Source organism: Bos indicus x Bos taurus, chromosome 20 (assembly GCF_003369695.1).
Source record: "Bos indicus x Bos taurus breed Angus x Brahman F1 hybrid chromosome 20, Bos_hybrid_MaternalHap_v2.0, whole genome shotgun sequence".
Classification (NCBI taxonomy): Eukaryota; Metazoa; Chordata; class Mammalia; order Artiodactyla; family Bovidae; genus Bos; species Bos indicus x Bos taurus.
The window spans coordinates 28,492,092-28,636,270 of record NC_040095.1 but is presented as its reverse complement, the minus strand read 5'-3'; the positions used below and the strand labels follow the sequence as shown (position 1 = coordinate 28,636,270).

Genomic DNA, 144,179 nt, shown 5'->3' with positions numbered 1-144,179 from the left:
GGCCACAGGACTGGAAGAGGTCAGTTTTCATTCCAATCCCAAAGAAAGGCAATGCCAAAGAATGCTCAAACTACCACACAATTGCACTCATTTCACATGCTAGTAAAGTAATGCTCAAAATTCTCCAAGCCAGGCTTCAGCAATACGTGAACGGTGAACTTCCAGATGTTCAAGCTGGTTTTAGAAAAGGCAGAGGAACCAGAGATCAAATTGCTAACATCCGCTGAATCATGGAAAAAGCAAGAGAGTTCCAGAAAAACATCTATTTCTGCTCTATTGACTATGCCAAAGCCTTTGACTGTGTGGATCACAATAAACTGTGGAAAATTCTGAAAGAGATGGGAATACCAGACCACCTGATCTGCCTCTTGAGAAATCTGTATTGCAGGTCAGGAAGCAACAGTTAGAACTGGACATGGAACAACAGACTGGTTCCAAATAGGAAAAGGAGTACATCAAGGCTGTATATTGTCACCCTGCTTATTTAACTTCTATGCAGAGTACATCATGAGAAATGCTGGACTGGAAGAAACACAAGCTGGAATCAAGATTGCCGGGAGAAACATCAATAACCTCAGATATGCAGATGACACCACCCTTATGGCAGAAAGTGAAGAGGAACTCAAAAGCCTCTTGATGAAAGTGAAAGTGGAGAGTGAAAAAGTTGGCTTAAAGCTCAACATTCAGAAAACGAAGATCATGGCATCCAGTCCCATCTCTTCTTGGGAAATAGATGGGGAAACAGTGGAAACAGTGTCAGACTTTATTTTTCTCGGCTCCAAAATCACTGCAGATGGTGACTGCAGCCATGAAATTAAAAGATGCTTACTCCTTGGAAGGAAAGTTATGACCAACCTAGATAGCATATTCAAAAGCAGAGACATTATTTTGCCAACAAAGGTTCGACTAGTCAAGGCTATGGTTTTTGCAGTGGTCATGTATGAATGTGAGAGTTGGACTGTGAAGAAAGCTGAGCGCTGAAGAATTGATGCTTTTGAACTGTGGTGTTGGAGAAGACTCTTGAGAGTCCCTTGGACTGCAAGGAGATCCAACCAGTCCATTCTGAAGGAGATCAGCCCTGGGATTTCTTTGAAAGGAATGATGCTAAAGCTGAAACTCCAGTACTTTGGCCACCTCATGCGAAGAGTTGACTCATTGGAAAAGACTCTGATGGTGGGAGGGATTGGGGGCAGGAGGAGAAGGGGACGCCAGCGGATGAGATGGCTGGATGACATCACTGACTCGATGGACTTGAGTCTGAGTGAACTCTGGGAGTTTGTGATGGACAGGGAGGCCTGGCGTGCTGTGATTCATGGGGTCGCAAAGAGTCAGACACGACTGAGCGACTGAACTGAACTGAACTGAACTGAACTGAAGAAGGTAGATTTTGACAAAGGTAATACCTTCCAGTTACATTATGCTGAACAGATCACTGGCTGAACAAACTTCAGTGAACATGCAGCCATTTGGCAGAATAAAATCTTCAACATCATTATTATATGGGGTGTCATATTGTATTATAATACACTAAAGTGTCTGTTATCTTTATTGCTTTTTTTTTATTGATGTGATGGATACTATAGGACATAATGCCTGAAACCGTAACAAATATAATTTAATATAATGACTTTAAAGAAATAAATTGGAAAAGGTATGAAAAGATAGCAAGAGCTTATTGTATGGCAAGAATTGACTGACATTTTACATGTAGAGTATAACAACAATTTTTATAACATTTTCTATAAGGATGTACTCTAGTTCTTAAGTTGTTTTAGTAATATGAAAACTTCTTATTAACTGAGTAGATTTAATAAGCCAGAACTATAAATTTAGCTGAATATGTACTTTAGTTTTAGCAATACATAGCTTGATTGTACTCATGAAATAGTATGAGTTTCATGTGAGGTAAATCGTACAGACTGACCAAGAGAATAAATACTGGTGTCAAATAACTCCTGTTTGAATTTGGTAGCACCTTTTTTTTCTAGCTGTCTGATATTTGAACTATGAATTAAATTTTTTAAATTCCAACTTTTCCATATCAAGAATAGCACTCTATTGTATGCTGTTAATAGTAATGATCAAATTATATAAAACAAGAGAAGCACTTATATGGTAAACACCAGTCATCATAGCTGTTATTAATATTAAAATATAATGATACATATGGTGATACCATTAAAGATGTAGAAATGGGAAGAGCACAATGATTAATTTCTATAAATCAGACTTACCACAAACCTTATCTTCTCTCTGAATATGAATTTGTGATTCCTGGTTGGTCTGATGTGATAAGCATCTGTAGGGTGATTGCCTATTGGATGGATGACAGGTTTAACTGTTAGTTTTGAACAACTAGACTCAGAAACAGTACTAACCACAGTACATTTTTAAAAATAAAGTGTAAAATCATGAGATTATTTTTTGTTTCAGCAAGCATCCTTCATCTTGTCTCTCTTACTGAATGTATATATAAATCCTAGACATAATAGATGGAGCAGCTATCTGAGAACATCAGTATTTTCTTATCTGGTTTCAACAAAATTTCAGATCTGTAAGTGGACATCAGCACACACAAGAAGCTCTGGAGGAGAAGACATCAAATCAGGTAGGAGGATTAGGAAAGCGGCCTCATAATACTCAGAAAGAGAAGTGGATAGCTCTCTCTTTCTTCTCACTGTTGTCTCTTGCCCCAGCTCATGATGACTCATGAGGGCTTACCACTATGGAGGAGGATAAATATTCCCTCTAAAAAAATGGAACCATGAACCCAAGATGTGGGGAGTATGTCAACTGCTTTTATGTCTCTGTGATTCCACTGTTTGGCTCCAGACATGATCACATTCAAAGGAAATGAGTGGAAGAACAGGGCAAATAAAATCCCATATTGCAAGTCAGAGGATTCCTGGGGAATCAGAAAGTATTAATGAGATTATAAAGAGGGAGAATATTGGGAAATAATTCTTATAAATGAGCTTATGAACTACTGAACTCACCACTGAGCTGTGCATATATACTTTTGATCCTAAACAGTGTATCATAGACTTTTTGAAAACAAGTAAGATATAGATCACTGTCTAGATCTCAGACTGGCCACTGGGTAGCACACACATGTGGCAGATACAAAGAGCACTGTAAAGGCTTTGAAGTAGAACTGATGCTGTAAACACAATCAAAAGAAGGCCAAACTGGAACTTTTCATCCGAGTGGCATTGAATGTTTTTCCTGCTAAAACAAAAATGTAAATATTTCTAATAAAATTTTAAGAGACTCAGTGTCTCATAAAGCAAAATGTCCATGATACAACCCAAAATTACTTGGATATGAAGAATCAGGGAAATCTAAATATGCATGGAAAAAAGACAATCAACATATACCAACACCAAGTTGACAGAGATAACAGGACTTGTTTGACAAAGACTTTAATGAAGCTGTTTTTTTCTTTTTAAATCTTATAAAAAATAAAGACAGAAACTCTTGAAATGAATGAAAAGATGGAAACATACTACTAAGAAACAGAAGTTACACAGAAAATCAAATTGAAATTTTCTAACTGAAACAATAATCAAACTTTTAAAATATCATTTGATGGGCTCAATAATCAGATCTGAGAGAGTAAAGAGTAGATAAAACTCTAATACAATTATGTAAAGTTTAAAAATAAAATAAAAATAAATAAATAAAACAGATCAACAGAAATTATGCATTTTCTTTAACAGAGAGAAAGAATTTTTAAAAATATTTAAATGCCAATCCAGTGGAAAGCTCTTCTAGTAGACAGGTTACTATCACTGGTTCTTCTGACAGTATTAGTCTGGACTAATATTTAACTAATGCCAGGCTTTCCTCTCCAAGGGCATGCGGTATAGCTAGAATAGTGTAGGCTCACTCATACGTATTTTCTGCTGTTTTCCCATCATCCAATTGTGTGATTTATGATTCTGCTACTGCTGCTGCTAAGTCGTTTTAGTCGTGTCTGACTCTGTGCGACACCACAGATGGCAGCCCACCAGGCTCCCCCGTCCCTGGGATTCTCCAGGCAAGAACACTGGAGTGGGGTGCCATTGCTTTCTCTGGATTTCTGATTCTAGGTTTTAAATAATTTGTAAGTGTTCAGTTTCTACACAACTTTATCACCTGCTAAGAATTTAAAAATCACATTCTCTGCTCAGCTGTTAATGCTAGGATCCATATTAGTTTTATAAGCATTTCTCTGTTTTAAACAGCTTTGTTTAGGCTTTTGGCTTATGAATTTTATTTACGTTTGTTCATAAGAAATGTAAGAGTGGAATGTTAATAAATGTCAGTATAGCTCTGTAGTATCAAGAACTTAAAAATTTAAAAATAGATTGGTTAAAAAAGATTTGAAAAAACTTAAGATTTGAAAAAACTGGAAACTACTATCTTAAAAAAAGAAAAAGAATAGAAAGTATAAATAGAAAACAAAAATAATAAAGGAAATCAATGAACGTAAAAACTGATTAATAAAATTGATAAAATCCTAGCAAGACACACGAAGAAAAAAATACAAAAGACATAAATTCCCAATGTGGAGAATTAGAGAAAGAATATCACTACAGAGCATGTAGACATTAAAATGGCCATTACGGAATACTATAAACAACTCTACACACATAAATTCAACAACTTAGATAAAATGGACCAATTTCTTGAAAACTTAACTACCAAAACTAATCTAAAATTAAATAAATAATCTGAATAGTTTTAGAACTACTAAAGAAATTGAATCAATAGTTTAAAATCTTCTTTTAAAGAAATCTACAGGTCTGGGTTGTTTTGCTGATGACTTTTGCCAAACATATAAGGAAAAAATAACATCAATCCTATAAAACATCTTCCTGAAAATAGAAGAGTAGAGAACCCTTTCTAACTCATTTTCTGAACTCCAGCATTAATCTGACACCACAAGTGGGCAGACAGGATAAGAAGAAACAACTACCTACCAATATTCCTCACGAGTAAAGAAGCAAAAAAATCTTCAGCAAAATATTCACAAATTAAATCTAGCAATATATTAAAAGCACAATGAACAACAACTAAGTGGAGAATTATAGTTAGAATGCAAAGCGAAGTTAAAATCGCTTACTTCTGTCCAACTCTTTGTCTGCCATCATCCCCCTCCCCACAATGGACTATAGAGTCCATGGAATTCTCTTGGCCAGAATACTGGAGTGGGTAGACTTTCCCTTCTCCAGGGGATCTTCCCAACCCAGGGATCGAACCCAGGTCTCGCACATTGCAGGCGGATTCTTTACCAGCTGAATGACGAGGGAAGCCCAAGAGTACTGGAGTGGGTAGCCTATCCCTTCTCCAGCAGAGCTTCTTGACCCAGTAATTGAACCGGGGTCTCCTGCAGTGCAGGCGAATTCTTTACCATCTGAGCTATGAGGAATGCAAAGGCTGGCTTAGTATTTGAAAATCAATCTATATAATCTCTCACATTAATAGAAAAAAAATAATTATCATTTCATGTAGAAAAAGCATTTGACAAAATTCAAAATTTATTCCTAATAAAAACTCTCAGCTAACTCAGAATAAAAAGGAATTTCTTCTATCTTATTTTTAAAAGTATTTAGAAACCTTCAGTGAATATCTTATTTAAAGATGAAAAACTGAATGATTTGCCTCTAACATTGTGAACAAGATAAGGATGTTGGTTTTCACCACTCCTATTCAACATCTTATTAGAAGTCCTAATCAGTGAAGTAAGCTACCAAATAGAAATTAAAGGTATATGGATTGAAAAGGAAGAACTAAGATTTTTCCTACTCATTAATAACATGATTGTCTATGTAAAAAATCATAATAAATCTATTTTGAAACTCCTAGAGCTAATTTGTGAGTAAAGTAAAATCACATAAAACAAGGAAAATACACAATATATTTCTATATATCACCAATTGGAAATTGGAACAATTACAAACCAAAATTTAAAAATAATAGTATGTATAATATCTCCAAAAAATGAGATTATTAAATATGAATATAAAAACATCTGAATTCTGAAAAGTGAAACTGATGAAAAATTAGAGATAGCATAAATAAATGAAGAGGTCTATGGTGATTATTACATTTTAAAATTATAAATTTCTGACAATGTAAAGCACTAGTTTGAATGTGGAACAACTGACACTCTCATTCATTATGAAAATGCAAAATGAAACAGCCATTCTTGAAAAACAGTTTGACAGTTTCTTACAAAGTGAAATATGGATATATTTACCATATGACTCAGAATTTCCACTCCTAAGTATTTGCCCTAGTATAATGAAAACATATGTTTACATAAAAACTTTTTTTTACAGACGTTTTCAACAGCTCTACTTATAACCATCCAAAACTGAGAATAGCCCAATGCCCTTTAATAGGTTAATGATTAAACAAACTGTGGTACTTTTATGCAATGAACTCAACAGTAAAAATGAACAAACTCAATACATAGAGTGTTTTGAATAAATCTCAAAAACATTATGGTGAGTGAATTAAGCCAGTCTCAAAATGTTGTGTACTGTACAATTCAATTTTTATGATATTCTCAAAAAGACATCTGTAGTGACAGAGAACAATTTATTGGGTGCCAAAGTTTAGAAGTAGGGGTAGGGTATTACTACAAAGGGGTTATTTACAAAGGGGTAGCAAGAGGGAGATTTTGGGAGTCACAGAGCTCTTCGTGTAATTTGTGTAAACACTACCTTGCTGTTGTAGTGTTCACACAAATTTATAAAATTCACAGAGCTATACCTCCCAAAAGGCAATTTTACTGCATGTTAATTCTTAAAATTAAGTGAAATTAAAATACAGTTCAACAGAAGCTACTTGTATTCAGGATAATTCTCAGCCTAAAATAATAGGGAGCTAAACTAATATTGCCTTAACCAAAAATGCTTTATTTCTCATATATAAGAAGTCTCCAAATAGGCATAAAAATGATTAGCTGCTTGGAAATGCTGTCAGTACACGGATACTTTGTATTTGCAGGTCATTCTCCTTAGCCTGTTGACTTCTCATCCTTCTGCTAATGTTGCCCCTTGACTAAAATACGGCCACACTGGCGCCAGGTATTAAGCTCTTGCTTAAGGCTGAAAGATGTGGTTAAGAAGAAAGTCATATCTGCTCTTGAGACCACCCACTCCAGCAAACTTCTCTTTACATTTTATTGGCCAAAATTGAATCATTCACCCACCACTACCTTGATTGTGTATCCAGTCACTAGTGAAGAATTCAGTTGTTGTTGCTATTTAGTCACTAAGTTGTATCTGACTCCCTGGTGATTCCATGGACTATAGTTCACCAGGCTCCTCTGTCCTTGCAATTCTCCAGGCAAAAATACAGAGGGCATTGCCATTCCTTCTCCAGGGGATCTTCCTGAGCCAGGGATCAAACCTGCATCTCCTGCACTGCCAGATGGGTTCTTTACTACTGAGCCACCAGGGAAGCCCCCTGGAGAATTTAGCAATTACCTTAATTCTACAAATCATGATTAATCTCCAGGGGCTGGAGTAGAGGCCTACTGCCTGAAAATTAAGCAAAATGTACAAGAAACTATCTGTTTCCACTAATTAAGAGTATGACCTAAAAATGTCTTGTCTATTATTTCCACATGATATATGAAATTTTTTGAAGAAATTTTTAAAGTATGTTCTTTTTCTCTAATTAAAACAACCATTTCAGATTTCACCACAGTACTCTAATATATCCAGCCTATATGATAAAAATGCATTTCAGATAAGATTAAATTTATTTGTCTTCAAAGACTTTAAAAAATACATTAAAAAGTGTACATGAATATATACATAGAGCAACTACTGCTTTGAATATCTACAGAATATCTACTGCTACAAATATCTAACAGAAATGTTAACAGCCAAAATGTTTTCATTCTATGCACAAATCTTTCAAAACATTTTCTTTCATACAGTTTTCCAACTACTTTAAGAAAGAGTATTTTCTTCAGAATTGCTTAAGTACCGCATGATAACAGGGCATTGTCAAGTAAAGCATATTTGAGGAAGGCAACAAAGAGGTGAGGATATATTCTCACAAAGTTCACATTTCCTTTTTATTTTAAAAGTCTGCATTGTTTTGATGCAGCCTTTGCTCTCATTTCATCATTTATGCTCTGAGCAAAATTTCCAACCAGAGAAGAAACATTTGGTACCTTGGGTTGTTTGTCCTTTTATAGCCTTGCTGATCTTTGCTTCTGGCAGCTCCTTACATTTTGTGGTTTCCCATGGAGTATGCAAAACACAAAGAAAGGTGTATTTTAGTCTAAGGTGGTGTCAAAGAACAATATCAAGTGTTCATGTAAGCGTCTGCCAGTGCCTTAGCATTTTAAAAAGCTCAGATGGAAATCCAAATGCAATTCAAGCTCTTTCTTAAGGTCTTATATAAGTCATCTTGCTAACCTAATGGTACATTAAAAAAAAATACTAAGGTCTACTGAGCAGCGTGCAGGTAGATCAAATATAAACCACTAACTACATGCTGTACCAGCTATAAAATACAGGTACAGTGTCTGGTTACCTTCCCCTTAGGGAGAAAGAGGAAGCAGTTGTTCTGTCAGGGGAGTATGTAATTTCCTTGGTTCTATCTCATCACAACAAAAATTTGGAGCGACGGACGTTAAAGCCCTCAGACAGATGGTGTCACAGTTCTTGGACACATCAGTGTTACAGCTCCCAGACAGATCAGTGTTACAGCTCTGTTTTATTTAGAAAATAAAGGAAAATACATCCTCGAGGCGTGAGGGCATGCCGACCCAAAGGACACTAAGAGGAGAGAGAGAGAGAGCCCTTTGGCTCCCCTTTTTATATGTTTTTTTTTCTCCTCCCTCCCTGGGCCTGCCCTATGTAAATTGGGCTAGCCAGGAGTGCTGTTTTTTCTACTTGGGGTCCTCACTCCAGCCTCAGAGCTTCCTTTGTTTTATTTTTGCAGGCTTTTCCCTTCCTTGTCTTTTAGCCACTGCCATTCTGGACTCCTTTTTCCTACTCCAACTACCTAACAGTTCTAAGCAATTTCTGTCCACTTCAGAAGATGACAAGTTTCTTTAAAGATGGCAACCTATTAAAAGTAAGATGGATATGACTGTGAAATTTCACTCATCATTTAGAAGAAGCCAAACAAAGTAAAATCTCCTTCTTCCCACTCTCAGTCCAATTTCTGGCACTTGGCTGAAGCATTCTGTGAAGAGAGAATGAGGACGATTCTCTGCATGCACACACCCAAAGAAAACTGTACTAACCACCATGTTCAATGAATAGATTTATCCAGGTAATGTCATTTCAAGAATCTAATCCAATACCATAGGTTAGGTTTTGTTTACAAAATATATTTTGTAAAATTATAAAATTATCTGTTTCTGTGAAAAGTACAATAGTTTACTTGAATATGTAATTCACTAAGTTTTAAGATAAGTTTTTAAATTCCCAGCACTTCCTTTTACTCTTAGAAAATTAATTTAAATTCAGCTTCATCAAGAAAATAGCATCTATCAGATATAAACTCCCATAAATTGATTACACTTTATTCTTACCTACAATTGCTTTCACTGAACTTTACCTCTAAGGCTTCTGCCTCAAAGGAGTTGTGGGGAGGAGATATTAACATGCAAGACAAAGAATCCCTCTTCTAATACTCAACTTCCACTGGGATTTTATTTAATGTTTTATATAACTGATACTACCTCTCTGGTAAACTTCTTCTAACTCCCACCAATCAAATGTTGCCCTTTGAAAACACAGTATTAATTTGACATTATTACTGTATTCTCTTTATTTCTTTTACTCCCAAATTCCTGCAATGAATGATGAATGTAAGAGAAAATACTTTTCTCTTTGTATTATTCATTATAAACAATCTTTTCTACTGTTAAGCGTGTGCATGTGTGCACATGTGCATACACACACACACAAACACACACACACACATACACCTTACCCATGTCACTCTTCAGTACAGGTCAGTGCTCCATGTAATAGTCACTTGGAGACCTACACTCTTTCCATCTTGTGAAACAATCTTGGAGGAGAAAGAGAGATTAATCCTGTGGTTTTACAATGACTTTCTCATTTTAGTGCTTCCTAAAGTGGTGGCTCTGATGGTTAAGAATCACCCTGCAATGCAGGAGACCTGGGTTTTATCTCTGGGTCGGGGAGGAATGGCAACCCACTCCAGTACTATTGCCTGGAAAATCCCATGGATGGAGGAGCCTGGGAGGCTTCAGTCCATGGGGTTGCAAAGAGTCAGACACGACTGAGCAACTTCACTTTCTTTTCTTTTGGGAAGATTCCCTGGTAAAGAGAATGGCTACCCACTCCAGTATTCTTGCCTGGAGGATCCCAGGTGGGCTATTGTCCATGGGGTCACAAAGAGTTGGACATAACTGAGTGACTAACACTTCCTCATTTTACATGTCAGCAATGCAATGTTAAGTGTGGAGAGATAGGAAACTAGTTTAAGAGGCTGTAGAATAAAGGGAAGAAGCACAAGAGCCCTGCTAGTTGTCATAACTAAACATAAGGTTCACCTCCTTTGGAAAGGATATTCAAAGCCCCAGATCTACCAGTCCCAGAGTTCAAACCCAGGCTCCACTACTTACTAGGTGTATAACCTTGAGCAAATTAGTTATCATATCTGAAATTCATTGTATTTATCTGTAATGTTAGTTAAGTAACAGCACCTACCTCAAAGGATTACCGTACAAATTAAATGGATTACTATCCATAGGGTATTTTGAAAGTACAGATCACATAATAAGCCAAGTCAAAAGGTTAGACTTTATTTTTCCATATTTTCCCCTAGATTATAAATTCCTTAAGTACTGGCACTATGAAAACCTTAACAGTGTCTGACAAACAGTGTTTGCTTAATACAGGCACATCAAATGCGTAGCATATATGAGTGAGTGAATGAGTGACAGTCGCTCAGTTGTGCCCGACTCTGTGACCCCAGGAATGGTAGCCTGGGGTCTTCCTCTATCTATGGAATTCTCCAGGCAAGAATACTGGAGTGGGTTGCCATATCCAAAATCTCATGTAATATACATATACACAATATATTAGAGAAGAAAATGGCAACCTACTCCAGAATTCTTGCCTGGAAAATTCCATGGACAGAGGAGCCTGGCTTGCTGCAGTCCTTGGGTTTGCAAACAGTCAGACATGACTTATCGACTGAACAATGATACTGTATATATATGATGTACATATATATAAGCTCATATAATGGTTTCATGAGTTCTGTAAGATAAATATTTTAATCTCCATGTAAATAGATGAGGGAAAGGAGGTTAAAAGAAATCGTATAATCTACCCAAAGTCATACAACTAATCAGAATTCAAATCCAGGCCTCTCTTTCTGTAGTGTTCTTTTCCATTACTGCACACCATCTAGAAGTGGGTAAGCCAATTTACCTACTATACGACCATAGCAGCATTTATTACATAGCTAAAATTATTTTTTGTGTGAATCTTCTCCAATTCTACCAATTATTCAATTAGCAGGCAACATGCTATATTTAATTAATGGTCAGTGTTAGCAACATGGATTAAAATGGGATCAAAGAACAAATTGAATTAGAGGGAGAGCCAATTAATTTTTAAACAATTGAATATCTTTGGTGAGGGAAGACTCATGATGACTCCAAGGTTTGCAGCTTAGCCATTAACTAAGATTTAGAGCATTGCAAAAAGAGAAAGTTGGGGAAGAAAGCTGTCTAGGGGGGCTTGTCAAGTAAGCAGCAGGACAAACAGACCAGTGATCCAAAGGAGAGGTCTGCCCCAGATAGAGGTGTAGGATGCAGCATCATATAGATAGACTAAAAAACATAGACGAAAGGGAGTTCACTCAGAGATTTAAATGAGACTTTTTTAGGTGTATGAAAGTTCAGGTAGCATGCAAGCAAACTGAACTAATAGTAACCTAACATCTCGCACTTTTTCCAATGTATCCCATAGTTCTAATGTATTCCTGGATATAATTATTTTACCTACTCTCCAACTTATCATTACTTCAGTTGGTTAATGATATTAAGATATTAATTAAAAAAGGAAACCATTAGACTAAGGTGGTTCTAATGCATTAGTAACCTGTGTAAGGAAACCAAACTCTAACCTAGAGTCAATTCAAGTAAACATATCTGTATCTGAGAAGATAAATTTATGAACAACCAATCACAAACAGAAAACTAGGCTTTCCCAATTAAGGTATCAACTTGAGATACAGTCAAACAATTTTCTTGCTTCACTACCACATAGGCTCTTCAAAAGTGTTTCCTCTGAGTCCTGTCAGCAAAAAGCTTCTAACCACATTCAGTTTGCACGCATGATAAGACACGTGAGTTGTGTTCCACTGTTTGTGAACTGTAGCCCACCAGGCTTTTCTGTCTATGGGATTCTTCATGCAAGAATACTGGAGTAGGTTCCAGTCCCTTCTCCAGAGGATCTTCCCAACCCAGGGATTGAACCCGTGTCTCTCATATCTCCTGCATTGGTAGAGAGGTTTTTTACCACTAGCACCACCTGGGAAGCTTTTGGTTTGGCGCTGCTCAATTCAAATTGACGCTTGCTAAAAATTCTTGAAAAATTAAATGTGCCTCAGTTTATTTTTCAACAGAAGAAAATGTACAGCGCAAATGCAATATACCACATTGCATTTTAAAAACTGACCTTGATTACTGACTTCTAAAATGAAAGATTTCAACTTCAAGAAGTTTCTAGCAACTTATAAATGAAGAATGAATGGGAGTCAATAAAGTATCAGTGAATAGAAAACCCAATTTTAGAATAAGACACCAATGCTATTTGGACACAAATGACCACCTATCCTAAATGGAAATAATTTTGTTTGTCCAGGATCTATTCTTTCTTCTGGTAAAAGTATCACAGTTTTGATTTAAGGAAATAACTTTTACCTATGGAGTACAGCCTTTTAAGATTGTAAACCAAGGAGTTTAATTCTCTTCTGACCAATGGGTGCATGGATGATCCCAGTTTGGTAAGTAAACTCTGGTTATCTCTCAAAATTAGAAGAAATTTGTTCAGAAAATATATCTATTACACTCTCCACATATCAGACTCATTCTAAAAATAAAATATCAACTTGTGCTTCCAGAAAACTATTTGATTTTGAATGTATGCTTTACTTTCCTATGTACTAGAGTGTTCTATACTAATCACAGGAAATATAGATCACAAAATGGAGTATTTGTCCTTCATTAACATTATTAAATTTGCATATCTGAGGTTATTGATATTTCTCCCGGCAATCTTGATTCCAGCTTGTGCTTCTTCCAGCCCAGTGTTTCTCACGATGTACTTGGCATATAAGTTAAATAAGCAAGGTGACAATATACAGCCTTGATGTACTCCTTTTCCTATTTGGAACCAGTCTGTTGTTCCATGTCCAATTCTAACTGTTGCTTCCTGACCTACATATAGGTTTCTCAAGAGGCAGGTCAGGTGGTCTGGTGTTCCCATCTCTTTCAGAATTTTCCACAGTGTATTGTGATCCACACAGTCAAAGGTTTTGGCATAGTCAATAAAGCAGAAATAGATATTTTTCTGGAACTCTCTTCCTTTTTCCATGATCCAGAGGATATTGGCAATTTGATCTCTGGTTCCTCTGCCTTTTCTAAAACCAGCTTGAACATCTGGAAGTTCACGGTTCACGTATTGCTGAAGCAAGGCTTGGAGAATTTTGAGTATTACTTTACTAGCATGTGAGATGAGTGCAATTGTGTGGTAGTTTGAGCATTCTTTGGCACTGCCTTTCTTTGGGATTGGAGTGGAAACTGACCTTTTCTAGCCCTGTGGCCACTGCTGAGTGCTCCAAATTTGCTGGCATATTGAGTACAGCACTTTCACAGCATCCTCTAAAAGTTGGCTTATAGCTCAGCATTCAGAAAACTAAGATCATGGCATCTGGTCCCACCACTTCATGGGAAATAGATGAGGAAACAGTGGAAACTGTCAAATTTTATTTTTCTAGGCTCCAAAATCACTGCAGATGGTGATTGCAGCCATGAAATTAAAAGACAATTACTCCTTGGAAGGAAAGTTATGACCAACCTAGACAGCATATTCAAAAGCAGAGACATTACTTTGCCAACAAAGGTTTGTCTAGTCAAGGCTTGATTTTTCCAGTGGTCATGTGCGGATGTGACAGCTGGACTATAAAGAGAGCTGAGCACCGAAGAATTGATGCTTTTGAACTGTGGTGTTAGAGAAGACTCTTGAGAGTCCCTTGGACTGCAAGGAGATCCAACCAGTCCATTCTAAAGGAGATCAGTTCTGGGTGTTCATTGGAAGGACTGATGCTAAAGCTGAAACTCCAGTACTTTGGCCACCTCATGTGAAGAGTTGACTCATTGGAAAAGACTATGATGCTAGAAGGGATTGGGGGCAAGAGGAGAAGGGGATGACCAAGGATGAGATGGCTGGATGGCATCACTGACTCAATGGACATGAGTTTGAGTAAACTCCGGGAGATGGTGATGGACAGGGAGGCCTGGTGTGCTGCGATTCATGGGGTCACAAAGAGTCGGACACGACTGAGCAACTGAACTGAACTGAACTGAACATTATTAAAGAGGAAATTTTACTTCATTTTTACCACAAATATCTAGACAAAAATATTGAATTTAAGAAAAATAAAAACTTAATAGCCTACAAACAATGATTGTTTAAAAATAATATTTAAAATATTAGGTGTTGTATAGCATCGTAAATAGGGAAGACTTTCCGAAACATATAACCAGCTCACAACCCATATCTCTCTCTCACCTGCTATTTTGGTAGAAGTGATATAATTATCATTAGAAACAGTTTAAGTATTCTTTCTTTAAATTCACCTGGATATGGTCTCCTGAGAGGAAATGTAGACACCTTGAAGCTGCGGAGGGGATCAAGCACCCTAAGGATAATGGCACTGCAGTTATCGTTTCTGTGGTTTTGGAGACCATACTTGGAACTGGGGCCCCAGTGTTCCACATCAGAATCCCAAGTCGCTGCTCTGAGCTATAGATTCACAGCACTTGCAGGTAGAGTTTACCTCTCTTCTGGCCTCAGGTGTTTCCGCCCCTCCACAGCTTTTGCACCAGAACCTGACCCCTGACTCCTCTGCTCCAAAAGAGCCCCAGCACTTTGGGGGCAAGGCATAAAGGAGAATTTGGGTTTACTTGACAGGCGGTATGAGCCACACTTCCTAAGAAAGTGTGTGAGACAAGAAGCCTCAGGCACCTGAAGCACCTAGGTATGTGTCATCCCAGGAACTCTTGGAACACCCGGTAGTCTCGCAAGATCCCAAGCAATCACCCTTCCTCTGGGAAGAGTGGTTGACCCCAGCCCCCGCGGGATTGATTTTGCCTCTCTCGGAGCCTCGGAGCATCAGCCTCTGGGCTTATGCTCACCCTGCCCTTCCACGGGACCTGCACTTCCTTCTCCAACACACCAAAGCCACACAGCACACCGCGCTGGCTGCTTCTGTGGGTTCCTGTCTGCCTTCCTGGGAAGTCCCGCAATCCACCTGCCCATAGGCCGCAGCTCCACCCTCAGTCATTAAAGATGTTAAAAAAAGAACTTTTCCTAATGAAGCGGTTTAGCGGAAGGGCCCAAGTCCCCATAGCAGGGTGCTGGCAGACGGCTGGGTTAGAAAGAGAGAGCAATGTCTGGAGACTGTTCTTCAGCAGAAAGGCTTGAGGAGCAGTCTCCTGAGGCAAATTCTAGATGCCTCACAACTGCCTGGAGGAACGACTGCCCTCAAAGATAAAGGAACCCTGAGCTCAGCTTGCTGCAGCCTTTGACCTTGCCAGACATAGCCCTGGTCTTCTAGGAGCCTGTACCTGTATCCTACTGCTTCGGCCTGGTGTCCTGGACTTCCGGAAAACAGCAGACTCCGGTAGGTGCAGCGCAGTTCCCTCCGTAAGCAGGGCCTCAGTTGTTACTGCCCTTCACCTCTTCTGGGACAAGAGTCCCACTTCTCGCTCTTTGCCAGCCCCCAGGACAAATTAGAGCCACCGTGTGACTCTCATTCTTGGGTCCTTTGAGTCCAGGAAGTGTCTGCAAGGATGCGTCCCCGCTTGCTAGGTGCCCCGAGCCAGACTTCAGAATGACTTCAGAATCACACAAGGTCTCGTCCAGCAGGTGTTCCTTGGTTCTGTCAGTAAGTAGCTTCTTGCTTGGAGTTTCTGGGTGATAGACCTAGTTAATGCAGTTGTATGGAAATCTCTTTGACATGATCTCGCGAGATTGACCAGGTTCAAGGAAGGATGGGAAGGCATAGAAACCTATATCAAGGTGACACAGGCCGCCGGAATGAATGAGTGAACATCTAACTTGCTGAGATTATTATTCGTGTGGAATGGGAAAGGAGGATGAGGGGGAAGGTTCCTAAGATTTATAGCCAAAATAATAATTAATATAGTATTATTAAAACATTTGTTTATATATGTAAATTAGGTAATATAAAAAGATACTCATGAATCACACCTCTGTATAAAAAGTAGACAAACATAAACAACCATAATTTCATCACTATTATAATAAGCATTGACGTAATTACTTTTTTTTAAGCTTTCATAGTTGTAGCAGCAGCAACAAAACATCCCTCTATCCAAAAGTTTCTCTATCAAAAAATAAAAATAAAAATTTCCTGGCCTATCTATTTAGATTTAATTTAATAATCTAGCTAGCCATTTTAGATTAATTATAGGTTGAATAAAATAACCAATAGTTAAGAATGAGATATTTGCACTTGAAGATCTGGGGAACGTAAAGAAAAATAGCCTAACAGTAGAGAGAGGGGTGGCAGATATACCAGATCATCAGTCCTCACTGTCGGTACCCAAGGCACAAGTCTATTGTCTCTCACTCTGAGTCCAGCTGTCAGTCACCAGTTGTTAGGAAAAGTGGAAAATTAGGATAGGAAAATTGTTACTCTCCCTGCTCTTAGTAATCAACAAATTCCAAGAATAGAAGACAATCAAATGGAAATTAAACCAGTCCTCACATAACTTACTAAATGAGGCCTCACAGAACTTACTAAATGAGGATTGTTCCAAGAAATAATCTTATAATGGTTTTCTGTAAAATGTCTAAACTTAGCTTTAGACAGAAGAATTTTTCTTAAATCTATCTATTCCTTTGTCTTTTTTATTCCCTCTTCTTGCCTTGTTTTCCCCTTTGTACCCAATATGTATATTATTGTCTCTTACAAGCAGTCAGATTCATTTCTCAGGGGAAATAAAATGATATCTAACATTTTATAAACCTTCTTCCCATTTCTTTTAGCTTTTTAATTCTGAATGATACTGGGGATTATTTATATCCTTAGAATATCTTTAATTTTTAAAAATATATAGAACAGTACCTAGAAGAAAATAAAAATTATCATAAAGATTTATCCATTTTTAATAACTTTTCTTTTGGAGCACAGTTGTTTATTTTTAATTCACTTTCTTATTATTCAGAGTTACATTATTATATACCTCAGGCTTTATTTTCTGGTATATATCCATTTTTAGAATGTTCTTCAGTATGAGTTTATATGGTTAAGTGAGTCCAGTATTTTTAGCTTGTCATTATTAGAATTCATGGCCTCTGTTTTGATCTTTGTTTTGTCAATCCTGAGATTTGGTTATTTGTTTTATACTCCAGCCGTGAACTTAAAAAACGCTTACTCCTTGGAAGGAAAGTTATGACCAACCTAGATGGCATATTCAAAAGCAGAGGCATTACTCTGCCAACAAAGGTCCGTCTAGTCAAGGCTATGGTTTTTCCTGTGGTCATGTATGGATGTGAGAGTTGGACTGTGAAGAAGGCTGAGCGCCAAAGAATTGATGCTTTTGAACTGTGGTGTTGGAGAAGACTCTTGAGAGTCCCTTGGACTGCAAGGAGATCCAGCCAGTCCATTCTGAAGGAGATCAGCCCTGGGATTTCTTTGGAAGGAATGATGCTAAAGCTGAAACTCCAGTACTTTGGACACCTCATGTGAAGAGTTGACTCATTGGAAAAGACTCTGATGCTGGGAGGGATTGGGGGCAGGAGGAGAAGGGGATGACAGAGGATGAGATCGCTGGATGGCATCACTGACTCGATGGACGTGAGTCTCAGTGAACTCCAGGAGTTGGTGATGGACAGGGAGGCCTGGCGCGCTGCGATTCATGGGGTCGCAAAGAGTCGGACACGACTGAGCGACTGATCTGATCTGATCTGATCTGATACTAGGGATTCTACCTCACTAGAGCTGCCAGATATAGCAAAGAAAAATGTGGGGTGTGAAGTTAAATTTGAACTTCAGGTAAGAAGCATTTTTGTGTGTAAGTACGTCCCATGCAATAGTTGGGTATACATGTTATAAATAATATTGTTTATCTGATATTCAAGTTTAAGTGCATAAGCTATAGCAAATAAAAATATAAGACATTCAGTTAAATTTTAATTTCAGATAAACAGTGAATGATTGTTTATTATAAGTATTTTATCTGGTAACTCTATACTCCATCAAATTTAGAATGAGGGTAGAGTGGAGGGATAGGACAGTTCTACGTGGGATCATTTCCCCGGTTCAGAATGTAGCACTAGAACTTCAATTCCAAAGGCCAGGGATCTCCACAATGCTTCTTCAGAAGGTAGGAGCTGGGGAATGGGTGAGGCTCAACATTCTATTTGCCTCCACGTTGGGGGTATTAATGGAAATTCTCCCCTCACTAAGAGGGGTCCTGAGCTTGGGTTTAGTGTGAAGAACCATACCAGACTGTGCTTTTCTGTTCTGCTCAGAAATATTTCTCATTCTACCCAGAGAGTCTGGGTTTTTGTTTGTTTCTTTGCTGTGGTTTTTAAATTAAATTGTCCTATTTACCCTATGTGAATGGTGTTGGTAAATTTATTGTTAGTTGCTTTTTTTCTCTTTTCCATTTTTTTCTCATGTTTTCAGGGTTTGACAGAGAGAGTGGAGTCTATGGAGATCTTGCTTAGTTTAGAAATGCTCTCTTTAGAATTTCTTTTAAATCTACACACTTTATAAATAAAATTGTTTCAGGTAAAATCTTGCAGTAACAGACAAGAGCATTTAGTGTGTTGGTTGGTATTAGAGACTGCCTGACTCTCAGGCCTTTGAGTTAAATCACACAGGTTCAAAGCTCAATTCTACACTTTCTGGAAACCCAAGCAAGGCTCAGCTTCATTAAACCTCACTGTCAGCGGGGCATAATATAGCACTGCTTTCCTTACAGATGTTTTCTGAGAATGAAATGAATAAGGCATGTTATTTAACAATGTCTGGCACATAGAAAATGCTCAGCAAACACTGGTGACTCATTGTTTCAACTATTAAAATATATCTTTCTATTCTTAGACTCACAAAACATTAGAACTGGAAGAAACCTTCACACTTACAAAATGTTAAATGCATGTGGTAATTTATTATTTCTAGGTACAATAAATAGTGAATAAGATACTGTTGTCTAAATGTCACATTTCTCAGCACTATTGCTTTCCTGGGAAGGAGGGGTTGTTAAGGAAAGTTGAGATTTATCTATAGTAAAAAGAGCAATACTGTATTTAGAATGATTTTTCTAACTAACATGGTAATTTCTGATGCTAGAAACCTTCCATTTCTCAGACTGGGTTTGTTTTTTAAACTGTTGGTGTTGTTGTGAAATAGGGGTCTTTGAATGAGGAAAAGACAAGGCAATACAAACAAGTAGACTCAAATACCTTGTAGCTTAAAATTAGGAGAAAATAAACAGACATTTTCAGCATTTGAGCTCACCCTGATGCCTTCCTCAGTGACAAAGGATGTCCCTATATAGTGTGACAATGTCTGTGGCTGGTTTTCTCCCCAGAAGGCTGTATGCGTAAGCTGCAGCTCATGTCCTTCAACAATTTCAAGGCCCAAGAGAGCACTTGCTCTGTCAGATTTCATGCAAAGACTTGATTCAGTAGTCTGACAAGCATGGTTCTCTCTCTTGTCTGAGCTCAATTTTTATTCTAAATTTTAAAAATTTATTTTATTATTATTTTATTTGCACATTTTGATTTATTAAGTGATTAAAAAAAGAAAAAAGTTATATTTGGAAAATTCAAACTGTTGCTGCTAAAGCTTCTTTTTTTAAATGCATAGGATCTAGACAATCACATTCAGTATTGAGACATACTGATGAAACTAAGATTACAAGTTCGATTCTCTCATAGACCAATTAGCTTCTTTTGTTTCTCATCCAGAAGATGAGATGGTCATTCATTCAGCCATTTATGAAGTGCTTAGTATTGGCCAAGCGTGGGCCACAGTCTAAGGAGAGATTAGTGCTTAGTTAGGACAAGTCTTTGCAATTAAAGAGCATGTTGTTCAGTTGACTGTGCCCCTGATTCCATCTGGCCAAACTATAAGAGTAGGGAAAAAAATCAAAGAAATTGAAGAAAAGGTGAAGAAAGAAATAGAAATGTAGCACAATTTCTGGAAACTAACCTATGGTGGAATCATTTTTGTATACAAATGAAAGTTTACTCAACAGATACTGCTTTTGCAAGTCAATATCCAATACACAACAATAGTGAATAATACTGATACGAAGCATGGTGGTTCCATTGCAGGAAGTTTGGTGATACAAAAAAGGAGAAAAGGTAAAGTTAGACTCAAGATCACAGTCCTTGAGGAAACAGACTTAAGTAGTTAAGACAACTTGTTCTTGTAACAGAAGTCTCCTTGACATTTCAGAAGTGGGCTCTTGTAGAGTCAAAGAAGATAGGGGATGAGTCAGACAACTACAGATATATGCAAATGAAGAGCAGATTCATTTAATTCATACAGTAATGTCAAACTATTTTAGAGTCTCAAAATTCAATTATTGTTTGTCCAGTTAGGAGCCACCTCTGGATGTTATAAAAAAGAGATTTCCGTTAATCATTTGGTTGCTCATACTGTGAATTCAATAAAGATTTTTAAAAACATGAAATTATTTTAAACGTTTTAAGGGACACTTAGAGTAACACAAATCACTATTTTATTTTATGGAGTTCAAGACCATTCAGACATCCTCTGATAATGTGTTATGCAAAAATATTTTGAAACTTGTGAAAGTAGGAATTAAGGGGAATCAGTAAGATAGCCTTCCTAGAGAAAGAACATGTTTTTCATGTTTTGAGACTACTGGCTGCTTGGTAAGTTCTTTCTCAAAACAACAAATGTTATTTCTTCTATGCCATTCCATAAGCCTTACTCCTATAAAAACAAGTTGGGAGGTTAAAAATAAAAAGAAAAGAAGGGAAAGAAAAGGAAATAGAGAAAGAAAGGAAAGAAGGAAGAAAATAAAAACCAATTGAGTGTAAAAACAAATTTGTGTGTATAAAAATCAACTAACAAATATAGTCAAGTAATTCAGTCTTCATAGAAAGATTTAAGAGTTCGTGCATATGTTATCAGAAAAAAAGATGAGAGGGTTATTTCAAAATCTTCATTGAATCTGTCCTCCATGGCTAACAATAGATATTTGGCAAAACCAATACAATAGTGTAAAGTTTAAAAATAAAATTAAATTAAATTAAATTTAAAAAAAAAATCAAAAAATATTGAAGAAAAAAGATAGCCCTCGTCTGTTGTTTCATAAACTTAATTTTTCCCACGGTTGATTCTGTGCTTCAGCTCTTTTCATGTGGGCTGTAGACCCTAAGGGTCCATTTGTTCTGTTTGTTTTCATGAGAAGCTTGAAACATTGTCTCAACAAGTTTGGTCAACTTCCATGAAATAAGTTTTTCCCTTCCTTTCTATTCTTTTTCTTCTTCCTTCCTTCACTTCTGGATCCCTTCCAACTCCTAGTAAAATATGTTTTGGTTTTGTTTTGCTTTTTACTACTGACCATTATAGAGATTTTCTTTCCATGTAGAACTATTTCTCATCAGAAGCATTTGGACAAAATATATTGTAACCAAAAAACAATAAAGTATAATTGGTATTATAAATTTAGGTTAATTTTAAATACTTGAAATAATAATCATCACTTAAAATCCTTTTGAGTTGACTTAACTTCAAAGCCAAGCTTAAAATTTCAGAAAGGAAAATTTAATCTTTACAAAAAGCAATAAAGCTTACCAAAAACTCCAGCAATTTTGAAATAAGATAGAAAATGAATTCAAATATACTTCTAATATTTAATGCACTTTTTTGCATAAATGTTGCATTGATTACATGCATTCACAGGAGACAAAAATAATATGTCTAGACAGCTGATGGCTACGTGAGTAGCCTGGAAGTTTTTAGGGTTCAGAACTGAATATATTTAGTTAGAAGCCTTTCTGTATGGTTTCACAATTAAGATACATTTTAAATTACATTTTGGATACTGGCCAGCTCTTTTTCAGAACTTTATTTATCATGTAAAAAATTCTAAGAACCGTTGAATCATAGATGGCAGCAATTGTAACACTTCCTGTCAGAATTTTTATTTTAAGGAATATGTAAATTATCTTCTAATGGACAAAGATTTCTGAAAGTTATGAAGAATACATAGTACTTTTGCCCATGGTTTCTCCTATAAAAAATTAATCTGGCTTGTTAATTCCAAAGTCATCATTCTTCATACATAGGGAAATATATTCCATAATGCTGTACTATGAATAGTACATCCTCATCTCAGCAGATATGAAAGTTGTACTCTAGCAAGAAATAGTTGGGGACAAGAATCTCACATATCGATTTCAACAACACATTTACATTTCTTTCCAGGGTTCTTTGCCCATATGGTGTCCCCTCACATCAAAAAGAAAGCAAGCAAATGAATATAAACAACAATAAACCTTGACTACATATACATGTGTTGTGAAGTGAAGTGAAGTCGCTCAGTCGTGTCCGACTCTTTGTGACCCGTGGACTGTAGCCCACCAAGCTCCTCCGTCCATGGGATTCTCCAGGCAAGAATACTAGAGTGGGTTGCCATTTCCTTCTCCAGGGGATCTTCCCGACCCAGGGGTCGAACCCAGGTCTTCCACATTGCAGGCAGATGCTTTAACCTCTGCGCCACCAGGGTACATGTGTTGAGTTCCCGGTAAAGTACCATAATGCAATTCAAAAGATAATGAAAAACCAATGACAAAGCTTCAGAATGCCTAACATTTCACAGTTGTTGTTGTTGAATCACTCAGTTGTGTCCGGTTCTTTGAGACCCCATGGACTACAGCATGGTAGGCTTCCCTGTCCTTCACTATCTCCACAACTTCTTAAATAGTTTAGCTAGTGTTCTGCACAACTTAATATCCTTGTTTATCTTTTCAATCAGACAAGGTGCAATTAAATGATAATTCCACTGAAAAGACCTATGCTAATGGGAAATGCAAACTGCATATCTGAGAAACTAAAATGTAAATACTGTAAAAAAAATAGCATATGAAAATTAAAAAAACAAAACCCCGCTGAAGTATGAAGAAATGGCTCCAAACAGTGGAGACCTAGGAAATAGCAGCACCATGAAAAAGATTAATTTGTCCTGGATTAATCATGAGTCTCTCTCTCCCTCTTTCAGTCTCTGCCACTGCCTCTGATTCTCTCTTGCCTTTATGAAACAAAGAAAGAAGAATTTGAAAATGATAGTTTTTCATGTGACTACTCTTAACCAGTCCACAAATAAAATTATTCCCATACATCTTAGAAATTGTGGGAAGCTTCATCTGAGTTAATAATGCAACATGAGATCTATAAACAATTGCACTGATGTAATAAATACACATTTTACTTTTAAAATTTAATTTTCTCCTTTTAATATTTCTTGATGTACTGGAAAATATTTGTGAAATATTAATCAATCTTTTTCCTGCTATTTTCTCCCATACTGTCCTTTTTGCCTTTTGCCATGTTCAAACTACTATTAGTTTCTTTTTTTAATGCCCATTTCCTCAGGAGAGGGATACATTAGATAAAGGAATTTGAGGGTCTGGGAAACAAGGAACAGCTGCTCAGTAGCCCAGAGAGTCATAAGAAAATATCAACACCATGGATAAATTGGTGGAATCTGAGAATAGGAAGGTCAGTATGCTACTTGGAGAATAAAACACCCCAGAAGCAGCAAGACCCCAGGGGAAAAAATAGATATCTATTGTGCATGGGCTTCCCAGGTGACATGGTGATAGAGATACAGGTTCAATACCTGAGTCAGGAAGATCCCCTGGAGAAGGAAATGGCAACCCAATCCAGTATTCTTGCCTAGAAAATTCCATAGGCAGAGGAGCCTGGCAGGCACAGTTTGTGGTGTTGGAAAGAGTTGGACATGACTGAGCATGGACCTGTAGCAGTGCATGGGCAGACAGGGCTGCAGACCAAATTCTCAGAGAGAGCCCCCTGAGCTGGTGAGGCAAGAAAGCAGTCAGACAATTCCCATTATCACAAGAACGGCATGCAAACAGCAGTACCCGCTGATCTAAAATAATGTTAAAGACAGAACATACAGTTATATTTCTTTACATCTAATTTCCATGGACTGAGATTTGTATCCAGCTAATTTTCAAAATAATTATCACTTTAAAATGTCATCCTCCATCCATATGGCATTTCTGGGTTTAGCTGAGGAGTTAGAACATGGAATCTGACGGCTTCATTTCAAATCCTACCTCCTCTGCTTATGAGCTGAGAAAGTGATTTAGCTGCTCTGTGCTTCAGTCTCCTAATTTAATAAAAATAACACCCACTTTCTGAAGTCATGATAAGAATTAATGTCAATATCTGTGCTACTTAAATTCTTAATAACGAAACAAGAAATAATATATAAAAACAGATGACATCGAGAGATGGGGCTTCCAATTCAAGATGGTGGAGTAGAAGGATGTGGACTCATCTCCGCCTGTGACACCACTGAAATCACAACTAGCTGTTGAACAACCACAGATAGGAAGAAAACAGGCAAACCCACCAAAAAATACACCCCACATTCAAAGATAAAAAAGAAGCTGCAAAAAAGATGGTAGGAGTGGTGAAAACATGATAAAATTAAATCCCTTAACTGCTGGCTGGGCGACCCACAATGTCGAAAACAATAATGCCAAGGAAGTTCTCTCACTGTTTTGAAGGTTCTGAGTCTTGCATCAGGCTTCCCAGCCTGGGGATGTGGAAAGAAGACCGGGAATCACCAGGGAATCTGACTTCGAAGACCAGTGGGATTTGATTACACAGTATCCATAGGACTGGTTCACATACTGCTGAAGACTAGCTTCAAGGATTTTGAGCATTACCTTGCTAGCATGTGAAATGACAGCATTTGTATGGTAGTTTGAACATCCTTTGGCATTGCCTTTCCTTAGGATTAGAAAGAAAACTGACCCTTTCCAGACCTGTGGCCAGTGCTGAGTTTTCCAAATTTGCTGGCATATTGAGTGCAGCACTTTCATAGCATCCTTTTTTAGGATTTGAAATAGCTCAGCTGAAATTACATCACCTCCACTAGCTTTATTTGTAGTAATGCTTTGGTGTGTGAACTGAGAACTTCCAGATGTACAAGTTAGATTTATAAAAGGCAGAGGAACCAGAGATCAAAATGCTACCATCCATTGGATCATAGAAAAACAAGGGAATTCCAGGAAAACATGTACTTCTGCTTCATTGACTACACTAGAGCTTTTGACTGTGTGGATCACAATGAACTGTGGAAAATTCTTAAAGAGATGGGAATACCAGACTACCCCACCTGTCTCCTGAGAAACCTGTATGCAGGTCAAGAAGCAACAGTTAGAACCAGACATGCATGAAACAACAGACTGGTTCTAAATAGGGAAAGGAGTATGTCATGGTTATATACTGTCACCCTCCTTTTTTAACATTCACAGAGTACATCATGTGAAACTGGTATCAAAATTGCTGGAAGAAATATAGAGATAATATGGATATGGATATGCTCTCCTCAGATATGGAGATGATAGCACTCTAATGGCAGAAAGCGAAAAGGAACTAAAGAGCCTCTTGATAAGTGTCAAAGAGAAGAGTGAAAAAGCTGGCTTAAAACTCAACATTCAAAAACCTAAGATCATGGCATCTTGTCCCATCACTTCTTGGCAAATAGATGGGGAAAACTGACAGACTGTATTTGCTTGGGTTCCAAAATCACTACGGACAGTGACTGCAGCTATGAAATTAGAAGATGCTTGCTCCTTGGAAGAATAGCTATGATAAACCCAGACAGCATATTAAAAAGCAGAGACATCACTTTGCTGACAATGGTCCATATAATCCAAGCTATGGTTTTTCCAGTAGTCATGTACAGATGTGAAACTTGGACCATAAAGAAGGTTGAGCACCAAAAAATTGATGCTTTCAAATTGTGGTACTGAAGAAGTCTCTTGAAAGTCCTTTGGATAGCACAGAGATCAAACCAGTCAATTCTAAAGGAACTGAACCCTGAATATTTACTGGAAGGATTGATAGTGAAGCTGAAGTTCCAGTACTTTGGCCACCTGATGTGATGATCAAACTCATTGGAAAATACCCTGATGCTGGGAAAGATCAAGAGCAGGAGGAGAAGACGTCAACAGAGGATGAGATGGTTGGATGGCATCACTGACTCAATGGACATGAACTTGAGTAAACTCCAGAAGATAGTGAAGGATGGGAAGCCTGGCATGCTGCAGTCCATGGGGTAGCAAATAGTCAGACACAACTGAGCAACTGAACAACACAGGACTGGGGGAAACACAGACTCTACTCTTGGAGGGCACAAACAAAATCTTGTGCAAGCCAGGACCCAGGGGAAAGGAGCAGTGACCTCACAGGAGACTGTACCAGACCTACTTGTTAGTGATGTAGGGTCTCCTGTGGAAATGTGGGTTGGCAGTGACTTGCCATGGAGACAGGGGAACTGACATCACCAGTCCTGGAAGAGGCCTCTTGGCATAAGTACTCTTGGAGGTTGCCATTGTCCCTACCATACAGCCAGTAGACCCCAGGTCTGGGTCACCTCAGGCCAAACAACAGGGAGTGTGCATAGCCCCACCCATCAGTGGATAATTGGATTAAAGTTGCCCACCAGAGCAAGACCCAGTTTTCCCACCACAAATCCCTCCCATCAGAAAGCTTTTACTAGCCCCTTAGCCCCATGCACTAAAGGGTAGACGGAAGAAACAAAAAGAACCACAATACCTCAGCAGCTAGAACCAAAACCACATCACAGGAAGTTAACCAGGATGAAAAAACAGAGGATTTTGTCCCAAATGAAAAGACAAGGTAAAATCCTAGAAAGATAACCAAATGACGTGGAGATAGGCCAATTTTCCAGAAAAAAAAAAAAAAATTCAGAATAATGATAGTGAAGATAATTCAAAATCTTGGAAAAGAATAGAGGCAAAGTTTGAGAAGATGCAATGAATGTTTGTCAAAGGCCTAGAAGAACTAAAGTACAAACAAACAGAGATGAATAATATACTCTGCTGTGCTTAATCACTCAGTCATTTCCAACTCTTTGCAACCCCATGGACTATAGCCCACTGGGTTCCTCTGTCCATGGGATTCTCTAGGCAAGAATACTGGAGTGGGTTCCCATGTCCTTCTCCAGGGGATCTTCCCAACCCAGGGATTGAACTCATATCTCCCATATTGCAGACAGATTGTTTACTGTCTAAGCCACCAGGGCAGCCCAAGAATATTGGAGTGGGTAGCCTATCCCTTTTCCAGGGGATCTTCCTGACCCAGGAATCGACCCAGGGTCTCCTGCATTGCAGGCAGGTTTTTACCAGCTGAGCTATCAGGAAGTCCAGAATCAATAGCAGAATAACTGATGCAAATGAATGGATAAGTGACCTGGAGGACAGGATGGTGAAAATCACTGATGCAGAACAGAATATAGAAAAAAGAAAGAAAAAAAAAATGAAGATAGCATAAGAGACCTCTGGGACAACATTAAATGCATCAACATTCACATTATAGTTGTCCTGGAAGGAGAATAGAGAGGGAAAGGATGTGAGAAAATATTTGAAGAAATAATAGCTGAAACTTCCCTAACATGGGAAAGGAAATAATCAAACAAGACCAGGAAGCACAGAGAAGCCCAGGCAGGATAAACCCAAGGAGGAACACACTGAGACACATAGCAATCATAATGATGAAAATTAAAGACAAATAAAATATGAAAAGCAATAAGGAAAAAGTTGCAAATAACATACAAAGGAACTCCCATGAGGTTATCAGGTGATTTCTCAACAGAAACTCTACAAGCCAGGAAAGAATGGCATGATATATTTAAAGTGATAAAAGGGAAGAACCTGCGACCAAGAATACTCTACCCAGTAAGACTTTCTCACAGATTTGATGCAGAAATCAAGAGTTTTCCAGATAAGCAAAAGTTAAGAGAATTCAGCACCACCAAACCAGCTTTACAACAAATACTAAAGGAACTTCCCTAAGCAGGGAAGCACAAGAGATGGAAAAGACCTACACAAAATAAACCCAAAACAATTAAGAAAATGGTAATAGGATCATACATATCGATAATTACCTTATCTGTTAATGGATTAAATGCACTAAATAAAAGACAGATTTGCTGGGCAGATGAGAACATGGGCATGTATGTACTTCCACTTATCACATCACTCTACTTAACCCCTAAAATTGTATGTAATTATTTTATATTGTTAGGTTATTCATGAACAGTATGAAAAGGCAAAATGATAGGATACTGAAAGAGGAACTCCCCAGGTCAGTAGGTGCTAATATGCTACTGGAGATCAGTGGAGAAATAACTCCAGAAAGCACGAAGGGATGGAGCTAAAGCAAAAACAATACCCAGTTGTGGATGTGACTGGTGATAGAAGCAAGGTCCAATGCTGTAAAGAGCAATATCACATAGGAACCTGGAATGTCAGGTCCATGAATCAAGGCAAATTGGAAGTAGTCAAACAGGAGATGGCAAGAGTGAACATGGACATTCTAGGAATCAGTGAACTAAAATGGACTGGAATGGGTGAATTTAACTCAGATGACTTACTACTACTGTGGGCAGGAATCCCTTAGAAGAAATGGAGTAGCCATTTCTTCAGTAGTAACGCTGAAGAAGCTGAAGTTGAATGGTTCTATGAACCCTACAAGACCTACTAGAACTAACACCAAAAAAGATGTCCTTTTCATTATAGGGGACTGGAATGCAAAAGTAGGAAGTCAAGAAACACCTGGAGTAACAGGCAAATTTGGCCTTGGAATACAGAATGAAGCAGGGCAAAGGCTAATAGAGTTTTGCCAAGAGAACGCACTGGTCATAGAAAACATTCTCTTCCAACAGCACAAGAGAAGACTCTACACATGGACATCACCAGATGGTCAATATTGAAATCAGATTGATTATATTCTTGGCAGCCAAAGATGGAGAAGCTCTATACAGTCAACAAAAATAAGACCGGGAGCTGACTGTGGCTCAGATCATGAACTCCTTATTACCAAATTCAGACTTAAATTGAAGAAAGTAGGGAAAACCACTAGACCATTCAGGTATGACCTAAATCAAATGCCTTATGATTATACAGTGGAAGTGAGAAATATATTCAAGGGCCTAGATCTGATAGATAGAGTGCCTGATGAACTATGGAATGAGGTTCGTGACATTGTACAGGAGACAGGGATCAAGATCATCCCCATGGAAAAGAAATGCAAAAAAGCAAAATGGCTGTCTGGGGAGGCCTTACAAATAGCTGTGAAAAGGAGAGAAGCAAAAAGCAAAGAGAAAAGGAATGATATAAGCATCTGAATGCAGAGTTCCAAAGAATAGCAAGAAGAGATAAGAAAGCCTTCCTCAATGATCAATGCAAAGAAATAGAGGACAACAGAATGGGAAAGACTAGAGATCTCTTCAAGAAAATTAGAGATACCAAGGGGACATTTCATGCAAAGATGGGCTTGATAAAGGACAGAAATGGTATGGACTTAACAGAAGCAGAAGATATTAAGAAGAGGTGGCAAGAATACACAGAAAAACTGTACAAAAAAGATTTTCACGACCCAGATAATCACAATGGTGTGATCACTGACCTAGAGCCAGACATCCTGGAATGTGAAGTCAAGTGGGCCTTAGAAAACATCACTAGGAACAAAGCTAGTGGAGGTGACGGAATTCCAGTTGAGCTATTTCAAATCCTGAAAGATGATGCTGTGAAAGTGCTGCACTCAATATGCCAGCAAATTTGGAAAACTCAGCAGTGGCCACAGGACTGGAAAAGGTCAGTTTTCATTCCAGTCCCAAATAAAGTTCATTGGAAGGATTGATGCTGAGGCTGAAACTCCAGTACTTTGGCCACCTCATGCGAAGAGTTGACTCATTGGAAAAGACTCTGATGCTGGGAGGGATTGGGGGCAGGAGGAGAAGGGGACGACAGAGGATGAGATGGCTGGATGGCATCACCGACTTGATGCACATGAGTTTGAGTGAACTCTGGGAGTTGGTGATGGACAGGGAGGCCTGGTATGCTGCAATTCATGGTGTCGCAAAGAGTCGGACACGACTGAGCAACTGAACTGAACTGAACTGTTTTCCATCATGGCTTGCAATTGTAATTATCGTTTATTTTTTACCTGGCTATTGATTGTGAAAACTGATAAACATCTTTTACTCTTGTGTTATGTAACTATTATTCACTTAATACCAATGTATCATGATTTGTCAACATAAAATAATAAAATTCTATATCACTAAAACTACCATTTAATACAAAAACTTGTAATCTTTTTTTAATCAGATGCATAACTGAATTATCTTAGAAATTTTTGAAAAATGCAAATGCCCAGGTAGTGCTATTTTTCTCCAAATTTCCAGATGTATTTTTTGAGCATCCATGAGCAGCCATGTTAAACAATGAGCAGCCATGTTTAAAAACAATTGTACTATATGATGATCTTTTACTTTTATTTAGTTTGTTTCACTTTTTCTGTTTTATATTCAGTGCTCCCATTTCATCGAGTTTATATTTCCCAGTTTCTCTGTCTCTTTTTGTTGTTGGTGTTCTTTCTTAAGCCTTTATCAACTGTTGTAGAAAAGCTTCTGTATGTACACACGCATATATAGTATGTATAATATAGTATATATATTTTTTAAATATATTAATTTTTGCTTAGCTAAAAAAATGCATAACATTTTGGTTCCAGTTGTTTGATTTTGTGTGAGTAGAATGCTAGATTTCTAATTTATAGTCACTCAAAACTTTGATATAGTTCCATGTATTTTAGCAACTAGTATTACTGCTAAAAGTCTAGGACATTTATTATTTTAGTGATTTAAAGGCTTCTCTAGTAGCTCAGTTGGCAAAAGAATCTCCTTGCAGTGCAGGAGACCTGGGTTCAATCCCTGGGTCGGGAAGATCCCCTGGAGAAGGAAATGGCAACCCACTCCAGTACTCTTGCCTGGAGAATTCCATGGACAAAGGAGCCTGGTGGACTACAGCCCATAGGATAGGAAAGAGTCGGGCACGACTGTGTGACTTTCACTTTCTTTCAGTAATTAAAAAAAAAACTTCTAATTCTGTTCTGAGAATATAAAGAAATGCTATCTTGTAAAAAAATAAAAAAGAAAATTAACAAAGTGATACAGTGTTATTAACTCATTACAGATTTTTTTTCAAATTTCACAAAATTTTATGCTAGTGTCCATTATTTGTTTTTTTACTTTATTCAAGACTCCACATTGTATTAACTGCATGAGCAGCTTCAGCTGCATGCAATAAATTCTGGTAAATTCTCTTTTCATTTTTATTCTATTACAAGTATTTTCTAATTTTCCTTGTTATGGCTTCTCAGATACACCCATTATTTAAAAGTGGACATTTAATTTCCAGATACGTGGGATTTTGTTTAAAGTATCTTTAATATTAATATCTCACTTTGATACTAATTCCTCATTTAAATGCTTTCTTCTTTGCAATCACCCTCTGTGTTTTTTTTCAGTCTGACTTTAGTGAGGCTTTTGACGACTAAGTTGAAGATCTCTCTTGGTAAATGTCACATTTCTCTTGAAAAGATGTGGATTATTTTCATATATCTTTTGATATTGATTTCTAACATAATGCCACAGTAATAAGAGAACAGACTCTGTACAATTTCAATACACTTTTAGACCATGACATTTTTTCACCTGGTTTTATGTCCTTGATATGTTCCACTGTCTCCTACTTTACAGTCTATGAGAAGGTGAATAGAATTTGTTTCCTGTTATGTAAAAATTATATAAATCTTAATTATGTTGAATTGGTTCACAGAGTTTTCAGGTCTACTGCATCCTTCTACTTCTCTGTATATTCATTCTGTTAATTTTTGAGAGTTTGATATTTAAACTCCAACTAAAACTTGATTTATCTACTTAAAAAGACTGTAATATATAATGGAACTATATATAAACTTGTTCTGTATTTTCCAAGTCTCCTGTAAATGTGTTATCTTACTTTCATAATTTAAAAAAATAGATGACATCAAAAATGAAGTAACTGAACCAGTTTGCTCAAGGATAGTACAAATGCTAAGTAAAGCACTGTGGAAAGGAGGGTAAGGGAATGCACAAATCAAATTCCAAAACCATGCCAGTCACAACTACATTTCTTCATTAAAGGTCCCCATCATGTATTGAGAAAAAGGTGCAGAGAAGTGAGACATTTAAATACAACATCACCATTCATAAACCATCACTGTTAACAATGTGATGCCCTTTACGATATACACTTTTAAAGATTCTCGTTCTTTAACATATATCATAATACCCATTTTACTATATAACAATATATGTGTACTTTATATTGTTTACACTATTTTTCACCTAAAACCACTATAAAATCATTTTAATATTTATACATAAATGTTTACTACACTTTTAATTCAAACACTATGAATTTTTTATCTTGATTATGAATAAATAATGCCAAATTACTTTCTAGATTTTGCCATTTTATAATAAGTAGATATTTATTATCTAGAAATGTGTCTTAAATGTTCTCTTCCACCAGTACAGTATTGTACATTTTCCTCCCTATAGTCTAATTTCTTTTTTGAATATATCTCAAACAGTCTCAAAACTAGCTGCTTGTCTGACAGGAATTTGTGATATAACATAAGGCAGTATGAGTCTGACACCTGCTGGCTACTTCTGAAGTTGCACAATTACCTGTTTAAATTTAAATTGTAATTTCACTTTACAGAACAAGGAGAATCTGGTCTCAGTGTTTCTTTGTGAAGTAAAGATCATTTGTCATTTTGGGCAGGTATTTTGGATTCTAATTTTCTTAATAAACTTATTTATTACTTCATATTTTTGATTCTTGAAATGGGTCAATATTTTAAGTTGAAGCTTAAGAAAGACTTAAAACTCAATATTACTTAAATTTTATTTAAAAACTGTCATTTGATATTTTAACTTACTATCAAGTATAATATATTAGCAATCTTTTTTAAATTAATATTACCAAATCGATTATTCTTTAAAACATTTTTTAAAACAAAGAAATATTACTCCACCATTCAAATAGAAAATAAAACTCCCATTCAGGAATTTTTATTATTAGTTTCTAAAGCTGAAACCTATCAGCTTACCAGTATTGTAATTATAATGACAGTATATCAGTATTTTGATCTTTACACCACTTAGAATTTTTCCCCCCAGATAATCATTAGCATCTTTACTTTTCATGGATGCTTTGAGTACATCCTGATTTATTTAATCATCCACCTTTTTATTTAAGTGCTCACTGTTTCCAATTTCGTTTGACTCAAAATTAAGCAAATTAATCATTTATCATAGATACTTTATTTTAAAAAATTAGACGTTCTTACACTTGAGAGATTTAAAGTAGTGTCCAAGATGAATATTATTTAGGCATTTAAAACTAGTATTAAATATAAGTAAATTCTAAAGCCAACTAGGTATGATAGGGATTTATGTTTTGATCTGAAATATTTCTAATGGACAACTATTCATCTGATCTGCATTTGTGTGAAAAACTGACCTAAGCATAAGAAGGAATGAGACACAGTTGTCTCATTTCTTGCACTGAAAAATACCATTTTTTGTGGAGATGAGATTCAATAACCATTTATAATGCAAAGCAGAAGTGAATCACTGAATGGAAAAGGTCAAAGAAAGATGTGACTTCCAGAAAGAATATTCAAGGAAGGCTTCATCTATAGGAAAATATGAATTTCATGTTTCTTCTTTGACCCATTCCATTTCTACATGTTAGCAAAATTAGGATTTTTATGGTCTGAATCACATGAGAAACCTTGAGGTACTATTACTAGACATTGAAGTGGGATTAGGTAGAATTTGCTGCATAATTTCCTATGGTTAATTATTTTTTAAAAATTGTGGCACATCGTGTTCAAAGGAATACTAGTAGGGCTGACTTTCTGCAGATGTGGCTATTTTCCCCAGATTTACCTATTCCTTGCAAGATCAGATTCAATCCACACATTACACAATCACTGCCTCTGTTGTGACATAGTAATAAAGATACAGTGTGGCTTTCAAGTAATAGAAGGAATTTTATGAAGATGCTCAACATACAAAGTGGCTTAAATTGCAGCTCCTGTGTTAAACCACGTGGGAATAAGCCTGTGAAAGAGCTGGTCAGACTTCCCCAGCACTTACCTTCACTCTTGCTTCCTCTCACTGAAACTTGCCCTTCTTCGAGGAGCTATAGCAGAAAGAAAAAAGCAGCCCCTGACATTAGAGAACCAACCTGACACCACAGCCACTGTTTTTAGAAGCTGTCTGGGTGCTCATGTTCTTGTCTTGCTGGACGTAAAGAATCTCACAGAACAAGAAGGTCACTCTTCAACCATGAAGTGTGTGACAAAACAAGACCGCTTAATAGTTTTGTCTAAGCAGAGAAAAAACAAGGTCGCTAAGCAAACAGCAAAATAATCTAATAGCTTCCTCTCCAAGCTAATATGACCACATTGAGTATATTTCTTCTCTAGAATGATATACTATATAGTAATATGCTTTATGCTTACTCGGACCCTTCCTCCAATCACCTAACTGAAACTCAAGTTCTTTCCAACACACTCTTTTTGAGACCCCCATGGTTTCCTATGGTATATACACTTCCAATGTGTGTTACTGGTGGTCTTTGATGGAGAAGTACAATTAACTTTTATGTTAATCTTGTATCCTGCAAGCTTAACTCATGAATTAATTTTTCTAGGTGTTATATTTGGTTGTTTTTCCAATTCAACAATTTTCTGTTGACTGTCGTATTGCCCATAAACAAAGAGTTTTGCTTTTTCCTTTCCAGTCTGAGCACCTTTTATTTTTTGTATTTCACTGGCTAGCTGTTGAATAGAAGGGCTCAGAGCATGAATATTTGTTCCTGATCTTAGAGGGAAAGTAGTTTCCCACTATTAAGTACAATATTAATTGTAGTTTTAATCGATGCCATTTATTAAGTTAAGAAAGTTCCTTTCTATTTTTACTTTCAAAAGAGTTTAAATTAGAAGCGACTGTTGGAATTTTTTGAAATGCTTTTCCCTGCATGTATTAAGATGCTCATATACTTTTCTCTTTTAGTTTGTTACTAAGGTAAATTGATTAATTTTTTAAAATTAAATAAACTTTGCATTTTCAGGGTAATCCAGTTTGGTCTTCCCAGGTGGCGTGAATGGTAAAGAACTTGCCTGCTAATGCTCAAGACATAAGAGATGCAGGTTCGAGCCCTGGGTCGGGAAGATCCCTGGAGGAGGGCATGACAACCCATTCCAGTATTCTTGCCTGGAGAATGCTGGTGGAGCCTGGTAGACAGAGGAGAGAGGAGCCCGGTGGGTGACAGTCCATAGCGTTGCAAAGAGTCAGACACGACTGAAGCAATTTAGCACACACATTTGATCATGACGTGTTATTCTTTTAATATATTGTTGGATTTGATTTTGGTGAAATTTTGTTAAGAACTGTTCATGCATATCATGAGAGATGTTGGTCTATAGTTTGTTCAGCTTTTTATTGTAACCTCCCTGTCTAGTTTGGATATTAGGGTGATATTTGCCTCATAAAATAGTTCAGAAGCAACCCCTCCACTCCCGTTTTCTGTAAGCACATTTTTCTTCCTTAAATATTTGATATTTTCACTCCTTTTGTTTCCTAAGACAAATATGCTGTCATCTTTATTTTTATTTCTTCAAATGTAACTTGGTCCCCAATCTGCCTGGAAGAAGGGGAGGACTTTTAATATTTATCTCTATATCAGTGATTTTTCGCAATTTTATTATGTGACCTCTTCACTCTCATCTCTGCTTCTGCTGCTCACTGTTATGTAGCCACACTGATTTGTTGGCTGTTTTTCTGAATATTCTAAGTATGCTCCAACCTCAGAACATTATGCTAACTGTTTTCTATGCTGGGAAAAATCTTTATATGGCTCTTCATCCCCTTCAAGCTTTTACTCAAATAGCACTTTTTCACTGATGCCTGTATAATCATCCCATTTAAATGACAAATCTCCTACCACTTCCATACCACCTTTCTTATCAGCAGTATAATTTTCCATAACACTGATCACTTTCTAACATTCCATACAATTAATACATTTTTATATTTCTCTTCTGCTTCCCCAACTGGAATGTAAGCCATAAGAGAGCAAGAAACTTTGTCTATTTTGTTTACTGTTGTATACTTAGAATCTAGAACAATGACTAGAATAGTCTATTGTCATAAAATATTGTTGAAACAATTAATTAATTATTAAACAAATGAAGACTAAATTAAATTTATGCTTTGAAAATAATATTTGAAATAATAATTATTTTTGGTTATGATCCATCTGCACTATAATATACCTGATTTTATCTTTGTCTAAAGTGAAAGAAATGGAGAAGAAATTGGAGAAGGAAATGGCAACCCACTCCAGTGTTCTTGCCTGGAGAATCCCAGAGATGAGGGAGCCTGGTGAGCTGCCGTCTATGGGGTTGCACAAAGTCGGACACAACTGAAGCGACTTAGCAGCAGCAGAAAAAGATCTATTTCTGCTTTATTGACTATGTCAAAGCCCTTGACTGTGTGGATCACCACAAACTGCGGAAAATTCTGAAGGAGATGGGAGTAGCAGACAACCTGACCTGCCTCTTGAGAAATCTATATGCAGGTCAGAAAGCAACAGTTAGAACTGGACATGGAACAACAGACTGATTCCAAATCGGGAAAGAAGTACGTCAAGGTTGTATATTGTCACCCTGCTTATTTAACTTATATGCAGAATACATCATGAGAAATGCTGGGCTGGATGAAGCACAGGCTGGAATCAAGATTGCCAGGAGAAATATCAATAACCTCAGTTATGCAAATGACACCACCCTTATGGCAGAAAGCAAAGAACTTAAAGACCGTCTTGATGAAAGTGAAAGTGGAGACTGAAAAAGTTGGCTTAAAGCTCATTACTCAGAAAACTAAGATCATGGCATCCAGTTCCCTCTATTCATGGCAAATAGATGGGGAAACAATGGAAACAGTGGCTGACTTTATTTTTGGGGGCTCCAAAATCACTGCCAGTGGTGACTGCAGCCATGAATTTAAGAGATGCTTACTCCTTGGAAGAAAAGGTATGACCAACCTAGACAGCATATTAAAAAGCAGAGACATTACTTTGCCAACAAAGGTCCTCCGTCTAGTCAAGGCTATAGTATTTCCAGTAGTCATGTACGGATGTGAGAGTTGGACTATAAAGAAAGCTGAGTGCTGAAGAATTGATGCTTTTGAACTGTGGTGTTGGAGAAGACTCTTGAGAGTCCCTTGGATGCAAGGAAATCCAACCAGTCCATCCTAAAGGAAATCAGTCCTGAATCTTCATTGGAAGAACTGATGCTGAAGCTGAAACTCCAATACTTTGGCCACCTGATGTGAAGAACTGATTCATTGGGAAAGACCCTGATGCTGGGAAAGATTGAAGGTGGGAGGAGAAGGGGACGACAGAGGATGAGTTGGTTGGATGGCTTCACCAACTCAATGGATATGAGTTTGAGTAAACTCCAGCAGTTGGTGATGGACAGGGAAGCCTGGAGTGCTGCAGTCCATGGGGTTGCAAAGAGTTGGACACGACTGAGCAACTGTTCTGAATTGATACCTCTTAGGGGCTTTCTTTGGAGAAGGCAATGGCACCCCACTCCAGTACTGCCTGGAAAATCCCATGGTCGGAGGAGCCTGGTAGGCTGCAGTCCATGGGGTCGCGAAGAGTCAGACACAACTGAGCGACTTCACTTTCACTTTTCACTTTCATGCATTGGAGAAGGAAATGGCAACCCACTCCAGTGTTCTTGCCTGGAGAATCCCAGGGACGGGGGAGCCTGGTGAGCTGCCATCTATGGGGTCACACAGAGTCGGACACGACTGAAGTGACTTAGCAGCTGCAGCAGCAGCAGCAGGGGCTTTCCTGGTAGCTCAGTTGTTAAAGAATCCACCTGCAAGGCAGGAGACCCTGGTTAGACCCTGGCTAACCACTCCAGTATTCTTGGGTTTCCCTGATGTCTGAGTTGGTAAAGAATCCACCTGCAATGCCAGAGACCTGAGTTTGATCCCTGGGTTGGGAAGGTCTCCTGGAGAAGGACATGACAACCCACTATAGTATCCTTGCCTGGAAAATCCCCATGGACAGAGAAGCCTGAGGGAGCTACTGTCCAGGGGGTTGCAAAGAATTGCACACAACTGAGCAACTTTCACTTATACCTCTTGCCTTCAAACAATGGATATTCTACAAAGCTCAGTTTTGATGTTCATGAACAGATCCAATTTATGATTTTAATTAAACCTGCCACACATTTGATTTTCAAACTTATGTATCCAATTCATTTTCTCTCTCCCCCTCCCCCTTCCCTCCCTCCCTCATGATTTAAACCAAAAGTGAGATCTGTTGTCTAGAAAAGAGTAAGGACATCTTGGTCCTGTTCAAACTTTTATCACCAATAACATTTTTTTTTTACCTTTTTCTTCCTCTTTTCTTCTGAGGTCCTCTGTTGATCCTTAGACTTGACTCAGTTGTCCCTGGAATATCTGAGCCCTTCCCTCATGGGGGGAAAGTGGTTATCAAAGATGTAGACCTCATTTCCTAGAAAAGAAAGAGATATTTCCCATTTCCCATAGTCCCATAAACATCTCTCATATTTCACTGACTTTACTTTTTGTGTGTAACTGAGTATTTTTATTATACTTTTTATAAGTATATAGTTGAATTATATACTTTATATAACATATATACTTTATATACATAAACATATCAGTTCAGTTCAGTCATATAAAAGTTATAATTGATGTACAATATTATATATTACAAGTAAATTACATAATGATTCAAAAATGTTAAAGGTTATGCTCCATTTGTGGGGCAGGGGTTGGGGGGGGTGCTTCCCAGGTGGTACAGTAGTGAAGAATCAGCCTGCCAATGAAGAGACACAAGTTCGATCCCTGGGTGGGGAAGATCCCCTGGAAGAGGAAATGGAAACCCACTCTAGTATTCTTGCCTGGAAAATGCCATGGACAGAGGAGCCTGGTGGGCTATCATCCATGGGGTTGCAAAGAGTCAGACATGACTGAGCGCACATACATATACTCCATTTATACTTAGTGCAAAATATTGGCTATATTCTCTGTGCACAATATGTCTTCGTAGCTTATTTTGTATGTAATAGTTTGTACCTCTTAATCCCCTACCCCAGTATTGCCCCTCCCCTGTCTCCTCTACCCGCTGGTAACTGCTAGCTTGTTCTCTATATCTGTAAGTCTGTTTCCTGTTTGCTTTATTTTTTTAGATGCCACATATAAATGACTTTAATTTGCTCCATCCTGTACTAATCACTGAGGATAGAAGGTGTACAAATTTATTAGCTTAAACAATTTAATCCCAATAGCTGAAAACAGGAAAGACTACTTTGAACATCATAAAGGTGGAACAAATGTCAGGGAAGAAATGAACAAATGTCTACTACATTCAGTTCCAGTTTTCTAATTTTTTTATTGCCCTCAACTCCAAGTAGGATATTCCTCAAAATGGCATCTCAAGTACATTCCCTTTGTCTTTCATCCTAGTAACTCATTCTCTACTCATGTTTTGGGTCTTACTCACAATTGACCTTTAAACTTTCTGAATCACATTTTCTTCCCCCCTCAATATTCCTTTAATTTACTTTATTCTTCAATTATCTATGTTTATTTCAATCCAACTAGATTATACATACATTAGAAGCTCAGGATATGTTTAACATCTTTTGTATCTGCCTTCAGTATCAAATAGATTATCAAGCACATAATTTGCATTCAATAAACAATTGCAGGATAATCCCATTATCATCAAATAGACAACATTTTGAGGCAAAGAGCAATGAAGTTGAAAATAGACTTGTGCCTTTAGTATCAGCCCTATCTCTTACTCACTCGCCAATTTTGCACAAGTTATTTAACCTACAAGCCTCATTATTACTATTGTTACTGAATCCAAGCTCATACTGTTCATCACATGACAGGCGTCAATCAAGAGATGAGGTGTTGGGGCAAGAAATAGCAACTTTATCCGGAAGGTCAGCAGAGTGAGAAGATGGTGAACTAGTGTAGTGTCCCAAAGAACCATTTTACCCGAGTTAGAATTCAAACTGCTTTTATACTAAAAGAGGAGAGGATGTGGCTGGTTATTGAAAACTTTCCGGTTCTGGAATCCTTTGTTCTTGCAGCTGTCCTAGGTCTGGTTACAGTGATCCTATAAAACTCCAGCAAGACAATTGTTATTTTGTTTTCTGAGACTGTTCATTATACCTTTAAAAGTTAAGCCTGGGAGGCAGTCCCTTGAAAATGGGCTGTCATTTATAAGTCAGTCTATAGGCAACATTCTTTTACAGAGGGACTGAGCCAACGTGAGTAAGCACAGGCAACAGAGCACAAAGGTTAGAGTTAGAGGGATAGATTCCATATAGACTCAGGTTTGCTCTTCTCTGTTACACACTCTATAAAATAAGCAAATTTCTATATGCTGTGCCTCACATTCAATTGTGGAATCAATTAGAATGAAGTGTTTTCAAAAGTAAAGACATTCATATAGAAATTCAGAGAAGAATCTGGCAACAGATTCTGAAGTTTTTAGGGAACACTTGCAAGAGGAGAGAATAGCTGAGATTTTAAGTGTGAATACCCTTAGAATGAGGAGCTGGAAAAAAAAAGTGTTCCAGCTGGGGGAAGGGAGGAGGGCCAAAAGTTCAAGAAGTAATATAACATTTTCCTTGAACCACAAGAAAAACAGCCTAACCTACACTCATTCCTGTCAAATGTGATTGGAAAAAAGAAGACTTTTGTCGTGACTCTTGACAATTGGAAGTGTGGGATTTTCCAGTGTTTTAAGTGATTCTCAACTCTGACTCCATGAGATGTCAGGAGTTAAAATCACAGAAAGGGAAGGAACAGTAAGAAACTATCTGGTTCTTACCACTTTAGTTAAGAGAATATCTTAACTTTCTAAATCAGACAAGAGACCAACTTACATATGACAAGCTTTCACAATCTCCTTTAAATGTAAATTCCTACTGTATCATTACATTCATCATAATACACATATAAATGATTTAGTGCCAAAATGGCACCAATGTCCAAAAGCCTTCATTCCGAAGAGTCAGACTGTCTGCCAAACAGAAGGCTACAGAAAGGCTGCCAGAGAGAAGTTCTTTGTGAAAACAGCTATAGTCCTGTGAGATAAGAGAAAATGCTACTGAGCCAAACTTGAATCTACTAGCCCACAAGCAGTAAAGTCAATCTACTGACGCTGGGTTGTGGTGAAGGAGAAGACAGAGTTCATTGCAATGTGCTAGACAAGGAGCCTGGGGCAACTAATGTTCAAAAAGCCCAAGTTCCCCAGTGGGTTTTCAGGGAGGCATTTTTAAAGGCAAGGTGATCACAGGGTTTGTGATCAAATCAGCTCATGCGTGATCCTCTGATTGGTTGATGGTGAAGTAGCAGGGCAGGATGACAGAAGTTAAGGTTATTAATCCTCAAACTCCTGTAGGTCTTGGGGCTACGTACTCATGATCATCAAGTGCTTAACATCTTCTGTTTGATGGGATCTGTAAAGCAACTCAGGAAATGTGCATGAGATACTGTTATCTAAGTAGTCAGAAAGGAACTAGTAGATCAGAGGACATGGGGGCAGGGTCTGTTCCAGGAAGGCCCCATAGGGTCCTGCTCAGTTACAAAAGATAAACCCGCTGTTCTCTGCCACTAGTTCCTTGCATAGTGCTCCTAAAACCCTTGTATTTCCTTAAGTAATGAAAACACTGCTGCTGCTGCTAAGTCACTTCAGTCATGTCCAACTCTGTGTGACCCCATAGATGGCAGCCCACCAGGCTCCTCTGTCCCTGGGATTCTCCAAGCAAGAATACTGGAGTGGGTTGCCATTTCCTTCTCCGAAATGAAAACACTAGGAACATCTTTTCTTCTAATGAGGTGACCTTGGGGGCACTCTTTGATAGGGGCTTGTCACCCAAAAAACAAGTCATGACTAGAAGCTTGGAATTTTCAACCTCCCCCAACCCCCACTTCTCCAGAGAATGGAAAGAGGCTGAAAATGCAGTTAATAACTGATCATGCCCATTCCCTGGTGGCTCAGGCAGGAAAGAATCTGCCTGAAATGCTGGAGACTTGGGTTCGATCCCTGGGTCAGGAAGATCCCCTGGAGAAAGAATGGCTGGCAACTCACTCCAGTATTCTTGCCTGGAAAATCCCATGGCCAGAGGAGCCTGGCAGCTATAGTCCAGGAGGTCACAAAAGAATCATGAGGTCATGACTTAACAGCTAAACAACAACAATATACAGAAGCCACTATAAAAATCCCAATAGTGTAGGAGCTTCCAAGTGAGTGAACATCTCCACCTGCCAGGAGGGTAACACCCCCTCCCCCAAATCTGTGGGACAGAAGCTCCCACACAGCCCTCCCAGACTTTGCCCCATATATCTTTTCATCTGTATCCTTTATCATTTTCTTTAATAAACTGGTAAATGTAAGTATTTCCTTGTGTTCTGTAAGCTACTCTAGCAAATTAATCAAACCTCAGGAGAGTGTCACGGGGAATCTTTGATTTGTAGAAGTTTTGGACAACCTAGGGACCTTCTACTTGCAGTTAGATGATTACTTCAGTTAGAATCACTTAACTTAGTCTGAAGTAGAGTGGGAGCTATCTTGCGGGACTGAGCCCTTAATCTGTGGCATCTGACACTATCTCTAGTTTCAGGGTATTAGAATTTAGTTCAGTTGTAGGATACCCAACTGGTGTTACAGAAAATTGCTTAGTGAAGGGGGGAAAATGTCACACATTTGGTGACCTGAAGAGTCAGAAATGAGGTGTTCTGTGTGAGTAAAGTAGACACACTGGAGAGAAACACAGGAGGAAACCTGAGTCTCGCTAACAACAAGCCTCAGCTCTACACCTGATTCTTTCCATGGCTATAGCTTCTCATTGTTGGCGTGTGGTTAATGTAAGCGTGATATTCCTGAGAGAAATAGAAAATACCCAACAGGATTATTACCTAACAATAAGGACAAACAGGAAAACAGACGGAGGTCATGAGTTATGTTTCAAATCCCTGGCCATTTGACTCTAGCAAACAAATGTAAACAATGTAAAAATAACATCTACAGGACACCAGTATACTTTCTCTAGTATTTGAGCCATCTAATTTTAGGAAGGAATTCTTAGGAATTATACTGATAAGTTTAAAATTTAATAATCACATAATATTAATTTTCCTAAATAATCAGCTGAAATCTTTCTTAAATAATGCTATTTAAATTCTTGAACTCAATGATACATCTTTATAAATTTCAACTTTCTAAATATCATATAAGGAATAGATAATATCCTTATAAATAATAAATATAATGTGCTTACTTAATTCATATTTATTGACTTATTCATCTCACTATTCATGTGCATTATTTCAGAAAAAAATTAATTATAATAGAGCATTATATTTCCTCAGTATTTACCTTTAAATATAAGACACTTAAAGGTGTTTCTCAAATGAAAAGATTTTTTTTTCTTTTTTTTAAAAAAATTTTATTTCTTTTAATTATAAATATCAAAATGAATCCACCACAGGTATACATGTGTTCCCCATCCTGAACCCTCCTCCCTCCTCCCTCCCCATACCATCCCTCTGGGTCGTCCCAGTGCACCAGCCCCAAGCATCCAGTATTGTGCATTGAACCTAGACTGGCATCTCATTTCATACATGATATTTTACATGTTTCAATGCCATTCTCCCAAATCTTCCCACCCTCTCCCTCTCCCACAGAGTCCATAAGACTGTTCTATACATCAGTGTCTCTTTTGCTGTCTCGTATACAGGGTTATCGTTACCATCTTTCTAAATTCCATATATATGCGTTAGTATACTGTATTGGTGTTTTTCCTTCTGGCTTACTTCACTGTGTATAATAGGCTCCAGTTTCATCCACCTCATTAGAACTATGAAAAGATTTTTATTGCCGGTAGGAGTACAGAGAAAGAAAACTACATTCACTGTTGAGTGTATAACAGCCCAATGCTTACCCCTATATATTTATTAATGATGATTTAATTATATTTAAAATTTTCAACTAGAAATCCCAGTGTCAGGATTTTGTATTTATAGATAGATCCACAAATTGTATCAAAATATATGGTCAATGATGTCATTTCAGCTTCTTTGTATTTGTAAATAAACAGCAACAACAAAACACCAAGAACAAAAAGAGCAAAATCTGTTTTGTCTGCAGGAGATTAACGCGTTTGGGGATACTCAGTTACCAAAATGGGAAACAAAAATGATTGCTAATAGTTAAAGCTCTTCAAAGTGCATAGTCAAATGTAAAATTCTAGGTGCAAAACGTGATGTTTTATATGATCTCCTTTTTGTATGAAACAACAAAAAGAATATATGAGAAGATACACCTCAATTTTCTTTTTCCTTCTCTTTGAAAAAACTGGAAGAACTCAGAAAAAAAAAAAAAAAGCTTAATGATAACTGCCTTTGGGAGGTGGAATGAGAGAAAATAGGGGGGGAAATTTTTATTTTTTAATCCTGTAACTTTCCATACTGCTTAGTTATCTATCTTTGTGTGTCTATAGTTTTTACTGTTGTTTCTAATTGCTTTTAATACCACTGGTGTTATGTGTAAAGTGAGATTAGAGGCTAATCTAATCTTTTCCTTTCTAGACTATTATGTGCTTTTTAAAAAAGAATCATAAGTCATAGGTACATGTTTTAACAAAGAAAATTGGAAGTCTGGCTGCTGAGGGCCTTAATCATGGCTGTGAGTGTGGGGACTTTGCAGGAGAGGAAGATGTATGTAATGTTTCAAAATTATTTAACTGCAGAACTTTTTTAAAAAAGAATATCCTCAGAGACCAATATTTCCCACAAGAAATGTTAGAAAATTCTGACTTCACCTATCAATAAAATATGCATTGAGTGTGTTCCTTCTTGTTTTTGTTAATTATAGAGATGATAAAATGTAGTTGACTTAAGTCCTATAAGTCCTTTTACCTTGATTCATATTTTATAGCAACTAAACTTATAATATCGTAGTTTAGACCAGAAGTCAGCTTTTTTGGAAGAAACCAGATAGCAAATATTTCAGGCTTTGTGAGCCATATGTCTCTGTTGCAGCTACTCAGCTCTGAAGATACAGAAGGAAGCGACCATGGACAATGTATAAACAACTGGACATGCCTATAGCTCAGTAACATTTTAACTATAAGACATATAGTAGTCTGGATTTGGCTCATGGGTCATAAATTGCCAATCCCTGATTAACATTATTTTTCATGCACATTATTTAAAATAAGAATCAAAGAGTTCTGTAAGTAGTAAGTTGTATTTTTGGATCCAACACTCCATAATTGGCTAGGCAGTTCTATTTAGCCAAGGGTAATTCTCCTGGATTGCTGACAGCTGAGGGCTGACTGCCTGCAGCATTCCCAGCAATTTTAGAGAAAAATTCCTTTAGTCCAAAAAGGGGATTTGGGGACACACAGTTTTCACTATGATCCTCATTTTAACATATCCAAATCTGATTGCTATCAATATATATTTACTTATTTGTTCAATGCTAGAATATACCAAAAATATTTTCAAAACTGCCAACCTATCTCAGTGAAGGTTTGAAGGAGGAAAACTGGTAACTGGAGTTCAACATTGCTTTAGCTGTTTTTCTCATCTTAAGGTATGTAATTCAATCACTGTGTTCAGAGGTTACTAGTGTTCTTTTTTTCTTCCCTTCAGTGTGCTTGTTGTATTTATCTGAAATACACTTAGATTGGATTGTTTCTGTTTGTATTTCATTTTAGGATTTCTTCTTCAGCCTCTGTTAATTTTATTCATTTGTTCACTCCTTCACTCTGGTTTGGGAAACATAACATGATTCCACAAGTCAAACTTATACAAAACATACACTCAGAGAACTATCAATGCTCTCCACATCCCTTTCCCTCATTCATAACCCTTAATTCTCCCACTGTGATCCCACCCTTTCACTGTAAGTAACCAGTCTCACACTAACAAATACTGTTGCAATTCAGTTTAAGCAAACAAGTTTTTCTTTTTTTGGAGCTGTATCTTCAGTTAATTCATAAAGGCAGGTTTGCTAAGTGTTTTACATTATTACATTTTAAAATATTGAACCCTTGAATTCCTGAAGTAAATTCCATTTATGTATAATGCATTATTTCATTATAATAGATTCTGTTCACCAATATTTTATTTCATATTTTTGCAATAACATTTATAAGTGTAATTAGACAGTAATTTTATATTGTTGTACTGACCTCATCAGGTATAGGCATCATTGTTACACTTTCAACTAAAAAAGAATTAAGAAATTTCACAAAGCATTGGGAAAATTTTATTTTTAAAGGTTTTGTAGAATTTTCCTGTAAAAATATCTGACATTGGTGCTTTTCTGTAGAGTATTTCCTAGAAATTTTCTCTATCTCTTCTACAGAACTTGTTATGTCTTCTAGAAACAGTATCTTTTTAATCTAGGCTTTTACATTATTTATAGGAAATGTTAGCGGTTTCATATGCTTAAAATTTATTCTCAATATCTTATTTTACTCACTGTCATGTATTACATTTTCTGTTTTGTTCCATTTTTCTTCCATTTTTGGTGTTTCTTTCCATTTTTCTAATTAAATCTGTTAGCGGTTTATTCTTTTCAAAAAAACAAGAATTTGAGTTATAAATTAGATACAATGTTTTTATATTCCTACCTCATTTAATTTCCATTTTTATATTTATTAGTTCCTTGTGCGTGTTTGATATGTATGTGTTGCTTTATTGGTGTTCTTTTATTAGATTTTTGAGTTGGGGATTTATTAATTTTCATTTTTTCATTTTTATTAATACAAATGTTTAAGGTTATATATACATTTTTCATTGATTTTTCATAAATTCTGAGATATAGTAATTATTTAACATTTTAAGATAATTGTAGATTTACATGCACTTTATAAAAGTGATACAGAGATCCAGTGTATCCTTCGTTCACCTTCCCCCAGTGATAACAATTTGCATATCTATCAGCCTTATTAACTTCACCAGTTTTTCATGTGTTTGTGTGTATTTAATTCTATGCAATTTTATCAGTTGTATAGATTTGTGTAACTACCCATCACAATCAAGATACTGAGCAGTTTTATTACAAAGACCCCTTGTGTTGCCAGTCTGACCTTAACATCAAATAAATCTGGTCCTCATTTCTATAATTTTGTAATTTCAAGAATCCTGTATAAATGGAAGGAAACAGTATATAGTCTTTTCAGATTGGTTTCACTTTAAAATCCTTCCAAGTGGTGTACATCTATAGCTCATTCCTTTTTATTATTGCAGAGTAGTAGTCCATGACGACTACTACTCCTACTACTACATACACTACAAAGTGTATGTAGGACACTTTGTTTCACCATTTGCCTATGGTTCAGTTCAGTTCAGTCACTAAGTCATGTCCAACTCTTTGCGACCCCATGGACTGCAGCACACCAGGATTCCCTGTCCATCACCAACTCCCTGAGTTTACTCAAACCCACGTCCATTGAGTCGTTGATGCCATCCAACAATCTCATCCTCTGTCGTCCCCTTCTCTTCCTGCCCTCAATCTTTTCCAGCATCAGGGTCTTTTCCAATGAGTCATTTCTTCGCATTAGGTGGCCAAAGTATTGGAGTTTTATCTTCAGCATCAGTCCTTCCAATGAATATTCAGGACTGATTTCCTTTAGGAATGACTGGTTGGATTTCCTTGCAGTCCAAGGGACTCTCAAGAGTCTTCTCCAACACCTCAGTTCAAAAGCATCTATTATTTAGCACTCAGCTTTCTTTATAGTCCAACTCCCACATGCATACATGACTACTAGAAGAACCATAGCTTTGGCTAGACAGACTTTTGTTGGCAAAGTAATGTCTCTGCTTTTTAATATGCTTTCTAGGTTGGTCATAGCTTTCCTTCCAAGGAGCAAGCATTTCATGGCTGCAGTCACCATCTGCAGTGATTTTGGAGCCCCCCAAAATAGTCTCTCACTATTTCCATTATTTCCCCATCTATTTGCCATGAAGGGATGGGACTGGATGCCATGATCTTAGGATCATGATTGTAGGATGCCACCTATGGTAAGACATCTGAATTGTTTCCAAGGTTTAGCTGTTATGAATAAAACTTCTCACAAACATTCATGTACAGGATTTTGCATGGACATACATTTTTGTTCCCCTTGAAATCATGTCCAAGAGTTTAATTATTAGGTTGTACAGTAAACAAGTTTAGTTTTATGAAAAACCTGCCATATTTTTGTCCAGAGTGATTGTATCATTTTACATTCCCATTAGCAATATATGAGTGGTCTGGTTTCTCAACATCCTCATTAGCATTTGGTGTTATAACTACTTTTTTATTTTAGCCATTCTGATACATGTTTGGAGAAGGCGATGGCACCCCACTCCAGTACTCTTGCCTGGAAAATCCCACGGATGGAGGAGCCTGGTGGGCTGCAGTCCATGGGGTCACGAAGAGTCGGGCACGACTGAGCAACTTCGTTTTCACTTTTCACTTTCATGCATTGGAGAAGGAAATGGCAACCCACTCCATACACATGTATAGGACTACCTCAATTTGGTTTGAATTTGCATTTTCCTACTGGTAAATAATGTTGTACCTCTTTTCACATGCTTATTTGCCATCTGTATATCCTCTTCAGTGAAATGTCTTCTCATGTCTTTCACCAATTTTCTAATTGGATATTTTTATTATTTTAGAGTTGAATTTGAGAGTTTTGTTTTACATATTCTAGCTACAAGTTCTTTTTCACATATGCAGTTTGCAAATATTTTCTCCCAACTGCTAGCTTGTCATTTCATCCTCTTCACAGGATAGAGCAAAGGTATTGTAGAGCAAAGATTTATAACATTGATGAGATCCATTTTATCGGTTTTTACTCCTATGCTTCTTGTATCAAATCTAAGAATTTTTTACCTAGTCCTTTATCTTGAAGATTTTCTTCTATATTTTTTTCTAAAATCTGATAGAGTTGTACTTTACACTTAAGTTCATAATCAATTTTGGTTAACTTTTGTAAAAGATATGACATTTAGATTAAGGTTTATTTTTTCTGCTATACCCAGTTGCTCCAGGATTGTTTGTTGAAAAGTCTATCCTTCCACCATTGCATTGCTATTACATCTTTGCCCAGACTATGTTTGCAAAAATATAGCTGTTCTTATACCAACACCACACAGTCCTGATTCCTATAGCTGTATTAAAAAGCTTTAATATCAGGTCAACTCATTCCTCCCACTTTATTCTTTTTTTTTTTCTAAAGTATTTTCACTATTCTAGGTCCAGTGATTTTCCCTCTAAATTTTAGGACATGCTTATCTATGTCTACAAAAGAAACTTGCTGGAATTTTTTTTTTTTTTTAAATTATATTATAACTATATATATATATAACTATATATAAAAATATATATATATTATAACTATATAAATATATATATATATATTATAATTTTAAAAAAATTACATTATAACTATAGGTCAATTTGGGCAGAACTGACTTTTTTGTTATACTGAAAGTGAGAAGTGAAAGTGTTAAGTTGTTCAGTCATATCCAACTCTTTACAGCTCCATGGACTGTAGCTCACCAGGCTCCTCTGTCCATAGAGTTCTCCAAGTAAGAATATTGGAGTGGTAGCCATTCCCTTCTCCAGGGGATCTTCCATACTCAGAGAAGCAACCCAGGTCTCTTGCATTGCAGGCAGATAGCTTCAGTAAATAAACATAGTTTGCCCCTTCATTTATTTAGATTTTTTATATTTCTTCATCAATATTTTGTAATTTTAACCATACATGCATTTTATATTTTTGCACATTTATTACTTAAGAATTTCATTTTCTCTGGAGCAACTGTGATATTGTGTTTTTTGGTTTGATTTCATTCTTAGTACATTAATTAATTTTTGTCTGTTAACCCTGTATCCTGTAACCCATGTTCACTTCTTTAGTTTGAGAAATTTCTTTTTCTGTGTGCTGTTCTATGCTATGTTGTTTTTGTCATGTCTGACTCTTTGGAACCCTATGGACTGTAGCCTGCCAGGCTGCTCTGTCCATGGGTTTCTCTAATTAAGAATAATGGAGTGGGTTTTCATTTCCTTCTCTAGGGGATCTTCCCCACCCAGGGATCAAACTCACATCTCTTATATCTCCTTCATTGGCAGGTGTGTTCTTTACTACTAGCACCACCTGGGAAGCCTCTTGTAATATTTTACATAATAATTGCAACAGTAAATATAAACCATTTACTTCTTTCTTTCCATCTGTAAACATTTTTATTATTTTTCTTACCTTATTGCACTGGCTATAGTTTTTATCATTATTTTTTGAAGTTCTTTCATTTTAAATTGTGTTTTCTCTTCGACAGATATGTAAATTGTCTTTTATGTATTTTTCATCCTTTGACATCTTGGAGACTTACTAACTCAGGAGAGACTGCCCTCTCAAGGCAACCTAATTCCTACAGATGGTAAACAACTTACCTGGAACACGTCTTTCTTATGAAAATCAAACAATTCAAAGCCCACACTCCCAACTACTTCCTTTATCAGGTTTTCACAATCTGGGCCACTGTCTTCCGGTCCTAAATGCCCCAAAGCCTGGTATCAGACAACTAGAGACAAGCCCTTTGCTCTAGAGTCTGCTAAAATTCTTTGCACTAGTCAATGCATAGACAACATATTAAAAAGCAGAGACAATACTTTGCCTACCAAGGTCTGTTGTATCATCAAACTTGTGGTTTTTCCAGTAGTTATGACGGATGTGAGAGTTAGAACATGAAGAATGAATGCCAAAGGATCGATGCTTTTGAACTGTGGGGTTGGAGAAGATTCTTGAGAGTCCCTTGGACTGCAAGGAGATCAAACCAGTCAATCCTAAAGGAAATCACTCCTGAATATTCATTAGAATGACTGATGCTGAAGCTCAAATCTCCAGTACTTTGGCCACCTGATGCACAGAGCCAACTCATTGGAAAAGACCCTGATGCTGGGAAAGATTGAGGGCAGAAGGAGAAGGGGATGACAGAGGATGAGCTGGTTGGATAGCATCACTGACTCAATGGATATGAATTTGAGCAAACTCCAGGAGATAGTGAAGGACAGGGAAGCCTGATGCTGCAGTCCATGAGGTCACAAAAAATTGGACATGACTGAGCAACTGAACAATAACAACAAGCCAATCCAAAATCTGTTTATCCTGGAACAGCCTTGCCTGTTCCTTCCAGCAGAAACCACAATTAAAGTTCTTGCCCATATATATATATATTTTTTTTTATTTTATATACATAATACTTATATAATATATATATTTATATTATATATATATATATATTTTTTTTTTTTTACACTGTCTGCTTTCTGACCAGCCCTGGTGCTTCTCTGTGGACCCCTAAAGCAAGGTATGCCCCTTTTTCTTGGGATCTGTGAGTATAACAAACTATCTTTTCAATGGCAATTATCTCCCAATCTGTTGATGTTGTTATACCTAAATAATAATAAAACCCATATTTTAAAATAATCAAACAGTTGTTTAATAGAAGTCTTTTATTTCTGGTGGAAAGACTCTTGATTTTTGTGCCTTGTAACTGACTTCTAGATTTATTGCATTGTTAAAAAATCAGTCTATTCTGTTTAATCAGTGTGTAGAAAACAGAATCTAACTATAAGGTCTACCTAGTTAATTTCATTATACAGATCTTTTACATACTTAACTGTTTGTTCTCTTTGTGGCCCCATGGACTGTAGCCCACCAGGCACCTCTGTCCATGGGAATTCTCTAGGCAAAAATACTGGAGTGAGTTGCCATGCCCTCCTCTAGGGGATCTTCCCAACCCAGGTCTTCTGCATTGCAAGGAGATTCTTTACCATCTGAGTCACCAGAGAAGATTTTAATCTTAGAGAAGTATGTAAAAACTCTCTTATTTTTAAAAGTATGTTTCTATCAGTGTCTTCCTTACGTTGTGTGTAATGCCCACTTTGTATAGTTATTTGGTACATAGATATTCATAATGATTACATTTTCAATTTAAATTTTGGCTTTGAGATAAGATGTAACTTTTTTTCCATGTTTAATACATGTTGACTAAAGTTCTTCTTGTCTGATACCAGAATTGCAACCCATGCTTTCTTACTGTTTCCATTTGCCTGGTATACCTTTGTCCATCCTTTTGTTTTTAACCTTCATAAATCTTTTGTTTGGGTGTGCTCTTGAATGCATTACAGAGTTCAATCCCACTTTGTCGGTTAAGCTGAAAATCTTTTTCTTTCAATAGATGAGTTATGCCCATGCATATTCTTTTTAAGTCTAATATGTTTAGTCTCTTATCTGTCCAACTATTCATGTTACAATTACTATGTCTATTATATTTACTTTCTCTAAGAGATATGATTTCTTTACATGTTTATTTTTAAAAATAAATAATTGTATTCTTGTCCTAATGGTTATCCTTATACCTTTTCAAGAGTCCCTTTATTCTAGTTTTCTTATTTAATTTATCCTATCTCATTAGTTTGTAATGGTACCCTTTAACTACACGTATTGTCTGTACAACAGTTAATGGATTTCTTGTTACTCTTTTTCTCACCCCCTTCTCCCACTCTATTATTTCTATCATCATAAGATATGCTATTAAGTTATTCTTTAATGCTCCATTCCACAGTTTTTTCAGTCTTAGATCATCAATTTAAAATATTAAATGCTCACTATTTGTTCTTCTGCTGCAGTTTCCTCTTGGTTGAATAAAGTTTCTGCTCTCTTAGATTGCTTAAAAAGTAATCCCTAGTATCTTGAAGGCTTCACATTTTTCATCTGTAGCTTTAACACTTGAAAGAGAGTTAAATAGGTTTAAAAAAAAAAGTCCTTATTCATAAGTTTTTTTCTTGAGTAGTCTGAAAATATTGCTAATTGTTTTCTTTCTTTATAATTGCTTTTGAGGAAACTGGTGACAGTCTAATTTTGATTTGTTTGTCTGGTTAGGCCTGGAGGCCTTGATAATTTCTTTATTTTTAAAGTTCAGTAGTTTACTGAAATATGCCTATGGCTTGCTTATTCTAGATCAGTTTTCACAGATAATTGGGAAGCTCTGCAGATTTATATTTATTTCAGGAAAGTGTTCTTATCCAATAAATATAGGATATTAATATTATTCCAGTGTTTTTCCTTCTTTAGTAATTTGTTATATTTATGTAGATTTTCTTTGTTTGTCTATTTCAACCATTGCCTCTCTGATGAATTTTACTCCTTACTTTAATTTTTATTCTCTTTGCTGTTTTCCTAGTTTTATTTCTGAGGTATCTTATAATTTAGTCTTATATTATTTTCCTCTATTTTCTATTTCCTTTTTTCAGATCAATCATCATTTTATTTCTTTATAGGTTTGGTACAGTTCTGTTCTTTTTAAAATTTCTAGTTCACTATTATTGGGATTTTGTTATATTAACAAATGTTGGGAATATTTTATTTCAGAATATTGTCTAGTTTCCTTCTGTGATGTGTGTATGTGTGTACATACATGTGTGTGTATTTCATTAGCTATAACAGTTTAATTCTCATTTGTGGTCTTATCACTTCATGGCAAATAGATGGGGAAACAGTGGCTGACTTTATTTTGGGGGGCTCCAAAATCACTGCAGATGGTGACTGCAGCCATGAAATTAAAAGATGCTTACTCCTTGGAAGGAAAGTTATGACCAACCTAGACAGCATATTAAAAAGCAGAGACATTACTTTGTCAACAAAAGTCTGTCTAGTCAAGGCTATGGTTTTTCCAGTAGTAATGTATGGATGTGTGAGTTGGACTATAAAGAAAGCTGAGCACCAAAGAATTGATGCTTTTGAACTGTGGTGTTGGAGAAGACTCTTGAGAGTCCCTTGGACTGCAAGGAGATCCAACCAGTCCATCCTAAAGGAGATCAGGCCTGGGTATTCATTGGAAGGACTGATGTTGAAGCTGAAACTCCAATACTTGGCTACCTGATGTGAAGAGCTCTCATTTGAAAAGACCCTGATGCTGGGAAAGATTGAGGGCAGGAGAAGAAGGGGATGACAGAGGATGAGATGGCTGGATGGCATCACTGACTCAAAGGACATGGGTTTGGGTGGACTCCAGGTGTTGGTGATAGACAGAGGGCCTGGCATGCTGCGGTTCATGGGGTCACAAGGAATCAGACATGACTGAGCGACTGAACTGAACTAAACTGTGGTCTTATAATAGCTTTGTGGAGATCAAAAAATTCATTTGCATTGCATTTTATGAGCAAAGCTACTGGTTTATGGTGGTCTAGAATATTCTTAGTCAAAAAGTGACTCTCCACTGCCCATTTTTCAGTATAGGATAATGCAGTATTTTTAACAGTATGGCACTTTGGGGGCAATATTTGTGTTTTGAGTTTATTGTTTCTGTTGTGTCTTTCAAAATTTCTCCATACTTTCTCCTTTTTCTCTCCCTGTGTACAATTTCCAGAGTCTGCTCCTCTCTTCCTTTCTATCCTATTTTTCACAGAAGAAATAACTTTCTAAACTGCATACTTTTGAGTCCTTTATCTATAGCCAGCACTCTAATATACAAGAGTTTTTTGGCAGTATTTTAGCACTTAGTATAGCCTTCCTTTTTTATGGTGGTGATCTTAGTTCAATATTAGGCCCTCTATTTCCTTCTCCTATCTTCCAGACAGTTTTTTCAAGATGTCTACCCTTTACTGCATGCAAACATTTGGTAGGAACTCAAGGAACAGCTCATCTCAAAGTGGCTCTTATTTTTCTGCTTACAGGCAAGTTGAAGTGGTAGCGTCCTCTGTTTTCCACATACACTGAAGGCTTGGGATTTGTGTGGTTTTCTTTGTTATCATTGTTGGTTTGTATAGTTTTGAAAGATATGTTGGGAGATATTAATTTAGGTGGCTCCCATTACTTTGACTATCCCAAATTATGGTACATAATTTAAAGAATAATAATTGTGTTCTATCAGTAAGCTCTTAATTGACTCCTTAAGATTTTAAGATTTTTCATATTATGGATCTAATTTACTTTTGTAGGTTCATTAACCAACACTTAACTCCTAGTCTCCTCATTCTATCCTTCCTTCTAGTAATTGGTGTTACAATTTTTAGCATTCCTTGATTTTGCCTTGTACTTCTTATCTCTGTACATTTCTTTATGCTTTTTTCTCCTTGACAAATGTCTCCATTAATTATTCAGTAGTTAAAAATACTTTTTGTCCATTGAGTTTCTACCTTTTCCTTCCCTTAGTTGTAATAAAATGCTTACTCTATGATCATATAAAAAGAACTCAAATTAGGAGTCGTTTCCCACTCTTCATATTGGTACCTCAGCATGGGATCACTAGAAGTAACATACAAGAGTGTATTTTTCTCTTTCTCTACAAAATGAGTAAATTCAAGTAAATCAATCATCTATGACTCATTAAAGTTGAATTCCCACTTAGCATTTTGATAACATATGGTGAACTTTTCCTTGATAAACATTATAATTATCAAGTTTCAGTTCCTGCAATATTTCATATTCTTCCAAAGAGACATTTTAAAGACATGGAAAAATTGTATTATTAAATACCTGAATTTTTATTCCTAGAATGAATATTTTCTACTTTTGTCCAACTGCTACATGAAACATAATCAGGAGCTTGACTGCCCATTTCAGTTTTTTTTTTTTTTTTTTAGAAAGCCAGGCTTTCATAAAAATACGTCACTTTGATATTGTTTAATTTATAACTGTGAGGTAATTGACCTATACTGTCCCTGGATTCATGAACTTGGGTGTTTTTGCATTATATACAAACATTTATAGCAGAATAAGAAGGAAATAAAACTTTGGGAAGTCTAATTCTCTGACAATCCATTATGACTCTATCAAGATTCTGAAGCAACTACTGCATTTAAGTTCCTAACCATTCTTAGACTGTGGGGATTGTTCTTGTCAACTTAAATTTACCTGGTCCTTGTAGATCCAACTTTATGGCATAAGTTTGATACTGATTTCTTGTATTTTGTTTATTGAACAGCTTCTTGATATAATTCTGGTAAGCCCCAGAGTATACTAAAATGAAGTATAAAAATATTGAAACATTATTCTTCCTAGCCTATATATAGGCAGGCACTGCATCATCTACCAAACTGCCCCTTAGAAAACTGATTTTTGGTGTCTTCTTAAATGCCCCTGACTTTCTAAATGGTGCTTTGCCAGATCAATCATTTCACTGAAGGAGTGTAGGTAATTTTTATAATTAGTGGAATTTTCCTTATACCCCTCAAATCAGACCACTGCACAGACAGCTGGCCTTGATATCAAGACACCAAACACAAGCCTTTTCAGAAATCAAGTTTAATGCTCTTTAGCTGATGAAAAAATAATGACTTGTTTCCTGGCTGATTTTCTTACTTTCTATTTTTCCCTCCTTCTACTTTGCCCTCAAGCATGCACACAAACTGCATTTTTTCCAGCCAAGGTGGAAGATGTGTCAGCTCAGAGGCAGAGCATAATGACTCTCCTCGGTCAAAAAAAAAAGACATGTTATTTTAAAAATTTGGTAAGAATTATTAATATGAAAAATAGTAGGAAAACAGTCAAAACTGTTAGTAACCTTGCCAGATTATCATCTTTGCTGCCTTTTAGCCATGACCTTCCTTCCTGAAGGATGACTATCATCTTTTCTTTCTTTTTCTCTCTTCCTTCCTTTATTCCTTCCTTCTCTTTGTCTTTATCTCACTCTCAACCATTGCCTGCATTCTCATGCAGGAGAACAGATTAGAATAGGAGAACCTGAAAGAGATTTGTACTAAGTGGAAATAATATTTCAAATTCTAATCCATGTAGACTGGCAGGAGAATGACAGCAAAATGCTTTGTACCAAGATTGTACTCTGCAGTGTTTCAGATTGATTTCAGTGATTTCTCTAAAGGCTGCTAATATCACCAAACATACATTAATTTGTTTTATCATAATTTTAGTTTATCATAAAACTAGTTTATATTTTTAATACACAGATAGAATTTCCTATCAATGAGATTTGATGTGCACCTCATTAGAATAGGGTTCAGAAAAAGACTTCTGTATTGTCAATTGACTTTACCCTGTTTTTGAAGCAAGTTTTAAGTGAATAATTAACGAAATATAAACTTGGGGAATTAACACCAACAACTGGTATTTGGCTTGTTCCAAAGTAAACTCTACAAAGATTGAATATATGTATCTATTAAACCATAACTAGTGAAAGTGTTAGTCTCTCAGTCGTGTCTCTCTGTGACCCCATGGACTGTAGCCTGCCAGGCTCCTCAGTCCATGGAATTCAAATTCTCCAGGCAAGAGTACTGGAGTGGATTGCCATTCCCTTCTCCAGGGGATCTTCCTGACCCCGGAATCAAACCCTGGTCTCCTGCATTGCAGGCAGATTCTTTACCATCTGAGCCACCAGGGAAACCGTAAGTAAGGTGACCTTAAAGAATTTAGATAACTACTGTACACTTTCAGCTCGTCTCCCTGCTTCAACATTTGCTATCCTCCATTCTCCACACAGCAGTCAAAGCAATCCTTTAATAATGTAAATCAGGTCATGCCATGCTTCTGCTCAGCATCATCCTGTGACTCTTACGTCAGAGCCTGTGTGTTTCTGACATAAGAAAATACCTATTTGCCATTCTTCTTTGAGAGTTTAACCCTTAGTGTATTCACAAATGTCTAGAATGAACACTACGTCTTCTACTTTCTCTCAGAGATAGGTGTGGCCATCAGACAAGGTTTTATTCAGTGAAATGTCATTACGCCTTGATGCCATAACACTCCTAGATGAGAACATAGGCAAAACATTCTCTGACATAAATCATAGAAATGTTTTTTACGTCAGTCTCCAAGACTAAAAATAAAGGCAAACATAAACAGTAGAACTTTATCAAAACTTACAAGCTTTTGCACAGCAAAGGAAACCATAAGCTAAGCAAAAAGACAACCTACGGACTAGGAGAAAACATTTGCAAACCATGCAACCTACAAAGGTATAATTTCCAAAATATACAAATAGCTCATACAACTCAATAGCAGAAAAAACACAAACAATCAAATCCAAAAATGGGCAGAAGACCTAAACAGACGTTTCTCTTAAGAAGACATACAGATGGCCGTCACTAATTATTAGAGAAATGCAGATCAGACTACAATGAAGTACCACCACATACTAATCAGAATGGCCATCATTAAAAAACAAATGCTGGAGAGAGTGTGGAGAAAGCACCGTCCTACAGTGTTGATGGGAACATAAATTGATGCAGTCACTGTGGAAAACAGAATGGAAGTTCCTTAAAACAACTAAAAATAAAGTTGCCATATGATCCACCAATCCTACTCCTGGGTATATATCTGGAAAAAAAAGATATATGTACTCCAGTGTTCATAGCAGCACTATAATAGCTGAGACATGGTAGCAACCTAAATGTCCTCCTACAGATGAATGGATAAAGAAGATGTGGTAATAATATACAAAGGAATACTACTACTTGGCCTTAAAAAATAATGAAATAATGCCGTTTGCAGCAGCACACATGACCTAGAGATTAGCATACTGAGTCAGAAAGAGAAAGGCAAATACTGTATGATATCACTTGTGTGTGGAATCCGAGACAGGACAGAAATGAACTTATTTATGACATAGAAACAGACTCACAGACATAGAAAGCAAACTTATGGTTACCAAGGGGGAAAGTGCATGGGGCAGGGATAAATTAGGAGTTTGGAATTAGCAGATACAAGCTATTATATATGAAATAGATAAACCATTGGACCTACTAGTGTATAGCCCAGGAAACTGTATTCAATAGCCTGAAATAAACCATCATGGAAAAAAAAAATGTGTATGTATTTATAACTGAATGACTTTGCCATACACCAGAAACTAAAACAGCATTTAAGTCAAGTGTATTTTTAATTTAAAAATATCTTGAGCACTTTTGGGGATATAACTTTATAAATAGAGTAAGTCCCTTTCATAGGAACGAGTTCCATCCCAAGAGCACTTTCCTAAGTCCAATTTGTTCATCCAACAGTTAGCCTAGGTACCCACCTAGCACAATTGGCTATTTAGTACCGTACTGTAATAGGTTTACAATATTTTTACACAAATAATACATTAAAAAGCAAACAAAAATAAAACATTTTTAATCTTACAGTACAGTACCTTGAAGAATGCAGTAGTACAGAACAACTGCTGATGCTTCTTAGCAGTACCAGCTACATTACTGCTGCTTTTACACTTGCTTCTGGACATCCTGGGCTTCAGATAAAGATCTGGTACTACTGCACTCTATACAACAGTGTGTGTGTGTTAGTTGCTCAGTCACGTCTGACTCTTTGCAACACCACTGACTATTTCCTGCCAGGCTCCTCTGTCCATGGAATTCTCTAGGCAGAAATACTGGAGTAGGTAGCTATTCCCTTCTCCAGGGGATCTTCCCAGCCCAGGGATTGAACCTAGATCTCCCACACTGCAGGCAGATTCTTTACCATCTGAGCCACAAGGGAAGCCCCACTCTAATAAAATACTGTATAATAAAATACACCAAAGCGCAACTACTTGTAGAGGATGGATGCACGTGACAATGTACACTAGATGCGTGAACTAACTTATATGATTGGACATTTGAACACACGTTCACGTCCGAAATTTTGCAACATTTGTATGTAGGGGACTTATCTGTAGAAGCATTTTCTTTGTTCCCTTGTACTTTCTGATTATTGAAATGCAGAGTTGATAGCTGGAGCTCCTTCAGTCATCTCAGTTCCTGAGGCTAAAAGCCATTCTGAGCATAACTGAAGAGCAAGATAGAAGGAGCTATGACCCTGCCAATTTTTTGAAATTTTTGATGCCTGTATATTGATGTCTTTATATGAAAGACAAGCAATCTTCTGTCTTTCAGAAGCTAGTCTAAATATAAATTTTTCATCATTTGCAGCTGTACCTAATTCTAACTTTCACGTGACTGAGAATAAAATTAAAATTCTCTCTATGCCCTATGTGTTCCTTGGCTAATTTTATCCCTTATTTCCTACCCTTCATCCACATTCAGTCTATTCTGGCTATACTGAACTTCTTGCTACTCACTGGACACATCAAGCACATTATTATCTTTGGGTCTAGGTGCTTTTTATCCTTCATTCTGTCATTCTGTCCTGGAGCACAGGACTACTGGGCATGTCTGGTCTCTGTATGGACTTCCTCTAGAAAAGACTTCTAACCAGTATATCTCAAATAAAAGCACAAGTTAATCTTTCATCATCTACTTTATTTTTGTAGCATGTATTAATCCCAGTTAATGTATTTTTTATTTGCCTCTTAGTTTATCTATCTTTCCCCAGAAGCTAAATTCCATGACGTACACATTTAATTGCCCCTCTGTCTCCCAGACCAAGAACGATTCCAGGCATTTGGTCCATCCCAAGACCAAGAATGCACATTCCAGTGTGCATTCTTGAATGTATGAGCATATGAATAGTTGACTATTCATGAACATACCCATTTATTCTTCTTATATTATTATCCTACCTGTTATACCCAGGATAGTTTAGGCTGGCAAACTAATATGATGCTCATCATTTTTTGATGATGAGTTTGTTAAAGTTCCCTAGATCCTTCAAAGTTCCATTTTGTTCACTTTCGTGTTGTTGGTTTCATTTTTACACACAGCAAACAGGAAGAATCTTGCTGAAATAAGACGCTAAATTTAGTTTTCTTTGTTTGTTTTTGATGGGAAGAGACCCAAAATGGAAATGCAGTGAATTCCATGTATCCCATCCTGAATATGACTGTTTTTGACAAGGTATCAGGTCAGATCAGATCAGTCACTCAGTCGTGTCTGACTCTTTGCGACCCCATGAATCACAGCACGCCAGGCCTCCCTATCCATCACCAACTCCCGGAGTTCACTCAGACTCACGTCCAGCAAGTCAGTGATGCCATCCAGCCATCTCATCCTCTGTCGTCCCCTTCTCCTCCTGCCCCCAATCCCTCCCAGCATCAGAGTCTTTTCCAATGAGTCAACTCTTCACATCAGGTGGCCAAAGTACTGGAGTTTCAGCTTTAGCATCATTCCTTCCAAAGAAATCCCAGGGCTGATCTCCTTCAGAATGGACTGGTTGGATCTCCTTGCAGGCCAAGGGACTCTCAAGAGTCTTCTCCAACACCACAGTCCAAAAGTATCAATTCTTCGGCGCTCACCCTTCTTCACAGTCTAACTAACTCTCACATCCATACATGACCACAGGAAAAACCATAGCTTTGACTAGCCAGACCTTTGTTGGCAAAGTAATGTCTCTGCTTTTGAATATGCTATCTAGGTTGGTCATAACTTTCCTTCCAAGGAGTAAGCATCTTTTAATTTCATGGCTGCAGTCACCATCTGCAGTGATTTTGGAGCCCAGAAAAACAAAATCTGACACTGTTTCCACTGTTTCCCCATCTAGTTCCCATGAAGTAATGGGACCGGATGCCATGATCTTCGTTTTTTGAATGTTGAGCTTTAAGCCAACTTTTTCACTCTCTGCTTTCACTTTCATCAAGAGGCTTTTGAGTTCCTCTTCACTTTCTGCCATAAAGGTGGTGTCATCTGCATATCTGAGGTTATTGCTATTTCTCCCAGCAATCTTCATTCCAGCTTGTGTTTCTTCCAGTCCAGCGTTTCTCATGATGTACTCTGCATATAAGTTAAATAAGCAGGGTGACAATATACAGCCTTGACGAGCTCCTTTTCCTATTTGGAACCAGTCTGTTGTTCCATGTCCAGTTCTAACTGTTGCTTCCTGACCTGCATACAAATTTCTCAAGAGGCAGATCAGGTGGTCTGGTATTCCCATCTCTTTCAGAATTTTCCACAGTTTATTGTGATCCACATATCACATTATTACAATTCAGAATTCAGGAAATATACTGATCTCACACTACTATGGGATTGTTTGGCTGTATTGTTTTATGAGCAAGAGTGGAATTTTCCCTCAATGAATTATTGTACAGTCAGTCATACTGGTAAGATGTTAATTCTGGGGAAGAAAATCAACCTGCAGTGGTATGCCACAGGCAGAAAAGTTTGAAAAGCTTTCATCTTCTCTAAACATTTTGGACATGCAGCCTGGGCTCTAAGAGAGACATTGGGAGTGCTATTGGTAGAGGCAGGCTGGATTTAAGCAGGAATGAAGTTAGGTAAGAACTCTGTAGTATAGGGCTTATCATTGAATAATTATAAATTTTATTATATGTGATATTTCCCTTCCAGTATGGTCAAGCCTTCAATAACATCTGGGAAATATTTTCTATGTCATGATGAATAAAGAGAAAGGAAACTATTCCACATCTTAGAATGAATCAGAAAGAAAGCAGAAGCCTCTTCCAAGATTCATGGTGCCAGGTCTGTCCCCAAAATAGTGGCAATTAACCCAGGCAGTACAGCTGAGGCAGCATCATCATAGCCTAAAAAGGAAGTTAGAGGGACAAACCAGAGCCTGAACTCTGAAATACTGTCACAAATTGTCAAAATTGAGAATTTTTGAGAAGGTATTCATTTTTGCACTAAAGCCTTTGGGAGGGTAATTCCATTTTAATGAAGGCTACCTAGATAAGATCTCTTCTGTATTTTATTTTCTTTTCTTGTCCAGAAAGTTTTCAGCAAAGAAGAAAGCATTTTTCACATTGTACTGAAAATTGCTGCTTAATTCCTCCCCCCGCCCCCAGCTCTAGCCTGTAAATTCTTTAGGACCTGCTTCTTTCATCTGTGTATTCCCAGTGGCTAGCACCCTACTGAGCAAAGTAAATCCTCAATAATTGCTTGTGGAAGGCATAAACAAGCTTTTCTCAGAGCATTTACAGTCATTCCCATGATTTGAATGAAATAATGTACATAAAATATTTTTCATAACAATGTTAATTGAATCTTAAGTGGTGCTGAGGGCCTTTTATAAACACACACTGAAAAATGAGCAAAGAAAATTTCAGTAACACTTATTGCAAAAATGCTCTTGGTATTGTCACAGAAGAGGATATGAAATGAAGTGAAAAGAATGCTCTGTATCACTTAAATACAAGAATTTAATTCCCACATTCTTGCTATTCCTATTCTGTCTTTCAAGACACACAAAACTAGAATTTGGAATGGGAGAGAGCCTGGGACTTCCCTGGTGGCTCAGCAGTAAAGAATCCGCCTGCAAAGCAGGAGACGATGCTGGGTTTGTTCTGTGGGTTGAGAAGATCCCCTGGAGTAGGATGTCAACCCACTCCACTACTCTTGCCAGAATAAGTCCCACGGACAGAGGACCCTGGTGGGTTACAGTCCTTGGGGTCGCAGAGTCAGACAGGGCTTAGAAACCAAGCACGTGAGCATGGAGCCTGGGAAGAAACACGGGAATACATGGATGCCCTTCTCTCAGCCCAACTGTGACCTAATTCTAAGAAAACAACCCAGCTTCAAATTATGATCTCTCTTAAACACCTTAATTTCCTTCCCCAAAGGTAAGTCCTTGAGGTTTCTGAGGCTAAAGTAAAGGACTGGCTGATGCCCAGCTTTCTCCCTCACTAGATAACTAGTTTACAACAGTTTTGCTAGGTATAAATTAGTAAACTCTACCGAATTCTATGTGGTGTAAAAGGAAAGCCAGGTAGAAAATGAACACGTTAAGTTTTTGTTTGATTCTCAGTGGTTCAAAACTCATAGAAGTCAACTGTTTGCCACAGATCACAGGATTTTGCAATTCAACTGTGTCATAGTCCATTCATTTGGCAACATTCTTTCTCAAGTCTCTCCAGTATAAGGGTGCCTGTCTTTTAATGTCTCATTTGGGTTGAGAAGTTTCCAGCCTAGACTCAATCCTATGGATACTGATTTCTTTTCTGAAACGTATTATGTAATCGGGGCCCATTTAATCCACAATGGTAGGGGCACAGATACAAAATAATTAGTACTTTGGCAAATTTCTATGATTAAAACAGAAAAGTAAGAATGATAGACACATTTCACATGGTTTAAAGTCAGGTTCAGCTCAGTTCAGTCGCTCAGTCATGTCCGACTCTTTGCGACCCCGTAAATTGCAGCACGCCAGACCTCCCTGTCCATCACAAACTCCCAGAGTTCACTCAGACTCACGTCCATCGAGTCGGTGACACCATCCAGCCATCTCATCCTCTGTCGTCCCTTTCTCCTCCTGCCCCCAATCTCTCCCAGCATCAGAGTCTTTTCCAATGAGTCAACTCTTCGCATCAGGTGGCCAAAGTACTGCAGTTTCAGCTTTAGCATCATTCCTTCCAAAGAACACCCAGGACTGATCTCCTTTAGAATGGACTGGTTGGATCTCCTTGCAGTCCAAGGGACTCTCAAGAGTCTTCTTCAACACCACAGTTCAAAAGCATCAATTCTTCGGTGCTCAGCCTTCTTCACAGTCCAACTCTCACATCCATAATGACCACTGGAAAAACCATAGCTGTGACTAGACAAACCTTTGTTGGCAAAGTAATGTCTCTGCTTTTGAATATGCTATCTAGGTTGGCCATAACTTTCCTTCCAAGGAGTAAGCATCTTTTAATTTCATGGCTGCAGTCACCATCTGCAGTGATTTTGGAGCTCAGAAAAATAAAGTCTTTCACTGTTTCCACTGTTTCCCCATCTATTTCCCATGAAGTGATGGGACCAGATGCCACGATCTTAGTTTTCTGAATGTTAAGCTTTAAGCCAACTTATTCACTCTCTGCTTTCACTTTCATCAAGAGGCTTTTGAGTTCCTCTTCAGTTTCTGCCATAAGGGTGGTGTCATCTGCATATCTGAGGTCATTGATATTTCTCCTGGCAATCTTGATTCCAGCTTGTGCTTCTTCCAGCCCAGTGTTTCTCATGATGTACTCTGCATATAAGTTAAATAAACAGAGTGACAATATACAGCCTTGACGTACTCCTTTTCCTATTTGGAACCAGTCTGTTGTTCCATGTCCAGTTCGAACTGTTGCTTCCTGACCTGCATATAGGTTTCTCAAGAGGCAGGTCAGGTGGTCTGGTATTCCCATCTCTTTCAGAAGTACCCCAAATAATACAATGTCTGCTGCCATTTAACAAAGGAATATCATTTCTTTCTACAACTGACTTTAATGTACACATTTTTGCATCATGAACCCAGACTGTACTTTCACCATGAATTAAATCCAAACAATACCATAGAAAATAGCAAGGCACCACTTAATAGGTGTGAAACCAGAAATCTAATATCCATAAATAAGAACCAGTTTTGTAAATTGTGGTTTTCTCCATATAAATTTGTATTATTTCTGTCATTTCTTCGTATACTTTTGTAACATTTTAAAAGAGCACAAAACTTTTATTTCTCTTTAGATAAAATATACATATTTTATAGAGCTTTAACTCTTTTTTTTTTTAACTAAAGATTTTTCTTTGCACCAGCTAAGGAAACTTCAGTGCATCACTGAAAGCAAAATTAGACTATAATTTGATCATTGTTTTCAGAATTTCAGAAGACGTTTTTAAAACAGAATATTTCTTAACTCAGAATTTTAATGCATTCTGAGCTATCTGACCTAGAAGAGTGTCATCAAGAGACTGGTGTCTGTCTCACTTGCAAACTTAGAGTGCTGAATACTGTCTTAGCCACAAACTGTCTCCTGCCACTATAATCACTGTGAACCCTGGTTGATCACCCTTATCTCCTGCTCCACATGACAGCTACTATAATGGCCCCAGAACCCCTATTCAAAGAAACAAATACATGAGTGAATGTAATTAGGATAGGGAGGTGACACGAATGGTAATATATATATACATATATATATATATATATATGTACTCTCGTATTTTGTGTGTGCAGATATATTTTTATAAATGGGCAACGTTTTGATTGAACCTTGATTATGGATTTATTTCCAAAATAAAATAACATTTTTTTCTTGTCAGCAGAAAGCTAAACTGGCTCTTGTAGCTCTGGTGGAGAACAATGAGAGATTTAATAGAAATTATTTATATATAATTTATATATGCAAATTATATTATATATATTATTTATAAATAATTTCTATCTTTTGTATAACTGCTGTCAACTGAAGAAAAAAGCACACTTAAAAGTTGTGAGTTAGAAGAAAACATAGGCAAAACACTCTCTGGCATGAATCACAGCAGGATCCTCTATGGCCCACACCAGAGTAATGGAAATAAAAGCAAAAATAAACAAATGGGACCTAATTAAACTTAAAAGCTTTTGCACAATGAAGGAGACTATAAGCAAGGTAAAAAGACAGCCTACAGATTGGGAGAAAATAATAGCAAATGAAGCAACTGACAAAGAATTAATCTCAAAAATATACACAGAGCTCATGCAGCTCAAATCCAGGAAAATAAATGACCCAATCAAAAAATGGGCCAAAGAACTAAACAGACATTTTTCCAAAGAAGACATACAGATGGATAACAAACACATGAAAAGATGCTCAACATCACTCATTACCAGAGAAATGCAAATCAAAACCACTATGAGGTACCCTCTCACACCAGTCAGAATGGCTGCTATCCAAAAGTCTACAAGCAATAAATGCTGGAGAGGGTGTGGAGAAAAGGGAACCCTCTTACACTGTTGGTGGGAATGCAAACTAGTACAGCCACTATGGAGAACAGTGTGGAGATTCCTTAAAAAACTGGAAATAGAACTGCCATATGACCCAGCAATCCCACTGCTGGGCATACACACCGAGGAAACCAGACTTGAAAGAGACACATGTACCCCAATGTTCACTGCAGCACTGTTTACAATAGCCAGGATAGGGAAGCAACCTAGATGTCCATAGGCAGAAGAATGGATAAGAAAGCTGTGGTACGTATACACAATGGAATTTTACTCAACCATTAAAAAGAATGCATTTGAATCAGTTCTAATGAGGTGGATGAAACTGGAGCCTTTTATACAGAGTGAAGTCAGAAAGAAAAACATCAGAACAGTATATTAACGCATATATATGGAATTTAGAAAGATGGTAACAATGACCCTATATGCGAGACCGCAAGAGAGACACAGATGTAAAGAACAGACTTTTGGACCCTATGGAGAAGGCAAGGGTGAGAGATTTGAGAGAATAGCATTGAAACACTTGTATTACCACATGAGAAATAGGCCGCCAGTCCAGGTTTGGTGCATGAGACAGGGTGCTCAGGACTGGTGCACTGGGATGACCCTGAGGGAGGGATGGGTAGGGAAGTGGCAGAGGGGTTCAGGATGGAGAACACATGTACACCCATGGCTGATTCATGTCAATGTATGCCAAAACCACTACAATATTGTAAATAATTTTAGTTTAGTCGCTCAGTCATGTTGGACTCTTTGCGACCTCATGAACCACAGCACACCAGGCTGCCCTGTCCATCACCAACTCCTGGAGTCCACCCAAACCCATAAGTCGGTGATAACATCCAGTCATCTCATCTTCTTTTGTCCCCTTCTGCGAAATCTAACTGTTGCTTCCTGACCTGTATACAGATTTCTCAAGAAGCAGGTCAGGTGGTCTGGTATTCCCATCTCTTTCAGAATTTTCCAGTTTACTGTGACCCACAGAGTCAAAGGCTTTGGCATAGTCAATAAAGCAGAAATAGATGTTTTTCTGGAACTCTCTTGCTTTTTCGATGATCCAGTGGATGTTGGCAATTTCATCTCTGGTTCCTCTGTCTTTTCTAAAACCAGCCTGAACATCTGGAAGTTCACATTCACTTATTGTTGAAGCCTGGCTTGGAGAATTTTGAGCATTACTTTACTAGCGTGTGAGATGAGTGCAATTGTGCGGTAGTTTGAGCATTCTTTGGCATTGCCTTTCTTTGGGACTGGAATGAAAACTGACCTTTTCCAGTCCTGTGGCCACTGCTGAGTTTTCCAATTTGCTGGAATATTGAGTGCAGCACTTTCACAGAATCATCTTTTAGGATTGAAATAGCTCAACTGGAATTCCTTCCCCTCCACTAGCTTTGTTAGTAGTGACGCTTCCTAAGGCCCACTTGGCTTCACATTCCAGGAGGTCTGGCTCTAGGTGAGTGATCACACCATTGTGATTATCTGTATCGTGAAGATCTTTTTTGTATAGTTCTTCTGTGGATTCTTTCCACCTCTTAATATCTTCTGCTTCTGTTAGGTCCATACCATTTCTGTCCTTTATTAAGCCCATCTTTGCATGAATTGTTCCCTTGGTATCTCTAATCTTCCTGAAGAGATCTCTAGTCTTCACTGACTCAGTGGACATGAATTTGAGCAAATTCTGGGAGACAGTGGAGGACAGAGGAGCCCAGCATGCTACAGTCCATGGGGTAGCAGATTTGGACAAGATTTAGGGACTGAACAACAACAAGGTTCATGTAAACACTGAGATACAAAAGTAAGACATCATTACAAGTATCTTAGTTCTACCTCTTTACTGTCATTGCAAACATTAGTTTGTTTTCCATCTTTATCATCTTCTCATTTCAAGAATTTCATAGAAATGGAATCAGACCTTTTGAGACGGGCTTCTTCACTCAGCATAATTAGTTACATAATTAACTGCAAACCTTGAAATCCATCTAAGTTGTTGCATATTTGTTCCTTTTTATTTCTAAGCAATATTCCATGGTGTGGATGTAGTGCAGATTGCTTAAATATCAATAGTTACCCTTGCAAAACAATTTAGTTGCTTTCAGTTTCAGGCTACGATAATTAAAGCTGCTGTATACAGTCATGTACTGGTTTTTAGTGTGAACCTATGTTTTCATTCCTTTGAGATAAATGCCTAGGCATGTGGTTGCTGTGTCACGTTTATTATTTTTAAGAGACTGCTGCACCATCTTTCAGTGTCTGTGCTGCTGCTAAGTCGCTTCAGTCGTGTCCGACTCTGTGCGACCCCATAGACAGCAGCCCACCAGGCTTCCCGGTCCCTGGGATTCTCCAGGCAAGAACACTGGAGTGGGTTGCCATTTCCTTCTCCAATGCATGAAAGTGAAAAGTGAAAGTGAAAAGTGAAAGTGAAGTCGCTCAGTCTTGTCCGACTCTTCGCGACCCCATGGACTGCAGCCTACCAAACTCCTCCGCCCATGGGATTCTCCAGGTCTGTACATTCCTACAAACAATATATAAGATCTCATTCTGTGCATCCGTGTCAGCGTCTGTATTGTCAATATTTTTTATTTTAGCTATTCTCATACGTATGTAGTGATAGCTCTTTGCGATCTTTATTTCCATAATAACTAGTGATGTTGAACACCTTTGTATGTACTTATTTACCATTTATATGTACTCTTCTGTGAAATGCTTCTTCATGCCTTTTGCTCATTTTCTACTTGGATTGTTTGTTTTGTTGTTAGTATTGAGTTTTGAGGGTTCTTTATATTTTCTAAATGAGTCCTTGGCCAGATACGTGACTTGCAAATATTTTCACCCAGTGTGGTTTGTCTTTTCATCTTCTTAAAAACGTCTTTTGCAGAGTAAAGGTTTATATTTTTGATGGATCATAATTAACCATTTTTTTCTTTTACAGATTGTACTTTTGATATCATTTCTGTGTACTCTTTACCAAGCCCTAGGTTCCAAAGATTTTCTCCTATTTTTCTACTAAAGGATTCATAGGTTATTTTTTTGCCTGTAAGTTTGTTCACTGTAGTTTTTTTAAAAAGTACATAAAATTTGCCACCTTATCCATTTTTAAGAGTACAGTTTAGTAGTATTAGGTATACTCATATTGTTGTTACAAAGGTCTGAACTTTTTCATCTTGCAAGACTAAAACTCTGTACTCTCAAATAAACCTTCTTTCCTCCCTCCTCCCCAGCCCCTAGTAACCATGATTCTCCTTTTTTCCTATGGATTTGACAATTTTAGATACCTCACAGAAGTGAAATCATACAGTGTTTGTGACTGACTCATTTCACTTAGCATAATATCCTCAAGGTTCATCCATGTTGTAGCAGGAAACAGGATTTCCTTCTCTTTTAAAGCTGAATAAATCGCATTGTATGGCTATGCTGTTTATACAATTTGTGGAGTTCTCACAGCTAGTATACTGGTCAAGAAGCAACAGTCAGAACCCTGTATGAAACAACTGGTTCAGGATTGAGAAAGGAGTACAGCAATGCTTTTTATTGTCACCCTGTTTATTTAACTTCTACATAGAGCACATCATGTGAAATGGGAAACTGGATGAATTACAAGCTGGAATCAAGATTTCCATGAGAAATAACAACAAGCTCAGATATGTAGATGATACCATTCTAATGGCAGAAATTGAAGAAGAACTAAAGAGCCTCTTGATGAGGGTGAAGGAGGAGAGGTGAAAAAGCCAACTTAAAGCTCAATATTTAAAAAACTAAGATCATGGCATCCAGTCCCATGACTTCATGGCAAATAGAAGAGGAAAAGGTGGAAGCAGTGAGAGATTTCCCCTTAGGCTCTAAAATCACTGTGGATGGTGATTGCAGCCATGAAATTAGTTGACAATTTCTTCTTGAAAGAAAAGCTATGAGAAACCTAGACAATGTGTTAAAAAGCAAGGACATCGCTTTGCCAGCAAGTCTGTATAGTCAAAGCTATGGTCTTTCCAATGGTCATGTATGGGTGTGAGAGCTGAACAATAAGGCAGAGCACCAAAGAATTCATGCTTTCAGACTGTGGTGCTGAAGAAGACTCTTGAGAGTCCCTTGAAAAGTAAGGAGATCAAACCAGTTAATCTTAAAGCAAATCAACCCTGAATATTCTTTGGAAGGACTGATGCTGAAGCTGAAACTCCAATACTTTGGCCACCTGATACAAAGAGCTGACTCATTGGAAAAGACCCTGATGCTGGGGAAGACTGAAGGCAGGAGGAGAAGGGGATGACAGAGGATGAGATGGTTGGATGGCATCACTGATTCATTGGACATGAACTTGGGCAAACTCCAGGAGACGGTGATGGACAGAGAAACCTGGCGTGCTGCAGTCCATGGGATTGCAAAGAGTCAGACACAACTTGGCAACTGAACAGCAACAACAGTATGGCTATACTATGTTTATCCAATTCATCAAGTTAACAGATTTTTGCTTTGCTTCCACCTCTTGGCCATTGTGAATAGTGCTTAATGAACATGGTTGTGGAAGATTTAGGTGTAAGCCTTATAATGAAATTTGTGATCCATTTTGAGATATTTTTGCAAAACATGTGTGGTTTAAGATGCGTGTCATCATTTGTATAATCAACTCCTCCAGCAACATTTGTTGAAAGACTCTTTGGCAGTACTTGTATGGGGCTATTTCTGATTTCTTTATTCTGTTCCATTTTTCTGTATATCTGTCCTTCTGTCAGAACCACACAGTCTTGTGTTAACAGTTGTGTAATAAATCTTAAAATTGAATGAAGCAATTCCTCCAACTTTATCCTGATTTTTAAATATTATTTCAGCTTTTCTTTTTCCCTTTCCAAATAAATTTTAGAATAATTTTGCTTTATTTATTTATTGTTTAGTAAATATCTTCAGGATAAAATCTTATTGGATTATAATGAGTAAATCTGTATATCACTCTGGGGAGAACTGGCACTCCTACTTTCTTTCTTACATGGCATACATTTCCATTCTTTTACTTAACTATTTCATCATTCCATTTTCTTTTTCTCGCATTCCTGTGGGTTACTAGAACATTGCTTTACACTTCATTTTGATTTATCCAAAATGGCTTTTTATATCTTTGTTAGCGGTTGCTCTAGGTATCATAATATATAATTTATTACAGTTTACTGATAGACATTTCACCAGTTTGAGTGAAGTGTAGAAACTTTATCTTCTCTTATGTCCCTTTATACTCCTGTTTATAATGTAAGGATATTAAATATTTTCTTTACATTTACATTACACTGACAACCAGATCAGGAAATGATGTGATTTTTGCTTTAATAATCAAAAACAATAGAGAAAAGTCAAAAGGAAAAGAAAGTCGACTGTATTCACTGATATTTTAACTCTTGCCATTATTCTGTTTATAATATTGCAGAATTTTTTCTTTTACAATTCCTGTCTTCTCAGAGAATTTCTTTAAATCATTCTTTTAGGATGGAAGTGAGATTTCAGCCTTCCACTAGGAGTGAGAAGGGGGCCTTGTTACCCTTCCAGGTGTTACCCCCCCAGGTGGGGTAAATGTCTCCCCACTCAGCTTTTTGTGCTGGTTGTGGGGGTGGGGCCACAGTGGTAGTGTTTGGCTGGAGTAGAACAGTTACTATCTAAATGTTTTTCTGCCTTACTAGATTATTTCTTTCATGGGAGAGAGTTTCCTGGATCTGAACTCACTGGTATTTCCAGGCTGTTGGCTTCTGTAGCACCTAGTCTGGAATATATGAGGCAACAAGAAAAAATCAGGAATCTTATTGGTGTGTCATACCTTGTGTCCCAAAGTTCCTAGTTGGCCTGCATTCTTCTCTTCACATTTCAGAATATTTTTCTGGTTTTTTAACAAGGCAAAATGTTGTTAGCTATATTTAGGGAGCAGAATAGGGGGAAATATGTCAACTACATCTTTCCAGAAGTGGATCTCCCCAATCATTGTTTGTTTAATCTAGTCATTACCCAAATACAGTCACTCACCCCCTTTAAATTGACCTAAAATGCTTTACAACACAAACATTTATTAGCCATTAGCCATTTTAATATGTGTATATAATTCAGTTGAGTCAAATATAATATATAGTGAAATATGCTATTATCCTCCCTAATGAGTTTTTCTTTTTGCCTTGACTGTTAAAATGCTCTATTTGGAATATTGATTCTCTTTTGTAGCAGTAGACATTTTTGTAGATTCCAAATTTTGAAATATTTTGTAACCAGTTTTACCAAAATCAATTGAAAATGACACTGCAGTGTTGAAAAAAAAATTTGTGCAGGACAAACAAATATGTCCTATACATTAATTTTATTTAAATGTCCGTTTATGTCAAGGCCACTGTTGTCTTTTTTATTTCTAAATATATCTTACTATGTTTGGAAAATTCCTTTCCAACTTCCTATTTGATGTGTTAAAATACAGATTCCCAGCTGTAGGTACACTTTTTTTGCTGGGCTTGGGAAGGATGAATTGTTTGACAAGACTTGAATCTCCTGTGTGTATAATTTAAAAAGTCAGTGTTTTCTATTATCTAGTGCCTTTAAATTCACATTTAAATAATTAAAAATTTAAAATACATTCTATAATGCTTAAATTTTTAATCCAGAGTACATTTTATTGAATTTAATTACATATTAGGCATATCCTTTGAGTTAACACAACAAAAAAACCTTAAACATTCTAATACAAACATTTTCTGTACTGTTTACATAATGCAGAATGGCGTTAGTGAGAATTTAGACATACATGTTAAAAAAAGAAAACCACAATTATTTGAAAATATGTTGTAATAAATCCACGGTGCTTCGTTTGTTTTTTTTTTAGTAAAATTTATGGGCAAATTTCTATCTTAAAAGACACAAAAGCAGTTCACGTAATTATACTGTGTGATATTTTTGTAGCATTATGTACCATTACAGTTAATTACAAATACTATTAAGTCTAATATTTTCATTTGTTTATCAAATAATCTTTAAAAAATAATTTGTGCTAATTATATTCTGAAGTAAATTACAAATTAAATAGCAGAATCAATTTTTATGAATAAAAGTGCTTAAACATAATAGATAACACACCAAATAATACAAGGACTTTAACCAATACCATAAACAAATTTCACTAGCTTTCTCCCATTTGGGACATGAGAAATGAAGAAATAGGTGTTATAGGTTAATCACATGATTAAAAGTAATTTTGACAATATTAGTCATGAGTGAGCTTCACTGATTTCAAAAATAAATTTTATTATAAAGGCATAATCAGGCATTCCTGACTTATTGAGAATCATATGGATATTATCATTATGACACATTAATCATGAAGATAAGCAAATCCAAAGAATTGTCCAGTTCATTTCACAGGCCATCAAAAATACAACTTTGCTTCCTAGCTTCTCTTACAACTTGTGAATCACATTTTTGAATGCTGATACATTTATAGTACTGCTGAAAAGTAATAAATCTTTAAGATTACTAAATTGTCTCATAGGCATCTCACCTGGCATTTACTAAGGATAGTTCTTTCCCTGAAGGTGAATTTCAAAGTGTTTATTATTCAGACTTAAGATGTTACTGCTGTGCCTAGGCTAGATTATCCATTCAATTCTTTGCTCCTACCTACAGGTAAAAATGTGACTTACCATCTGTTTTCCATTTGTCCTTATAAAATTATAAATAGCACTTTCTTTCATTCTCATTGTTTGGATGATAAATTTTATGGTCACACTAGTTATTGAGAAGTAAAATTAGGGAAAAAAATAAAGACTCCAAACAAGCAAAAATATATTGATTCCTTAGCACCACTGCAGGGATAGCATAAATATGCCACAGCATAGGTTCTATAAGCCTTAAGAATAAAATTATGGAACTTATTATATAACTAACCATCTAAAGGAGTCAAATTTTTAAAAAAAAAGACAGTTTATAGATAATAGCCTGATTTTTCTAAGACTCTCCTTAGTAGAAGGCCAAAGGTGTTCACCATAGTTGTTTAACCTAGACTCATTATGGAGAACTCCTTGGATTTCAATTCCCAGCTCCAAATACTTAATCTCTCAAGCTTGTTTCCTCATGTATAACACAATATGTAATAGTTTCTATAGCATAAGATGATGTGGAAATTAAATGAGATAAAACATTTCAAAGTATTTAGCGCAGTACCTGTCACATGCTAAGCACTCAACAAATGTTAGTCATTACTATTTAACAATACGATATACCATCAATAAAGAAATCAGTTGATAAGCTGCACATGTAACTGACCTTCCAGATATACTGCAAATATATTTCTAAATATCATGTGAAAGAAATACACAGAGAGTTCCAGTTTTCTTTATATCTCTGCTAGAGAAGATAAATTCAGTTAATCAAAATCAAAGTAGATAACATACATATATACAATTTAAGATTCCAAAATAATTGAGTCATTCGTCTATTTTTCATTCATTCAATAAATATTAATTCAGAGAAAGCTATAATAGGCCAGTGTGCCTTTTAATTAATACTAGAACACACACTTTTGAACTTGCTCCCACCTAAAAATGTTAATCGGAAGTACCTAATTCATTGCAAAACTTGTTCCATTAGAGAAGATTCATTTTCTACAAAGAAGTAGATTCAGTAAATAATTTTGCATAAATCTACTTAAATGCCTCAAAGATGAAAATCCAGGGAGTATGTGAGCAGAACTGACATTTCTTTTTTTATGTATCTGATTATCAAATACAAACTTACAGAGACCAAAGTAAAGATAAACTTACAGGGACCAAAACTAAACAATGAAAGCTTTCTAAAAAATATATTTAAGATAAAGTTTTGAATTGGATTCTGAGATACTCTAGGGTACTATGAGGTATTGGCAGGGAGGAGGAATGAGAAAGTTAGTGGAGTGGACACTAATATCTACAGTGCCATGCAGAGAACTACAATTGCTAAAATTCTTTACATATATATAAAGTCAACACATTACCATACTGAAATAAAGGAGAAAAATAAGGTTAACATTTGTACTACTAATAAAAGATAAAGGACAATGGGAATTTAGATAAGTTGAAAGCAACATACCCTGTAGAATAGTTTAGGAGTCACAACTCTTTTTGCTCATTAGATTATTACACATTATTAAAATTCGACAGAAGTTTTTATTATATTGCTACTGTTTTTCAAAGAAGTGGAAGCAAACACTGAAGTTACAAAGGACTGGTTTATCTCTGTTAAAATATTTTGTTTCACTTCTGATGTCACAATTTAGATTCTTCTTCTTTTTTTTTTAATTTAATTTTATTTTTTACCTTTACAATATTGTATTGGTTTTGCCATATATAGAAATGAATCCGCCACAGGTATACATGTGTTCCCCATCCTGAACCCTCCACCCTCCTCCCTCCCCATACCATCCCTCTGGGTCGTCCCAGTGCACCAGCCCCAAGCATCCAGTATCATGCATTGAACCTGGACTTCTAAAAATAAGTATAAATTTATAAAATTTTATTTTCACCTATACATTTATCCATTCACTACACACCCATGACATCTACAATGTACCTTCTCTGTGGTAGGTATGGGACAAGCAAATAAAATCAGAATCCAGGAAGGAGACACATAAAAGCATATGTATAATACAGGTAAATAAGCACAAAAAATGTGGAGTTATTTGAGCACATATGATGGTACAGAGTCAACTGGGAATGAGGGATCTGCCAGGAAGTAACATCAGATTCAAGTCTTGAAGGCTAAACTTGAGTTCATCAAAGGGAGGCACACAGTGGGCAGCACTCTGGATAGACTCTCTCTTTGTCAAGGCTAAATCAAGACAGTGAAGAAAGATTAGTGACTTGGAAAACTGCAGCATTAAGATATGGCAAAGGGGAGCCTAAAGAGGTCTGTCATGAGACCTGGCACATTATGCTCCATAGTGAGATTTGTGTTTTAGAAATATGGCCTGGCACCAATGCTAAAGGGGCATCTCAGGTGGTTCAGTGGTAAAGAACCTGCCTGCCAAGGCAGGAGATGTGGGTTCGATCCCTGAGGTGGAAAGATCCTCTGGAGAAGGAAATGGCAACCCACTCCAGTATTCTTGCCTGGAAAATCCCATGGACATAGGAGCCTGGTAGGCTACAGTCCATGGCGTTGCAAAGAGTTGGACATGACCGAGCAATTAAGTGCACACACACACACACAAAGCAATGCAAAAAATGGATTAACAGTAGATGAGGCTGATGTAGGAAAATCATGACCTTAGCTGTTGCAGCTGGTGAGCATGGAGGTAGGGGAGGCAATGAGTGGATTGATGAGCTGTTAAAGAGGACAAAGGAACAGAAATTCACGACTAATAAATATTAGTTAATAGAGGAAAAGAAAATGGCACAGTGAACTTTAGGTCTTGGCCTGGGTAACTGGATGCTAAGAAAAAAAAAAAGAGAGAAAAAGACTACAAAGTGAAGATTTACATTAGAGCATAAACTGAATATGAAAATATCTGGGAATTTAAGACATCATTAAATCTACTTAATATGCAGCAAAACTGTTAGCTGGAAAGATGAAGAGAATTCCCAAGGTGTCTAATATATATAAACGTGGCGTAATTTTCCTACTTCAGCTTTTCTGCTTGCTCTGTATTTTTAGTCAATTTACAATTGGTCATTTTTAGTTAATCCATTCATGATGTTAACCATGAGGTTACTTAATGGAAGCATTCCATTTTTTAACCTAACAGTGGTGAAATAATTTTCTGGAGGTTCCCCAGAGAGACTCTGAAAAGTCAAAATTCAACTTTAATTTCCTTTAATTTCCTGAGTACCTTTTCTGCTTAAAGTTACTGAACTTAATTTTCTTTGCTAGGAAAAATAGCAAACACTGACACTTAAAATTTCAATTTACTACATAAATATTTCAGATTATTTTACATTGGGACAGCAATTTTTCTTTTTGAGAACCATTTTAGTCTAAATAATGGTGGTAAAATAGAAGAGTACATACTGCATATGAGCTACAAATTGTATGGGGATTTGTATATATCTAGTCACAAATGCATTTGAATTGGATTTAGTCAAAAAGCGGGTCTGACTAACTTTTCATTGAATTCAAATTGTTCAGATTTTTTTTTTTTAAAGCATGATTTTTTTTTCTTTTTTTTTTCTTTAATAGAAAATTATTTAATTAGTATACATGTGTTCCCCATCCTGAACCCTCCTCCCTCCTCCCTCTCCACACCATCCCTCTGGGTCGTCCCAGTGCACCAGCCCCAAGCATCCAGCATCGTGCATTGAACCTGGACTGGCATCTCGTTTCATACATGACGTTTCACATGTTTCAATGCCATTCTCCCAAATCTTCCCACCCTCTCCCTCTCCCACCGAGTCCATAAGACTGTTCTATACATCAGTGTCTCTTTTGCTGTCTCGTATACAGGGTTATCGTTACCATCTTTCTAAATTCCATATATATGCGTTAGATTAACTAAGTGAACTGCTTGGGTGCCATCATATAGATACCACCCAATATCATTTGGTCAAATTAATAATTAACTAAACCAAAACAAATGCCTGGCTCGTGGCTCTGAGACAAGAATATGATGAAACCTGCCATTACTTTAATGATGTAGTCTATTCAGTAAAACTTTTGTGGGTAGTTCACACGTTTTATGCCCCACAGTGCTGCAACAGAGAAGCTTCTAAGTACTATTTAACATTAATTAAGATGCCATATAAAGCATAATTTTTCACTATCTCAATTTTATTATAATTTTTTCACCCAGAATATCATACAAATTTCTGTAAAGTATTTTTTTCAAATAATTGAACTTCTCTTTTTCAAGCATTAGTCCCCTTTGTCACCAAGACCATGGGTCTTCACCACCATCCCAAACCTTCCCTCTTTGCCTGTAATTGTTCTGATCCCCACTGCACTGTGAGCTGGGGGACAGGGGACTCATAAGCACCACGGATCCCCCAGCAGGATTCACATATTGTCTTCAACCTAACCTAGTATCCTGCTGTATGATACCAATATTCCATTCAAAGCCACTGACAACCTTTCATGGCTATTCAGATTTCAATCAACTTGGTTACGGTGAGTTTTATAAAATAATTTAGTTATACACACAATAGAAAGCCTAAGGCACTGTCAACAACATAGAACAACTCTAACACTTCTTGATTTCAGACAAAGACATTAGTATTAGAAACCACTAACGACGCTTTTTGAGATATTTAGCCAGCCATGGATACCACCATGAAACACAGACGCATGTCTACAGCAGTGAGACATCATGTCTATGTGAACCTTAGTCCTACAACATCAACAACAGCTGTAACTTAAGAAATCCAAAACCCACAGCTTAAAATAAAAAATGCTCTCTAGGAAGTCTAAGAATCACTTTAGCTTAATGTGGGAAAACAGTGGAGATGAGTGGGATGAGACTGAGAAATTTGCTTCTGTGGAGATGGAGATGGGCAAGTGTATAGTTTTACTTCTTTGCCTTCAACCAATGTTTTCATAGGAGAAGTATGTTTTCCTTGTGGTGACTGCCCCCTAACCGTCATTAACAAAGGTAGACAGTGCTGATTTCCCCGTGATGACACTTCTTTTCAATATGACTGAAGAATGAACTTTACATGAAATTATTACAAACACTTCTACACCTAGTAAACATGACTGGGAAAAAAACCTTTTTAAGACAAATGGCAAAGCTTTGTTTTTAATGAATTCTTTGGTTATAAACAGGTCTAGAGTGACATTCACTCTGTGTACTGTTTGGTTTTGCTGGTGTCTATTCTGCGTGTCCCTTAAGGACTGGAATGAAATTAATTATCCTGGGTTATAGCTCATAGCACATACTTAATACAATTTACCTTGCTTTAGTGTAAAATACAGAATGAAAATATATTTGTAGATCTGAAATTGCATATATTATTTACAAAGCTACTACTGAGCATTTTACATAAACTTTTCATCCTTTTAAAAGTAAAAAATCACACGTTCTTAACAGGAAGCAGAAATAAAGCTGAAATGCAAACTCTTTGTACATCTTCCTGTGACTCTTGACATGATGTTTGTCACTCACTGGCCCACGGATTCCTGAGTTACATAAAGCATAATGAAGCATAATTAGCACATCCTGGTTATTCTGTAACAACTTATTATTATTTTAGCAAAGCAAAAATTCCTGGAAGGAGGTGATCCAAAATTGCTAAACCAAACAGTTCCTACTCAAGAGAAAAATGATGAAATATGGAAATTGTGATCCTCATCAGTAAAGAAAATAAACCAATATTGATTCATTCACAGACTAGATGTATAGGAATATATGAGAATAAAATAGGAGAATCCAGAAAAATAGAGAGAGAAAAAAATAAGACTACATAAAAAGTTATAAAATAACTTGGCCTATGGTGACAGAAGAAAAAACAGACATCTACAATGCAACTGATTCACTTTTAGATTGGTTGTTACATGTTCTCTGGTGGAAAAAGGATGCCATTTATTTACTGTGTAATGAGTATATTCCCCTATAATATCCAAGCACATAGTGAATGTGTAGGTCTTTTATGAAACTAAAAAAAAGGAGATGGATTAACAGGCTGTGCATATTGAATTTTACATTTTATTTAGAAGGGAAGCATTTGGAAGCAACTTACATTTTTTCTGTGCCTAGGGCCACTATTTTCTATACCATTGCTGTCATCCAATTTCCTGTATAGAAAACAAAAAAGAAAATTACTATATGTTTACACAGCATCAGACTAAGTCAGTACACCATCTATATCATGGCCATCAAGTTAAAATATGAGGTCAATAGAGATAGGATTTATTCTTGCTAAAAATGGTGTTTTACTCATAATGTTGATTTTATTTGCATGCCATTGCTTGGAGAGGAACCAATGCCACAGACGAATGACAAAGGCTTGTTTATTTTATGCAGAGAGAATTGCTTTTCCCCAAGCATGAGTGAAGGTTTCAGTATATGGCCTAACATATGTTGCTTTGACCCATCAAGATAATAGCCAATCTGGAGGTCAGCCAGTACATAGATAAAGGTGCTATAATCCAACATGTTTATACACTGAATTAGAGGTTAAGCATGGCTCTTTGTCTCCTCAAAGTGCATCATAATAAGACCACAACATGGGCTCCAGATTCTTAAGACAAGAAAGACTAAACTAGGTTACAAGGGTACATAATTAATACCCTTCTAGATCTTATGGGCAGGCTTGAGCTTGTTAAACTAGTCTCACCAGATAATAAATTGAACCATATAATCAGTTACATCAAAACTGGGAGAAGAAGTTGTAGGTAAAATTGCATGGATTAAATATCTTGGTGGATCAGATAAATGAATGAGCTCTTCATTGAACTGACTAGCTTGTTATACTCTTAGAATTATTTTTAAAAGTCATTTTAAAAGTCATTCATTCTGTGAATAGCTGGTATCTAAACACATATATAAGCATCAAATACAAAATATATTGATAAACACTATTCTCTTTAAAGACAAATTTATCTCCTAAACTAAAAATTCTAAAAAAAGCATTGCTAAAAGGCTTCTCTAAAGGAGTCCATGTGCCCTTCATACTTGAATTAAATCTAAAGATACTAACAAAACCTAAAGATGAGAAATGTGACTTGCAGGGGAATGGAGGGGAACACTGTGGAGGCTGAGCTGGGAGAACAAAAGAATCCAGGCAAGGGTATAATTGTTTCAAATATCTGAATAACCATCATGTTTTTCATGATTCCAAGTATAAGAAAGGTAATCAGCACATGCAAACCAGAAAGATAAAATGTTCAAATTAATATGAACAAGTTCTCCAGAAAGAGGTTCACATCCTTTTCAATCATAAAAGTCTGATTCTAAGATTAACATTTTTTTTTTCCTTATCTGGGGTTATGGAACTCCTGATATAATTATTTTATGCCCTTACTTTAGAAGCTTTGTCCTGTTGATTTGAGTGAACTTAGTAAAAATAACTATTTGAAAAATGTCTATGAATATACACATGACAACTATCCGCTCTAGTCTTGCTATTTAACTGTGGTTATAGCACTTACACCTCAGAGCTCGTCTTGACTGATAAAGATAAATTGCAAGTGTCCGTTTGGGTTGGTAATAGTTGCTCAGGCTTCCTTTTTCCTAGGTTTCCTTTGGCTGCTTTACTCTGGTCTCATTTTCCAGACCCTGGCTCTATTACTTGAACTTCAAACCCAGTTTTGGGCAATTCCCTCAGCCCAGCAGAGCTGGGCGCCGCTCTCAGTTCCCTGGCATGGTGGAACCAACAACTCCCACTGTCACCAAACCAAATGACACCACTGGTCATTTTCTTTCTAGTTCTCCTCCTGCTCAGCTCAACTCTAAACAAAGGGGGCTGTAAAAGAAATAGTGACACAATTTGTGTTCTCAGAAAAATAATAACAAATAGAATCCTAGGTCAATGCTTTTCAACATGACAGAGAATCAGAATCAGTGATGGATACTTTAAAGAAATATAGATGCTCAGGCATAGAAGGCATTCAATAAACAAAGCTTCTGCTAAGCACTTTTACACAGAGAAAGTCATTTAATCCTGAAACCTTATGTGGTAATGTCATTAAACCCATTTTGTTGAAGAGAAAACAGAAGTACAGCGAGGTGTTGCAGACAGTAAATGCCACTCTTCACCACAAATGGACATGTGCAGAAAATAACACACAATATACTCTTGTACCTTTTTTCTCTAACTGCAAACATTTTATTTAATTTCATATTTATCTGTATTTTATTCAAGGGAAAATTATTCTATAAAAAATAATACTTACAGCTGTTCACCCTGTTCAAATTCTTTCCCATCATCTGTGTAACAAAAGAAGAACTTAACTGTTAGGCGGGTTTATTATTTTTGTAGAACATATATGCGCAATTCTACTTTCCCCTGACTTCTACATCCCTGACTGCCCACGCTGCTCTGCAACGAGAGGGGACAGCTGCACATCCGTCATGTCCACTCCTTCCCTGCTCCCCTGACTTGCTGCTTTGATCAAGCAAAACATTGGCTTCCCTGATGGCTCAGCGCATAAGGAATCCACGTGCAATGCAGGAGACTCGGAAGACACGGGTTCAGTCCCTGGGTGGGGAAGATCCCCAGGAGAAGGAAATGGTAATATGCTCCAGTATTCTTGCCTGGAAAATCCCATAGACAGAGGAACCTGGCTGGTGACAGTCCATGGGGTCGCCAAGTGTCAGACATGACTAAACACAAGGTACATGCTGAGGTATAACCGACAAGAATTGATCAAGCCTCGTCTAGTGCCTGGGATCATCAAAAACAGGACTGACTGACTTGTAATGATTGAAGTTACTAAATAGCACAAAACAGGAAAAAATACAGAATGCAAGATAAATTTTCCTAGGGGGCCAGTGGTTTCTCAGTCTATAAACCATTAGGAACAGGCTATGAAAACAGATCTGGCAGGCAATGTCTCTTTTATGAGAATTCAAAAATGTTTGATAATACATTTTTAAAAACGAGTTATCTAAGTGGAAGAATAATTGTTTATCTTTGAGATCTTTTCTATTAAGTTACCACAGAATTTTCTAATATTCTAGTACCAAAGCATGTTATCACTTAATTGGTGTGTTGGTACCAGTAACACCAAAGAAAGGGGGACAAAAGGCATATTTTAACACTAAGCTTTTTAGGAAGTTGAGAAAAGAAGTCCATCAATATAAGCTCCTAGCTCACAGTTATCACTGATATTAAAATAAATACCACTACAAATAACACAAGTTAGGTTTTTTCCCCAAAACTCTAAAGCCACTGTAATGTAGTAAGCCATAACATGAGAATATTATCTAAAAAAAGAAATCTTACCTGAGGGCTTCTTTTTCTTTTGAGTATACATTTCAAAAAGCAGAATAGCAGCCACTAAGAGAACAACCTCAGCAGCTATTGCACAAAATACTTTAAGGGGAACCAAATAGCTGAGCACGACGAGTTTAACGTGTCCTTCACTCTCCCCTAACTCGAATATTGCATGGCACAAGTAAGTTCCCTGATCGTCCTCTGAAAGTTGCGTTATCTTGAGCCTTGTTTCATTAGCATGTTTTCCACTGATCACATACTTATCATTCACTGGAACACCAATAGGAACCTAATATAAGGAGACATTAAAATTCATTCCTGTCATATTCCATAAAAAAATATATGTCCTGAATGATCTAGTTTTGAGTGAAAGCTATAAGACAGTACCAAGAAAACAGCTTAGTAGCAAAAGGGCATATTGAAATTTGTGAGAAGTTATACGTAACAGCCTTGTCTAACTCAATGAAACTATGAGCCATGCTGTGTAGGACCTCCCAAGATGGACGGGTCATGGTGTAGAGTTCTGACAAAACGTGGTCCACTGGAGAAGGGAATGGCAAAACACTTCAGTATTCTTGCCTTGAGAACCCCATGAACAGCATGAAAAGGCAAGAAGATAGGACACTGAAAGATGAACCCCTCAGGTCGGTAGGTGCCAAATATGCTACTGGAGATCAGTGGAGAAATAATTCCAAAAAGAATGAAGGGACGGAGCCAAAGCAAAAACAACACCCAGTTGCAGATGTGATGGGTAATGGAAGTAAAATCCGATGCTGTAAAGAGCAGTATTACACAGGAAACGGGAATGTTAGGTCCATGAATCAAGGCAAATTGGAAGTGGCCAAACAGGAGATGGCAAGAGTGAACATCGACATTTTAGATATCAGTGAGCTAAAATGGACTGCAATGCGTGAATTTAACTCAGATGACCATGATATATACTACTGTGGACAAGAATCCCTTAGAAGAAATGGAGTAGCCATCATAGTATACAAAACAGTCTGGAATGCGGTACTTGGATGCAGTCACAAAAATGACAGAATGATCTCTGTTCATTTCCAAGGCAAACCATTCAATATCACAGTAATCCAAGTCTATGCCCTGACCAGTAATGCTGAAGAAGCTGAAGTTGAATGGTTCTATGAAGACCTACAAGACCTTCTATAACTAACATGCAAAAAAGAGGTCCATTTCATTATAGGTGACTGGAATGCAATAGTAGGAAATCACGAAATACCTGGAGTAACAGGCAAATTTGGCCTTGGAATATGGAATGAAGCAGGTCCAAGGTTAACAGAGTTTTGCCAAAGAACGCAATGTCATGGCAAACACCCTCTTCCAACAACACAAGAGAATTCTCTATACATGGACATCACCAGATGGTCAATACTGAAATCAGATTGACTATATTATCTGCAGCCAAAGATGGAGAAGCTCTACACAGTCAGCAAAAACAAGACCGGGAGCTGACTGCGGCTCAGATCATGAACTCCTCATTGCCAAATTCAGACTTAAATTAAAGAAAGCAGGGAAAATCACTAGACCATTCAGGTATGACCTGAATCAAATCCCTTACAATTATACAGTAGAAATGACAAATAGATTTAAGGGATTAGATCTGATAGAGTGCCTGAAGAACTATGGATGGAGGTTCATGACACTGTACAGGAGGCAGTGGTCAAGACCATCCCCAAGAATAAGAAATGCAAAAAGGCAAAATGTTTGTCTGAGCAGGCCTTAAAAATAGCTGTAAAAAGAAGAGAAACTAAAAGCAAAGGAGAAAAGGAAAAACATACCCATTTGAATGCAGAGTTCCAAATAGCAAGGAGAGATAAGTAAGCCTTCCTAAGTAATCAGTGCAAAGAAACAGAGGAAAACAACAGAATGGGAAAGACAGAGATCTCTTCAAGAAAATTAGAGATGCCAAGAGAAAATTTCATGCAAAGATGGGCACAATAAAGAACAGAAATGGTATGGACCTAACAGAAGCAGAAGATATTAAGAAGAGGTGGAAAGAACACAGAAGAATTAGACAAAAAAGATCTTCATGACCCAGATAACCACGATGGTGTGATCACTCACTTAGAGCCAGAAATCCTGGAATGCAAAGTCAGGGGGCCTTAGGAAGCATCACTAGAAAAAAGCTAGTGGAGGTGAAGGAATTCCAGTTGAGCTATTTCAAATCTTAAAAGACGATGCTGTAAAAATGCTACACTCAATATGCGAGCAAATTTGGAAAACTCAGCAGTGGCCACAGGACTGGAAAAGGCCAGTTTTCATTCCAATCCTAAAGAAAGGCAATACCAAAGAATGTTCAAACTACCATACAATTGCATTCATCTCACACGCAGGCAAAGTAATGCTCAAAATTCTCCAAGTCAGGCTTCAACAATACTTGCACTGTGAACTTATTGATGTTCAAGCTGGATTTAGAAAAGGCAGAGGAACCAGAGATCAAATTGCCAACATCCATTGGATCATAAAAAAAAAAAGCAAGAGTTCCAGAAAAACATGTACTTCTGCTTTATTGACTATGCCAAAGCCTTTGACTGTGTGGATCACAACAACCTGTGAAAAATTCTTCAAGAGATAGGAATACCAGACCACCTTACCTGCTCTTGAGAAATATGTATGCAGGTCAAGAAGAAACTCTTAGAACCAGACATGGAACAACAGACTGGTTCCAAATCGGGAAAGGAGTACGTCAAGGCTGTATATTGTCACCCTGCTTATTTAACTTATATGCAGAGTACATCATGAAAAATGGTGGACTGGATGAAGCACAAGCTGGAATTAAGATTGCCAGGAGGAATATCTACAACCTCAGATATGCAGATAATACCACCCTTATGGCAGAAAGTAAAGAAGAACCAAAGAGCCTCTTGATGAAAGTTAAAGAGGAGTGAAAAAGTTGGCTCAACATTCAGAAAACTAAGATCATGGCATCCAGTTCCATCACTTCATGGCAAATAGATGGGGAAACAATGCAAATAGTAAGAGACTTTATTTTGGGGGGCTCCAAAATCACTGCCAATGCTGACTGCAGCCATGAAATTAAAAGACACTTGCTCCTTGGAAGAAAAGCTATGAACAACCTAGATAGCATATTAAAAAGCAGAGACATTACTTTGCCAACAATGGTCCACTTTTTCAAAGCTATGGTTTTTCCTGTGGTCATGTATGGATGTGAGAGTTGACTATAAAGAAAGCTGAGCACCAAAGACTTGATGCTTTAGAACTGTGGTGTTGGAGAAGACTCTTGAGAGTCCCTTTTGGACTGCAAGGAGATTCAACCTGTCCATCCTAAAGAGATCAGTCCTGAATATTCATTGAAAGGACTGATGCTGAAGCTGAAACTCCAATATTTTGGCCGCCTCATACAAAGAACTGACTCATCTGAAAGACCCTGACGCTGGCAAAGATTGAAGGCAGGAGGAGAAGGGGACAACAGAGGATGAGATGGTTGAATGCCACCACTGACTCAATGGACAGGAGTTTGAGTAAGCTCTGGGAGTTGGTGATGACAGGGATGCCTGGCGTGCTGTAGTCCATGGGGTCGCAAAGAATCAGACACCATTGAGCAACTGAACCGAATTGAACTGATACATAACATAGCTCAATTCCAATCAGAGTTTGACCTTTCGGAGGTAGCAAACAAAGGAAAAGGATACTTTGCTTTAAGTGCTTAGCACTGAGTGTTTGAAACTACAGCATGCAAGTCATCATGGGTAAATAGTCTATTGAAAGTAGACATACAGGAAAATTCCATCCATCCAGGTTTCATGTTAGATTACCTGACTAGTTGTTCAAAGTACTTCCTCCTTCACAAGTGCAGGCATACATTCATTAAATCAACTATTAAGTTAATAAAGCTATTAAACTGATCATTTCTATTAAGGAAGCTCCCTGGTTCTTGACCCTGGGAGTTCCTCAGACTGGAATAGAAATCTTCAGGCCTTTGACGCTGATGTAGAAGGACTAGCAGACCTTCCTGTAAGCCTGGTAAGCAAGGTGGTCTGTATACTTTCTGTCTTTTCAAAGCTGAAATTCTCTGTCTTTCAATCAAGTCGGTTTCTGGAATTCACTGGGTTTTCTTCAGTCTTTTAAGATCCATACCAAGCTATTTGGGGGCTGATTTATTTAATCACTTAAATTAAATTTTATTCTTAGGCCATTTGCTGCCTTCATTGCTCTATCATTCAACTGCAGTGATCAATAAATGCTAATCTGAATACAAGTATTCTTGGAGATTATCTGATGAAGAACTGTGAGTTTATTATTTGCCAAAAATTATATCAACCTGGCTCTCTGTGCACAGCATTGCCTGTGATCTTGTTACAAAGGTACTCTCTAACTCAGGGCTGATAAATCAAAGCACCTCATGTTTAGTAGGCACCCCAGGTTGAGTCTAATGCAGATGGTTCATGTACATTTTGAAAAAACACTTGACCTAAAGTTTTGACTTGTACTCTCTTCGCTGCACTTTTCTTATATCCTAATATGATCCATGCTTGGGGCTAAATTGAGAGACCTTTAGTAAGATGGAAAGAAGCACAGACTGTATTCTAAAAGTTCAATATAATTAGATTTGGCTATTTTTTGTCTAGTACGACATATGTGGGCTTTCCAGGTAGCTTAGCTGGTAAAGAATCCACCTGCAATGCAGGAGACCCTGGTTCAATTCCTAGGTCCAGAAGTTCCCCTGGAGAAGGGATAGGCTACCCACTCCAGTATTCTTGGGCTTCCCTCGTGGTTCAGACAGTAAAGAATATGCCTGGAATGCAGGAGACCTGGATTCAATCCCTGGGTGGGATGATCCCCTGGAAAGGTCATGGCAACCCACTCTAGTATTCTTGCCTGGAGAATCCCCATGGACAGAGGAGTCTGGCAGGCTACGGTCTATGAGGTTGCAAAGAGTCAGACAGGACTGAGCACTTGTCAGCAGCAGCATGTTTTTCTTAATATCAGGTCTTTGAAAAGCCATTCATTTTTAGTAGGAATTTACAGTATCTGGCTTCCCCTCGGTCCCTGGAGGCATGAAAGAGGTCAGTAACACTAAAAGAACCCAAAACCTAAGTTTAAGTTACCTAATTTTCATTCTTTCCTTAAATAGTGCCACTATATTGCATTCTATCACAAATGTGTCCAGAGACAGAAGCAGGAAAAGATAACTTCCTTTCCATTCCAAAAAAGAATCATTTTTGTTGGGGTTATACCTAAGCTTATCAACTAAAAATGAATTGTAACTTTCAGTGAATTTAAATAAATTGCTAATTGTAAAAACAAAGCACCAGCTAATGAAACATTGGGAGTATCTTCAGATGTATAATGTAAAGTGCTGAAAACATCAAACAACTCCATTCATCACTGTTCTTTCTCCATAATCATGTATTTAAGAACAAGATAAGAGAAGTAGAAATAGTCCTAAGAATTTTGAGTATAATACAATCTTACTACTTATCAAATAAATGTGTTTATTTTGTAAGTCAAAGAAATATTATCTTACCTGTACACTCCCATTGCCACCGTACCAGGTCCAATTTAAAGGAAGACAATCTTGACATTTACACGTCAAGACAACTGAATCCCCCAAGTAAGTGATCAATGGTTTGTTTTGTCCATTAATTTCAGGAACTAAGGAAAATGTAGAAATATACATATTACGAAAAAGTCTGAATGGCAGGATGTATTCAAGTTCAATATAATTTATCCTTTCATTTTTTCATTTATATATGATTTTCTTTCTGTAGTTTTAGTTCTATATAAAATGAATCAATGTCCAGTATTTAGGATGGACCATTGTAGTAGGTAGGTTCTCTGCACATTTAATGAGAGGAATAGTCAGTTCAGTTCAGTTCAGTTCAGTCGCTCAGTCGTGTCCAACTCTTTGCGACCCCATGAATTGCAGCATGTGAGGCCTCCCTGTCCATCACCAACTCCCAGAGTTCACTCAAACTCATGTCCATCGAGGTGGTGATGCCATCCAGCCATCTCATCCTCTGTCGTCCCCTTCTCCTCCTGCCCCCAATCCCTCCGAGGATCAGAGTAGGTAGGTAGTGCAATGTAATTGTCAGTAGTCTTGCCTGGAGAATCCCAAGGACGGGGAGCCTGGTGGGCTGCCGTTTATGGGGTCGCACAGAGTCGGACACGACTGAAGTGACTTAGCATAGCATATTATAGAAAGAGAAGAAAGGTCTTCTATTATGAGCCTAATAACAGTTATAAATATTGTAATAAACTGTTACATACTTTGGATATGAAAGAAACTTGATGTTTTTCAAGTCTATTTTTCTGTCCCACCTACTAAATTACTTTAGAACAAATATTTCTCTTAAAGTTTACCCTTAGATGGCACTTAAGTAAGGAGACAAAATTTTTAGGATATAAAATTCTTAGTTCATACAAATTTATGAAAAGGGTTGGAGAAGGTGAGAAGATGAGAAACAGAGGAAATTTAAGAAAGAAAAGAAAGAAAATGAGATTAAAAATTCTTTCATGTTGTTTTGTTAAAAAAAAAAAAAAACACCTAATAGTCACTGTGATAATCTATTTCATAAAGTTAGAAGCAGATGCCATTAGTAACAGATTAAATTGAGTACTAAATGTAGAAAAATTAAGTTTTAAGGCTATGAATAACTTGGTATGTGTGTGCTAAGTCACTTTAGTCGTGTCCGACTCTTTGCAACCCTATGAACTCTAGCCCTCCAGGCTCCTCTGTCCATGGGATTCTCCAGGCAATACTGGAGTTGGTTGTCATTTCCTTCTCCAGAATAATTTGGTAAGAAAATTAAAACAGAACAACACAAGCAAAGCAATAAAGGTCAACCAGTAGCCTCCATGATGAAATCAATTCCTTCTGATGGACCTCAAGGGATGTATTAGAGAATGTACATTTATACTGGAGATAGAAACTTATCAACAAAGATGACTTTTGTTGATATTTTTTCTTTTACTAATTTTAGCAGGTTTTGTGTTTTGTTTTTCCTTTTTGTTGGTTTGCTAGCAGAGAGTGTTTGAAATTATGTGTACATTTTAATAATATTATGTTGACAAATTTTATAAGATATTGTTTGCTATTCGTTATCCTATTTTTAGATTTTATTTTGGAGAGGGTCAGGGTGGAAAATGGAAAGATCAATTTTAGTTGCTAAAATTAGATTTCCAGATTAAATATATTTTCTAAATGCTCTTGGCTTTCTACTCCCCAAAGATAACTGAGCATTTTATGGATATGTGAATTATAAAGATGAGGAAGGGGAAAATAATCATAACAACTAGAAAATAAATTCTGACTTCTATATCCACTTGTATGGGCTTCCCTGGTGGCTCAGATGGTAAAGAATCTGTCTGCAATGCAGGAGACCAGGGTTTGATCCCTGAATCGGGACGATCCCCTGGAGAAGGGAATGACAACCCACTCCAGTATTCTTGCCTAGAGAATTCCATGGACAGAGAAGCCTGGAGGGCTACAGTCTATGGAGTTGCAAAGAGTCAGACACAACTGAGCAACTAACACACACACACACACACACACACACACACACACCTCCACATAACCACTTGTATAGGGGATAAAAATAGGGTTGGATTTCTTCACAATTTGTCTTTAGGTGATGAACGTTATAGTGACGAATGTGGGAAGTCTTCCATTTTCCTTATGGTTTCACATGGGGCTAAATACAATTGCACACATCACCCTCTCCTTCATCAGTAAATCTGCCCAGCATAGTGTTAAATGAGGCACTGCTAAAAATAGAGATGCAAGAGAGAAAGATATATCACCAGTGCAAATGGTCCAGAAATCTTAAGATGGCAGAGCAATCTATAAGTCAATGATTACTGTACCTGTTATAACCAAGCAAACCCATTTAGACAAGATGGAATGAGGTATAATTTTACATTAACCAAATGTGTGAACTGCCAATCATAATTTATAATCACCCCCACTAACAGTTTATGAGCACCTAGAAAGGTACCACTAGGGCGCTCCTGAGGAAGGACAGACGTGAGACACATGTGACTGTTGTGACTGAGCTCATCCCAGTCACAAGAAACTGGTGAGCTGATCTTGCCAGAGAATATTCTGAGCACTCCTTCTGAGAGCCTACTAGCGTCCCATATTCCCTTTCAGTCACCATGAGGCTGAGGGACTTTAAGGGAAATGTGGTCATTATTTGTCCATTTCAAAGATCAGACCATGAGTGTTTGAATTAGTCAGCACAATGTGACGGTGATGTGACAAACGTAAGATTTAGGTCCGGGAAATATCTGAGTTAGAATTATAGTTTCAGTGTCACTAGCGTTGAGGACATAGGCAGATTATACCCACCCCCCACAGTGTTACTGTAAAGAACTAAGTACAGGAACATAATATATCACATTGCTTGGTGTAGAGCAGTTGTTGTGGTTTAATTGCTAAGTCGTGTCCAACTCTTTTGCGACTCCATGGAATGTAGCCCACCAGGCTCCTCTATCCATGGGATTTCTCAGGCAACAATAATTGGAGTGGATTTCCATTTCCTTCCCCAGGGATCTTGCTGACCCAGGGATCAAATCCACGTCTTCTGCACTGGCAAGTGGATTCTTTAACGCTAAGCCACCAGGAAAGCCCTTGGTGTAACGTGAACACCACAAAGTTCAAACTTTTGTTGTGTCCATGTACTGGTACTGCTCTTCTTAATAGAGCTTTCTTATGATTTATAACGCCCATGGCCTTCCTACATTAGCCAGCTTAATGGTGTAGATTATTGTCATGTGCAAGAATGATTTCTAGGCCATGTGGAAGACAGAAGAAATAAAACACAGAATGAAAAGAGAACTGGAAATTCATCTGAATTCATTTCAGAACTTTAAGAATGTATGAAAACACCCCTGAATGAGGAAAAGCATCCAAACTGAGTCTTTTACAGAACACCCAGCTAATCTGAGAAAGGTGATTTAAATGATGGAAAATAAAAAATGAATTCACAGGGGACAACATCCAGAAGAATGATGAAACAGTAACTTTGAGATGCTGGTGGTGGTACCAATTCATTCTTTAATAATATATATATTTAAAAATTTGCTGTGAAGCTGTAAAACAAATTCTACTGCTTGAAAAACTCATTCAAGTCCTTGGCTAACATAGATGAATAAGAGTTTGTTTGTATAAGAATTACAATTTAAGTATAAATTAGAACAATTTAAATCAGGGGACCTAATTACCTCTCCTTACCATAAAAAGAAATGAAATTGGTTAAAAGTTAAAAAGAAATTATTGTTTCCAGAACTATGTAGTATATGGAGCAGAAAGAATAAATGGAATAATAACTTTACATATTATTATAAAACCTAAGAATATAAAGAAAATGGCCCATTCAATACATACTGAATTTAACAAGGCAGAATACAGCAAGTAATACTTTGATACACTGTGAGCTAAATTTTTAAATACTATTCACGTGTCTTTTTATAATACAAGTAAAGAGGGTATCTCTCATGTAAGTGTTGTTACTAGATCATTTTTTTTTTATCCAGTTCAATTTCCTCTGTGGCTACTCCTTCAGGGCCATTTGAAGGTCCAGACAGCACTCTAATAGAAGAACCCATACAAGAAAGGAGAAGGCAATGGCACCCCACTCCAGTACTCTCGCCTGGAAAATCCCATGGATGGAGCAGCCTGGAAGGCTGCAGTCCATGGGGTCACTGAGGGTCAGACACGACTGAGGGACTTCACTTTCACTTTTCACTTTCATGCACTGGAGAAGGAAATGGCAACCTACTCCAGTGTTCTTGTCTGGAGAATCCCAGGGACAGGGGAGCCTGGTGGGCTGCCGTCTATGGGGTCACACAGAGTTGGACACAACTGAAGTGACTTAGCCTTAGCCTAGCCATACAAGAAAACCAGAAGCAAAGCTAGCACCCAAAAGAAGACTGACTGTACATACTGACATGAACATGAGAACTGTATTTTAAGTTCCTGAAAAATAAGACAATAACTTTAAACGTCACAATGTTAAAAGGTTTAATTTAGCCTGAACCAAAGAACATATTTTGTTTCGTTTTTCTTATGGTAGAGCCAGTTTCCTCAGGAGGCACTGGAGAAGAAGACAACAGAAGTCTGGGGAGAGGCTGGATTGAATTCCCTGGTGACCTCGGTATTAAATTCCCTACTCTCATTCAACCCTCCAGTTTTTCAGTCCTAGATGGGGGTGAGTCCTGGATGGGTCATATTCCAGGGCACAGATTGGGCCTTGTTTTCTAAGGCTAGGAATCTGGAGGTATAAATAACTCAGCTTCATACTCAGCATGTTTTTTTCTGGTTTGGGAGGGTCTCTCCTCCTATCTGGGGAAATAAGTACCAAATTGAGCTTGGACTGTGAAAGCATAGGTGACCGTGCTTTGGTTTAAGGTTAGTAAGACCTAATTGAGAAAAAAGAAGCCACCCAAGGATTTCAGCAAGGTTTGCAGCCAGGTCTGGCCGATAATGAGATGTTATTTTTCTCTGGTGTCTCTTTTCTGTGTGTATTTCCATATTTGAGATTTTTCTATGAAGAGGAACGACTGTGCCAGGTAAGAATGGAGTTATTCTTGGGTCTCCTGACAAAACATTATCAGCTCAGGAGCACTTTCCAATCGGACTCCATTCCAATATTCCCAAGAGCTGACATGGTTTTACTACTAAATGGAGTATGAGAACACAGAAGTACTTTGAGGGATAAAGTCCTACCTGGAAAGATCAACTCTACTTTTGGAGAGGCCTCAATTAAAAGACTGGCTTCCCTGGTGGCTGAGGGTAAAAGAATCTGCCTGCCAATGCAGGAGACATGGGTTCAATCCCTAGGTCGGGAAGATTCCTTGGAGGAGAAAATGGCAACCCACTCCAGTATTGTTGCCTGGAAAATCCCATGGAGAGGAACCTGGCAGGCTACAGTCCATGGAATTGCAAAGAATCAGACACGACTGAGTGACTAAGCAACTAAACACCTGCAGATTAAGTAGTTTTGAGCTTGGTTAACATAGAGATTCTTTTCTGAAGCCACAAGGTTCCTTCCAAACCTCAGATGGAACACAGCCACCCTTCTTGAGTTCCACATGGAGAGGTACAACATCTACATATTTGGCACTGCTTTTTCATACTGTAGCTCTGATACAGTTATTTCTGGAGTCAGGCTAGGCTCACCTTAAAACAAGCACTGCTTTGAAGATAAACTGTGAAACTGGTTTGGTTGAGCACCAGTTAAGGGCACAGTTTTGGCTTTCCCAGCTTGTGGATCTCCCAGACACCTATTCTGCTTTTCAATTTCAGCATTAATTTTGGAAATTAATCAGGCCATGCTTCAGCATGGGAATGTGTGTTGAAATATGATCAAAATATTGAAAATTCACCCACAAGCTAAGAATCAAAAGTAGACACAGGTAACATTTGAGACGGCAGAAGATACATTGGCCTGCAGTAAGCCTCTAAGAGGCACAGGCTTGGAAGGCATAACTGGTAGCTGAAGGGTGCTTTTCAAGAAAATCCTGGGTATTTTATGAGGTTTGGGTGAGGAACACATGGGTATGCTATGAAAGCATCCCAGGTTAAATGTTAACTGCAGATAACTGGCAGTGACTGAGGGATACCACAGGGAAACAAAACACATTCTGTATTCTTTGCATCTCTTCTGTTTCCTTGATGATACCCTAAACTAAAAACCAAAGTGATATTAATCACTGCTCTGGTATGCTTTCTTTGGCTGTTAAGAGTGATGTGCATCCAACTTAGAAAAGGCACTATACTCAGGGAACACTGATTTGTTCAAACCTCCAGAGGTAACAGCTGGTTCTGGGTTTCTGCTTATGTTTAGAAATATTTACGAATAGAAGGACAGTGTTAGAGCATTCTAATGTGTCCTGTTGACTTTATGGGACTCTGGATAAAGTAGGACACACACTCTTTGGGTTGAAAGAATTCAAGTTTTAAGATAGTAAATTTGCTGATTCAGATGTGTCAAGGAAGGTAAGGTCTAGGAACCACTTAGTGGAAGTGAAAGCCCTATGGAGCTGTAAGCTTAGAGATTTCTATTTGCATATTTGTGGACTAGAAAACATCAGCCTGTATCACTTTTGGCTCAAGGATATTTAGGTGTTATTGAATTAGAAAAAGATTCTCCCATGTAGTCAAAGCCAGCTAACTAGCATTCTATTAATACACTATACACTTCTATCAATACACTTTGAAGCTGAAGTTCCAACTGTTTCTATTATTCTGTTCTTCCCTACTTTGACTTGTTGGATGCTCCCAGGTGAGGACAGATGGCTGGGAGAAGAGAGGTTTCATAGCACTTGGTACTATCAAAATCTCACTGTGTCTTCTAAGTTCTTTGTCCTATTACTTATTCTTTACCAACAAAATTTCTGCATCTTGGTACTAAGAACTTTTAACACTGATTGTTATTATAGACATGTTCAGTATCCACTTTAGAATATTTCACCTTCTGCTGAAAAACATGGTAGACCACCACTGCTCTTTCTCAGTGAAAGGTAATCACTGACATATTAGCAGTTGCAAGCTTCAGGCATGACCTTTGCTTTCTCCCTGTACTGTCACCAACAGACAAACACACAAAGTCAGCAGGTTTTTTTTACAACATACTAATCAGGGATGTTCAGGTTTTTTATAATCTTGTAGTACAGTCAAAGATGGAGAAGCTCTATAGAGTTAGTAAAAACAAGACCTGGAACTGACTGCTGCTCAGATCATGAGCTCCTTATTGCAAAATTCAGGCTTAAATTGAAGAAAGTAGGGAAAACCACTAGGCCATTCAGGGATGAGCTAAATCAAATCCCTATGACTATACAGTGGAGGTGACAAATAGGCTCAAGGGATAAAATCTGGTAGACAGAGAGCCTGAAGAACTATGGATGGAGGTTTGTAACACTGCACAGGAGGCAGTGACCAAAACCATCACAAAGAAAACGAAATCCAAAAAGGCAAAATGGCTGTCTGAGGAGGCCTGCCAAATAGCTGAGGAAAGAGGAGAAGTGAAAGGCAAAGGAGTAAGGTGAAAGATATATCCATCTGAATGCAGAGTTCCAAAGAACAGCAAGGAAAAATAAGAAGGCCTTCCTAAAAGAACAATGCAAAGAAACAGAGGAAAACAATAGAATGGGGAAGATGGGAGATCTCTCTTCAAGAGCATCAGAGATCTCAAGGGAACATTTCATGCAAGGATCATGATAAAGGACAGAAACAGTAAGAACCTAACAAAGCAAAAGAGATTAAGAATAGGTGGCAAGAATACACAAAAGAACTTTACAGATAAGGTCTTACTAACCCAGATAACCAGGATGGTATAGTCACTCACCTAGAGCCTGACATCCTAGAGTCTGAAGTCAAGTGGGCCTTAGCAGGAATTACTAATTTTAATTAGAAAAGACCTTGATGCTTAGAAAGACTGAAGGCAAGAGAAGGAAGCAGCAGAGGATGAGATGGTGAGATGGCATCACCAACTCAATGTACATGAATTTGACCAAACTCCAGGAGACAGTGGAGGACAAAGGAGCCTGATGTGCTGCAGTCTGTGGGGTCACAAAGAGTTGGACATGACTTACTGACTGAAAAACAACAGTAACAAATCAACCAATTCCCATAAAAGGAGAAAGAGGGACTTTGCTGATAAACTGTTTGGAGGTCTCAGGTGCATGCACTCCAGTTGACTCATGTAGCAGAATTTGGTGGGGGGCGGTGCTCAATTAGAGGATAAAATAGGCTCAAATAGAGGATAAAACGGGCTTTTCATCTACACTCAATTGAAAAGATAACCTTTCTTAGGAAAAGTCATAAACAATCCACATGGAAAAATAGTAATACAGGATATTTGTAAAAATATACACTAGTCTAGAAGTCTTATAAGACCTAAACAACCATAATATGAATTATTCTCAAGTGCTGTTAAATTATACTCAAATGAAATAATTCCTCCAAGTAACAGTCACCTGAAATAAACAGAATTATTTTACCAACACGAATCTTGAAGGGCCCAAATTATTAATTATATAAAATCTTTAAGATATAGGACACACTTAAAAGTTACACTGTTAAGTGGGCATTTAAAACTAATACACTGAAAATAAACTGTTTCAAGAAATCTATCAAAAGCAAAAAAGAATATATTCAGTGGCTCTTTGTATTCCTCAAGCACTTGATTTCAAACCTAGACCTTGTGTAGGTGCTTCTAACAAAAGCCAGCATCAACCTAGTTACTCAAAATAGATATAAATCAAGAGGCCGCCTTTAAGATTGGCATTAAATTTCTTAGTGTTAAAGTGTTAGTCACTCAGTCATGTCTGACTCTTTGCCACCCCATGGACTGTAGCCTATCAAGCTCCTCTGTGCATGGAATTCTCCAGGCAAGAATACTGGAGTGGGTAGCCATTCTCTTCTCCAGGGACCTTCCCAACCCAGGGATCAAACCAGGGTCTTCTGCATTGCAGGCATATTCTTTACTGTCTGAGCCACCAGGGAAGTCCCGAAAACATGGTACATTGTAAATGAAAATGCTTCTCTTCACATTAGAGGCCAGAATGACCAGTTCCAAGTAGTAATGTAAGAATTTATTATGAGTGCTAATAAGAAAAAATGAATTTAATATTCAAACTTTGAATAGGTATGACAGTACATACTTCTAGAAAACCGTGCTATTTAGAAGAAGAGAAAAAAGCAATTTTTAAAGCTGAATCTCCTGGAGGCACTTTGAGCCTCAAGATTTGATAGGCATTTCCTCAAGACCTCTAGCCTTTCTTTATGCGTTTAAAGGAAACACAATAAATTGTTTACTAGGGTTGTGTGTGTGTCCACAAGTTTAGTATCTGTTAGCTCATTAGAATGGTTGCAGCGGGCAGAGAAAAAGACTGGGGAAAGAAAGGAAAAGAAAAAAGAAGAAAAGAAATAAGGGAAGGAAATTTATACAACGTATCTAACATTCACTAGGTTAAATTAGGCAAATAGAGGAAAGATGGTTAAAAGAGAACATCCATGATCAAAATAATCAAAAGATGATAACAGATTCTGCCTTTGCCAAGACCAAAGTGCATAAATACAGAATTTATTATATTTATTCAGTAGGAACATATACAAAACCACCTGAAGGAAATGAGTCTGCTTGCAGAGGGACTACAGGGAGGCATGAATGAGGCAACGAGCTGAAATCATGGCTATGATGGAGCCAGCCATCCTGCTACTGATGGGACTCTGGGGACAGTATACTTCGTCAGAGCAGCTAGCTGTTAATATCATAAAATATGATTTTTTTGTGAAGATAATTACCCAATTTGAACAACTAGTCTATATTATGAGATTAAGACCTTTAAAGTTTTGGTTTAATGGTGGCAAGAGAAAAATACTTTGACTTGTTTTTTGTTTGTTTGTTTGTTTTTTCCCCATGGGGGAGAGCTGTGGATTACAGCCTAGGGTTTGGCCTTATTTGATTAAATCAAAAGCAGGCAACCTTTATGCATCCCCGTATTATTTTTAAACCTTATAGGTCCCTAAAATCTCAAGTTTTAGAGCCACTGATACAGAACACCAAAAGCATAATCTCACAGGTTAGGAGTGCAATAATTCAGACACCCAGAAGAATATTATGAAAGCTCTGGGTTTAGAGAGCTAAATAAATAAGTAAATTCAAAAGAGTGCTACAAGAAATGTATAAATGACCTGGCAGCCTGGTCTTTCAAACTAAAACCTGTATTTTCAACTGGGAAGGCACTGGGAAACTCCATTTTCAATATCACCACTTATAATTCCATGGAAAGCATATGATGACTTTCTTAGTATTGTAATTATCATTTTAAAATTTGAGGATTCAGAATTCTGTGAGTATAACGCTAGATTACTTAAAGTTATTACTCTATAAATGATTAGTACTGACCTTTCAAATTAAATGTGCCCCTTTGTTGCTTTTTCTCGCCAAAGAAACAAGAATAGCTTCCCATCTGTTTGCTGTTAATGACGGCGACCCTAAAGATAATTTATTTTATTAATACAGGCTTAGTTCTCAAAAACGCTTCTTAATGAACACCAAAAGACTCAGCCTTTAATCAAAATTTTAAAAAAGAAACAATTCTGTAAATGTGCAAATTAGAGTATTAGCATACCATTCAAGCGACAGCAAAGGAAAGAATGCTCAGTCAGCAAAAGTATCTAGAATTTAACCGATTTCATACAGGTTAAAATCGTGTATGCTCACCTATGTTGGGTATACAGGATGCCTCCCGTTGCATTGACGAGATAATTACCCTCAAGTAGTTTATCACCTTTCTTCCAAGTCACATTTACTGAATTCAAATCTCCAGATGGTGTGAATTGGCATATGAGCTCCACATTAGAAGGTCTTTCTAAAGTGATATTTTTTTCTACTGGCATATTGGAGTGTTCTACTAGCCACAAAATAAAACAAACGAAAAAAGATGTACAAGTTACATTTAGGGAAAATTCAACATATAAAAAGTTTAAATAATCAACAATAGTGCTATATCTACAGTTACCTAATGTAACATTCCTTTGAAGCATTATTCCTCTGTCAACACAGATTTGGTTCCCTTTATTATTTTCTTTGATAGGCATAGCTGGAAAAAAAAGGTTTGTTGCAACAGTAATAGAATCACAAAAGCCTAACTCTAAGATCTTAATCTACTCAAACTCTTGCTAGCTGACAAGGATATAGGGGGAAGAGTTCTATTTAAAGAAGTGTCATATGCTCCTGACCGGGTAGAAACAGTACAACTGGAAACACAAAAACTAGTGGGAACAGATGGAGAAGGCAATGGCACCCCACTCCAGTACTCTTGCCTGCAAAATCCCACGGACGGAGGAGCCTGGTAGGCTGCAGTCCATGGGGTCGCTAAGAGTCGGACACAACTGAGTGACTTCACTTTCACTTTTCACTTTCATGCATTGGAGGAGGAAATGGCAACCCACTCCAGTGTTTTTGCCTGGAGAATCCCAGGGACAAGGGAGCTTGGTGGGCTGCCGTCTATGGGGTCACACAGAGTCGGACACGTCTGAAGTGACTTAGCAGCAGTGGGAACAGAAAGGAGTGACTGTTGTAACTCCTTTTACTGATCATGCTATTGGTAGTTACTACAAGAATGTTTGTGATTATACTTTGTATGATATACTAATTCTCTCATTTCCAGTTTTCTTAAATCCGTAAGAACTTGTAGGAATGGGATAAAGATGCAGTTGTGGGACAGAAGAATTTAAATAAACATCCTGCAATTCTGAGTTTTCACTGCATTTGAAATACCAGTACAATGCCATTAGGTGATATATCTATATATTAATAGGAAGATGTAAACATTTATTTATATATATATATCAAACTTTAGGAAGATACATAGAGCCGACTTATTAAAATTTTGAACAGTGGTAAATTAAAAACAAAAATCAAGTATGCACACTGCTCTTTCTATACTAATTGTACCACTGGTAACCAAATAAGAAAGAAGGATAACTTTCTCTTTATAGAATTTCAACAAATAAATGCAGAAATCACAGGAACAGGCATTTTGCATCAACCGCTGCAATCATCTCAACAACAGAATTGTGTGTCTGCTGAGGAGGAATACCACATTACCTAAGAATTAAGTTTGTCCAAAAAAAAAAGTAAAGTGGAAGGGAGCCCTAAAACTAAGTCTCTCAATCCAATTACTAGTTTTTGGGAAATACAGAGAATAGAAAAACATTTTAAAACATGCATTTTAAAAAAAGTAAAACAAATTATAATATTTAGGGATGTACACCTAAGTGACAAAACAATCTTAAAAAGCACGGAAGAGACTATACAAAAATCAGACCAGTGATGCTTACTTCTACTGGGAAGGAAGAGGCTGGGTTTGAGAGAGGACATTGCTTTATAGAAACACATTTTCCATCTCATGTTCAATAGTATAGTATCATTAAAAGCGTAATACAGAGCCAAAACGTAGAAAGAAAAAAACTGAATTTAAAACAGCATAACATCACTCTTAATTACATTTAAAACTTTACAAAAATGCTTCTTTAAGCAATCAATGGCTAGGTGCAAAGTTTTTCGAACAGTGAAGTACAGCTAGTGTGAAGCGCTTTGTGAGCGAGCACATGCTTGAAATGACTACCCATGTAATTCCAAAACTGCTGAACTGAATTTTATGGCCAAAAAGCAAAACAAAACAAAACTCCTAGGTATGGAAAGACCTTAACAAAATCCAATTATACAGGAGAAAAAAATATGAGTCAGGTAAAACTGAAGGGATTTATACATTTCAGCAGATGTACATGCACAAATTATACTAGGTACTAGTAACAGGAGAAAATGTTTCTAGATCTGCTGTATTTGGTCCTGAGCTTCTGTTTTCTGTAAATTTTCCTCGCTCTAGGACAGCCATAAATCCTAGTCCTGTCTGTCAAAGAAATCTACTTCTTCCTAAGAGTCTCTGTCTATAGAATATTCTATCCTGCCACATTACAGAAAGTGCTTTCTCTTGGGTTAAAAATGGCCTACTTAACCTGATGACTTCTTTCCAAGCGTGTTTTTGTCTGATGTCTTCGAAACATCAGATGTTGCCAGAGACTACCTCTATGTGCTCAGTCATATCCAACTCTTTGCAACCCTATGGACTGTAGGCCACCAGGCTCCTCTGTCCATGGGGATTCTCCAAGCAAGAATACTGGAGTGGATTGCCATACCCTCCTCCAGGGGATCTTCCCAACTCAGGGATCGAAACCAAGTCTCCCACATTGCAGGTGGATTCTTTATCATCTGAACCACCAGGGAAGCCCCACTCCTCAAAATTCCCTTTGTGTGCTCAGTCACTAAGTCATGTCCAACTCTTTGGGACCTCATAGTCTATAGCCCACCAGACTCCTCTGCCCATGGGATTCTCCAGGTAAGAATACTGGAATGAGTTGCCATTTCCTTCTCCATGGGATCTTCCTGACCCAGGGATGGAACCAGTGTCTCCTGTATCTCCTGCATTGGCAGGAGGATTCTTTACCACTGAGCCACCTGGGAAACCCGAAATTCCCTTAACTTTGCTCTTGTTTCACAATCCTAACATTGTGAAAATGTGTACATTAATTAATGTGTACATTAATTCTTCCAACTACCCCTAAATGTTGTTCTCCCTTGGGACTTTGCTCTCTAGTCTTTTTACTTTTCAATTTGACCTTCCCATGTTGGACTCAACTATTATTTCTAATATCCTTTATTTGTAAAACTGTTAGCTCCATTCAAGACTTTCTTCCTGACCTCCAGGCCCACAGCTCCAGCTGTCTACTGAGCATCTAAATCTAGATATCCCAAATGTTCTTCAATTTCAAAAGGGCCAAGGGAGATGCATTAGCCTTCTCTTCTCCTGACCCCTAAGAAAATCACATCCAGTAGAATTCAGTTGATTTTTATCTCTGAAATGTAAGATTTGCCCAGTTGTCTCTAACCCCCTTACTTAGAGGCTTTGATGAGATTGAGAACATGCTACTCTCAAAATATGGCACCTTGGTATACTAACTATCTTAAGCTGAAGGAGTTTGTGAAAACAGCAGAAGCAGGAAGGTCACTGGCATTCCCCTTGCCCACCTCTCCTGAAACAGCTCATAAAACCCTGATGCAAAGGTGCCCTCTCTGTACCTGGGGCAAAGGAGCATCTTTATCTCCAAAGACAAAGGGACACATAGAAGAATTCTAACAACAGGATTTTCTAAATTTCTCCCAGTTTATTACATGTATCTCATACTCTCTATCATATTCTCCTACAACTATTCACTTTTCATCAAGCCTAGCACAAAAATATGCAGATTTAACTGTTTCCCTGGGTCTTCATTTCCTTATGAAGGATGTGTGTCACATAAAACTTACATTAAATTAATATTCATGCTTTTCTCCTATTAATCTACTTTTTCAGTTTAATTTTCACACCCAGTCAGGGACCCCCTAAGAGGGTCCAGGAAAACCTTCTCCTCCCCTACACTTTCATTATCTTTCACCAGGACCAGAAAAATGACTTCCTAACTTCTCTTGACTACAGTTCCTCTTCTGCTTGTTCTCTATAACAACAACAAAGTTGTCCTTCTAAAGCAAAACTTGGATTATTTATCTGCTCTGATTAGATACCTTTCATCTGCCAAAAAAGGGGGGGGGTATTCTTTTTCTTTTAATCATAGAAGGAACACTTACCATGAGACCTACCATCTCATCTGTAGGCACACTGCTGTATAGTAGAACTGACTCATCTTGCATAACTGAAACTTAGTACATTTGACTAATACCTCCCCATTTCCCCCTCCCACTAGCCCCTGGCAACTACCACTAAATTCTTTGCTTCCATGAAACTGTCAGTCACTCACTTGTGTCTGACTCTTTGTGATCCCATGGATTGAAGCCCACCATGGTCTTCTGTTCATGGAATTCTCCAGGCAAGAATACAGAGGTGGGTAGCCATTCTCTTCTCCAGGGGATCTTAACTTAGGGCTCAAACCTGGGTCTCCTGCATTACAGGTGGATTCTTTACCATCTGAGCCACCAGGGAAGCCCTTGCTTCTTTGAATTTGACTATTTTGGATACCTCATGTCACAACAGCCAAGATACAGCAACACTCCATCCATCCATCAGTGATGAACAGACAAAAACAATGGGGTATATACAAACAGTGAAACATCACTCAGCCTTAAAAAAGAAGGTAATTCATTCAGCAACAATATACAGCAACATTGATGGACTCTAAGGACACCATACCCATCGACACCACACCATGTGAAATAAGGCAGGCCCAGGACAAACACTACACAGTTCCACACATATGGAGGGGTCTGCATCTCTGTAGTCTCTGCTCATAGCAGTCACAGCCTTTGCTGGTACTGCATGGCTCCTCAGAAGACTGAACTGGTTTGGTTTATTCCCCTCCTTCATTTCTGAAAGGAAAGCTGAGTTTGTAAAGAAAGTCTCAGGAAGTCAAAATGTCTAGGACATGTGGCAGACATGAGCATGGTGGACATGTGGACATGCACCATCACTCAAATCTCCAAAACACCCTTTCATATCTGACAAAACTCTGCTTTAGGGATAAAGTCTTTGTAGACATCTGTGAATCTCTTTCCCAGGTCTGAGTTGAGTTTATTCCTGCTGAATGCTGCTCATCCCAAGTCTTAACTTCTGCAGGGTTCCCCTGTTCAGAGCGAAGAGAGCTGGGCCTCGCTGCAGGGCAAGAGATGCTCAAGGTCAGAGAACCCAGAAAAGGCAATTTGATTCTTGCATTATATCTTTGGCCCCTCATAAGGCTGATGACAAACTTTTCTGGGGAGAACTGGCAGAGAGATGCCGTGCCATTATCACTCCTAGCAGGAAGCAGTGTAGAGGTATTTATGTTCCAGAAGGTGGTTCCAGGGCACCACGCTCTTCTTGGTGATGCGGTTAACTGGAGCCTCCCAACATAGCAGGAAGTTAGAATATGAATCATTCCCCCATTTCACAAGAGAGCGGCCTGATGTCAGGGGCTCTTGTAGGGGGAGGGCAAAACAAAGTATACTGGACACTTCAATTTCCCCATTTATAAAATGGGACAATATATATTTTATGAGACAATAGAAAGGATTAAATGAGCTATCATGAAAAAGTAGTAGTCATATAACATAGTAATTGCTGAATAATTACCCACTTCTTTCCTCTCACCATTTATCTCACTGGGGGTTATAACAAAGTTATCATGTATGTTGCTAAAAGTTATATATTAATTATATCATTTAATCCTCACAGCAGTTCCACAGTGTTAAATGCCATTATTCTCTCACTATTTCATGGATGAGGAAGCTAAAGCAAGCAGAGTTTGACTATCTTGCCCAAAATCAACCATAAATATAATAATAGCAGAAAGTCTCAAACTTAGGTGTGGCTGAATCCAGATTCTTATAACCAATAAATAGTATATCCCAGCTCTCAAAGATGTGAAATGCTCATAACAATGGAAATAACTTCATCACTTTCAAACTACTGAACCAAGATTTTAAATGAAAGAAAACATTAATAGAAGATGAAACAAATTTATAACATAACAATATATTTCTTCTGCTTGCTCCTCAGAAGAAAAGCTGTGACAAACCTAGACAGTATATTAAAAAGCAGAGACATCACTTTGCCAACAAAGGTCCATATAGTCAAAGCTATGTTTTTTTTCAGTAGTCACGTACAGATGTGAAAACTGTACCATAAAGAAAGCTAAGCACTGAAAAACTGATGCTTTTGAATTGTGCTGGAGAAGACTCTTGAGAGTCCCTTGGACAGTAAGGATCAAACCAGTCAATCCTAAAAGAAATCAACCTTCAATATTCATTGAAAGGACAGATGCTGAAGCTGAAGCTCCAATACTGATGGGAAGAGCCAAGTCATTGGGAAAGACACTGCTGATGGGAAAGACTGAGGGCAGGAGAAGAGGGCAACAGAGGACGAGATGGTTGGATGGCATCATTGACTCAATGGACATGAGTTCGAACAAACTCCGGGAGATAGTAAAGGACAGGGAAGCCTGGCATGCTGCAGTCCATGGGGTAGCAAAGAGTCGGATACAACTGAGCAACAACAACAAAACAATACAGCAGTGTGGTACTAGATGAATGATGTGATTAACATTTTTAATTAAAAATTCTTTTCTTCTCCAGTTTGAGACACAATTGCCATATAACACTGTAATAAGTTTACAGCATAATGTTCTGATTTATGTACATTATGAAATGATTACCATAAAAGTTTAAGGGACATCCATCACCTTATACAGATAGAAAATAAAATGAAAAAGAAAAAATATTTTACTTCCATTAAAACTGCAGGGTAGTCTTTCTTCTTGCCAAGTCACTCTCCAAGCCTTAACTGTTATCTCACTGCTTTTTATATATGCTAGTGTTTCTGCAGCCTAATTTCCTTCCCGTGAAGAAATCACAAGCATTAAAAACATGTAAAAAGTTTTATCTCTAATATGAAAATATTTTTGGTTAGCAAAAAAAATAGTCTGTCTATTTAACTCAATGGACAATGTTTCAACTTCCCCAAAACTCCACAAGTGCAATGCATTTCGGCTGTTTTACTGTGTTATAAAAGCATCCATGACATCTACATCTCTCAAACCATACTCATTTGCTCAGTTCCAGAATTATATTTTTAAAAAGAATGTTCTTTAATTCAGAGTAATTTACCTCTGTCCCAATACAGTCTTAACATTTTAAATGTATATGAACCTTTCTCAACATAAAAAAAAAACTGCATAAAAAATTGGCAAAGGACCTGAACAGAAACTTTTCCAAAGAAGGCATACAGATGGTCAACATGCACATGAAGAGATGCTCAACATCACTAATCATAAAGGGGCATGCACATCAAAAGCACAGTGAGATATCACACCTATCAAAATGGCTATTACCCAAAAGCCAACAAATAGCAAGTACTGATAAGAATGTGGGAAAAAGGGAACCCCTGTGCACTACTGGTGGACACGTGAAGTGGTGCACCCATTATGGAAAACGCTATGGAGGTTTCTCAAAAAATTAAATATAGAAACACCATACAATCCAGAAACTCCATTCCTGGGTGTTTATTCAAAAAAACAGAAGCATTAATTCTAAAAGATACATGCACCCCTATATCCACTGCAGCATTATTTACAATAGCCAAGATATGGAAGCAACCTAAGTGCCCAATAAGAGATGATTGATAAAGAAGATGTAATCTACACACGCGCACACACACACAGGAATATTACTCAGCCATAAAAAAAATAATGAAATCTTGCCATTTTGCAACAACATGAACGACTTAGAGGGTATTATGTAAACCAAAGTAAGTTAAAACAAGACAGTTCCATTTGCAACACGAAGGACCTAGAGGGTATTATGCAAACCAAAATACGTCAGAGAAAGAAAATTACTAAATGATTCCACTTCTATATGGGATATAAAAAGCAGAACAACTGAACAAACACAACCAACCAGAAACATAGTCACAGAAACAGAGAACAAACATATGGTTGCCAGAGGGGAGGTGGGGAGAGGGTTGAGAGAAATAGGTGAGAGAGAATAGGAGGTATGAACTTTCTTACAAAATACAGAAGTCACAGATGAGAAATATACAGTGTGGGGAATATAGCCAATAATAATGTAACATCTTTATATGGTTACAGATGGTGTAGACTTAACTAGACTTATAGTGTTGATCATTTTGAAATATAGAGAAATATATAATCCCTGTAATATGCACCAGAAACTAAAATAGTGTTGTAGTGTTATACTTTAAAAACAAACAAACTCATAGAAAAAGGTATCAGACCCGTGATGACCAGAGGCGGGGGTCTGGGGAAGGGAAACAGGATGGTGGCTAAAAGGTACAAACTTCCAATTATAAGATAGGTAAGTACTAGGGATGTAATGTACTTCTTGCTTCTTCTGTCTGCCCTCTGTTGGATGAGGGTAAGAGGCTTGTGCAAGCTTCATGATGGGAGGGACTGCCTGTGGGGAAAACTGGGTCTTGCTCTGATGGGTAGGGCCCTGCTCAGTAAATCTTTAATCCTAGGTAGAGCAGTGTTCCGTTGCTGTTAGTTGTTTGGCCTGAGATGACCCAGTCCTGGAGTCTACAGGCTCTGTGGTAGAGCTAATGTTGATCACCAAGGGGACTTATGCCAACACGTGCCTTCCAGGATTGGTGCTGCCAGTGTCCCGGTCCCCACAGCAGGCCACTGCTAACCCATGACTCCACAAGAGACCCTCAAACACACATAGGCAGGTCTAGTTCAGTCTCCCGAGGGGTCACTGCCCTTTTCCCCTGGGCCCCCTGCACAAGGTTTTGTTTGTGCCCTCAAAGAGTTTCTGATTCCCTGGATCCCATGGAAGTCCTATAATCAAATCTAGCTGGCCTTCAGAGTCAGATTCTTTGGGGATTCCCAGTCCCTTTGCTGTATCCCCAGGTTGGGAAGTCTGATGTGGAGCCTAGAACCTTCATAACATTGTAAGAAATTCTTTGGCATTACTGTTCTCCAGTTTGTGGTTTGCCTACCCAGCGAGTATGGGATTTGATTTTAATGCGATTGTGCCCTCCTACTGTCCTGCAGATCAAAAAGCAACAGTTAGAACCAGATATGGAACAATGAACCGGGTTCAAAATTGGGAAAGGAGTATGTCAAGGCTATATATCGTCACCCGGCTTATTTAACTTAAATGCAGAGTGCATCATGCGAAATGCTGGGTTGAATGAATCACAAGCTGGAATCAAAATTTCCAAGAGAATTATCAACAACCTCAGATAGGCAGATGATACCATTCAAATAGCAGAATGTGAAGAAGAACTAAAGAGACTCATGATGAGGGTGAAAGAGGAGACTGAAAAAGCAGGTTTGAAACTCAACATTCAAAAAACTAAGATCATAGAAACTGGTCCTATCACATCACAGCAAATAGATGGAGGAAAAGTGGAAATAGTGACAGATTTCATTTTCTTGGGCTCCAAAATCACTGCAAACAGTGACTCAAGCCATAAAATTAAGACACTTGTCCTTGGGAAAAAACAATGGCAAACATAGACAGCATATTAAAAAGCAGAGACATTACTTTGCCAACAAAGTCCATATAGTCAAAACTATGACTTTTCCAATTCATGTACAGATGTGAGAGTTGGACCATAAAAAGCACTGAGTGCTGAACAATTGATGCTTTTGAATTGTGGTGCCGAAGAAGACTCTTGAAAGTCCTTGGGACAACAAGGAGATCAAACCATTCAATCCTAAAGAACATCAACCCTGAATATTCATTGGAAGGACTGATGCTAGAGCTGAAGCTCCAATACTCTGGCCATTTGATATGAAGAGCAGAATCATTGGAAAAGACTCTCATGCAAGGAAAGATTGAGGGCAAGAGAAGAAGGGGATGACAGAAGATGAGATGGTTGGATGGCATCACTGACTCAATGGACATGAGTTTGAGCAAACTCTGGGAGATAGTGAACAACAGGGAAGCCTGGTATGCTACAGTCCACGGGATGGCAAAGAGTTGGACACAACGTAGCCACTCAACAACAACAAAAAGGGATGTTATCCTGTTCAACAGGATAAACATGATTAACACCTGCTGTATGTTATATATGAAAGTTGTTAAGAGAGTAAAGCCTAATAGTTCTCATCATAATGAAACTTTTTATTTTTTTGCTCATACCACATGACTTGCAGGATCTCAGTTCTCTAACCTGCAATTGAATCTGGGTCACAGAAGTGAAAGCCTGGAATTCTAACCACTAGGCTACTAGGGAACTCTCTTAATTTTTTTATCTGCATAGGATAGTGGCTATTCAATAAACTTATATGGTAATAATTTCATGATGTATATAAGTCATATTATGATGTATACCTTAAACAGTGCTATATGTCAATGATATCTCAATAAAACTGGAAGGGGAAAAAAAGTATGTGGACCTTTAAGCCATTTGTAACCTTCCACTCCAGTACTCTTGCCTGGAAAATCCCATGGACGGAAGAGCCTGGTAGGCTGCAGACCATGGGGTCGCGAAGAGTCGGATACGACTGAGAGACTTCACTTTCACTTTTTCCTTTCATGCACTGGAGAAGGAAATGGCAACCCACTCCAGTGTTCTTGCCTGGAGAATCCCAGGGACGGGGGAGCCTGGTGGGCCGCCGTCTATGGGGTCGCACAGAGTCGGACATGACTGAAGCGACTTAGCAGCAGCAGCAGCAGCAGCAGCAGACCTTAATGGGTTCATTTAGGAATCATATCATGTGAAATAAAAATCTACTTTGTTCTTACATTTAAAAAAAAAAACAAATGGAAAAAGCAAATTAAAATTTTTCACATAGGACAGTGTTTCCAAACATGCTTTAAAAATAGAAACTCTTATTAAAAAGAGGTAAGTACATTAAGGACATTATGCTAAGTGAAATAACCCAGAGACAGAGAAAAAAATACTGTATGATTTCACTAATATGAAAGTGAAAGTAGCCCAGTCATCTCCAACTCTTTGCGACCCCATGGACTGTATAGTCCATGGAATTCTCCAGGCCAGAATACTGGAATGGGTAGCTTTTCCCTTCTCCAAGGAATCTTCCCAATCCAGGGATCAAATCCAGGTCTCCCGCATTGCAAGCAGATTCTTTATCTGCTGAGCCACAAGGGAAGCCCAAGAATATTGGAGTGGGTAGCCTTTCCCTTCTCCAGCAGATCTCCCCAACCCAGGAATCGGACCCAGGTCTCCTGCATTGCAGGCAAATTCTTTACCAATTGAGCTATGAGGGAAGCCCCTTCATTAATATGTGGAATCTAAAAAGAAAGTCAAATTCAAACAAGCAGAGAGCAGAATGTTGATGTTATCAGGGACAGAAGAGGGGTGGGGACGGGGTGATCAAAGGGTATGTATGAGGTTGCAGTTACATAGAATGAGTAAGACTAGAGAGTCTAAGACTTTATAGCTACTATTTATAGGCATAAAGACTATAATTAATAATTCTGTATAGAACACTGGAAATATGCTAAGACAGTAGGTTTCAAGTGCATTCTTCACACACAAAAAATGATAACTATGTGAGAAGATGACATGTTAATTAGCTTGACTGTAGCAACATGTATGTGTATGTGTGTATAGGCATGTTGTGTATCTATGTACAAATTTTAAGTGTGTGTGTATATATATATATATATATATATATATGTGGAAAATTTTAACTAAATAGACATTCCAAGTCAAATGAGATTTAAATCACAGGTGACAACAGAGTATGCAGTTCAGTTCAGTCGCTCAGTCATGTCTGACTCTTGGCGACCCCATGAATCGCAGCACGCCAGGCCTCCCTGTCCATCACCAACTCCCGGAGTTCACTCAGACTCACGTCCATCGAGTCAGTGATGCCATCCAGCCATCTCATCCGCTGGCGTCCCCTTCTCCTCCTGCCCTCAATCCCTCCCAGCATCAGAGTCTTTTCCAATGAGTCAAGTCTTTGCATGAGGTGGCCAAAGTACTGGAGTTTCAGCTTTAGCATCAGTCCTTCCAAAGAAATCCCAGGGCTGATCTCCTTTAGAATGGACTGGTTGGATCTCCTTGCAGTCCAAGGGACTCTCAAGAGTCTTCTCCAACACCACAGTTCAAAAGCATCAGTTCTTCGGCCCTCAGCTTTCTTCACAGTCCAACTCTAACATCCATACATGACTACTGGAAAACCATAGTGGGATTATAAAAATACTAATATTCTCCCCCCCCAAAATAATCCATAGATTCAGTTAAAAGTCAGTCAGATCCAAAAAGGATTTTTTATGGAACTTGGTTCCAAACAAAAACTCCACTTGAAAGAGTAAAAGTACAGGAATTAGAAAAAGCTAGTTTTTGAAAAAAAGTAACAAAAGTATAATGTTTCAAGAAGTAATATTAATTTGTTAGTGATGCTGGAAAACACCAAGAAAATTAATGATATAAAATAAGCAGAAATTTTCAGATTGCAAGTTGGAAACAGTAGACCAGAAAATCAACTTAATTACCATCAGATTTGTTTTTTAATGGGTTGTAAGATAGAAATCATCAAAGTGTAACACATCTATTACGTGTGGGTGTTGCTTGACATGTGCATGCATGCATGGTAGTACATCAGTTCACAAGGTAAATCGTTCCTTACTTTGTAGAGCACTATTAAAAGTTTGAAAAACATTTAAACGGTAGAGAAACAAAACAGCATAGGGGAATTTGTAATATGATCAGGGTGGTATTTCAAAATAGTAGGGAAAAAAAGAACTATTCAGGCAAGGATTTAGGGACATTTGGGGACATATATAAAATGTCTATATAAAATAATACATCTATATAATAATGTTAGTGTTCTATCAGACACAATACAAAGAACCATGTTTTAAATGGTTTAAAAATGGAAGGTTAAAAAACTCCTATGAAAATATTAACAGAAATGTGTAAATAAAATTTAATACACAATAAAAAAACATGTAAAAAATTAAAGAAAGAATATTTGCAATTTTTCTAAAAAGTAAAAATTACTACTCAAAATTTATAGCTGTCTCATTTGTATAAACTGAAGACCATATAAGCCCAATGGCTTCCCTGGTGACTCAGACAGTAAAGAATCTTCCTGCAATGCAGGAGACCTGGGTTCCATCCCTGAGTCTGGAATATCCCCTGGAGAAGGGAATGGCTATCCACTTTAGTGTTGTTGCCTGGAGAATTCTATAGACAGAAGAGCCTGGCAGGCTATCATCTCTCGGGTCTCAAAGAGTCAGACACTACTGAGCAACTAACACTTTCACTTTTTTCATAAGCCCAATAGACAATTGAATAAATGATATTAACATATAAATGCACACATATACATCTAATTCCAGAATGCAAATTAAAACAACAGGTAGACCTTTTCATGCTCATAATAGCAAAGAGTTTAATAACATCAAGGCTGGTCAGGATCTAGAGAAAATTATACTCAAATATGCAAACGGGGGGAAGGATTAAATTATCAAGATACTTTGGAGGCTAGTTTGCAAGTAGGTATTAAAATGTGCATAGTTTCTAATTCAGCAATTCTATTTTGTGGTATTTATCCTAGAAGAACACAGACAACCATGCCCAGAAAGAGATACGTAGAAGTGTCTGTTGCTCTATGGTTTACATTAGAAAAAAATTTAAGCAAACTAAGGTCTCTTGAGAGAAAAATACCCAAGCCTGTGTATCTATACTGTACACACAGCTAAAAGAACATGCTACATGCATAGATGATATGGCTAGAGCCCCCAGAATTAATGTTGGAGGATGACCAAAAAAAAGCAATTTTCAGATGGATACATATGGGTTTATAATATTAATATTAAAGAATAGCCAAAAATACTATATAGCTTCTATGGTTACTACACACATAAACACATACATTGTACAGAGATTACCACTGGCAAAAAGAGAGAGATCTGAGAATGGAAGCAGTGAATAGTCAAGTCTGACAAGTTTTGTTTTTATCCCCAGAAGTTCTATTCAGCTATTTTTCAAAAGTGATTTTTTTTCCCTTTCAGTTTTACTGAGACATGCTTGACATACAACCCTATGTAAGTTCAGTGTGTACATCATAATGACTAGACCTATATATATTGGAAAATGATTATCCATCACCTTATACAGATACCCCCCAACATATATATATATATATTTTTAATAGCATAATGTTCTTTTCTCATGTTTCAAGTATTGCTTCCTTCACATCCTTCCCCGGTATTCTAGAGTCTGAAGTTCTAGAAGGTGTAATCCCACTGCTCCTTAGTGGATGCTCAGTGTTAGAACTGCTTCACTGCACTTCACATTTCTGTCTCGCAAGCAGGTCCAAATATGAACTGCACAGCCAAGGAGAACGATTCCTCCTTCCACAGATGTTTTTCATTTGCTTTCCTGCAGAAGTATCACCTGTCAGGGTCATTTTTGTGTTATTTCTCAGGTTGGAAGCTCCTGTATCATGCAAGTAACGTAAATCTGAATTACAGCCTCAGGGAGAGCAGGCTCTTGTCTTAGAAAACTCATGGAAATCTTTTGTTTTGGTGCAGAACAAAGCTACAACCAAGAAGCCAGCTGAGCATCTCCTTGTGCTCATCAGCTGTTTTTTACACTATGTGAATCCTTTCTCTGTGTTTATAGAATTCTGAGGGTTTTCAGCTCCAGCTTTCTGGGGCTTTTCAGTTCCAACTCCCCTCTTTGCCTAAATTCAAGGCCTTGTTCTAAGTCTGTGGCTATGAGAACTCAAGTGCCTTGGCAACAAACACAAGGAAACCTAATATGACATCAATTCACAATTGGATCCCTAGTCTAATTATAATTCTTGACAAACAACTTAAGTTAATTTTGCAGTGTTTGCCTTTATAAACTTCCCCATTTTGTAGTCCAGTAGAACACAATTCAAGTGCTTCCTGAATCTGTCTCCTGGGCTATAGTCTTCCATTTGGCTCAAGTAACACTCTTTTCCATTCCTATTATAGACTCGTTTATTGATTATATCTTTTGGCAGTACTTAGCTATATACTTAAAAGATTTTATATTTAAAAGAATGAATGTTGCTATATTTTAGATTTTCTAGATGTGTCAAGAGAACTGTCAGATTCTCTAATTTATTGTGGGCTAGAAATAACATTTTAGTATTTCTTCAAATGAATTCATTTTTATTTATGTAATTTAAAATTCATTAAAAGATGCTGGATACATATCAGAGAAACAGAAACAGTACTTCTCTATTTGCGCTTTACTGGGGACATAGCTTTTAACTTAATTCTCAAAGATGGGGAGGATCTGAAATCAGCAAAAGGGCAGGGAAAAGGCTTTTAATTGATCAGGTTCCCTGTCCCACTTATGCTCAGCACCATCATCTAACTTTTTGGTGAAATTTTTTATTAAATGTTAACAACCATGTGATTATTAAATCATCTGTCTCCCCACGCTGAGGGGACAGGGAACAGTAATACAGCTATTCTTTTTTATGTGTCAACCAGTGGTTTACAATTGAGGATAATTTTGTCTACTAGGGGACATGTGACAATATCTGGAGACATTTTTGGTTGTCACAACTTGGTAGGTGCTGCTCAAATGTAGTGGATAGAGAGGCCAGGGATGATGCTAAACATCCTACAGCGCCCACAACCATGCACCCCCTGACCCCAGCAACAGAGAATTATCCAGCCCAAAATGTTAATGTTTATGATAATGAGAAACTCTAGCGTAAAACAAAAGCTGCTGACAGCTACTATCAATTGTGTTACTATGACGGATCCCTCTTCCACCTTCTCTTTCACTCTCTGTATATATTAGGATTCACAATCCTTTTCCTCTCTACATCAACAGTCTACATAAGATTTGATAACTGGTGATCTGCTTCTGAGAAACATCCTAAACAAGTACACCTCACTGGAATCATCCTCAGATCTTCTCAGCAACAAAGTGTCTGAGCAGCCAAATGTAAGAGACAGTTGTTTCTTTCAGTTCAGTCGCTCAACTGTGTCCGACTCCTTGTGATCCCAAGAACCGCAGCACGCCAGGCCTCCCTGTCCATCACCAACTCCCACAGTCCACCCAAACCCATATCCATTGAGTCGGTGATGCCATCCAACCATCTCATCCTCTGTCGTTCCCTTCTCCTCCTGCCTTCAATCTTTCCCAGCATCAGGGTCTTTTCAAATGAGTCAGCTCTTCGCATCAGGTTGCCAAAGTATTGGAGTTTCAGCTTCAACATCAGTTCTTTACGTTTTCACAAACTCACTGACCAGTCACTTAAGCCTGGAATCTGAATCCTAACCCTAGACTTCCTGTCTAGCTGGTCTAAACACCATGGCTGCCTTTCCCTTCCTGGACTAATCTTTCCAAATTTTACTCTGTGCTTTAATATACTCATCTGTCCCTCCAATGCCTGCTTTGTCTACCTCCCTGTCTCATCAGGTCCTTGCCAGGACAGCTAATCACATCTTAAAATGGTAAATAAAATGTGCCAGTGGGGACAGCCTATGCCAGCATTACCAGGGTAGTCAAGAAAACTGCCAGCAGATGTTTTGATTGTAACCTCTTTGGTTAAATTGTAACACACTGATGGAGACACCAATCACTAACATACACAGAGGAAGAAAAAAATAAAACAATAAAGAAACACTCTGATTGCTGTAATACAAACAATGACTTCTGAATATTGACCCTGGGAAACCTAGCACAGTGATGTAAAAATAGTCCATTATTAAAAGATCAATTTTGAAACCCAGTGGTATCAGACAACTGGAAAAAAAGCATACCTTATTCTTAGGTCAGTTATACTTTTACAATATATCCACTATCTAAGCAAGTGCAATTTCCATGACAAACCTATTTAGCAAAGAACAATTAAAATACCCTCCTTTTCATTGTTTTTGAAACTTTTTCCATAGTCTCAAAAACAAAGCTAAGTTTCCTTAAAATAGGTATAATTATATTAGGAACACTGTTGAAAGAAATGAGTAACTGGGCATTAAGAAAGGCTGCGTACATAGTATAATGGTTAATAGCATAAGCCCCTGGTGCCAGAGAGTCTGGTTTGAAAATCAAACTCCCAACTTACCACCTGTGACTGTGGTCCATTCACTTGGTCTCTCAGTGCTTCTTTTTCCTCATGAGCAAGTTGCAAATAGTAGCAGTATCTATTGTTTAGGGTTCTTATGAGGTTTAAACTCAGTTATGTGTAAAAATACACATCTAGACATTACCTTGTATCTGTTAGGTAAATTACTAGCAATATTTTTAAAACATAAAACCAGTAGACAATTTGCTATCATGACTCAAAGGTCACACTGTTCACTCTCCAAGGCACAGGACCTGTTTCTCAGTCTCAAGCATCTTTGAGTCAGTATGCTATGAACTGGAGCCAACTCTACAACCAATGTCCACATTTAGATCTCTCTAAAAGAGACATTTTGTCCCAAAAGAGATGAATTTTTAAAAAGGCCACAGGAAAAGAGAAAATAATAAGCAACAAAACAGAAATGTTGCTAAGCACAATTCAAATAAACAAGGTGAAAATATATGAAAACATTCTCTTCATGAAGTACCTTAAAACTCCTAGTGATAACAAGAAGAAGAAAGCCTATGGTTCCTAATAAACTTGAGTACACCTTCAGATTTAAATTCTATATTTCAATAAAGGCAGTTCCTAAAACCAAACTTTTAGATACAAAGGCAACCAGAACAACAGCCTACCATAAAAAGGGTCACAGCTCAGAGACGCTGTGTTTCAAAGAAAAGTGAAAGTGAAGCTTGATCAGTCTTGTCCAACTCTTTGCGACCCCATGGACTATACAGTCCATGGAATTCTCCAGGCCAGAATACTGGAGTGGGTAGCCTTTCCCTTCTCCAGGGGATCTTCCTGACACAGGGATCAAACCCAGGTCTTCTGCATTGCAGGCAGATTCTTTACCAGCTGAGCCACAAGGAAAGCCCAAAGTTAATGTCATTTTTTTTTTTCTTTTTTGAGTAAAATCAAATCCAGACTTAAGGAATAATTATATTCCAAACATCTACTGCAATAGGGGAAATGCTGCAAGCTTTGGATCTACAGGCATCTCAACGTCAAATAGAAAAAAACAATTTTATAAGAAGGGGTAAGAGGGCTGGAAGGAATCCTTGAGAAGAAATGAAGCTTTTACCCAGTGGTAAAAGCAGACAGCACCACTGGACTGGGGTAATGCATTTACTGCTTACACAGACTGGGGGCAAGCCAAAGTCCAGGGGTCTGAGAGGAAAAGAAAAGCATGACTCAAGTTTGATCAGGCCAAGGTAGACAGGGTGTTGTGTTAGTTGCTCAGTCATGTCCGACTCTTTTGTGACCCCATGGACTGTAGACAACCTCTGTCCATGGAAAACTCAGGCAAGAATATTGGAGTGGGATGCCATTCTTTCTCCAGGGGATCTTCCTAACCCAGAGATTGAACCTGGGTCTCCTGCATTGCAGGCAGATTCTTTACCATCTGAGCCACCAGAGAAGCCCTAAGGCAGACAGTGAGTAATGGATAGTTGTGGACACCTGCTGTCTTGGATACTGTATGAACACTGGTTTTAATAGCAGTATCAGAAAAAAAGAGTGGCTAGGAGTGAAACCCTCCAAACAGGTTAAGTAAGTAAATAATCAGCCTGACATCAACTAAAAGTCCAATTTTTACTCCTTCTGTGGGCACCTGATCCTTCTTGCACCTGAGCTCCACTATACAGGATAAATGAGGGGTGTGCTCCTGCCAGCATTACCAGGTTAATGAATAGATGTGCAAACTTATGTCCTTACATAAATCTCTCTTAAAGAAACACTCCATCCTAACAAAGGAAACCAACCATTAAAACTTGTGAAAAGTAAACCAACAAGCAGCAACACAGGAGTGTGGTGATTCCTTTTTACAAGACGGAATACACTCCAAATACTAGAGTGGGGACATCTGGAAACAAACAGGAGTGGCACAAAGGCATATAGATGTTCTTCTGTCAAAAAATTCACTGCGAACATTCCAATGGTATCAGATTTCAGGGAGGGCACACCTTTTACTCACATTAAACAGAAACAGGGAAACCGTTCTTAAGACTAGAGGACAGTTAAAGACTGGACATAGGATTGGATAAAACTTATCAGTGACTTAATAAACAGGATTAGAATTTTAATTATACTTCTAATATGGTTCTAATATTGTTACTAAAACAGATAACCACTCTGAGTCATTTAAAGGGCTCTGAGATTACTTTTAAAACACTGGAATCCAAAACTGTGAGAAGAAAGCAGACCTGCATTTTATTTCTGGATTCTTTACTTGTTTTTCCATTGCACTGTCCCTGACTCATAGGTAACATCTTTAATTTCTTTGCCTAAAGCTCTTCCAGTAGATACATGAATTCTCCTCTCAAGGCAGAGTGACTTGAATGGCTGTACCAGCAAGGTGTGAGGACAGCAGAAGAGCATCTGCAAACTAAAATGAACCCTCCCCTCTCCTCAGCTGTCTTTCTTCTAGAGAACTTTTCTTAACCCTCCCAGCTGGACTGGCTGCCTCCTCCCTGCACTGGAGTACCTCACAGGTTTTAGCTGTATGAGATACTGGTGTGTTTCTCCCACCAGACTGTGAGCAGAATTTAGTACTGCATAAGGCAAAATACAGTGGCTTAATTAAAAATAAAAATTATCTGGGTATTATATTATTTGAAACATGAAACATGATACATTTACCAGTCATTGATATGCTATGACTCTCCAAGGAAAGGTTAGAGGACTTTGTCATCATTTCTTCCTGGACAGGTAGACTTGTAAAAGGTGCAGCTGTAAGAAAAAGAACATATGATTACATGTTATTATCAAGGTTAAATGACTGCATAAAAGCTATTTCACAGCAGCTAAAATACTATATTGTATATACACAATATTAATGAGATATTAATGTACATACATAATATTAATGTTTTCAGGAATCTCTGATTCATTATGTTTTAATATGCTCCATAGACATTTAGAAACACACTGAGCTAATGAGTGTAACAAAATTTCCAGTCTATATTTTTTCCTGAAGAATCCCTACTGACTTGTATCAGTTGACTTAAAAAAAAAAACAACTTTCCTTATCCTACAATTTGTCATTTCTTTCTAATACATAAATGAAGACACTGAGAAATTAGATAAAGAGTGCCAGAAAATAAAAGACATCGAAAGGCAGGGAGCAGATGAGAGGACAAAAACGGACAGACAGATCATAATAAAGGACATAAAAAGTGAAGACAGAGAGAATGTACTGGGTGCTGGAGGGCGGACAGCACACAACACCTGTGCCTGTGCAGCGAAGTCTGTGCTGCTGTTTTCCAGCTCTGGGGACAGTACAGCCTTGTTTGCTTTTGTTTTCAGTTGTTAAGTCGTGTCCAGCTCTTTGGTGACCCCATCAATTCTAGGCTGCCAGGATGCTCTGTCCATGGGATTTCTCAGGCAAGAATACTAGAGTGGGTGGCCATTTCTTTCTCCAGGGGATCTTCCTGACCCAGGGATAGAACCCACATCTCCTGCATTGGCAGGCAGGTTCTTTACCACTGAGCCACCAGAAGCGCCCAAATAAGGAGAGTCTTTATTCCAAAAATTCTACTGTAATCGGGGAAATGCTACAAGCTTTGGATCTACAGGCATCTCAGTGTCAAACAGAAAAAAAACACTTTTCTTGTATACAGAGGGGTAAGAGGACTGGAAAGAACTTTTAAGAAGCAATGGGGCAACCTAGGGGGGAAAGCCGACGGCAGCACTGGACTCAGACTGGGGGCAAGCCGAAGGTCAGGGGTCTGAGAGGAAAAGAAAAGCCTGACGCCAGTTTGATCAGGCCAAGGCAGACAGTGAGTAATGGACAGTTGTGAACACCTGCTCTCTTGGATACTGTAGGAACGCTGGTTTTAATAGCAGTTATCAGAACAAAAGAGTAGTTATGAGAGAAACCCTCCAAACAGGTTAAGTAAGTAAATCATCAGCCTGACATCAACTAAAAGTCCAATTTTTACTCCTTCTGTGGGCACCTGATCCTTCTTGCACCTGAGCTCCACTATACAGGATAAATGAGGGGTGTGCTCCTGCCAGCATTACCAGGTTAATGAATAGATGTGCAAACTTATGTCCTTACATAAATCTCTCTTAAAGAAACACTCCATCCTAACACAGGAAACCAACCATTAAAACTTGTGAAAAGTAAACCAACAAGCAGCAACACAGGAGTGTGGTGATTCCTTTTTACAAGACGGAATACACTCCAAATACTAGAGTGGGGACATCTGGAAACAAACAGGAGTGGCACAAAGGCATAAAGATGTTCTGTCAGAAAACTCACTGTGAACATTCCAATGGTATCAGATTTCAGGGAGGGCACACCTTTTACTCACATTAAACAGAAACAGGGAAACTGTTCTTAAGACTAGAGGACAGTTAAAGACTGGACATAGGATTGGATAAAACTTATCGGTGACTTAAAAAACAGGATTAGAATTCTAATTATACTTCTAATATGGTTCTAATATTGTTATTAAAACAGATAACTACTCTGAGTCATTTATGCAGAGTACATCATGAGAAACGCTGGACTGGAAGAAACACGAGCTGGAATCAAGATTGCCGGGAGATATGCGGATGACACCACCCTTATGGCAGAAAGTGAAGAGGAACTCAAAAGCCTCTTGATGAAAGTGAAAGTGGAGAGTGAAAAAGTTGGCTGAAAGCTCAACATTCAGAAAACGAAGATCATGGCATCTGGTCCCATCACTTCATGGCAAAAAGATGGGGAAACAGTGGAAACAGTGTCAGACTTCATTTTCTTGGGCTCCAAAATCACTGCAGATGGTGACTGCAGCCATGAAATAAAAAGACGCTTACTCCTTGGAAGGAAAGATAGCATATTCAAAAGCAGAGACATTACTTTGCCAACAAAGGTTCGTCTAGTCAAGGCTATGGTTTTTCCTGTGGTCATGTATGGATGTGAGAGTTGGACTGTGAAGAAGGCTGAGTGCCGAAGAATTGATGCTTTTGAACTGTGGTGTTGGAGAAGACTCTTGAGAGTCCCTTGGACTGCAAGGAGATCCAACCAGTCCATTCTGAAGGAGAGCAGCCCTGGGATTTCTTTGGAAGGAAAGATGCTAAAGCTGAAACTCCAGTACTTTGGCCACCTCATGCAAAAAGTTGACTCACTGGAAAAGACTCTGATGCTGGGAGGGATTGGGGGCAGGAGGAGAAGGGGACAACAGAGGATAAGATGGCTGGATGGCATCACTAACTCCATGGACATGAGTCTGGGTGAACTCCGGGAGTTGGTGATGGACAGGGAGGCCTGGCGTGCTGGGATTCATGGGGTCCCACAGAGTCGGACACGACTGAGCAACTGAACTGAACTCTGAGTCATTTAAAGGGCTCTGAGATTACTTTTAAAACACTGGTATCCAAAACTGTGAGAAGAAAGCAGACCTGCATTTTATTTCTGGATTCTTTACTTGTTTTTCCATTGCACTGTCCCTGACTCATAGGTAACATCTTTAATTTCTTTGCCTAAAGCTCTTCCAGTAGATACATGAATTCTCCTCTCAAGGCAGAGTGACTTGAATGGCTGTACCAGCAAGGTGTGAGGACAGCAGAAGAGCATCTGCAAACTAAAATGAACCCTCCCCTCTCCTCAGCTGTCTTTCTTCTAGAGAACTTTTCTTAACCCTCCCAGCTGGACTGGCTGCCTCCTCCCTGCACTGGAGTACCTCACAGGTTTTAGCTGTATGAGATACTGGTGTGTTTCTCCCACCAGACTGTGAGCAGAATTTAGTACTGCATAAGGCAAAATACAGTGGCTTAATTAAAAATAAAAATTATCTGGGTATTATATTATTTGAAACATGAAACATGATACATTTACCAGTCATTGATATGCTATGACTCTCCAAGGAAAGGTTAGAGGACTTTGTCATCATTTCTTCCTGGACAGGTAGACTTGTAAAAGGTGCAGCTGTAAGAAAAAGAACATATGATTACATGTTATTATCAAGGTTAAATGACTGCATAAAAGCTATTTCACAGAAGCTAAAATACTATATTGTATATACACAATATTAATGAGATATTAATGTACATACATAATATTAATGTTTTCAGGAATCTCTGATTCATTATGTTTTATATGCTCCATAGACATTTAGAAACATACTGAGCTTATGAGTGTAACAAAATTTCCAGTCTATATTTTTTCCTGAAGAATCCCTACTGACTTGTATCAGTTGACTTAAAAAAAAAAAAAACAACTTTCCTTATCCTACAATTTGTCATTTCTTTCTAATACATAAATGAAGACACTGAGAAATTAGATAAAGAGTGCCAGAAAATAAAAGACATCGAAAGGCAGGGAGCAGATGAGAGGACAAAAATGGACAGACAGATCATAATAAAGGACATAAAAAGTGAAGAGAGAGAGAATGTACTGGGTGCTGGAGGGCGGACAGCACACAACACCTGCGCAGCGAAGTCTGTGCTGCTGTTTTCCAGCTCTGGGGACAGTACAGCCTTGTTTGCTTTTGTTTTCAGTTGTTAAGTCGTGTCCAGCTCTTTGGTGACCCCATCAATTGTAGCCCGCCAGGATGCTCTGTCCATGGGATTTCCCAGGCAAGAATACTAGAGTGGGTGGCCATTTCCTTCTCCAGGGGATCTTCCTGACCCAGGGATAGAACCCACATCTCCTGCATTGGCAGGCAGGTTCTTTACCACTGAGCCACCAGGAGCGCCCAAATAAGGAGAGTCTTTATTCCAAAAATTCTACTGTAATCGGGGAAATGCTACAAGCTTTGGATCTACAGGCATCTCAGTGTCAAACAGAAAAAAAACACTTTTCTTGTATACAGAGGGGTAAGAGGACTGGAAAGAACTTTTAAGAAGCAATGGGGCAACCTAGGGGGGAAAGCCGACGGCAGCACTGGACTCAGACTGGGGGCAAGCCGAAGGTCAGGGGTCTGAGAGGAAAAGAAAAGCCTGACGCCAGTTTGATCAGGCCAAGGCAGACAGTGAGTAATGGACAGTTGTGAACACCTGCTCTCTTGGATACTGTAGGAACGCTGGTTTTAATAGCAGTTATCAGAACAAAAGAGTAGTTATGAGAGAAACCCTCCAAACAGGTTAAGTTAAGTAAATCATCAGCCTGACATCAACTAAAAGTCCAATTTTTACTCCTTCTGTGGGCACCTGATCCTTCTTGCACCTGAGCTCCACTATATAGGATAAATGAGGGGTGTGCTCCTGCCAGCATTACCAGGTTAATGAATAGATGTGCAAACTTATGTCCTTACATAAATCTCTCTTAAAGAAACACTCCATCCTAACACAGGAAACCAACCATTAAAACTTGTGAAAAGTAAACCAACAAGCAGCAACACAGGAGTGTGGTGATTCCTTTTTACAAGACGGAATACACTCCAAATACTAGAGTGGGGACATCTGGAAACAAACAGGAGTGGCACAAAGGCATAAAGATGTTCTTCTGTCAGAAAACTCACTGTGAACATTCCAATGGTATCAGATTTCAGGGAGGGCACACCTTTTACTCACATTAAACAGAAACAGGGAAACCATTCTTAAGACTAGAGGACAGTTAAAGACTGGACATAGGATTGGATAAAACTTATCAGTGACTTAATAAACAGGATTAGAATTCTAATTATACTTCTAATATGGTTACTAAAACAGGTAACATTTAAAAGGCTCTGAGATTACTTTTAAAACACTGGAATCCAAAACTGAGGAGAAAGCAGACCTGCATTTTATTTCAGGATTCCTTACTTGTTTTTCCATAGCACTGTCCCTGACTTAAAGGTAACATCTTTAATTTCTTTGTCTAAAGGTCTTCCAGTAGATACCTGAATTCTCCTCTCAAGGCAGCGTGACTTGAATGGCTGTACCAGCAAGGTCTGAGGACAGCAGAAGAGCATCGGCAAATTAAAATGAACCCTCCCCTCTCCTCAGCTGTCCTTCTAGAGAGCCTTCCTTAATCCTCCCAGCTAACTGGCCGCCTCCTCCCTGCATTGGGGCGCAATGCCCTCATCACATTTGACTCCCATCTCACTATATTATAACTGTATTAGGTACTGGTGTGTTTCTTCCTCCAAACTGTGAGTAGAGATTAGTACTCCATAAGGAAAATACAGTGGCTTAATTAAATATAAAAAATTCTCTGGTTATTAACTTATTAGAAACACGATGCATTTACCAGTCACTGATATGTTATGACTCTCCAAAGAAAGATTAGAGTACTTTGTCATCATTTCTTCCTGGACAGGTAGACTTTTAAAAGGTGCAGCTGTAAGAAAAAAGAACACGTGATTACATATTATTATCACAGTTAAATGACTGCCTAAAAGCTACTTCACACAACAGCTAAAATGCTGTACTGTATACTATTAATGAAAAATAATGTTTTCAGGAAACTCTCATTCACTAGGTCTTCTATGTTCCACAGACATTCTGAAATACACTGAGCTACTAAATGTACCAAAATTTCCCTTCTATTTTTTTACTCAAAAATCCCTATTGCTTTACATCAAGCGGCTTAAAAAACAAACCTTCTCTTATCCTACGATTTGTAATTTCTTTATAAAATATAAATTACGACATTGAGGAATTAGATAAACAGTATCGGGGCGGGGGGAGGGGGAAGGCATAGAAAGGCAGAGAGAAGATGAGAGGACAAAGGGGACAGAGAGACCATAATAAAGAACATTAACAGGAAGGAGAGAGTGTGCCGGCTGCTAGAGAACAGGGAGCACACAGCGGATCCACAGGAGAGTCTGCGCTGCTCTCCGCTACGGTCACAGCCCAGCCTACCCTCCACCAAACTGACTTCCAGTCTTGCTATGTCACTGGTTTCTTCTCTCGAAAACTTTCATCAAAAAAGCAAGGTTTCTGTTTCCATCTGTCGCATTCTCCTCAAAGATTCCTTTTTTTTTTTTTTTTTCTAAACACCAGCTATTCTCTGTTTGACTTTAGGACATAGACATTACCTCCCAGGAAGACTACCCCAACTCTACCAAACAAGGCAGAGAAGGAGAAAGGCTCATTACTGTAAACTTGACTGCATTCTGAAAACTTTTCATTTACTTTAAATTAAACTTGAGCCTCTTTTATACCACATTTTTTAAAATTCTCTGCTTAAAAAGTTATTCCATTTGCAAGATTAGATTTCTAGTTGTTTCTTTTTCTAACATGTATGAAAAATGTTACCAAAGCAAGTTATCATTTTTGTTGCTTCAGCTTACACACCGCCTTTACAATATTGCCTAATTTTTTTAAAAAGTATTTTGAAGAACCTAACCCTCCAATATACCATGTTACAAAGATTTGGTCACTTCTAACACAATCTTGGAAGGTAGGATGCAGTTTCTCATAAAATCATCCTTTAACAAATAACATACCTAAATCACACTGCTCTCCAGGACTTCCCTGGTTGCTCAGCTGGTAAAGAACCCACCTGCAATGAGGGAAACCTGGGTTCGATCCCTGGGCTGGGAAGATCCCCTGGAGAAGGGAACAGCTACCCACTCTAGTATTGTGGCCTAGAGGATTCCATGGACTGTATAGTATATGTACGCTTTATATTTATGTTGGGCTTCCCCAGTGGCTTGGATGGTAAAGAATCCACCTGCAATGCAGGAAACCTGGGTTCCATCCCTGGGTTGGGAAGATCCCCTGGAGGAGGACATAGAACCCACTCCAGTATTCTTGCCTTGAGAATTCCCAAAGACAGAGGAGCCTAACTCTCAAATAAGCCCATGGTCCAAAGATTTGATCACTTCTAGTACAATCTTAGATAGCATATTGAAAAGCAGAGACATTACTTTGCCAACAAATGTCCGTCTAGTCAAAGCTATGGTTTTTCCAGTGGTCATGTATGGATGTGAGAGTTGGACTGTGAAAAAAGCTGAGCACTGAAGAATTGATGCTTTTGCACTGTGGTGTTTGAGAAGACTCTTGAGAGTCCCTTGGACTGCAAGAGATCCAACCAGTCCATTCTGAAGGAGATCAGCCCTGGGTGTTCTTTGGAAGGAATGATGCTAAAGCTGAAACTCCAGTACTTGGCCACCTCATGCAAAGAGTTGACTCATTGGAAAAGACTCTGATGCTGGGAGTGATTGGGGGCAGGAGGAAAAGGGGACAACAGAGGATGAGATGGCTGGATGGCATCACTGACTCGATGGATGTGAGTTTGAGTGAACTCCAGGAGTTGGTGACGGACAGGGAGGCCTGGCGTGCTGCGATTCATGGGGTCGCAAAGAGTCAGACACAACTGAGCGACTGAACTGAACTGAATACAATCTTAGAAGGTGGAATGCAGTTTCTCATATCCTTTAACCAAATAACATACCTAAATCACACTGCTCTCTGACAGTGATTATTTAGGAAAATATGCCCTGAGTTTCTCACTAGGCTGTCAAGAATACAAACTTCTCCTTCATCCACACCTAATATTCATTCATTCATATTCTCTGTCACTCTCTCTCAAACACACAGACATAGCCAAAAAGTTTATCAACATGAAAGTTCCTTTTTTTGTTGTTATTGGGCATAGCTCACTTAGAGGTTGCATTAAAGAGAAAGTATCTCAAGGAGATCAAGACAGATGCTCCACTCTATTATCTGTTCTGTGAAGCCTACAGACACAAGCTTGGATATTAGTACTTCCTTTGCTCAGGAGGTCTTTCCACTTAGCCTAGCCTACTGTACAGTGGAATACCATCATGAAGGTCTTCCATCACACTCTATCCCTGAAACAAGCTCATAACCCTTTTGAGATTGTCTGACACTTATTATCATTATTATTATCCACACTATCAACAACAATATGAGTGACATAAGCTGGAAGAAACACTGTCATTCTCATTTCACTTAAATAAGTGAACATAGAGAGCATACATGCAGGATGTCAATATGGAATATAAAGCTACATGGATCATAATGATATTGACTGAGGCCCACCATTTGTGACAGTCATTAAAATTTCAGAGTAGTACCCATTCATAATGTTGACTATAACTAGCCTGTGTGTTGTATACAAGCTTGCATGTGACCTACTGAATATGAAGCATGATCTACATCTTTGAATGACTCTGGTGTTAGAAGAGAACTGGAGAGAACACACCAGGGAGATGAGGCTGGGTTATCTTCACATTTTGCATCATCAGGACATGGATGGATGGGTCCACCTAGGGTCTACATTAGAGCAAGAAGAAAAAAAGGATCTAGGCTTGGCTTGGGCAAAAATCTGAATTTACGGAAGTTGAAGGAATAGGAGAAAAAGGAAACACCAAGCTTAAAGAGTAAGAAAACTGAAATAATTCCAGTTATTCTAGCTGTTGTGACTACTTCCAATTGCCAGGTCCTATCTTAAAAATATAACCAGACATCCACAAACCAGCCATCACCTGTATCCTAATTTTGTATTGCCTTTAAAGCATTCATGATCAGGCTCCAGATTCCACTGAAGTCCCAAGTGCAAAAGGGCATGTCTACTGTTGTGAATTTTGTCTTGGGAAGACCTTTAAGAGTCTTCAGTACAAGAGCAGGGCAGTCTGCACAAGGTGTCAGAAAAGCAAAGTGAGAAGCTCTTTGTTTAGCCAAGATATGTTTTAATCAAAAAAGTGAGAAGGTAAACCTTACTGCTTTCAGTAGGATGACAGGAGACTGACTCAGCCAACGATGGTATTTGAGGGAAACTGGCAGGACAGTCAGGCAGATGTGGTTTGAATACTTCCCCGAAAGGACTGGCTGAGTCACAAAAGAGAAGTACACAAAACGGAGAGGCAAAATTTGTATCCTGATCCAAATACTGCCACCGACGTGTTCCTTGGGGCTTCATTTCATAGAGGAAAGAAAGGAGGATAGAAAAGCTGCATAATATTGAGTGACGGCACCGAGATCGGAACACACATTCCTCAAGTTACCATGCTCACTCCTTTCTTAGTCATTACTGGAGGCGTTCCACTCGGTATTCTTTTACAGGTAGTGGCCAAAATGCCAACATAAGAGAGTAGCTAGCCTCTAGTAGTTGTGCTAGAGATTAAAACATTTTCTTTCTCTCCTCAAGGAACTGGGTTTCCCAGGCAGCACAATGGTAAAGGATCCACCAGCCAATGCAGAAGATGCAAGAAACGTGGGCTTGATCCCTGGGTGGGGAAGATCCCCTGGAGAAGGAAATGGCAATCCACTCCAGTATTCTTGCCTGGAGAATCCCATGGACAGAGGAGCCTTGAGGGCTACATTCCGGGGGTAACAGTCACACATGATTGAGTGACTGAGCATGCACACTGCACTTGGCAAATGGAGCATGAGGGTGTTGCGTCAAAGAATTGAGTAACATCTAATTTTCACCAGTTATTACTGTTTCATGGAAAATCGCAAAATGGTCTCTATTTAGATATCTTTAACATGTTACCTTTTAAAATAGGCATTGCTGGAAGGATTTATAATTTACACTATTAACATTTTTTAAATGAAATAAGCATGCCATGCTTTCTACTTAATATTAAAGAAACATTATCACATATTTAAATGGGGCCCTACTCAATTGAAGTAAATTCGGAAAAAAAAAAAAAAAAAGAGGATCAGTTCAGTTTAGTCACTCAGTTGTGTCCAACTCTTTGCGACCCCATGGACTGCAGCAAGCCAGCCCTCCCTGTCCATCACCAACTCCCGGAATTTACCCAAACTCATGTCCATTGAGTTGGTGATGCCATCCAGCCATCTCATCCTCTGTCATCCCCTTCTCCTCCTGCCCCCAATCCCTCCCAGCATCAGGGTCTTTTCCAATGAGCCAGTTCTTTGCAACAGGTGGCCAGAGTATTGGAGTTTCAGCTTCAACATCAGTCCTTCCAATGAACACCCAGGACTGATCTCCTTTAAGATGGACTGGTTGGATCTCCTTTCAGTCCAAGAGACTCTCAAGAGTCTTCTCCAACACCACAGTTCAAAAGCATCAATTCTTCTGTGCTCACCTTTCTTTATAGTCCAACTCTCACATCCATACATGACCACTGGAAAAACCATAGCCTTGACTAGACGGACCTTTGTTTACAAAGTAATGTCTCTGCTTTTTAATATGCTGTCTAGGTTGGTCATAGCTTTTCTTCCAAGGAATAAGCGTCTTTTAATTTTATGGCTGCAGTCACCATCTGCAGTGATTTTGGAGCCCAAGAAAATAAAGTCTTTCACTGTTTCCACTGTTTCCCCATCTATTTGCCATGAAGTGATGGGACCAGATGCCATGATCTTAGTTTTCTGAATGTTGAGCTTTAAGCCAACTTTTTCACTCTCCTGTTTCACTTTCATCAAGAGGCTCTTTAGTTCTTCTTCACTTTCTGTCATAACAGTGGTGTCATCTGCATATCTGAGGTTATTGATATTTCTCTGGTCAATCTTGATTCCAGCTTGTGTTAAGTAACACTAGAAAACTGCTTTGGGTTTTAAGATTTGCTTTTACTTAAGTCAGAAAATAAGTTCAACTATATCTCTGTTTAAGAAGAAGCATTTTCTCTAACCCCTCCTGAAAATCTCTTAAATTTTATAATCTCAAAAGGATCTGAACTCCATTTAGAAAAAAAGTGTAAGAAAAAGCTATTAGTAGGATAAACACCATTCCTTGTCCTCCTCTCTCTTATCCACATTGTGGATACAGCAATGTATTGATTGCTGTGCTGTGCTTAGTTATTCAGTCTTGTCTGACTCTTCATGACTCCATGAACTGTAGCCCACCAGGCTCTTCTGTCCACAGGGATTCTCCACGCAAGAATACTGGAGTGGACTGCCATGCCCTCTCCAAGGGATCTTCCCAACCCAGGGATGGAACCCAGGTCTCCCACATTGCAGGTGGATTCTTTACTGTCTGAGCCACCAGGGAAGCCTGTATTGGTTGCTATCAACTGTAAAATTAACATTTTAAGAAGTTTTAGCATTCTGATATATAGCATTATGGGCTTCCCAGCTGGTGCTAGTGGTGAAGAACCTGCCTGCCAATATAGGCGGATGCAACAGACATGGGTTCGATCCCTGGGTTGGGAAGATCCCCTGGAGGAGGGCATGGTATCCCACTCTCGTATTCTTGCCTGGAGAATCCCATGAACAGAGGAACCTGGCAGGCTACAGTCCATAGGGCTGCAAAGAATCAGACGACTAAAGCGACTTAGCACACATATAGCATTATAAATGAGCAACCCAGTTACAGAAACAAAATAACCTAGGAATAGATAACGTATACTATTTATGAAACAAAGGCTTCATCAGAATATATTTCATCAGAATATATTTCCCCATGGAAGGAATACTGTATATAACCATGAGATCCCAGGCCAAATTCTAAAAGCCATTTAAGTCATGATACAGCTGAACTACAGCATTAAAACATCTAATTACCAATACTGCTTGTAAGCAGTACATTTAGAGTTCTACCTCTGGGTTCTAGAAATATAGTATTTCTATATTCCTATCCCCTATCTATAGCTTCATTACAAAAAAGAAGAGGAATAAGGCTACCTTGATTCCTACAGACCCCAGAGAGAGTGTGTCAAGATGTTTGGTAAGAAAATAAGCTTCTGATGGGAACATTTATGTCAGACTTTCTACGTCATGGACAGATAATAGTCTATATAGGGAATGCATTTTTTTTTTTTACATAGTATGGGAACTATTAGACAAGAAGGTGATTTTTAGATTCACTTTTAAAAAATTAAAAAACAATTAAAAAGCCTAATGACAAAAGCAATGTATACTTTTACACAGCCTTATAAACCTACTTTTAAAACTTGGTCACACAGAAATGCAAACTGAACTTCTCTTTAAATATGATGGTTGCAATAAAATATATTTTGAAGGGCAGTGTGGAAACCCATATTTTAAACTACCTTTACATGGGTCATCAAGATATTTTAACAGTGAACTTATGCCAAATAAAACTAGCATTTCTGCTCTTTCTAGAGACTGGGTTTTTTAAACGTTTCACTGACTAGGTTATTCTTTGGAGACTGAGATATTGTTCGATGGTTTTCAACTAGGGGTGATTCTGCCCCCCACCATCACCATGCCCAGGGAATACTTAGCAAGGTCTGGAGACATTCAAGTTGTCACAATTTGTAGGGTACTACTTGTATCTAGTAGGTTACATTAGTTTCATAGGGTTACTATACCAAATTACCACAAATACGGTGCCATAAAACAAGATAAGTTTATTTTCTCATAGTTCTAGAGGCTAGAAGCCTGAAATCAAGGTGCCTGTTCCTTCTAAAGGTACTAGGTAAGGATTCTTCCTTGCCTCTCCTAGCTTCTGGGATGGGTGGGTCAGAGGGTAAAAGAGAGCGAGAGAGAGCGAGAGCGAGAGCGAGAGCGAGAGAAAGTGTGTGCGTGTTCAGTCACTAAGTCGTGTCCAACTTTGCAACCTCAAAGGTTTTACAGTGTAAAACCCAATTAGCAGAGATGTTAGCTGAGGACACATGGTCATAGATGGCAGTAATGACCTGGTGACCATCCACAGAAAGAAGGGCCTTGACTTCCACCCACGTTATCTTTCTTGTATTGTCTTGTATATATTTATATATCTTCACAATCTTTCCCTCTTCTTTTCATTTCTCCCTTTATTTATATAGGGTATGGTGGTTTAGTCACTAAGTTGTATCCTACTTTTTGCCACCCCATGGACAGTAGCTCACCAGGCTCTTCTGCCCATGGGATTTCCAGGCAAGAATACTGGAGTAGGTTGCCATTTCCTTCTCCAGGGAATCGTCCCAAACCAGGGATTAAACCCTCCTGCATTTCCTGCAAGGACAGGCAGATTCTCCACCACTGAGCACCCTGGGGAGCCCCTGCCAGCTTCTGATGGTTGCCAGCATTCCTTGGGATTCCCTGGCTTGTAGCTGCATCACTCCAAACTCTGGCTCCATCTTTATGTGGTCATCTTTCCTCCTTGTGTCTGTGTCTCTTTATCCAAATCTTCCTTTCCCTTCTTTCATAAAAACCAGTCACTGGGTTAAGGGTCCACCCTAATCTACTATGACCTCATTTTACCGTAATTACATCTACAAAGACCCTACTCTCAAATTCACTTTCATAGGTACCAATGGTCAAGGCTTGAACACTTGAGGGGGTGGGGACACAACACACCCACTCACAGGTAGAGACCAGTGATACTGCCAAGCATTCGAAAGGATGCCCCCCCAACCCCTGCACCGCCCCAGCAGAGAATTCTCCAGCCCCAAAGGTCAATACTGCCAAGGTTGAGAAACCCTGATTTCAAAACAGGTACATCTTCAACCCTGATTTCTCAACGCAGTATTTAAAAATCTTCATATGACCCTGTGGCTCTGAGTTCCTATTTTACAGGTTTAAGTGCAGCTATTTTAAAGAGTGAACTTTTCTTACAACCTTCGTGGCTGGGGCCTATTTTGAGACTTGCACCAAGAGCTGTATGTGGTTTTAAAATGCAAACCAAGAAACCATTTACAGTCATTAGCTAGCTCCAGGCTCTTGGCTACCTCACAAAAGCACTCTAGGCTTCAAGATCAATCAGATGAGACACTCAAATTCCTTTGCAGGATCTCAGAAATGTAATTATGAGGCTGTCATAAAAAAATATTCTATCTTGAAAGTAGGGATACATTAGTAATGATAAAACCACAATAACTTTACAGATAACAGGAAAATATTATTTCCAAATAAAAGAGAAACACCATTTTTAAACATAATATCTATTATTTCTATACTAAAATATATTGAGATGTGCCTGAATAGTGACGTTTTATTGGGAGTAGAGAGTTTATTTTTAGTAAAACACAGTGAGGTTTTTTTCCCTCTATGTCAATGTGTGTGTCCAAAGTTGTTTATTTCTAAGGTTCATCTGATATTGTGAAATATGTGAAGCCAGCTATATAAAAGTAACTTGAAACGATTACAGTCCAGGACAAACAGTCTCAACACTTATAATCTGTCTCTGTTTGAGGACAAATACTCCTTTGAGAAACAGTACCTATTATATAAACCAATGACTGTTTCTCAACTATTCTTGTGGTGCATCAGTCAAGTCAAGAGTTCTCAGAGGTAACTTTTTTTTTTTTTTGCTTCTTTTCAAGCCATCTCAAACTAACAGAAAAGTTTTAAGTTCAGAATAAAGAATGTTTCCCCCACTGGAGAATAAGTTGCTGACCTAAAGACTCACTTGACCTTGGAAAAAAGACAGTATATTTCCTACAAAGGACACACCTCACAACACCCCAATACTGCTGTGAAAACCAGGAAATTAGGATTTTATGCCCTCTGATCTCATCCCACACTTTAACGGAGTTTCAACAGAAGTCTTTATAATGTACTTTTTATTCAAAGATTTCAGCTCAGGATCACATGAGCTGCCTTGAGCCACCGTGTCCCTCTATTCTCTTCACTCTCACAGCTTTGGTCTCTCCTGACTTTTATGACCTTGATGCTTACGCAAGTTCCAGGATAGTTACGTTGTAATACAATTAGATTTAGAGTAGACATCTTTGGCAGGAATATCATAGAGGAGACAATGCCTTCCTCTCACAGCATCCTATCAGAGGACACATAATTTTTATTTCTTTCCTTACTGATTTACACTTTGATCATTTGACTCAAGTGATGTCAGCCAGGATTCTCCACTTTAAATTATTCTTTTTCTCTTTTCATTAATACTTTGTGGCAAGCTACTTCCCAAAACTTTGTGGGAAGTTACTTTGAAACTGAAGAAGGAAATGACAACCCACTCCAGTATTCTCACCTAGAGAATTCTATGGACAGAGAAGCCTAGCAGGCTACAGCCCATGGGATCACAAAGAGTCGGACATGACTACACAATTATCACTCTCACCCACTTTGGAACTATATAATTTGTGCCTCATCAAACTTTCAATTGACTCAATTAATTTAGTTAAGTATGTTCTCATGAATACCTATATAAATCAATGGACATTTTTCAGTGGCTATGGATGCTAGTCCATCAGTATTATTATTTACTTTGATGCTCTGTTTATCAAGTGGGAGCCCCTTCCCTCTGGCTTCTGTATCCTTTTCACATTACTCACCATTTTTTGAACACTTCATTGCTTTCTGGAACAAAAGGGTCCAAGCTCATCACATCCCCTCCCCATTCCAGTCCTAAAATCAGCCATTTCTATATAAAGTTCTAGTTATTATTAGGAAGAAATGTATTTAGAATCAAGATTTGGGTACTAAGTATGCTCATCACTATGGGGAAATTGTTGCTCCATTTCAGTGGACAGAGCTAAGAAATCATTGTGTATATTCATATACACACATGCATAACATATATTTATATACACCTATATGTAATGGGTATAATATATATACAGTTGGCCATGAACAATGAGGATTCAAACTTTAAGGATCCAAGTCTACACATATTTTTTCAGTAGTAAATAATACATTACTATGTGGTCCACGGTTGATTCAATCCTTGGATACAAAGGAACCACACTGATACAGAAGGCTGACTATAAATTATACACAGATTAAGCTGTGTTGTAGAGTGGTCACCTGTAAATATATATGACATATATACGCATTATATGGGCTTCCCAGGTGGTGCTAGTGGTAAAGAACCTCCCTGCCAATGCAGGAGATGCAGGTTCGATCCCTGGGTTGGGCAGATCCCCTGGAGGAGGGCATGGCAATCCACTCCAGTATTCTTGCCTGGAGAATCCCAGGGACAGAGGAGCCTGGCAGGCTACAGTCCATAGGGTCACAAAGGGTTGGACACAAGTGAAGCAACTTAGCATGCATGCATGCATATGCATTATACATATATCTATACATACACATTCATATCGATGCAACCATTTATATAGAGAGAGACATAAGAGATACAGATAGATATTTAAAGTCACAACTTCACACTAATGCTGCCAGTTGCAATCTAACACCTCAAGATTCACGTTAGTTTTCCCTGTTTATTTCCTTCTTCTCTAGAGGAAAACCAGGGTTCTATTATCCTTGCCAACTTTACTTAGAGTAATCTAATCTCCCACTGCCGCTGCCACTCATAGCTCCAAGAAGTGTCTTCCTCACCCACTCAGGCTCCAGCGGCCTGCCCTGTCTGCCCCTGCATACTTGACTTCCATCCCATGATCAGGATCAGACCCCCATGTCATGGCTGTTTAGAAGCCCTTGCTTATAAGGCCTGAGGTCTGGTGCTACCTTTCTGCATGAACAGCCACCTCCTGTGCCTAGGGTATAACACTTCACACAGGGCTGCTCTTCTACCTGGAGGCCATCCTGACTGGCTCAGCTTCTAATGCCCTGACCTGAAACCTCAGGTTCTCTTTACCAAGGGGGATGATTCCTGCCTTTCCCCACCTAAAGGCTATTAGACCTGCCTCCCAGAAGGGAGGGAAGAAGGTGGGGACAAAAGACCAGGAAGAGGAAGAGCCAGTTGAACAATGTGTATATAATGTAATTGTAAATGTAACACTTTAGGGTCAAAATTTTGATCCATCAGATACAACCCTACTAAAGACAGGTTTACAGCCAATCTGTTCCTTTAAAGTTTAAATGCTATGAAAAGTAAAAACAGCTAAGGTTTTCTTCTTAGATACAGACTAGCAATGTCAGACATATGCAGGTGCTTGAATAATATTTATTGCAATGAATACTTATTACTGGGCAGTTGCTCTGCCTATCTCTTGAAAAGAAGGGAGCGTTGATCAAGGAAACATATAAGCAACATCATCTAGAGGTTAAAAACAATCATTTCAAATGACTCCCCTGCAAACATTTTTCAGTAGATAAAGCATGGCTCATTCCTTCAATTTGTTTCCCCCAAAGAGTAATAGTGGCATTTAAATATTCCCACTTATGTAATATTTCTCCTTCGATAAAGCTATTTTACATTTATTTAATTAAGAAACAGCCTAAAAGAATTAAGGTGAGTCCTTGTGCCAAACTTTATTCTAGGACTCAGACTGTCATCATGCCCTTCAGTCCAAATAAAGTATTTACCTCTACACACTCTGCTCTCTGTCAGTGATTCCAAACTTTCACACACATACACACCCACTTCAGAGAGACAAGTGAGTATTGTGTGTAAGAAAACAGTATTTGGAGTCGGACTGAACAATGCTAAACTTCCTGCTCTACTGCTTAACTAATTATGTGTACTTGGGCAACTATTTAGCTCCTTAAAATTCCAATTTCCTCATCTGAAAGTCAGAGATAATAAAAACTAACCCACAGAGTTATAAATTACATAGTGCAATGCCTGGCATGCAGTTGTTACATAGTAAATATGATATATTTATGATTTAAAAAAACACAATAACCATTTTTATTATTTAAATATGGCCCCAAATCTTAGGTTTATAGAACATCTCTTTTCAAGTAGTTCAAAAGCACCTAGGTTAAAAAAAAAAAAAGCAGTAAACTTCACAATGGTCTTTAGCAAAGAGGAAACTGAATCTCATCCAGTTTGATACAGAATCTATAAAGTGAGATGAGGCTGCCTCACAATTTTTAATTCTCCCTTGAAATGAGATGCTAAACTCATGTTTTTGATATGTCACATTCTTCCATAATTTTAGCTTAAGCGGCAGTTAAAAGTTCAGGACTTACACTACATATATAACAGACATTCAACAAAACATATATGGCATACATCATTCTATTTAAGACTTGTTAATTTATTCCACCTTCATTTGTTTCCTACTTTTTTTCTCTTTAGAAGTCTACTCTAAGTGTCAATTTAAACCTGACTCCCTGATACCAATGGAATACCTATCTAACAGTGCACTTTCTAGGTCGTATCATTTTAAAGCAGTGGTTTTCAACCTGCTTAGGATCATATGATAAAACTCACATGGGAGCTTTTAAACCTCCTGACATCTAGACTGAATCCCAGGACAACTGAATCAGAATTTTTAAGGCAGGATCCACCATATCAGTATTTTTAATGCTCACTAGTAATTCGAACGGAGAAGGCAATGGCACCCCACTCCAGTACTCTTGCCTGGAAAATCCCATGGATGGAGGAGCCTAGTAGGCTGCAATCCATGGGGTCGCTAAGAGTCGGACACAACTGAGCGACTTCACTTTCACTTTTCACTTTCATGCATTGGAGAAGGAAATGGCAATCCACTCCAGTGTTCTTGCCTGGAGAATCCCAGGGACTAGGGAGCGTGGTGGGCTGCCGTCTATGGGGTCACACAGAGTCGGACATGACTGAAGTGACTTAACAGCAGCAGCAGCAGTAATTCGAACATACAGTCAAGTTGAGAAACCAAGTTCTAGGACACACCTAAGATGAACTGGTCCTCACAAGTGCGATACTCTCAGGTGAATGACAGGTGAATGGGGGATAGCCCCAGGGTGGAAAAAAAAATGTCCTTGACCATTCTTTATAAGTGGTATGAATGAGAAAGTGGGGCAAGGAAATTTGGAAACTGAGGCAACCCAAAATGTTTTGTCCAAGTAGTTAACAGCTAGACCTGTTAAAGTACACTTATTTAAAAATGAATAATATTATTATTTGATTATCTTTCCATTTTTAAAATATGTTACAAGTCTACATGCAATAAGTTCATAAAAATGAATGCCTATGAAACCTTCAAAACCTTGTGTAGAGTAAGATCCTGCTTGAGTTACTGATGGGCAATATTTGCCAAGCTAGAGGCGATCTACTATCCTAATTAGCAGGTAATAATGTATAATACAGAAACTTGGCATTAGAAAGTACGTGAGATGGAATACTTTCATCACAAAAATTATAAACAGGTGAAGCTAAAATGGCAAATCCGGTGTTGCTTTGCACCAAAAATCCCTCTTTAAAAGTGTCTTACACAACCAAAAAAAAATAATAATAATAATAAACGAAAAACCTACAGTCTTCGTTTAGACCAAGGTGTAAAAGAAGATACACACTCACTATCCTCCGGTAGTGGGGCTTTGTTTGGTTAGTTGGTTGGTTGGTTGTGTTGTGTTGTTATTTAAACTCAGCTCTAAAAAACATCCTCAAAGCCACCCGCCTGCTAGGAAGGAAGAGGTGATATTTAAGCCTCACTATCGCGACTGAGCACACACGCATCGATTCAAGTGAAGGGAGGTGGCCTTGGAAAACGTGTCTTTCAGAAATCCTGCCACTTTAGACAGGCCAAGTCTCTGCCTTGCTCCCACCCGCAACCTCACGCCCTCTCCTAGAAACACATAAACACTCCGCTACTACCCACGTCCCCGTCTCGCGGGGCGCCCGAGTCTCCCGGCAGGTTGCGATAACCCACGCGTGGCCAATAGGCGGAGGCGGCCGTCGCCCCCGCCCGCGGCCGCCAGCATCCCGGGACTTCTGCCTCCCGATCCCGGCGCGCTCTCCGCCCGCTCCTTGGCCCTGCAACCATCACACCTGTGGAAAGGCCGTGCTCCAAGCTCCGGCGCAGCGCGGCGAGGAAGCACAGGAGGAGCAGCGGCAGGGACGGCGCCCGAGGCCCCCGCAGACCCTGGAGGGCGCGCATGACGCCAGCAGGTCAGCCGCGGTCCTCGTCCACCCACCGCCTTCGGTGCCCGGGGTCGCCGCGCACACTCGCCCGCAGCCCGGCGCCCGCTGCCAGGCCGGGGTATGGACACTAGAGAAAAGGCGGAGTGGGAGGGGCCGGCCGCCCTGCCCTCCTACGCCGAGACACTCGCACCGCTCCCGCAGCCGACCCAGAACACCGTCCGGCTCGCCATCAATTATGCAGCGCGCTGCCGCCTGCAGGCGCGCCCGGACGTGCGGTGGTCACACCCGCGCCGGCGCCTCCCCCGCCTCTGTCCTCTCCTCCCGGGCAGGTCAGGGAGGGAGGTTGCTAAAGACGCTGGCAGGCGACGCCTAGCCCATCTCCTGGGGGAGAGAGTGAAACCCTTAATATCTATAGATTCATCAGCACACTATTATGTGCAGAGGTGCAAACACCTCTGCAGCTCATATGCACCAAGGTTCAGTTATTTACTTTAGTGGGACTGAGGATGGAGAACACTTCTTCCTCCCGGCCATCCTGTGTTATTAAGGAGGCTTATGCATGCGCTGGTGGAAGGCAGTGTCCCTCCGCCCTGCATCTGGGCTAATCAGTCTTTACTCTGCCCACCAATCCTACACAGCCTCGGCTCTGGTCTCTGAAGGCTTAACCGGTTTGCTCTAGATTAAGCTTTCAGAGTCTCAGGGTGTCCCGGTGTATGTTTTCCTTTCGTTTGCTTAGGCTAGCAGTTTCTGAGAAGCCACCTAGAGCTCCAGAAACAAAACTATCGAAAGTAGACAACTGTGTAAAATGCACAAGCCTGTTGACCTTTGTCAAACTCCGACACTAATGTTATCCCTTGCTTACTGTAGCTTGGAATTTTTCAGTGCTCCCAATGAAATAAAACAACTAAAAGGTACTGCTTTATCTGAGGAAGAGGATGAAGGCTATGGATCATTGGAAAAAAAAAAAAAAAGGACTGGGGATAAAGCTAAAAATTATTAAATATATAAAGAGTAATTTTCACAACATAAAAGAGCAGTAAGATGTGATAATTCTCCAAGATGTTATAATACGTTAAAAGATACATTTTCTTTTTCATGAACTTTGTTCCCTCTTCCTTTGTCTTTCCAATGTCGTTTGATAGTCATGCATTGAGAATTTATCAGTATCAAAAACAAAAAAAGAAAATGTTAGATCCACATTTTGAAAATTGGAGCACTAAACAAGAGCTATGCTCCCCTCCTACAGGAATGACTAATTTTTAATTGGTATGTATTGTAAAAATATTCCTCTGTTTCCAATTTATTACATAGACAAAACTTTGAGGGAAAAGGTAGGTTATCTAAATTTGAAGACAGAGAATATGAGTAATACAATTTGTTAAGCAGCACTAAATATCTACCAAATACCAGGCTCAGTGTTCGGTGCATGTACTGTATGCATATGAGTCTAGAGAGCTATTTATCTGTGATCTACAAATCTAAGGAAGCCCTCTTCTCAGACAGGAAATTATGGCTATAATGATTAAATCTTCCTGAAGGAAACCTTTTGCGAGACCCTGAAGAACTAAACACTTTTCACCATTACCCTCTTAGGACCTTTGAGCAGACTTGCTAAACCCAAACTGCCAGATCACTGTGTGCTCAATCACACCCTTGTCTTGCTGCCCGGCCTCCTGTCTCAGGACTATATGCAAAAGTTTCCCTAGGCCTTTGGCGAGTCCTAACAGTAAACACTTCTCAAAATAAAATGTTCTCTGACCTACCTTCCCCAATTAACCCTATTATCTCCTTAAGCTCAAATTCACCTTTTTTCAAATAAGCTGACCACATTTAAAGAAAAATTATCTTCCCAGGCAAATCAATGTGTCTATGACCAGGAAAAAGTAACTTGCCACGTTGAAGCTAATTCCCACTTGCCTTTTGTTGTTCTAGCAAAATAAATTGATGAAGAAATATAATTCTTGTTTTGCTAAGTATTTTGAAAGTTTTCCCCATTACTCCTGTCTTATATTTATATATTTAATATTTTTTAGCCTTATTCCCATTCCATTTTTTTCAAATGATCCATATCCTTTGAAACCAGTTTATATACTCCTTCCATATACAGCTTTTTCTGATCTTTCTGGTCCAAACTAACCTTTCCCTCCATGGTGAATTAAATAAGGCCACACCTGCTTTGACATGGTCCTTGTCACGAGGTATGCTGAGTGTCCTGTACTTCCTCTCCTCGGGCTGAGTGGTCTCTGTGACTCCTGTTGAAATACTGAATGTTGCTGAAGTGACACTGTGTGAGTTTCCGGATCTAGACCACAGGAGCCTCCATTTCCTTCCTCCCTTCTCTTACAAGACAGCTGTCACGCCAGAAGTGTGACAACCTTGAGATCACCGTGCTGTGAGAAGCCCAAACTACATGGAGGACCGGAAGGATGAGATGCCATAAAGAAAGAGGGTGTGAGGGTCAGTAAGGTACTAGATTTTTGCAGGACCCTTCTTGAAGCTTAAAACAAGACCCAATGAGTGCCACATGATGCTCCTTGAAGCAGAATAATTGCTCTGCTGATCCCTGCCTGAATGCCTGTCCCACACAATTGTGACATACAAGAACACTATTGCTTTAAGCCACTAAATTAAGGGTAGCTTATTCTCCACAATAAATTATCCAAACGCTTTCCTCTAAACTCATGCTGTCCCTGGGGTTAATTTGACAATTAATAATTTACATCCTTGTCTGTAGCCTTCATTGTTGCATTCAATCTCCATTTAAATATTTGTTGTTATTCAGTTGTTAAGGGAGAAGGCAATGCATCCCACTCCAGTACTCTTGCCTGGAAAATCCCATGGACAGAGGAGCCTGGTAGGCTGCAGTCCATGGGGTGGCTAAGAGTTGGACACAACTGAGTGACTTCACTTTCAGTTTTTCCTTTCATGCATTGGAGAAGGAAATGGCAACCCACTCCAGTGTTCTTGCCTGGAGAATCCCAGGGACGGGGGAGCATGGTGGGCTGCCGTCTATGGGGTCGCACAGAGTCGGACACGACTGAAGTGACTTAGCAGCAGCAGCAGCAGCAGCAGTTGTTAAGTCATGTCCAACTCTTTGCGACCCCATGGACTTCGGTACACCAGGCTTCCCTGTCCTTCACTATCTCCTGGAGCTCACTCAAACTCATGTCCACTGAATTGGTGAAGCTATGCAACCATCTCATCCTCTGTTACCCCCTTCTCCTCCTGTATTCGATCTTTCCCAGCATCAGGATCTTTTCCAATGAGGCAGCTCATTGTATCAGGTAGCCAAAGTATTGGAGCTTCAGTTTCAGTCCACCAGTCCTTCCAATGAATATTCAGGGTTAATTTTTTTAGGATTGACTGGTTTGATCTCCTTGAAGTCCAAGGGACCCTCAAGAGTCTTCTCCAGCACCACAATTCAAAGATGTCAATTCTTCAGTGCACAGCCTTCTTTATGGTCCCACTCTCACATCCGTACATGACAAACAGGAAAAACCATAGCTTTGATTACACGGACCTCTGTTGGAAAAGTAATGTCTCTGCTTTTTAATATGCTATCTAGGTTTGTCATACCTTTTCTTCCAAGGAGCCAGCATCTGTTAATTTCATGGCTGCAGTCACCATCCACAGTGACTTAGAAGCACCAGAAAATAAAATCTGCTGCTGCTACTGCTACTGCTGCTAAGTCGCTTCAGTTGTGTCCGACTCTGTGCGATCCCATAGACGGCAGCCAACCAGGCTCCTCCGTCCCTGGGATTCTCCAGGCAAGAACACTGGAGTGGGTTGCCATTTCCTTCTCCAATGCGTGAAAGTGAAAAGTGAAAGTCAGGTCGCTCGGTCGTGTCCGACTCTTCTCGACCCTATGGACTGCAGCCCACCAGGCTCCTCGGCCCATGGGATTTTCCAGGCAAGAGTACTGGAGTGGGGTGCCATTGCCTTCTCCATAAAATCTGCTACTTTTTCTATTTTTTCCCCATCTATTTTCATGAAGTGATGGGATCAGATACCATGAGCTTAGTTTTCTGAATGTTGTATTTTAAGCCAGCTTTTTCACTCTCCTCTTTCACCTTCATCAGGAGGCTCTTTAGTTTCTCTTCACTTTCTGCCATTAGGATGTATCACTTGCATATCTAAGGTTGTTAATATTTCTCCCAGCAATCTTGATTCCAGGTTGGCAGTCATCCAGCCCAGCATGTTGCATGATGTTCTCTGCATATAAATTAAATAAGCAAGGTGACAATATACAGCCTTGATGTTTACCTTTCCCGATTTTGAATCAGTTCCATGTCTGGTTCTAATTGTTGCTTCTTGACCTGCATACATGTTTCTCAGGAGACAGGTAAGGTGGTCTGGTATTCCCATCTCTTTAAGAATTTTCCACTGTTCGTTATGATTCACACAGTCAAAGGCTTTAATGTAGTCAGTGAAGCAGAAGTAGATTTTTTTTCTGGAATTCTCTTGCTTTTTCGATGATCTAGTGAATGTTGGCAATTTGATCTCTGGTACGTCTACCTTTTCTAAATATTGTACATCTGGAATTTCTTGGTTTACATACTGTTGAAGGCTAACTTGAAGGATTTTAAGCATAATCTTGCTAGCATGTGAAATGAGTACAACTGCGCAGTAGTTTAAACTTTCTTTAGCATGGCTCTTCTTTGGGACTGGAATGAAAACTGACCTTTTCGAGTCA

At 38.3% G+C, this 144,179-nt stretch overlaps 1 protein-coding gene across 7 annotated transcripts; it reads right to left on the bottom strand.

Annotated features, from left to right (window-relative positions):
- Window positions 1-73,734: 73,734 nt before the first annotated feature.
- On the bottom strand, window positions 73,735-139,724 carry EMB (embigin). Of its 7 annotated transcripts, none has more exons than XM_027520044.1 (12): window positions 139,394-139,724; window positions 125,210-125,299; window positions 122,876-122,965; window positions 119,692-119,781; window positions 100,488-100,568; window positions 100,190-100,379; window positions 99,872-99,960; window positions 89,485-89,612; window positions 83,988-84,267; window positions 82,936-82,969; window positions 80,781-80,835; window positions 76,609-76,944 (listed from the first exon to the last, which is right to left on the bottom strand). In XM_027520044.1, the coding sequence occupies exons 1-12, from the start codon at window positions 139,500-139,502 to the stop codon at window positions 76,939-76,941; spliced, it is 1,242 nt and encodes a 413-aa protein (XP_027375845.1). In that variant the 5' UTR covers window positions 139,503-139,724; the 3' UTR covers window positions 76,609-76,938. The 7 variants fall into 7 exon arrangements, with proteins under 7 accessions (XP_027375848.1, XP_027375845.1, XP_027375842.1 ...); XM_027520041.1 differs by lacking the exon at window positions 76,609-76,944 and adding an exon at window positions 78,856-80,220; XM_027520043.1 differs by lacking the exon at window positions 76,609-76,944 and adding an exon at window positions 78,856-80,220 and having other exon boundaries at window positions 100,190-100,376.
- Between the last annotated feature and the right edge of the window lie 4,455 nt (window positions 139,725-144,179).

Coding starts and splice junctions, on each gene's coding strand:
- EMB (XM_027520041.1), bottom strand. CDS start 139,502: ATGCGCGCCCTCCAGGGTCTGCGGGGGCCTCGGGCGCCGTCCCTGCCG. Junction 100,380..100,487: donor TCAAAGGAATGTTACATTAG/GTAACTGTAGAT, acceptor TTTTGTGGCTAG/TAGAACACTCCAATATGCCA. Junction 80,836..82,935: donor TTTGAACAGGGTGAACAGCT/GTAAGTATTATT, acceptor TTTTCTATACAG/GAAATTGGATGACAGCAATG.